At 42.6% G+C, this 122,787-nt stretch overlaps 1 protein-coding gene across 2 annotated transcripts; it reads left to right on the top strand.

Moving 5' to 3' along the window:
• The first annotated feature begins 12,025 nt into the window (after positions 1 to 12,025).
• Positions 12,026 to 106,415, top strand: LOC139389285 (hexokinase-2-like). Of its 2 annotated transcripts, none has more exons than XM_071135871.1 (18): positions 12,026 to 12,088; positions 35,844 to 36,006; positions 40,350 to 40,498; positions 41,340 to 41,459; positions 41,601 to 41,696; positions 51,414 to 51,513; positions 72,484 to 72,667; positions 72,908 to 73,069; positions 73,233 to 73,466; positions 94,580 to 94,884; positions 95,694 to 95,842; positions 96,735 to 96,854; positions 102,630 to 102,725; positions 102,957 to 103,056; positions 103,200 to 103,383; positions 103,815 to 103,970; positions 104,139 to 104,375; positions 106,271 to 106,415. In XM_071135871.1, exons 1-18 carry the CDS (start codon positions 12,026 to 12,028, stop codon positions 106,413 to 106,415), a joined length of 2,763 nt encoding a protein of 920 aa, XP_070991972.1. The 2 variants fall into 2 exon arrangements, with proteins under 2 accessions (XP_070991972.1, XP_070991973.1); XM_071135872.1 differs by having other exon boundaries at positions 72,908 to 73,073; positions 73,243 to 73,466.
• Positions 106,416 to 122,787: the final 16,372 nt, after the last annotated feature.

The following is a 122,787-nucleotide window of genomic DNA, read 5'->3' as shown; positions in this document are numbered from 1 at the left end:
CATATTCTATAAGCAGCAGCTGACACTGTCTGAGTCACACCATAGTCTGAAGGTGATATCTATCGTCATATACTGAAAGCCCCTGTTGAAATAACAAGATCACACAAAAAGCAATACTAAGACTGAAAAAGACAAAAAACAACTTATTGAAAAGAAAACAAACAGTTGGGCTTGGAGATAATCATATAGAAGAAGAGAGATGCTGTTGCCATGGCTGGAAACTGACTAAAGAAATTACTATGAACGAAAACTTGAGACTAATTTAAAAAGCTTCCAAATGTATCAGAAGAATGCAAAATTACAGAATACGTTATTACGTTATGTCATTATGGTCATTGTGAAATATGAGTGAGCCCGTTCCGCTGAAATTCTAGATGGATAAAAAGACAACTAAAGATCATTATCTGTGCGGTGATGGGCAGAGGCATATGGTGATGGGTATCTGCCCAGGTGAAGTGCATAAATCCTGCAAGCAGCCACTCACAGTACTTTATCCTCTCATGAATTTGACCAATCAGGCTTAGCGCTAGTGTTTGGCTCAAAAATGTTTCCACCTCAGAGGCCTGCCCCCCAAAAAGCCAGAAAAAAAGTCCAAAAGCCTTGGGACGCAAACCTACCCTGACATGGGGCCAGACTGAGGGGGAGTGAGAATTCTCAGTGCTCTAGCTGAATCTTCAGGTCACTGCATCTTAGCCCCCATATAGTAAAGTAATATATGGCCATATATGGCTATATATATTGAAAAACGTGACATATATTTAAAAAAAATATGATAATATATTTAAAACCAATATATGAATGTGCCATACATAAAAAATAAATATGATCATATATATGAATAGCATATTGGAAAGTATTCTTTTTCACATTTTGTAACGTTTCAGCCTTATTCTAAAATTGATAGAATTGTTGTTTTCCCTCATCAAGCTACGCAAAATACCCCATAACGACAAAGAAAAAACTGTTTTTTTTATGTTTAAAATGTATTACAAATAAACAAACAAAATATTGCATTTACATAAGTATTCAGACCCTTTACTCAGTACTTTGTTGAAGCACCTTTGACAGTGATTACAGCCTCGACTCTTCTTGAGTATGACGCTACAAGCTTGGCACACCTGTATTTGGGGAATTTCTTCCATTATTCTATGCAGATCCTCTCAAGCTCTGTCAGATTGGATGGGGAGCGTTGCTGCACAGCTATGTTCAGGTCTCTCTAGAGATATTCAATCAGGATCAAGTCTCGGCTCTGGCTGGCCACTCAAGGACATTCAGAGACTTTTCCTAAAGTCACTCCTGCATTGTCTTGGCTGTGTGCTTAGGGTCGTTGTCCTGTTGGAAGGTGAACCTTTGCCCCAGTCTGAGGTCCTGAGCAGTCTGGAGCAGGTTTTCATCAAGGATCTCTCTGTACTTTGCTTTGTTCATCTTTCATCTTTCCCTCAACCCTGACTTGTCATTCTTTACATCTAATTATATATGACGTTAAACATGATATGAATTATATCATAAACATTCTAAACATCATAAATATCTATCAATTAATATCAAGTCTATATCTCACAATGAACACAGCATATACCATACATACTGTATATGTTTTTAAACAACGTCATAGGGTTGTTAGTGTGGTTGTTATGTTATTTGGCATACTTAATTTTATTTTATTATTAGTGTGCTTGTGAAGTAACACGGCGGTCCAGAGCCTCCAGCAACGGTCTGCGGTCCAGAGCCTCCAGCGACGGTCGGCGGTCCAGAGCCTCCAGCGGCGGTCGGCAGTCCAGAGCCTCCAGCGACGGTCTGCGGTCCAGAGCCTCCAGCGACAGTCTGCGGTCCAGAGCCTCCAGCGACGGTCTGCGGCCCGGAGCCTCCAGCGACGGTTCCCGGTCCGGAACCTCCTGCGAAGATTCCCAGTCCAGAACCTCCAGCGAGGGTACCCAGTCCGGAGCCTTCAATGATGATCCACGGTCCAGAGTCCCCGGCGACGTTCCACGGTCCGGTTCCTCCGGCGACGATCCACGGTCCGGAGTCCCCGGCGACGATCCATGGTCTGGAGCTTCCGGCGACGATCCACGGTCCGGAGCTTCCGGCGACGATCTACTGTCCGGAGCCTCCGGCGACGATCCACGGTCCGGCCCCTCCGGCGACAATCCCCGCACCAGAGCCGCCACTGAAGCTGACACATCCGCGTGTGGAGTGGGTACTTCGACCCGCACCGGAGCCGCCCCCGACCTTAGATGCCCACCAGGACCCTCATCTATTGAGTCAGGTTTTGCTGCCGGAGTCCGCACCTTGGGGGTGGGTGGGGGTACTGTCACGCTCTGACCATAGAGAGCTTTTTATTCTCTATGTTGGTTAGGTCGGTGTGTTACTAGGGTGGGTTGGGAATCATATTTAGGCAGCCTTTTCCCACCTGTTTGTTGTGGGATATTGTCTATGTATAGTTGCCTGCGAGCACTACATTAGCGTCACGTTTCGTGCTTTATTGTTTTCTGTGAGTTTCATTCAATTAAACATGTGGAACTCTACACACGCTGTGCCTTGGTCCATTTACTCCAACGATCGTGACATCCCCACAGGGAGGAAAGACTGAAGATTCTGACATTTTGTGAAGAAGTTGTGTTTTTCACCCTCAAAGTACTGACCAATTGCATAGCAAGTGTTTCCACTTCCGAAATCTGCTACAATGTAAGTCTTGAAAGAGAAAGCGCTGTAATCGTTTTTATTTTATTTCACCTTTATTTAACCAGGTAGGCAAGTTGAGAACAAGTTCTCATTTACAACTACGACCTGGCCAAGATAAAGAAAAGCAGTTCGACACATATAACAATACATAAATAAAACAAACATACAGTCAATAATACAGTAGAAAAATAAGTCTATATACAATGTGATCAAATGAGGTGAGATAAGGGAGGTAAAGGCAATAAATAGGCAATGGTGGCGAAGTAAATACAATATAGAAATTAAAACACTGGATGGTAGATTTGACAGTAGATGAGTGTGCAAAGTAGAAATACTGGGGTGCAAAGGAGAAAAATAAATAAATAAATACAGTAGAGGAAGAGGTAGATGTTTGGGCTATTTACAGATGGGCTATGTACAGGTGCAGCGATCTGTGAGCTCCTCTGACAGCTGGTGCTTAAAGCTAGTGAGGGAGATAAGTGGTTCCAGTTTCAGAGATTTTTGTAGTTCGTTCCAGTCATTGGCAGCAGAGAACTGGAAAGAGAGTTGACCAAAGGAGGAATTGGCTTTGGGGGTGACAAGTAAGATATACCTGCTAGAACGCGTGCTACGGGTGGGTGCAGCTATGGTGACCAGTGAACAGAGATAAGGCCTTTACCTAGCAGGGTCTTGTAGATGACCTGGAGCCAGCCAGTGGGTTTGGCGACGAGTATGAAGCGAGGGCCAGCCAACGAGAGCGTACAGGTCGCAGTGATGGGTAGTATATGGGGCTTTGAAGCTCATCTGGAGGGTTGTTAACACAGTGTCCAAATAAGGGCTAGAAGTAGACAGAATGGTGTCGTCTGCGTAGAGGTGGATCAGAGAATCACCAGCAGCAAGAGCGACATCATTGATGTATAAAGAGAAAAGAGTCGGCCCGAGAATTGAACCCTGTGTCACTCCCATAGAAACTGCCAGAGGTCCGGACAACAGGCCCTCCGATCTGACACACTGAACTCTGTCTGAGAAGTACCAGGCGAGGCAGTCATTTGAGAAACCAAGGCTGTTGAGTCTGCCAATAAGAATGTGGTGATTGACAGAGTCGAAAGCCTTGGCCAGGTCGATGAATACAGCTACAAAGTATTGTCTCTTATCGATGGCGGTTATGATATCGTTTAGGACCTTGAGCGTGGCTGAGGTGCACCCATGACCAGCTCGGAAACCAGATTGCATAGCGGAGAAGGTACGGTGGGATTCGAAATGGTCGATGATCTGTTTGTTAACTTGGCTTTCGTATACCTTGGAAAGGCAGGGTAGGATAGATATAGGTCTGTAGCAGTTTGGGTCTAGAGTGTCTCCCCCTTTGAAGAGGGGGATGACTGCGACAGCTTTCCAATCTTTGGGAATCTCAGAAAGAGAGGTTGAACAGGTTAGTAATAGGTGTTGGAACAATTTCAGCAGATCATTTTTAGAAAGAGAGGGTCCAGATTGTCTAGCCTGGCTGAGTTGTAGGGGTCCAGATTTTGCAGCTCTTTCAGAACATCAGTTATCTGGATTTGGGTGGAGGAGAAATGGGGAGGCTTGGGCAAGTTGCGTTGGGGGGTGCAGGGCTGTTGACCGAGGTAGGGGTATTCAGGTGGAAAGCATGGCCAGCTGTAGAAAATACGGCTGTTTATTGAAATTCTCAATTATCGAGGATTTATCAGTGGTGACCATGTTTCCTAGCTTCAGTGCAGTGGGCAGCTGGGAAGAGGAGAACTTATTCTCCATGGACTTTACAGTGTCCCAGAGTTTTGTGCTACAGGATGCAGATTTTTGTTTGAAAAAGCTAGCCTTAGCTTTCCTAACTGCCTGTGTATATTGGTTCCTAACTTCCCTGAAAAGTTGCATATCGCGGGGGCTATTCGATGCTAATGCAATACGCCACAGGATGTTTTTGTGCTGGTCAAGGGCAGTCAGGTCTGGAGTGAACCAAGTGAACCAACCATCTGTTCCTGGTTCAAATTATTTTGAATGGAGCATGCTTATCTAAGATGGTGAGGAAAGCACTTTTAAAGAATAACCAGGCATTCTCTACTGACGGAAAATATCCTTTCAGAATACCCGAGCCAAGTCGATTAGAAAGGCCTGCTCACTGAAGTGTTTTAGGGAGTGTTTGACCGTGATCAGTGGTGGTAGTTTGACAAGTTGGTTAGGATGATATCTATGAGGGTGCCTGTGTTTACGGATTTGGGGTTGTACCTGGTAGGTTCATTGACAATTTGTGTGAGATTGAGGGCATCGATCTTAGACTGTAGGGGTGTTAAGCAGGTCCCAGTTTAGGTCACCTAACAGCACGAGCTCTGAAGATAGATGGGGGGCAATCAATTCACATATGGTGGCCAGGGCACAGCTGGAGGCTGAAGGTGATCTATAGCAAGCGGCAACGGTGAGAGACTTGTTTCTGGAAAGGTGGATTTTAAAAGTAGAAGCTCAAATTGTTTGGGCACATACCTGGATAGTAAGACAGAACTCTGCAGGCTATCTCTGCAGTAGATTGCAACTCCGTCCCCTTTGCCAGTTCTATCTTGTCTGAAAATGTTATAGTTAGGGATGAAAATTTCAGGGTTTTGGTGGCCTTCCTAAGCCAGGATTCGGACACGGCTAGGACATCCAGGTTGGCAGAGTGTGCTAAAGCAATGAATAAAACAAACTTAGGGTGGAGGCTTCTAATGCAGGCCCTGGATTAACCTCTACATCACCAGAGGAACAGAGGAGGAGTAGGATACGGGTACAGCTAAAGGCTATAAGAACTGGTGGTCTAGTAGTTCGGAACAGAGAGTAAAAGGAGCAAGTTTCTGGGCGTGGTAGAATAGATTCAAGGCATAATGTACAGACAAAGGTATGGTAGGATGTGAATACAGTGGAGGTAAACCTAGGCATTGAGTGACGATGAGAGAGGTATTTCTCTAGAGACAACATTTAAACCAGGTGAGGTGTGTGTGGCATATTGAGCAGGGCTGGAGGCTCTACAGTGAAATAAGACAGTAATCGCTAACCAAAGCAGCAATGGACAAGGCATATTGACAATAGTGGGAGGCATGTATAGCTGAGTGATCATATGGTCCAGTGAGTAGCTAGGCAGGCTGGAGACACAGCGATACAGACAGCTAGCGGGCCAGGGCTAGCAGGCTAGCAGAAGGGCATTAGACGTACGTTGCGACAGAAGAAGTCTGTTGTAGCCCTCTCATGCGGTTACGTTGGCAGACCAGTCGTGATGGATCAGCAGGGCTCCGTGTAGTAAAAGGGTCCAGGCCAATTGGCAAAATAGGTATAGTAGCCCAAAAAATTGGATGATGGACCTCTTCAGCTAACAGTCAGATATGCTCTAGACAGCTAGTGGGCCGCGGCTAGCAGGCTAGCAGATGGGCATTCATTGGATGCCACGACAGAGGAGCCTGTTGAAAAACCCTCTCGGGTGGGTTACGTCGGTAGTCCAGTCGTGATGAATCGGCGGGGCTCCGTATCGGCAGTAAAAGGGGTCCAGGCCAATTGGCAAAATAGGTATTGTAGCCCAAGGAGTGGTTGATGGACCTCTTTAGCTAGCCGGGAGATGGGCCTAGCATAAGCTAGCTCCAGGCTAATTGGTGTTTGCTTCGGGACAGAAACGTTAGCCAGGAGTAGCCACTCGGATAGCAGCTAGCTAGCTGCGATGATCCAAGTGAAAAGGTTCAGATCTTGCGGTAGTAATCCGGAGATATGGAGAAGAAGTCCGAGATGCTCTGGGTTGAATTGCGCTATGCAGACTGGCAGGAGTTGTCCAGGCTAAAAGTTAGCTGATGACAGCTAGCAGTGGCTGGCTGACTACTAGCTAGTAGTTACTAGCTAGTAGCTAGTTAGCTGGCTAGCTTCTGTTCAGGGTTCTGGTTCTAAAGTAAGGAAAATAGCAGATCCATACCACGTTGGGTGAGTATGTTGAAGTTGAGGTTAAGAAAAATACTAAAAAAATATATGAGAAGAAAAAAATATATTAAAAGATATATACACTGGACACGACAAGGCGAAGACAAAGACACCTGACTGCTAGCCATCTTGGATTTAGAGAGCTGTATGAACTTTAAATCAAGCAGCATCCAATTTGTGTTGGTTCATGGAGATCTTTACTTTGCCCCTGGCCTGCACAACTGCTTTGTTCCCCATTAAATCCATCTTGGAAATCCAGTCCTCCATTCCTCCCTTCATTTGTATCAATAATTTGTCTTTTACTGCCTGCATCTTGGTATTCTCCTCCAACATCACCTTGTTATTGTTCTTGGGAGCCAGAGTCTGTGTCTTTTTGGACCTGAAAATCAATGTAATTGATCTAATCGAACAATGAACAACGTAAATCGGACCTGCTCTGCAAGATAGTGAGAACAACTTCTTAACCATTTAAGATTTATTGGTGATTGAATATCGCATGTTTTATAGTAATCCACAAAATATTGCTGTTTTCAGTTGTCAAAGGAGAGATCACTGCACTGGATAGAATCTTTGGCCACAGTTATATTCTAGCATTGTAAGTAAAGAGAGGAACAGTTATGAATTGAATGTTCACACTTTTTCCCCAGTCTTTGAACAGCTGCTTCTGTTTGAGCTTCCTCTGCTTCTTCAGATACATCTGCTGCTCCTGCTCTGCCTCATCCTCCTCCAACACAATTGGCTCTGGGGGGTGAAGTCCTCCGAAGGAAGAGTAAAGTGTGATGTCATAATATTGAACAAAACCAGGCATGAGTGAATCATACATTTTATTTGTATGCCTCCCTCACCATTGTCAATGATGTGCATGTCCACCATCCTGTTGTCATCGGACTGTTGGGGTACATCTAGTCCCGGTATGTGGACACCCTCATTTACAACCTCTTGGCCCTCCTGATCCAACTGCCTGCGATCCCGGGATCCCAAGCCCTGCACTGCCTCGTCATCGAGTAGCCAATGTTAGCATGCACGCTAATAATTGTCATTAAATGGGTTACGGCAGTAGACAGATTATGCAATAGTCATGTGAACACGTTACTCTGTTTATCTTAATTCGACGTAAGGTCAAAATCGAATTAAGCATATGCCGATTAAAACACCTGGTTTTCTGAGAAATATTTAGAATTATTAGGACATGTAGGCCTAAACAGCTTAATCGGTGTTATCTAGGTGTATTTGATGTGCGCACGGGTCAGCATCGGGGTAGCGCAAGCTTCCTTCTTATGTGAGTGATGTGAGTTCGGAAAACTCTGAATCAAATAGTCTTCCCAAAAACAACATGCTCACTGTGATAGAACGTTTATTTAGATTGGCGATTTTCTGAATTGATCAAAATCCCATCAGTAGGTAGTCTAGTGTTAAGAGCGTTAGGCCAGTAACCAAAAGGTCACTAGTTCGACTCCCAGTGTTGTGCCAAAAATCTCCCCCCTGACAGAATTCCCCCCCCCCCTCAATTCTTCATTGCTGAGACTTGCTTGCTAGTTGAGATTTCTGCTCTTCACTCCGTTGTCAGTTTACCTACATTTCACTGATCTTAGTAGCAGAGAGCATTTATTTGTGTCCTTCAAGGCAGCTGTCAATGATCACGTTAGTCTGCGTTTCATTTTTTATTTTTTTATGTCAGTTTGATAGCGGGGGAGGCACTAGTAATGTCTGCAGTTTTCAGTTTGGCTACTTGTTTCAAGTGTATTAGTCTATAAATGAATCTCTTTGCCAAAATTCGTAATCTCTCCCATGTCTTATTCGACTAGTAGTTGTTCTGAAATATTTATTGCTTGCCTACATTCTACTCCCTCCTCGATGTTTAATATAACGCACACACAGTGGGGAGAACAAGTATTTGATACACTGCCGATTTTGCAGGTTTTCCTACTTACAAAGCATGTAGAGGTCTGTAATTTTCATCATATGTACACTTCAACTGTGAGAGACGGAAGGAATCTAAAACAAAAATGCAGAAAATCACATTGTATGATTTTTATGTAATTCATTAGCATTTTATTGAAAAATCTGTACGATGTGCCCACGAGCAGATGCATGTGAACCAAAGCACTGCAATTTTGTTAGTTAGTTTGATAAAAATTGTATTACTTGTTGCAGAGAATGACCTTGGCTTGGCGCATGTAATACAACCACACACGCACACACACACGCACGCACACACGCACGCACACACACACTGAGTGGCACCTGGCTAGACAACAGTGTTGTGGAAATACTTCTCCCTGTCTTGTTGATTTAGTGCCATACAATAGATTCTTCCCACACATTCTTGAGATTGACTTTTTTTCTATTCAGTACAAGAATGTGAAAATGTGCATTTTCACAGTGACAGAATCAGTCATTACAGAAACTTCATGCCAATAGATTGAACTACTCTCTGAGCGTAAGGACAAGTTCTTCAGGTCTGGACTTTATGGCCATATACTCTTACAATCTCCACTACTCAAGGCCTGATTCCTTTCTAGTTTCCTGCCTTTCTAGTGAGTTTTTTCTAACCACTGTGCACTGTGCTTCTACATATGCTTTGCTTTCTCTTTGGGGTTTTAGGCTAGGTATCTGTAAATCCAATAACATTTTATTGGTCATGTACACATATTTTGCAAGTGTAGTGAAATGCTTGTTCCTAGCTCCAACAGTGCAGCAATACCTAACAATACAAAGCAACACATGCAAATCCCAAAAACAAAAAGAAAGGAATAAAGAAATATAAGAAATATATGTCAGAGTCCGGAATATATACACTACAGGTCAAAAGTTTTAGAACACCTACTCATTCAATGTTTTTTCTTTATTTTGTCTATTTTCTACATTGTAGAATAATAGTGAAGACATCAACACTATGAAATAACACATATGGAATCATGTAACTATAAGAGTGTGCAAAGCTGTCATCAAGGCAAATAGTGGCAACTTTGAAGAATCTAAAATCTAAAATATTTTGATTTCTATAACACTTTTTTGGTTACTAAATGATTCCATATGTGTTATTTCATACTTTTGATGTCTTCACTATTATTCATACTATACAATGTAGAAAAATATGTCATGGCTTTAGAAGCTTCTGATAGGCTAATTGACATAATTTGAGTCAATTGGAGGTGTACCTGTGGATGTATTTCAAGGCCTACCTTCAAACTCAGTGCCTCTTTGCTTGACATCATGGGAAAATCAAAAGAAATCAGCCAAGATGTCAGAAAAAAATTGTAGATCTCCAAAAGTCTGGTTCATCCTTAGGAGGAATTTCCAAATGCCTGAAGGTTCCACGTTCATCTGTACAAACAATAGTACGCAAGTATAAACACCATGGGACCACGCAGCCGTCATACCGCTCAGGAAGGAGACGCTTTCTGTTTCCTAGAGATGAACGTACTTCGTGGCAAAAGTGAAAATCAATCCCAGAACAAAAGCAATGGACATTGTAATGATGCTGGAGGAAACAGGTACAAAAGTATCGATATCCACAGTAAAACGAGTCCTATATCGACATAACCTGAACCGCTGCTCAGCAAGGAACAAGCCACTGCTCCAAAATCGCCATAAAAAAGCCAGACTACGGTTTGCAACTGCACATGGGGACAAAGATCATACTTTTTGGAGAAATGTCCTCTGGTCTGATGAAACAAAAATAGAACTGTTTGGCCATAATGACCATCGTTACGTTTGGAGGAAAAAGGGGGAGGCTTGCAAGCCGAAGAACACCATCCAAAACGCGAAGCACGGGGGTGGCAGCATCATGTTGTGGGGGGGCTTTGCTGCAGGAGGGACTGGTGCACTTCACAAAATAGATGGCATCATGAGGCAGGAAAATGATGTGGATATATTGAAGCAGCATCTCAAGACATCAGTCAGGAAGTTAAAACTTGGACACAAATGGGTCTTCCAAATGGACAATGACCCCAAGCATACTTCCAAGGTTGTGGCAAAATGGCTTAAGGACAACAAAGTCAAGGTATTGGAGTGGCCATCACAAAGCTCTGACCTTAATCAGGAGGAATGGGCCAAAACTCACCCAACTTATTGTGGGAAGCTTGTGGAAGGCTACCCAAAATGATTGACCCAAAATTAAAAAATGTATAGGCAATGCTACCAAATACTAATCGAGTGTATGTAAACTTCTGACCCACTAGCAATGTGATGAAAGAAATAAAAGCTTAAATAAATTGTTCTCTGTGCTATTATTCTGACATTCTTAAAATGAAGTGGTGATCCTAACTGACCTAAGACAGGGAATTTTTATGAGGATTAAATGTCAGGAATTGTGAAAAACTGAGTTTAAATGTATTTGGCTAAGGTGTATGTAAACTTCCGACTTCATTGTATATAAATAATGGTGTGTATAGACGTTATGGACAGTATATGACTAGAAAAGTTGTGTACAGCAATAGTTATATAGGATGTACCTTGACTAGAATACCTTATATACATATGAAGTGAGTAAATCAGTATGTAAACATTATTCAAGTTACCAGTACAACACTTTGTGACTACTGATGTAAAAACTACTCGTGTAAAATCGGTTTTATGAAATACATTTGATTAATTGATTGTTTGTATCTAGGCTGTATAGCAAGGTTTCCCTAACTCTGTTCTTGGGACCCCAAGGGAGCTCTCCCAAGAGAGCTATATTTTGGTTTTTGACCTAAACACAGCTGATTCAAATAATCAACTAATCATCAAGCTATGATCATTTGAATCATTTGTGTAGTGTTAGGGCCAAACCCAAAAGATGCACCCCTTGGTGTCCAAAGGACAGAGTTTGGGAAACACTGTTATAGCTCTATGATTTACACTATTTTATTTTAAAAAGTAATTAAAAGTTGCTCTGAGAGATAATCAAATAATTATGTTGTGATCTCACGTTGACATAATACCTGTAACCAAGGTCAGTGTTGTTTTACAGAAATAAGATTATGGAGTTGTATCTCTATCAATAAGATACACTATATATCAAAGTAATTAAAAGTTGCTTTGAGAGTTAATTCAATCATAATATTTAATGCGATGTTGTATAATTGTGAGAAGATTATAGGTAGGCTATCAAATCCATTCATAAACTATTCGAGTATATCATCATTTTCTTTTCATTAGGCGGCGACACGAAATAAGCCACACCTTCCTCGTGCCTGCAATAACGGTAAGAATACTCGTTATTCGCGAATGACTTGTTTGAAGTATGTGACTTCTGTAGTTTACATCTCTATAAAGTCGTAGTAGCTAACAGTGTTATTACGAAGGCCAGTGCAGATTCTGTTCAATGTTATGACTAGTTGCCGAATGTTTAACGAACAAGCCCGCAATTAGGAAATAATTAAATTAACATAGTTAGCTAGTTAAGTGGTAGAGGAGAAGGACGTTCATAACGACGATGATAGCCTCTCATCTTCTGGCATACTACTTCACGGAGCTCCACCATGACAAGGTTCAACAAGTAAGTGGCTACTGGTTAGAAACATGTATTTTTGCTATTTTGAAGAAGCTAAGTTACTAGAAGGTACGCCACGTGACGTCTCTGATCATGTTGGCATTGCAGGGTCAGTGGAACATCAAGCCAGCCTCCTCGAGCCATTCACTATTCAGTTGAATTTACTCTTAGCAGTGGTAGCTAGCTACTTTTATTTTCCGTCAAAATTGCACCACATCCATGTCTATCAACTCTAGCTACGTAAATTAATTTTGAAGACTGGCGATTGGCGAGCTATGCCCAAATTTGGACTTTTACTGATTTGTTATCAGATATGCAATAAGCGCGCATCTTCTAGCGTCGGCACAATGCCTGTTAAAGATGTTGGTCTGGTCTATGGATTGCTAGTTAAAAACGTAACTCGTGTTTGACTATGTTATGCAGGGGTGAAAGTAGATTTAATTTCTTACAGATATGGGGACCTCTTATGTGGCCGCTTAATCATAAAATTACATACAAAATCCATATGAATTTAATAGGATCTCTATGGGCCAAATAGTAAAGATTTGTCCTTTTAACGTTTAAATGTCCTAGCCTACCTTTTAATGTGGCGTGAACACAACCAATCATGTTGTTTTCATCTGATTGTCAAACCATTACTTCAAAAGGTTTATGTAGGCTACCTATGCACGTTAATCAGGGATGGCTGAATGACATTGGATGCGGAAAAGAATTGAGAGGTTAACATGCTGACGAGACCGGGACGCGCGTTCGTCTGCGTGCGGCATTGCGCGCATGTTGATATTGTTCATACACACCAGAAGCTATCAGGACAAATATAAAATATATTTTGATTTGTTTATCACTTTTTTTGGTTAGTACATGATTCCATATGTGTTATTTCATAGTTTTGATGTGTTCACTATTATTCTACAATGTGTCCAAACTTTTGACTAGTACTGTAGTTTAGGTGTAATTTCGAGGGGCCGGGCTGAGTTACATCGTTTGTTTCCCGCTCATCAACTTGGATGCAGTCAAGGATATGTTTTGCGTAATTCTATAAAGTCCTACTTCAACATGTAGCATGTTTTTGTTTCCCTGACAGTACATTTGATTAGTAATAGAGTTATAGTAATTAAAACAGTCCCATAGCAGCTTCTTTTTACAAAGTAAAACGTACAAGAGAATAGTATGAACCTGCAAGGCCCGAGGTCAAATTATTTGCTGCTGGTAAATAGGCATAACACAAACTCATCATTACACTTTTGTCTTTCTAAATTAAATCAACTTCTTCACCTTACTTATCATTCAGTTAGGCGTAATACATTTTTTAATTGTGAAGTAAGGTGCACAATTATCACCCATTTGTCATTCATTCAGTGAGGAGAGAGAGACACATTAGCGCCTGGCTGGGTACCAACATCCTACAGCACATTGTCTTGGCAGGTTAAGTTAGGAATAGGTGTGAAAAAAATAGGTAAAAAGGCTCTAAATACTTTTCTGTTTGTGATTTCAAAATTCTGACATTGACAATAAAGTCAGGGAAGGAGCAGGGCATGCACTATATATACAAAAGCTATTTCAGCCACACCACCTTAATGTCGCTGGACCCCAGGAAGAGTAGCTGCTGCTTTGGCAACAGCTAATGGGGATCCTTAATAAATACAAATACCTGTTGCTGACAGGTGTATAAAATCGAGCAAACAGCCATGCAATCTTCATAGACAAACATTGGCAGTAGAATGGCCTTACTGAAGAGCTCAGTGACTTTCAACATGGCACTGTCATAGGATGTCACCTTTCCAACAAGTCAGTTTGTCAAATTTCTGCCCTGCTAGAGCTGCCAACTGTAAGTGCTGTTATTGTGAAGTGGAAACGTCTAGGAGCAACAACGGCTCAGCCACAGTGGTAGGCCGAACAAACTCACAGAACGGGACCGTCGAGTGCTGAAGCAAGTTGCGTGTAAAATCATCTGTCCTCGCTTGCAACACTCACTACCAAGTTCCAAACTGCCTCTGGAAGCAACATCAGCACAATAACTGTTAGTTGGGAGCTTCATGAAATGGGTTTCCATGGCCGAGCAGCCGGAACACAAGCCTAAGGTCATCATGCGCAATGCCAAGCGTCTGCTGGAATTGTCATGTTGTGTCTTGTCTCTGTCCTTTCCCTTCACCCTGTCTCCCTCTGCTGGTCGTTGTTAGGTTACCTTTTCTCCCCCGCTTTCTCCCAGCTGTTCCTTGTCTCCTCTAACTACCCATTCACCCCGTTTCCCACCTGTTCCCTTTTTCCCCTCTGATTAGGTCCCTATATCTCTCTCTGTTTCTGTTCCTGTCCTTGTCGGATTCTTGTTTGTGTTTCATGCCTGAGCCAGACTATCGTCATGTTTGCTGTAACCTTGTCCTGTCCTGTCGGAATCTGCCGGTCTATCTGAGCCTACCTATGTTTGGTCATTAAAGAAGCTCTGTTTAAGTTAGTTCGCTTTTGGGTCCTCATTCACTCCCCATAACAGAAGAATCCGACCAAGAATGGACCCAGCGACTTCGGATCCTCTCCACTCAGCCGTCGGGATCCAGGGAGCGATGCTAGGCAGACACGAGCAGGAAGTGTCTGCTGCTCGACATGCCGTTGAGACCCTGGCCACCCAAGTCTCCAACCTCACAGAACAGGTTCACCATCTCCGCCTCGATCCACCGGCCACTTCCAGGGCTTTCGAATCTCCGGAGCCCAGAATCAATAACCCGCCGTGTTACTCTGGGGAGCCCACTGAATGCCGCTCGTTCCTCACCCAGTGTGATATTGTGTTTTCTCTCCAGCCCAACACTTACTCCAGGAGCACTGCTCGTGTCGCCTACGTCATATCTCTCCTTATTGGACGGGCTCGTGAGTGGGGCACGGCAATCTGGGAGGCAAGGGCTGAGTGTACTAACCAGTATCAGGACTTTAAGGAGGAGATGATACGGGTTTTTGATCGATCTGTTTTTGGGGAGGAGGCTTCCAGGGCCCTGTCTTCCCTATGTCAAGGTAATCGATCCATAACAGACTACTCTATTGAGTTTCGCACTCTTGCTGCCTCCAGTGGCTGGAACGAGCCGGCTTTGCTCGCTCGTTTTCTGGAGGGTCTCCGCGCAGAGGTAAAGGATGAGATTCTCTCCCGGGAGGTCCCTTCCAGCGTGGATTCCCTGATTGAACTCGCTATTCGCATTGAGCGACGGGTTGATCTGCGTCACCGAGCTCGTGGAAAGGAGCTCGCGCTCTCCGTTGCCCCCCTCTCCGCATCACTGCCATCTTCCTCTGCCGGCTCGGGAGCTGAGCCTATGCAGCTGGGAGGTATCCGCATCTCGACTAAGGAGAGGGAACGGAGAATCACCAACCGCCTCTGTCTCTATTGCGGTTCTGCTGGTCATTTTGTCACTTCATGTCCAGTAAAAGCCAGAGCTCATCAGTAAGCGGAGGGCTACTGGTGAGCGCTACTACTCCTGTCTCTCCTTCAAGATCCTGCACTACCTTGTCGGTCCATCTACGCTGGACCGGTTCGTCAGCTTCCTGCAGTGCCTTAATAGACTCTGGGGCGGAGGGCTGTTTTATGGACGAGACCTGGGCTCGGGAACATGACATTCCTCTCAGACAGTTAAGGGAGTCCACGGCCTTGTTCGCCCTGGATGGTAGTCCTCTCCCCAGGATTCAGCGTGAGACGCTACCTTTAACCCTCACTGTTTCTGGTAATCATAGCGAAACCATTTCTTTTTTGATTTTTCGTTCACCTTTTACACCTGTTGTTTTGGGCCATCCCTGGCTAGTTTGTCATAATCCTTCCATTAATTGGTCTAGTAATTCTATCCTCTCCTGGAACGTCTCTTGTCATGTGAAATGTTTAATGTCTACTATCCCTCCTGTTTCCTCTGTCTCTTCTTCACAGGAGGAGCCTGGTGATTTGACAGGGGTGCCGGAGGAATATCACGATCTGCGCACGGTGTTCAGTCGGTCCAGGGCCACCTCTCTTCCTCCACACCGGTCGTATGATTGTAGTATTGATCTCCTTCCGGGAACCACTCCCCCCCGGGGTAGACTATACTCTCTGTCGGCTCCCGAACGTAAGGCTCTCGAGGATTATTTGTCTGTAGCTCTTGACGCCGGTACCATAGTCCCCTCCTCCTCTCCCGCCGGAGCGGGTTTTTTTTTTGTCAAGAAGAAGGACGGGTCTCTGCGCCCCTGCATAGATTATCGAGGGCTGAATGACATAACAGTTAAGAATCGTTATCCGCTTCCTCTTATGTCTTCAGCCTTCGAGATCCTGCAGGGAGCCAGGTTTTTCACTAAGTTGGACCTTCGTAACGCTTACCATCTCGTGCGCATCAGGGAGGGGGACGAGTGGAAGACGGCGTTTAACACTCCGTTAGGGCACTTTGAATACCGGGTTCTTCCTTTCGGCCTCGCTAACGCTCCAGCTGTCTTTCAGGCATTAGTCAATGATGTCCTGAGAGACATGCTGAACATCTTTGTTTTCGTTTACCTTGACGATATCCTGATTTTTTCACCGTCACTCCAGATTCATGTTCAGCACGTTCGACGTGTCCTCCAGCGCCTTTTAGAGAATTGTCTTTTTGTGAAGGCTGAGAAGTGCACTTTTCATGCCTCCTCCGTCACATTTCTCGGTTCTGTTATTTCCGCTGAAGGCATTAAGATGGATCCCGCTAAAGTCCAAGCTGTCATTGATTGGCCCGTCCCTAAGTCACGCGTCGAGCTGCAGCGCTTTCTCGGCTTCGCGAACTTCTATCGTCGTTTCATCCGTAATTTCGGTCAGGTGGCCGCTCCTCTCACAGCCCTTACTTCTGTCAAGACGTGCTTTAAGTGGTCCGTTTCCGCCCAGGGAGCTTTTGATCTCCTCAAGAATCGTTTTACATCCGCTCCTATCCTTGTTACACCTGACGTCTCTAGACAGTTCGTTGTCGAGGTTGACGCGTCAGAGGTGGGCGTGGGAGCCATTCTTTCTCAGCGCTCCCTCTCTGACGACAAGGTCCACCCATGCGCGTATTTTTCTCATCGCCTGTCGCCGTCGGAACGTAACTATGATGTGGGTAACCGCGAACTGCTCGCCATCCGGTTAGCCCTAGGCGAATGGCGACAGTGGTTGGAGGGGGCGACCGTTCCTTTTGTCGTTTGGACTGACCATAGGAACCTTGAGTACATCCGTTCTGCCAAACGACTTAATGCGCGTCAGGCGCGTTGGGCGCTGTTTTTCGCTCGTTTCGAGTTCGTGATTTCTTATCGTCCGGGCTCTAAGAACACCAAGCCTGATGCTTTGTCTCGTCTCTTCAGTTCTTCAGTAGCCTCCACTGACCCCGAGGGGATTCTCCCTGAGGGGCGTGTTGTCGGGTTGACTGTCTGGGGAATTGAGAGGCAGGTAAAACAAGCGCTCACTCACACTCCGTCGCCGCGCGCTTGTCCTAGGAACCTTCTTTTCGTTCCCGTTCCTACTCGTCTGGCCGTTCTTCAGTGGGCTCACTCTGCCAAGTTAGCCGGCCACCCTGGCGTTCGGGGTACGCTTGCTTCCATTCGCCAGCGTTTTTGGTGGCCCACCCGGGAGCATGACACGCGTCGTTTCGTGGCTGCTTGTTCGGTCTGCGCGCAGACTAAGTCCGGTAACTCTCCTCCTGCCGGCCGTCTCAGGCCGCTTCCTATTCCCTCTCGACCGTGGTCTCACATCGCCTTAGATTTTGTCACCGGACTGCCTTCGTCAGCGGGGAAGACTGTTATTCTTACGGTTGTCGATAGGTTCTCTAAGGCGGCTCATTTCATTCCCCTTGCTAAGCTTCCTTCTGCTAAAGAGACGGCACAAATCATCATCGAGAATGTTTTCAGAATTCATGGCCTTCCGTCAGACGTCGTTTCGGACAGAGGTCCGCAATTCACGTCTCAATTTTGGAGGGAGTTTTGCCGTTTGATTGGGGCTTCCGTCAGTCTCTCTTCCGGCTTTCACCCCCAGTCTAACGGTCAAGCAGAACGGGCCAATCAGACTATTGGTCGCATCTTACGCAGTCTTTCTTTTCGCAACCCTGCGTCTTGGTCAGAACAGCTCCCCTGGGCAGAATACGCCCACAACTCGCTTCCTTCGTCTGCGACCGGGCTATCTCCTTTTCAGAGTAGCCTCGGGTACCAGCCTCCGCTGTTCTCATCTCAGTTCGCCGAGTCCAGCGTCCCCTCCGCTCAGGCTTTTGTCCAACGTTGCGAGCGCACCTGGAAGAGGGTCAGGTCTGCACTTTGCCGTTATAGGGCGCAGACTGTGAGGGCTGCTAATAAGCGTAGAACTAAGAGTCCTAGATATTGTCGCGGTCAGAGAGTTTGGCTCTCCACTCAGAACCTTCCACTTAAGACGGCTTCTCGCAAGTTGACCCCGCGGTTCATTGGTCCGTTCCGTATTTCTCGGGTCATCAATCCTGTCGCAGTTCGACTTCTTCTTCCGCGATACCTTCGTCGCGTCCACCCGGTCTTCCATGTCTCCTGTATTAAGCCCGTTCTTCGCGCCCCCGCTCGTCTTCCCCCCCCCCCCCCCATCCTTGTCGAGGGCGCACCCATCTACAGGGTCCGCAGGATTTTGGACATGCGTCCTCGGGGCCGTGGTCACCAGTACCTTGTCGATTGGGAGGGGTACGGTCCTGAGGAGAGGAGTTGGGTTCCCTCTCGGGACGTGCTGGACCGTGCGCTGATCGAGGATTTCCTCCGTTGCCGCCAGGTTTCCTCCTCGAGTGCGCCAGGAGGCGCTCGGTGAGTGGGGGGGTACTGTCATGTTGTGTCTTGTCTCTGTCCTTTCCCTTCACCCTGTCTCCCTCTGCTGGTCGTTGTTAGGTTACCTTTTCTCCCCCGCTTTCTCCCAGCTGTTCCTTGTCTCCTCTAACTACCCATTCACCCCGTTTCCCACCTGTTCCCTTTTTCCCCTCTGATTAGGTCCCTATATCTCTCTCTGTTTCTGTTCCTGTCCTTGTCGGATTCTTGTTTGTGTTTCATGCCTGAGCCAGACTATCGTCATGTTTGCTGTAACCTTGTCCTGTCCTGTCGGAATCTGCCGGTCTATCTGAGCCTACCTATGTTTGGTCATTAAAGAAGCTCTGTTTAAGTTAGTTCGCTTTTGGGTCCTCATTCACTCTCCATAACAGGAATGGTGTATAGCTCGCTTCCATTGGACTCTGGAGCAGTGGAAACATATTATCTGGAGTGATGAATCACGTTTCACCCTCTGGTTGTCTAACGGACGAATCTGGGTTTGGCGGATGCTAGGAGAACGCTACCTGCCCCAAAGTAGTGGCAACTGTAAAGTTTAGTGGAGGAGGAATAATGGTCTGGGGCTGTTTTTTCATGGTTCGGGCTAGGCCCCTTAGTTCCAGTGAAGGACAATCTTAACGCTACAGCATACAATGACATTCTAGACAATTCTGTGCTTCCAACTTTGTGGCAACAGTTTGGGGAAGGCCCTTTCCTGTTTCAGTATGACAATGCCCCTGTGCACAAAGTGAGGTCCATACAGAAATGGTTTGTTGAGATTGGTGTGGAAGGACTTGACTGGCCTGCACAGAACCCTGACCTCAACCCCATCGAACACCTTTGGGATGAATTGGAACGTCAACTGCGAGCCAGGACGTATCTGCCAACATCAGTGCCCAACCTCACTAATGCTCTTAGTGAGGTTGGAAGCAAGGCCCTGCAGCAATGTTCCAACATTTAGTGGAAAGCCTTCCTAGAAGAGTGGAGGCTGTTATAGCAGCAAAGGGGGGAACAATTTCATTTTAATGCCCACGATTTTGGAATGAGATGTTCGACGAGCAGTGTCCACATACTTTTGCACATGTAATGTATTCTAGCCTACGAAGGTGTTGTCCTAAAGTTATGGCATTCAAAAAAAAGAAGAATGAAAGTTTATAGCCTGGGCATAGGCTATACCCAATCACAACTTTATGATGGATGGAGCAAACAGTGTTATTTATTTTTATATTATTTCGAGTCAAACCAATTATCCTATTCTGAAGACGGTAGACTGCTTCTATCCAGGCCTGATGTCACTACGATAAGACAGCCCCTTTGTCATCAGTCACTGCAAGTTAGTTCTGAATGATTTGTTGCCGTAAAATTTTGTTGAACTCAGTTGACCAAGTTACCTAGCTAACTCCTCAAATTACATTCATAGTATAGGCTCTGCTCGCCAGCTGTGTTTAACTTGCTAAGCCTGTTAGGTTCGGCCAGCCACAAACTGTGCACTACTAGCCTCTAACTTTATTGACATTTCACAGCTCCAACTTAGGTCAATAAAATGTACAATTTTGGACCGCCCACAGGCTACTTCTCCTGCCTGCCTCTCCGTCACTGGCTTTCCTACATTTGTGCTTCTCACCATTCCGAGATTTTCTCTTTAGGCTTTATCCTAGTTCTGATTTACGCCATGACAATATGATTCCTACTGCAGTCTAGTGTAAAAAGTCACATACCCCTTTTGGTGTCTCAACTCTCCGTCCCGCTCAACTCTCTCACTCGTGAGATTTTGCAATCTCCAATTTCAAATTTGAATGCTGTATTGTCAGTTTGTTCCAGATTGCTGCTGGAACATTGTGTCCTGTCAGTGTAATAGATACAGTACATTCGGAAAGTATTCAGACCCCTTGACATTTTCCACGTTTTGTTACATTACAGCCTTATTCTAATATGGATCTTATAGTTGTTTTCCCTAATCAATCTACACACAATACCTCATAATGACAAAGCGAAAACATATTTTTAGACATAAGTGTTCAGACCCTTTACTCAGTTCCTTGTTGAAGCACCTTTGGCAATGATTATAGCCTCGAGTCTTCTTGGGTATGACGCTACAAGCTTGGCACACCTGTTTTTGGGGAGTTTCTCCCATTCTTCTCTGCAGATCCTCTCGAGCTCTTAGGTTTGATGGGGAGCATCCTTATACAGCAATACAATCCCAAAGCCACTCCTGCATTGTCTTGGCTGTGTGCTTATGGTCGTTGTCATGTTGGAAGGTGAACCTTCACCCCAGTCTGAGGTCCTTAGCGCTCTGGGAAGGTTTTCATTAAGTATCTTTCTGTACTTTGCTCCATTCATCTTTCCCTAAATCCTGACTAGTTTCCCAGTCCTTGCTGCTGGAAAAAAATCCCCACAGCATGATGGTGCCACCACCATGCTTCACCTTAGGGATAGAGCCAGGTTTTCTACAGACGGGACGCTTGGCACTCAAATCAAACTGTATTTGTCACATGCGCCGAATACAACAAGTGTAGACCTTACCATGAAATGCTTACTTACAAGCCCTTAACAAGCAGTGCAGTTCAAGAAGAGTTAAGAAAATATTTACCAAATAAACTAAAGTTTTTAAAAAAGAAAGAAAAAAGTAACACAATAACGAGGCTATATACAGGAGGTATCGGTACAGAGTCAGTGTGCGAGTGTACAGGTTAGAGGTGATTTGTACTTGTAAGTAGGGTGACGTGACTATACACAGATAATAAACAGCGAGTAGCAGCAGTGTACAAAACAAATGGATGGGGGGGGGGGGGGTTCCGGTGGTACCACTTCCTGTGCGGTAGCAGAGAAATCAGTCTATGACTTGGGTGACTGGAGTCTCTGACAATTTTATGGACTTTTCTCTGACACCACCTATTATATAGGTCCAGGATTCCAGGAAGCTTGGTCCCAGTGATGTACTGGGCCGTACGCGCTACCATCTGTAGTGCCTTACGATCAGATGCTGTGCAGTTGCCATACCAGTTGGTGATGCAACCGGTCAGGATGCTCTCGATTGTGCAGCTGTAGAACTTTTTGAGGATCTGGGGACCCATGCCAAATGTTTTCAATATCATGAGGGGGAAAAGGTGTTGTGCCCTCTTCACGACTGTCTTGGTGTGTTTGGACCATGATAGCTTGAAACTTGAAACTCTCGACCCGCTCCATTACAGCGCCGTTGATGTTAATGCGGGCCTGTTCGACCCGCCTTTTCCTGTAGTCAACGATCAGCTCCTTTGTCTTGCTCACATTGAGGGAGTGGTTGTTGTCCTGGCACCACACTGCCAGTTCTCTAACCTCCTCCCTGTAGCCGTCTCATCGTTGTCGGTGATCAGGCCTACCCCTGTTGTGTCGTCAGCAAACTTGATGGTGTTGGAGTCGTGTTTTGCCACGCGGTCGTGGGTGAACAGGTAGTACAGGAGGGGACTAAGTACACACCCTTGAGGGGCCCCAGTGTTGAGGATCAGCGTGGCAGACGTGTTGTTGCCTACCCTTACCACCTGGGGGTGGCCCGTCAGGAAGTCCAGGATCCAGTTGCAGAGGGAGGTATTTAGTTCCAGGGTCCTTAGCTTAGTGATGAGCTTCATGGGCACTGTGGTGATTCGCAATAAACAGTATTCTCGCAAAGGTGTTCCTTTTGTCTAGGTGGGAAAGGGCAGTATGGAGTGTGATTGAGATTGCGTCATCTTAGGATCTGTTGGGACAGTATGCGATTTGGAGTGGGTCTAGGGTATCCGGGAGGATGCTGTTGATGTGAGCCATGACCAGCCTTTCAAAGCACTTTATGGCTACCAACGTGAGTGCTACGGGGCGGTAATTATTTAGGCAGGTTACCCTCACATCCTTGGGCACAGGGACTATGGTGGTCTGCTTGAAACATGTAGGTATTAAAGACTCAGTCATGGAGAGATTGAAAATGTCAGTGAAGACTCTTGCCAGTTGGTCCGCGCATGCTTTGAGTACACGTCCTGGTAATCGATCTGACCCTGCGGCTTTGTGAATGTTGACCTGTTTAACCTCTCTGGGATATGTGGGTTGGTAGCATCCCACCTCGCCAACAGCCAGTGAAATTGCATGGTGCCAAATTCAAAACAACAGAAATCCCATAATTAAAATTCCTCAAACATACAAGTATTTTACACCATTTTAAAGATGAACTTCCTGTAAATCCAGCCACAGTGTTCAATTTCAAATGTGCTTTCGCCGCAAAGCCTACCAAACGATTATGTTAGGTCAGTACCTAGTCACAGAAAACCATACAGCCATTTTCCAGCCAAGGAGAGGGCTCACAAAAATCAGAAATAGCGATTAAATTAATCACTAACCGTTGATCTTCATCAGATGGCACTCACAGGATTTCATGTTACACAATAAATGTGTGTTTTGTTCAATAAAATTAATCTTTATGTCCAAAAACCTAATTTGAAATTGGTATGTTATGATCAGAAATGCATTGTCTCAAACAAACATCCGGTGAAAGTGCAGAGAGCCACATCAAATTACAGAAATACTCATAATAAACATTGATAAAAGATACAAGTGTTATGGATGTAGACAAACTTCTCCTTAATGCAACCGCTGTGTCAGATTTCAAAAATACTTTACGGCGAAAGCACACCTTGCGATTATGTTAGGTCAGCGTTAGTCACAGAAAAACATCCAGCCATTTTCCAAAGGAGAAGTGTCAGAAAAGTCAGAAATAGCATTATTAATATTCACTTACCTTTGATGATCTTGATCGGAATGCACTCCCAGGAATCCCAGTTCCACAATAAATGTTTGTTTTGTTCGATAAAGTCCATTATTTATGTCCAAATACCTCCTTTTTGTTTGCGCGTTTAGCCCAGTAATCCAAATGCATATCGTGCGATCACTTGTTCAGACGAAATGTCAAAAAAGTTATATTACAGTTCGTAGAAACATGTCAAACGATGTATAGAATCAATCTTTAGGATGTTTTTATCATACATCTTCAATATTGTTCCAACCGGAGAATTCCTTTGTCTTTAGAAATGCAATGGAACGCAGCTACCTCTCACGGCCACGCGTGTGATCAGCTCATGGCACTCTGACAGACTTCTGGTTTAAACAGCTCTCATTCTCTCCTCCTTCACAGTAGAAGCCTCAAACAAGGTTATAAAGACTGTTGAAATCTAGTGGAAGCCCTAGGAAGTGAAAAATGACCCATGGCTTCTGGTTGGGATATATAGAGTTGAAGTCGGAAGTTTACATACACTTAGGTTGGAGTCATTAAAACTCGTTTTTCAACCACTCCACAAATTTCTTATTAACAAACTATAGTTTTGGCAAGTCGGTTAGGACATCTACTTTGTGCATGACACAAGTAATTTTTCCAACAATTGTTTACAGACAGATTATTTCACTTATAATTCACTGTATTCAAATTTCAGTGGGTCAGAAGTTCACATACACTAAGTTGACTGTACCTTTAAACAGCTTGGAAAATTCCAGAAAATGAAAATGATTTAGAAGCTTCTGAAGCTTTCTGATCAAAAGCAATGGAACGAGAGCTAACTCTCTCGTGACCGCGCGTCATGAGACCAAGGCACTCTGCCAGACCACTGACTCATACAGGTCTCATGAGCCCCTCCTTTATAGTAGAATCCTCAAACAAGTTTCTAAAGACGGTTGACATCTAGTGGAAGCCTTAGGAAGTGAAAAATGACCCCATAGACACTGTGTATTCGGTAGGCCATGCTTTGAAAACCTACAAACCTCAGATTTCCCACTTCCTGGTTGGATTCTTCTCGGGTTTCGCCTGCCATATGAGTTCTGTTATACTCACAGACATCATTTAAACGGTTTTAGAAACTTCAGAGTGTTTTCTATCCAATACTACTAATACTATGCATATATTAGCATATGGGACAGAGTAGCAGGCAGTGTACTTTGGGCACCTTATTCATCCAAGCTACTCAATACTGCCCCCCTGTCACCAAGAAGTTTTAACTTCCTGACTGATGTCTTGAGATGTTGCTTCAATATATCCACATAATTTTCCTAACTCATGATGCCATCTATTTTGTGAAGTGCACCAGTCCATCCTTCAGTAAAGCTGCCACCCCTGTGCTTCACGGTTGGGATGGTGTTCTTCGGCTTGCAAGCATCCCCCTTTTTCCTCCAAATATAACGATGGTCAATATGGCCAAACAGTTCTATTTTTGTTTCATCAGACCAGAGGACATTTCTCCAAAAAGTACGATCGTGGTTTTCGAGCAATGACTTCTTCCTTGCTCAGCAGCCTTTCAGGTTATGTCGATACTCCAAGCGGACTGCCATGTGCCTTTTACTGAGGAGTGGCTTCTGTCTGGCCACTCTACCAAAGGCCTGGTTGGTGGAGTGCTGCAGAGATTGTTGTCCTTCTGGAAGATTCTCACAGCTCCACAGTGGAACTCTGGAGCTCTGTCCATGTGACCATCAAGTTCTTGGTCACCTCCCTGACCAAGGCCCTTCTCCCCCGATTGCTCCATTTGGCCGGGCGGCCAGCTCTAGGAAGAGTCTTGGTGGTTCCAAACTACTTGTGTTCTTGAGTACCTTCGATGCTGCAGAAATGCCTAGATCTGTGCCTCGAGACAATCCTGTCTTGTAGCTAGCTCTACGGACAATTCCTTTGACCTTATGGCTTGGTTTTTGGCTCTGACATGCAAAGTCAACTATGGGACTTTATATAGACAGGTGTTTGCCTTTCCAAATCATGTCCAATCAATTTAATTGACTACCCGTGTACTCCAATCAATTTGTATAAATATCTCAAGGATGATCAATGGAAACAGGATGCACCTGAGTTCAATTTTGAGTCTCATAGCAAAGGGTCTGAATACTTATGGAAATAAGGTGTTTTAAAAATAAATGTATATTTGCTAAAAATTCTAAACCTGTTTTCACCTCTTTTGTCATTGTGGGGTATTTTGTGTAGATTGATGACATTGTTATTTATTTAATTATTTTAGAATCAAGCTGTAACTTAACAAAATGTGGAAAAGGTAAGTGGTCTGAATACTTTCTGTATTTATTTAAAGTACTGTGGTGGGCCCGTGGAGGACATCAGCTGCCAGTACATATGGCTGGTGCTAAGCAGAGGCATCTAGGCTAGTTCCTGGAGTTGGAGCAAACCAGTAGAGCAGGGGGTGGTTTTAGTTAGCCCTGGGGAAGTGTGACTCGTGTTCCAGTACAATAAAATGTTGTCAGAGGAAAGAGGCTTGATACAGAATGTTAATTTAAGGAGTTGAGAGAGAGAGCCTTCAGAAATAGTCCGATTTGGCATTGTTTGACCGTGGTATGATTGACGAGAAACAAATTGGCCTAGACCTATTGTAGACGATGTACCTAACTGGAAATCTAAATAAGATAGAGAACATATTTCATGATATTCCATTGTGTAGTCTCTGTGATGACTGCTTGTCTGTAATGTCACCTTGGCTGTGGAAACAATCTGAACCTATCAGAGGAATCAAGGTAAGACCCAAGTGCAGACTATGTGAAGTAACAATGTTTATTGTAACCACAGAGGCAGGCAAACGACAGGTCATGGCAGGCAGGGGTCGATAATCCAGAGCTGAGGCCAAGGTACAGGACAGCAGTCAGGCTCAGGGTCAGAGACAGGCAGAGGTCGGTAATCCAGAGGTGGAACAAAGGTACAGAATGGCAGGCAGGCTCAGGGTCAGAGACAGGCAGTGGTCGGGCGGGTACAGGGTCAGGACAAGTAAAAGTTAAAAACCAGAAGGACGAGAAAAAGAGAGACTAGGGGAAAAACAGGAGCTGAGACAAAACGCTGGTATGCTTGAACAAACAAGGTGAACTGGCAAAAGACAGACAGAAAACACAGGTACAAATATACAGGGGATAATGGGGAAGATGGGTGACACCTTGAGGGTGTGGAGACATGGACTGGTAAAACAAATCAGGGTGTGACAGTACCCCCCCCCCCCCCCCCCCCCCCGGGATGCACCATGCGTCCTGCCTGGGCACGTACCCGGTTGAGCGGGGCGCTGGAGATGAGATGAGGCCTGGGTCCAGGAAGTCCCTAGTGGAGACCCAGGACCTCTCCTCCTGGCCATTGGTGCAGCGGAAGCGAAGTGGCCCGGGCCTTACTGAACCCCTCCCAGAGGTCCTGGTACTTGGTGGGGCAGACGGAGAGGTCCCGGGCAATTTCCAAGCCCCCAGGAAGACGTCCCTGGGCCCAGCGTCGTCTGGGTTTGGCCGGGGTAGGCTGTCATTATAAATAAGAATTAGTTCTTAACTGACTTGCCTTGTTAAATAAAATAAAACATTTAAAAATATCAGATTACTGTTGGCATTTCAGCAGGGTAGATTGTAGTATAATGAGTGCCAGATGTATTCTGTTAGCGGTGACAAGATGGTACTTCCACTGGCCCTAATGGCTCCGGCCCATAGGGTTGCACATTTTGGGGAATATTCAGAGGTGGGAATTAACGGGAATATATGGGTATTAATATTAATACCATTTAAATGGAGATGTTTTTTGCGTTGGAAATATTTACCACATCATATGGAGACAGAAACATAAGGTAAAAGGTTTATCGTAAGTAGACATAATTGCAAATAATTAAATCCTTCCAATAGAAATAAAAACTTGAGTTACGAATTGAACTTTAATTAAATGAGTTGACTCTTCACATGGGATGATTTCACTGAACAACAAAATAAAGGGAATATTGAATGATCCCCAATGATCCATCACATCTACCAAAAACGTCTTCAACATACATCTGTAAAATGATAGTCTAGAAACTAAAGCTTTGGTTGTCTTCCTCTCAGGGTTCCATGTCTTCTCCCTGGACCTCCTCAATGTCCACCTCTTGAACATCAGACTCTGAGGCCTCATCTTCACTGTCACTTTCTAACCTTGTTGAGGATGGCTCGTTGTCAGGCTCAAAAAGCCTCAAATTGGCCCGGACAGCCACCAATTTTCAACCCTTGTATTTGTCATCCTGTTGCATGCTTCGGTGTGTGTGTTCCCAAACAAGGACCAGTTGCACGCCGAGGCGGCTGATGTTGGTGGGATTTGGAGGATGATGGAGGCAACAGGGGAAACAGCCTCATATCCACAAAGTTCCTTCCACCAGGTGACTGATGAGACGTGTTGGCACGACTGCCATATTGCATCGCCATCCCAAAGCCCTTGCTTAGAAGTGTACTTCACCAGACTGCCAAGAAGCTTGCCCTCATCCAGGCCAAGGTGGCGAGACATGGTAGTAATGACACCATAGGCCTTGTTGATCTCTGCACCAGACAGGATTCTCTTGCCAGCATACTTGGGGTCCAACATGTACGCTGTGGCGTGTTTGGGCTTCAGGCAGAAGTCTTCACGCTTTTTGATGTATTTCAGAACTGCAGTTTCCTCGGCTTGGAGCAACAGTGAAGTGGGCAGGGCAGTACAGATTTATTCTCTTACATCTGCAAGCTGAGTCTGAACATCAATCAAGATGGCATTGTCTCCTTCAATCCGTGCAATGGCTACTGCTATAGGTTTCAGGAGTTTCAGGCTGCTTACCACTCTCTCCCAAAATAAATCATCCAGGATGAACCTCTTGATGGGGCTGTCCATATCGGCAGACTGTGATATGGCTATTTCTTGGAGAGACTTCACCTCCAGGAGACTGTCAAACATGATGACAACACCACCCCAACGGGTGTTGCTGGGCAGCTTCAGTGTGGTGCTATTATTCTTCTCACTTTGCTTGGTGAGGTAGATTGCTGCTCTAACTTTATGACCCTTCACATTACAAACCATTTCCTTGGCTCTCTTGTAGAGTGTATCCATTGTTGTCAGTGCCATGATGTCCTTGAGGAGCAGATTCAATACATGAGCAGTACAGCCAATGGGTGTGATGTGAGGGTAGGACTCCTCCACTTTAGACCAAGTGGCCTTCATGTTCACAGCATTGTCTGTCACCAGTGAAAATACCTTCTGTGGTCCAAGGTCAATGATGACTGCCTTCAGCTCATCTGCAATGTAGAGACCGGTGTGTATGTTGTCCCTTGTGTCTGCTCTTGTAGAATACTGGTTGAGGGGTGGAGATGATGTAGTTAATTATTCCTTGCCCACGAACATTCTACCACCCATCAGAGATGATTGCAATACAGTCTGCTTTCTCTATGATTTGCTTGACCTTCACTTGAACTCTGTTGAACTCTGCATCCATGAAATGAGTAGATAAAGCATGTCTGGTTGGAGGCGTGTATGCTGGGCGAAGAACATTCAGAAATCTCTTCCAATACACATTGCCTGTGAGAATCAGAGTTGAACGAGTTGCATACACAGCTTGAGTAAGACATTCATCAGCATTTCTCTGACTACGTTCCTCCATTGAGCCAAAACAACTTCTGATTCCAGGAGGACCATGAGCTATTGCTGTCGATAAGGTGTCTGATTCATCATTTTCACCTCAAATAGAAGTAGAGGGACTTTTGTCAGAGGTTGCTTGCTGTGAGCGCTGAGGGAACTTTATGCACTTGGCCAGATGATTCTGCATCTTTGTTGCATTCTTCACATGATTTGGCACATTATTTGCAAATGTACATAGCTTTTCCTTTTACATTAGCTGCAGTGAAATGTCTCCACACATCAGATAGTGCCCGTGGCATTTTCCTGTAAAGATTAGAAAACAATTAGTAAAAATAAAAAAAATACAATTCCATGTACAGATAAATAGTTAAGCAGTTAGATTAAACAACTCCTTTGTAAGCTAAATGTTTTTAAATGAAACCTGCATGGAAACAGGTGAATTAACAGTCCTCAGTTAGCAGGCTCAAGCAAGCTAAAACCCACACGGCAGCAAAAAACTAACTAGCGGAAATTGTTAACAAGTTAGAAATTATTTAAACACACTTTGCTGTAGGCTACTATTTACTAGTTAACAAAAAATGGTGTATGTCATATAAAATATATTCACCCCACCCAGTATTGTAATCAAAACTTACCAGAAAGCATGTAGTCCTTAGCTCAATAACATCTCATTAGTGTGCAAGATCTTGAGAATCAGCTGTACATGTGATGGAAGAATGCACTGTGTATGCAGAGGGTTGCAATTCTATTGCATTGGGGATACTTTAACCAAAATATGCCACAAGACCTATAATTGCCTTATGTGTATCCTTCAAAGGTTCACTGTTATAAGCTAACTTTTTTTGATGAATTTAAGCAAAATTCCACAAATTCCCGGGCTTAATTTCCCATACAAAATTTTCGGAAAAAATAAATGTACCCAAAAGTTTCCTACCCTTTTGCAACCCTAATAGCAAAAATCCATATCGTGATTTGCCAGATTTGGGCACTAAACACCTAAATTGGAACATAGTAGCCATACAGTAACATGCTATACATGAAGTCAGGCTCTGCTCTTCACAGCACTGTATGGGTTTGGACTGACAGACGTTCTGAACTTGAACACCTCGCCCGACAAGAAGTGTATTTTGAAAGATGAGACGTTGAGGATTATAATAAATAGGGCTTTGATGTTACACAAGCTAGGCAAACACCTGTGAGTCCAAATGTGCACTTCACATTTCGAAATCATAAAACTTGTGTCATATACAGCTTCAACATTTATGATCACTATGTTTGATGTACAGTTACAAGATTAAATGGAATCATACCCTGAGTTGTTCTGAACAGAAGGAGCCTATGTTTATTTATTGTGAAGAAAATTTGGCCGGGCGCATACACCTGAATGCTCTCAAGACTCCTTTTTATGATCTGTTTATCTGAATTACCCTGTAAAAGCTGAACACTGTAAGATCATATTTTATAACTTAGCTAGTCATGTTGGCAATAGAACAAGCTTTCCCCCAAACATTTTTGGGGGGGATTTTTGAACAACAACAGTAATTTGTTATGCTGGTGATGCAGGGTTGTGCTCCAAATGAAATGACCTACAAGTGTGCTTGCTCTAGTTCCTCAACAGCACAGTTAGAATAGCTCAAAAAAAGTACCTTAAGGTTGATGACTCTTTGAGTCAGAATCACCCTTATACGCCAAGTACATTTACACATACTCAGAATTTGACTAGGTAATATGGTGTTGGTTGTGATCGACAACATTTAGAGACAGAATACAGACAGCAGAGTTTAAAAAACATACATTATATAGAAATAGGTAGAGTGTGCATAGAGCTATGAGAATGAGCAGCTATACACATATACAGTGGATGTACAAATGTACACTATCAGTATGAATATATCTAAATGTTGAGAGATTAGCAGTATAGTGCAGTTATTTTGTGTACAGTTCAAGTCAGAGATGACTTGATGCGGTGTGCAGCAAAGTTCATAGTCCTTTAGTCATAAAAGTGCATTGAAATTGCTTAGGAACTGTGCATTCTTTAGAGGTGTGTGGCCACTTGGGGAAACCAATTAGTCCTCTCACTTAAAACCTTGTAATTTGTTTGTCTTATTTTTCACCTACCCCACATTTTCCAGGAATAGTCGTATCATGTTACTGAATGTATCCAGGGTGTTTTCGGGTTTCGTTATCAACAAATGCGTCAAAGTACAGTCAAAATAAAATCAACACTGTAATGTTTGGATTCAGTCTTTTCAGGGGAACTGTTGTGGTCTAATAATTTTTTACATTTTCTCTAAACTGTTCCTTTTCAATTGCTACAAACGTTACGCATGTGCTTGTCAAATTTATTCTGTAAGAAACATTTGAATTAAGCCCTATGAATATAGGCCAATTCCCATGAGTGTAAAGGGTTAACAACCCATATGAGCAAACTTATTTAATTTCAAACTTCACATTTCTCTTGTATCATAATACACAATATCAGCAAAATGCCTGTGATAAGTAATCGGTATGGTCGTTGTCGATCATTTTCAATTTATCGTCCCAGCTCTAACTCGCACACACACGTTTGTTTTACTATACTTGTGAGGACTGTTTAGGAACCAACAATTGATTACCATTCAAAATCCTATTATCCCTTAACCTTAACCTTAACCTTAACACTAACTCCTAAGCCTAAAATAGCCCTTTGAGGACTGGCAAAATGTCCTCACTTCTCAGAATTATCACACACACACACACACACACACACACACACAAATTGTGCTAATTGAAAACAACGCTATGTAACTTCAGTGGGAAAGCAACAAAATAGAGACATACACTTATAACCACGTAAGCAAACAGATGGTTCCTTTGTATAGCTATTAGCTAACCATTGTCACTGCACGGTAAACCTCATGAACATTGACTACTCATGTCAGGCTATAAGTCAGACATTCAATAAGGAATCAATAGCGTCCTGTCCAGGGGGTAGACTGGTACGTCAAGCTGCCTCACGCTACAGAAACAGGAAACATGCTCCTGCCCTATTAGCCTTTCTGTCTCGAACAAGGCCTGTTGTAATAATGCATCTTCTTTTCTCTGTTGCCCTTTCCTAAGGTCAGGTGGATAAATACCTTTACCACCTTCCAGTTACAGTGCATTCGGAAAGTATTAAGACCCACATTTTGTTGTTACAGCCTTATTCTAAAATGGATTCATTATTTTTTCCCCCTCATCAATCTACACACAATACCCCATAATGACAAAACAAAAACAGGTTTTTCAAAATTGTTGCAAATGTATTAACACTGAAATATCATATTTATATAAGTATTCAGACCCTTTACTCAGTACTTTGTTGAAGCACCTTTGGCAGCGATTACAACCTCGAGTCTTCTTGGGTATGACGCTACAGGCATGGCACACCAGTATTTGTGGAGTTTCTCCCCTTCTTCTCTGCAGAGCCTCTCAAGCTCTCAGGTTAGATGGGGAGCATCACTGCACAGCTATTTTCAGGTCTCTCCAGAGATGTTCGATCGGGTTCAAGTCCAGGCTCTGGCTGGGGCAACTCAAGGACATTCACAGACTTGTCCTGAAGCCACCCCAGCTTGGTGTTGGCTGTGTGCTTAGGGTTGTTGTCCTGTTGGAAGGTGAACTTTCACCTCAGTATGAGGTCCTGACTTTCACCTCAGTATGAGGTCCTGAGTGCTCTGGAGCAGGTTTTCATCAAGGATCTCTCTGTACTTTGCTCCGTTCATATATCCCTGAATCCTGACTAGTCTCCCTGACTAGTCTTCTGAAAAACATCACCAGAGAACTGTGGAGCACTGTCAGTGACCATCGGGTTCTTGGCCACCTCCCCCGATTGCTCAGTTTGGCCAAGCGGCCAGCTCTAGGAAGAGTCTTGGTGGTTCCAAACTAAACTCAGCAAAAAAAGAAACGTCCATTTTTCACGACCCTGTCTTTCAAAGATAATTCGTAAAAATCCAAATAACTTCACAGATCTTCATTGTAAAGGGTTTTAACAATGTTTCCCATGCTTGTTCAACGAACCATAAACAATTAATGAACATGCACCTGTGGAATGGTCGTTAAGACACTAATAGCTTACAGATGGTAGGAAATTAAGGTTACAGTTATGATAACTTAGGACACTAAAGAGGCCTTTCTACTGACTCTGACCAAAAGAAAGATGCCCAGAGTCCCTGCACGTGAACGTGCCTTAGACATGCTGCAAGGAGGCATGAGGACTGCAGATGTGGCCAGGGCAATACATTGCAATGCCTGTACTGTAAGACGCCTAAGACAGCGCCACAGGGAGACAGGACGGACATCTGATTGTCCTCGCAGTGGCAGACCACGTGTAACAACACCTGCACAGGATCGATACATCCGAACATCACACCTGCCGAACAGGTACTCGATGGCAACAACAACTGTCCAAGTTACACCAGGAATGCACAATTCCTCCATCAGTGCTCAGACTGTCCACAAAAGCTGAGAGGGGCTGGACTGAAGGCTTGTAGGCCTGTTGTAAGGCAGGTCCTCACCAGATATCACCGGCAACAATGTCGCCTATGGACACAGACAGGACCACCGTCGCTGGACCAGACAGGACTGGCAAAAAGTGCTCTTCACTGACGAGCCGCGGTTTTGTCTCACCAGGGGTGATTGTCAGATTCGCGTTTATCATCGAAGGAATGAGCGTTACAACGAGGTCTGTACTCTGGAGAGGGATCGATTTGGAGGTGGAGGGTCTTTCATGGTCTGGGGTGGTATCACAGCATCATTAGACTGAGTTTGTTGTCATTGCAGGCATTATCAACGCTGTGCATTACAGGGAAGACATTCTCCTCCCTCAAGTGGTACCCTTCCTGCAGGCTCATCCTGACATGGCCCAACAGCATCACAATGCCACCAGCCATACTGCTTGTTCCGTGCGTGATTTCCTGCAAGACAGGGATGTCAGTGTTCTGCCATGGCCAGCAAGGAGCCCAGATCTCAATCCCATTGAGCACGTCTGGGACCTATTGGATTGGAGGGTGAGGGCTGGGCCATACCCCCCCAGAAATGTCTGGGAACTTGCAGGTGCCATGGTGGAAGAATGAGGTAACATCTCACAGTAAGAACTGGCAAATCTGCTGCTGTCCACGAGGAGGAGATGCACTGCAGTACTTAGTATCTGGTGTGGCCACCAGCTGTATTGACTGTTACTTTTGTTGTTCAGGGACACATTATTCAATTTCTGTTAGTCACATGTCTGTGGAACTTGTTCAGTTTATGTCTCAGTTGTTGAATCTTATGTTCAAACAAATTTTTACATGTTAAGTTTGCTGAAAATAAATGCAGTTGACAGTGAGAGGACGTTTCTTTTTTTGCTGAGTTTACTTCCATTTAAGAATAATGGAGGCCACTGTGTTCTTTGGGACCTTCAATGCTGCAGAAATGTTTTGGTACCCTTCCCCAGATCTGTGCCTCAACACAATCCTGTCTCGGAGCTCTACTGACAATTCCTTCGACCTCATGTCTTGATTTTTGCTCTGACATTCACTGTCAACTGTGGGACCTTATAGAGACAGCTGTGTGCCTTTCCAAATCATGTTCAATCGATTGAAGTTACCACAGGTGGACTCCAATAAAGTTGTAGAAACATCTCATGGATGATCAATGGAAACAGGATGCACCTGACCTAAATGTTGAGTCTCTTTCAAAAGGGTCTGAATACTAATGTAAATAAGGTATTTCTGTTTTTTTTAATATTCACTCAAGTTCAAAAGTTTGGGGTCACTTAGAAATGTCCTTGTTTTTGAAAGAAAAGCAAATTTTTTTGGTCCATTTTTAAAATAATATCAAATTGATCAGAAATACAGTGTACTGTAGACATTGAGCAAGAGGACAAGTACATTCGTGTCTAGTTTGAGAAACAGACGCCTCACAAGTCCTCAACTGGCAGCTTCATTAAATGGTACCCGCAAAACACCAGTCAACGTCAACAGTGAAGAGACGACTCCGGGATGCTGACCTTCTAGGCAGAGTTGCAAAGAAAAAGCAATTTCTCAGACTGGCCAATAAAAATAAAAGATTAAGATGGGAAAAATAACACAGACACTGGACAGAGGAACTCTGGAGTGGTTGAAAAACACTTTGGTTGGTGTCATTAAAACTCATATGTAAACTTCCTACTTCAACTGTAATTGCAAAAGGGTTTTCTATTGATCAATTTGCCTTTTTAAAATTATAAACTTGGAATAGCTAACACAACGTTTCACTGGAACACAGGAGTGATGGTTGCTGATAATGGTCCTCAGTACGCCTATGTAGATATTCCATTAAAAAGCTGCCATTTCCATCTACAATTGTCATTTACAACATGAACAATGTCTACACTGTATTTCTGATCAATTTGATGTTATTTTAATGGACAAAAAAATTTGCTTTTCTTTCAAAAACAAGGACATTTCTAAATGACCTCAAACTTTTGAACAGTACTGAGTATTTGCAAAAATGTCTAAACCTGTTTTTGCTTCGTCATTATGGGGTATTTTGTGTAGATTGATGGAAAAAAATAATTAATTCAATTTTAGAATAAGGATGTAACGTAACAAAATGTGGAAAAAGTCATTGGGTCTGAAAACTTTCCGAATGCTCTGTATATTTATCTTACTCTGTTTTCTTCCTCTCTCTCTCCCTCTTAAGGTGGATAAATTATTGTACCACCTGCGGTTATCGGACGAGAACCTGATTGACGTGGCTGAGAGGTTCCGGAGGGAGATGGATAAGGGGCTGGGCCGTGACTCCAACCCTACGGCTGCTGTGAAGATGCTGCCCACGTTTGTGCGCTCCACCCCTGACGGGACAGGTGAGGGGGTCTGACAGACATCTGAGTAATTTCTATTCTATTTACGTTGTGTCCCAAATGGCACCACATTCCCTTTACAGTGGGACTGGCCAAAAGTACTGGTCAAAAGTAGTTCACTATAAAGGTAATAGGGTGCCATTTGGGACGCAGACTTAAATGTTATTTAATCAGGAAGTCCCATCGAGGTCAGAAGACTTCTTTCTTCAGGGAGGCCTGGAGAAATCTCAGTACATCCATGCCGCAGGCCCTTCTTAGAGTCCATAGAGACCCATGCCTTGCCTACCAATGCACTTTACTGGAATAAGAAAAATTGCACAATCCTTCAATAATTTCATATTTGTAACTTGCTTAGATGAGGGCAGGCTGGTAGAATGAGAGACTGGTGGTGAAAAGCACATAAATCCTGAAGCTGTGTGTCTCAGCTGCAGAATATGACCTGTGTCAGTGAACTGTGTCAGAATGACACAGCTAAGCCCAGTTAAGAGCCATAGATGGATATATATATATTTATAGCTATATGACTCTGGCCCCATCTAAAGTGTTTTTTTTATCTTACTTAACCTGTATTGAATGAAAAAGTGCCATTGGTGTCAGAAGACCTCTCTCCCAAGAGAGACCTGGCCATCAAGCCTTCTCATGCACAGTAATAGAGACCCATAGAGACCCATGCCTTGCCTACCAATGCACTTTACTGGAATAAGAAAAATTGCACAATCCTTCAATAATTTCATATTTGTAACTTGCTTAGATGAGGGCAGGCTGGTAGAATGAGAGACTGGTGGTGAAAAGCACATAAATCCTGAAGCTGTGTGTCTCAGCTGCAGAATATGACCTGTGTCAGTGAACTGTGTCAGAATGACACAGCTAAGCCCAGTTAAGAGCCATAGATGGATATATATATATTTATAGCTATATGACTCTGGCCCCATCTAAAGTGTTTTTTTTAATCTTATTTAACCTGTATTGAATGAAAAAGTGCCATTGGTGTCAGAAGACCTCTCTCCCAAGAGAGACCTGGCCATCAAGCCTTCTCATGCACAGTAATTGGAATCTTCAAGAAACAGCACAACCCATGCTTAGAAATATGTCAACTATGGACTGGTTGTTGAGGTGAGAATAGGAGGGAATTTTTTTGTTTGACAGCTCTTTAGATCAGGGTTTCTCAATCTTCGCCCTAGTTTCTCAATCTTGGCACCTTTTGTTTTTGCCCTAGCATTCACCCACTTGATTCAACTAATCCACTCATCATCAAGCCTTAAATTGGGTGTGTGAGTGATAGGTCAAGAACAAAATGTGCACCCCTTTGGATCCCCAGAACCATGATGAACCTTTAGCTAATGAGAGTATGCTGGTGAAGAATGGCACATAGAAAATCTGGGCTCTGTTATAATATCCATCCACACTAGCATACCACTTTTAATTAAATTAATTGGACATGCACTCTAGGAGGGTTTTGTCTAGAAGGGACACAGCTTTTGTCAAAATTGACTTTTTTTGCAGGTTAGAAGAACTTACCAGCAGGTTAGGAAAATTAATGTAGCAGCTTAGGAGAATTAGGTTAAGGTTAGGAAAAGGGTTAAGGTTAGCTAAAATGCCCCCCCCCCCATTTTTTTGTTTGTTGTTGACTGTAGCTGTATCCCATCTAGACATTACATTCTAGCGGTAGGCCTATGCTGCATGAACATTGAAATGTCCCAGCTGCGTTTTCCTTTGAGTTTGACCTGTGTTAGTGACTGTGACCGGGCCATATCAAAAGTATATCAGGTGTCAAAAACCACTCTTGGAGACTGGGGAAGGTGATTTGTCATAAGTGACTGGAGAGGAATGGTAAATGTGAATTGCAGAGAAAGTGCAAAAGCAACCAGGCCAAACCCCGGTTTGCTCAGCCTGTTGATTCTGGTCATTATTGGCATATTAAACTCCAACCTATCAGATAAGTGTCTATCCAGCTGAACCACTGTTATGTCTCCCTCCCTCTTTCTCATCATTCTCACTTTCCCTGCCTCTCTATCTTGTCTCTCTCTCACTCTTTTGACTAGTGTTGCACGATATACCGAAGCTTCTGTACTTTTTTTTATACTAAAACATGAAAAGCGGTTTGGTACTAGAATTGTTGTTACTTTCTGTACTTATGTCAAATTTGTCTCACGTGACATCATATGTGGATTGAGAGGATCGAGTCTGAATCTTTGACAGACAAATTATTGTTACTTTCTGTACTTGTATCAAAGGTGTCTCACGTGACGTCAAAGATTCAGACAAATAACTGAAGGGGGCAGTAGCTAGCCAGGCTGCGTTTGCACATGCAGCTGACACCGAGCAAGCCACTTACTTAAGAAGCAAGCAAGAAGAGCATGGCTTCTTCAAACGTAAATTTCATACCTTCACACACACAACTTTTATTATAGCTCAGTGTCCGCAGCTTGTTGACCAAACTGTCTGCAGAAGCGAACTATGGGAATACTTTGATTACAGAGCAGATGGGAGGCCAGCCCACCAAAACAACTAAGTAAAAGGTCTTACAAAGCAGTACAGTGCACTTTATTAGGCTACAGATTAAATAAGTGATGAACTTCACAGGGTGGTGAATGTGCAAAGTGATGAGCTTGATGTTCCTTTCCAATATATAACGAGGGTTTTATTCTGGTGACATGATCAATGCTTGGTTGCCATTTCACAAATACAAATAGCTCTCTTATCCATAATAATCTCATAATTTAGATAGCCTATCTGCGAGTTATTGTCTATAGCTCACATGCCAAGACCAGAGTGGGCACATTTGCTATATAAACGCAAAAGTTCTTGACATAACCATCAGTAGAGTTGAAAATACGAACGAAACGCATTTAACTTGTATTTGCGTTCGGTACTGTCACGGTCGTCCTCCTCTTCATCTGAAGAGGAGAGGCGAGATGGATCGGAAGACCAAAATGCGGCGTGGTAAGTGTCCATGGTAAATCTTTAATAAAGAAAGTACTGACACTGCATACAAAACAATAAACAAATGACGACCGTGAAGCTACAAATGAGACCTGTGCTGACACAAGCCACTGACATAGACAATCACCCACAAACAAACAGTGCAACCCAGGCTACCTAAGTATGATTCTCAATCAGAGACAACTAATGACACCTGCCTCTGATTGAGAACCATACTAGGCCGAAACATAGAAATCCCCAAATCATAGAAAATCAAACAGACTGCCCACCCAACTCATGCCCTGACCATACTAACTAAATACAAAAACAAAGGAAATAAGTCAGAACGTGACAGGTACATGGCCATTTAACGTCAAAAGTTATTTTTATGTGCACTACATCATCAAATAATCAAAGCTTGATGATGAATTGGTTATTTGAATCAGTTGTTTAGTGCATGGGGGGGGGCACTGCTGTAGAGTAAGTGTCTATGGTAGACAATTGCAGTTTAGAAGGTTCAGCAGAAATGAGATATTTTATTTGTTCTACCCGTTATCAATATATTGTTCAATGTTAAAAAAAATCTGTATTGAAAAAATCTGGGATTGTGTGTGTGTGTGTGTGACAGCACTATTTCTGACTCACACTCTCTCTCTCTCTCTCTCTCTCTCCTCGTTCTCTCTCCTTCCTTTCGATGTGGTTTTCTTTTCAATCTAAATTATGTGGTTAGCCACTGATGTTGAATGTTCGGTAGGCTATTCACTCAAATGTGACAGGATTCCAAACTTATTTTATACTTGTTTATTGCATTGAATAAAACCTTATAGTTTGGTAATTAACATTTTATGTTGGTTGTTATGCATTATAAAATAAGGTCAGTCCATTGAAAGATTCCCCTTTATATCTCATAAACATGGGTATGTTATTGGCAATGGGTTAAAGACATCACTTTTCAAAGAGGACTCCGATGTTCAGAAGGAGCCTACTGCTTCATGGTCAATGTCCTCTGTGGTTGTAATGAAATTAATTTTAGTCTGACTTGTGATCACCCCTGCTCCAATCAACATTATTGCTGCTCATGGTTATCTCTATTGCAGCTTTGTAACTTTCATAAAGACTGTGGTAGAAACGTATACGCTCTTTATAAAATAGTACTATGACATGAAAAATACCATTAGTCCTATTTTTGGTACATTCTTGGATTTATTGTTGTCCTCCATTTAGGCTGTTTGGAAGACTTTTAGTATATGATTTATTTACCCAGACGAGCACCACATTCCCACTTAAATATTTGGTATACCTGTTTTCTTTACCCTCTCTATTGCAGTTTAGTAGACTTAGTAGTTAGTTTGTGTTTTTTGTATATTTTTTTTTTATTGCTTTGCAGCATTTTTGAGTATGTGTGTGTTTTTTGACTCTTCCAGAAAAGGGAGACTTCCTGGCTCTCGACCTGGGTGGGACCAACTTCCGGGTCCTGCTGGTGAAGGTGTCTGACAACGGGAAGCAGAAGGTGGAGATGGAGAACCAGATCTATGCCATTCCTGAGGAGCTGATGAGGGGCAGCGGCGAAGAGGTGAGAGGAGAAGGGGATGTTCGTTTCAATGGACATCAGGAATGACCTAAATTCACACAGCAAATCCATGCAATGGGCCAGATGCTTGACCTTTGACCTTATTACTGTGACCTCTTAAAGGGCCAATCGGGAGTTTAAACAAAAACAAAGCAACCACTCCACCACTGTTTCTGTAAAAAGTTGAGGGATGGGGCTGGAGAAATGTAATTAACACACAGACCTATGGATGCAAGGACTGACCATCCATGATATCAAAATTATAGTTTTAACTATGTTATGAGGCTGTAACTGGTTTGTTTACATTTACTTTGTTTACAAACATTGGTGTAAAACAGTTTTCTATTTTGGGTTCTGATGGGGTACGAAACTAATAAGCCCATGAGTCATAAGTTATATTCTTCAAGAATCAACAGATACATAACAAAAAAAAAACTTATACATGAATGATATGTATGTAGCAACTGCTGATTGTCCCTTTAAACACTGCCTCATCGTTCAGACCAAGCAGTATCAATGTCGGTAGGTCTGATTTATGACATTTGTATAACATCGCTAACTTTGATGCTGGGAAGAACATCTGGTTCTGGAATAGGGGTTTCATAGATATTTCTAATTCGAACTGTGTTGGGTAAAGACAACATTCGGGGTGTTCAATAAGGGTTGAGGTTGGTAATGGCTTTAATGTCATATATGTAATATTTGACCATAGCATCATAATTTCGCTAAAATATGAGAAAAATGGGGTGGGAAAAACCATAGATCATATCAATGAACTGAAGTGGTTACTAGCACATTGACCAGTTTGCTGCTGTATGTTAACACCCCTCAGTTTCGCCCTTAGCTCTTCGACCATATTGCTGAGTGTCTTGCTAACTTCCTGGAGAAGCTGGGGATCAAGAACCAGAAGCTTCCTCTGGGCTTCACCTTCTCCTTCCCCTGCCAGCAGACCAAACTGGATGAGGTGAGGAATAAGGAGGTTCACTATTGAGGACCGCATTTGAAATTTAAAGAGAAAAATGGAACTCTGATTTGGAGGTTTGAGCCTTCAGAATGATCCAGAAGTTGTCATTGTCTGTGTGCGTGCGTGTGTATGTTCATGCAGAGTATTCTGGTGTCATGGACCAAGGGCTTCAAGTCGCATGGGGTGGAAGGGAGAGATGTGGTCAGCCTTCTGAGGAAAGCCATCATAAAGAGAGGGGTGAGTCAGTGGAAAATGAATGGGCCAAGGTTATGCACCAGTGGCAGCACTCTTTGTGCCTACCACCTTGCCACATCATGCCTTTTTCCTTCCATACAGATAATGTATGGCCTCCTAGCAAACTCCCAGACACTGTGTGCTACAAAAGTAATCTGACCTATATAGGTTATGCTGAAAGTATAACATGAAGGCTTCAGGCCAGCAACATTAAGATGAACTGAAACCTAGTGTTTATTCAAGTTTAGAAAGAGACCATCACACTCAACCCACCAATATCAAGCAAAAAGATATGCCATACAAATATACAGTACCAGTGAAAAATTGTATAATAGTGAAGACATCAAAACTAGGAAATAACACACATGGAATAATGTAGTAACCAAAAAAGTGTTCAACAAATCAAAATATATTTTAGATTCTTCAAAGTAGCAATCCTTTGCCTTGATGACAGCTTTGCACACTCTTGGCATTCTCTTGACCAGCTTCACCTGGAATGCTTTTCCAACAGTCTTGAAGGAGTTCCCACATATGCTGAGCACTTGTTGGCTGCTTTTCCTTCACTCTGCCGTCCAACTCATCCCAAACCATCTCTATTGGGTTGAGGTCGGGTGATTGTGGAGGCCAGGTCATCTGACACAGCACTCCATCACTCTCCTTCTTAGTCAAATAGCCCTTACACAGCCTGGAGCTGTGTTGGGTCATTGTCCTGTTGAAAAACAAATGATAATCCCACGAAGCGCAAACCAGATGGGATGGCGTATCGCTGCAGAATGCTGTGGTAGCCATGCTAGTTAAGTGTGCCTTGAATTTTAAATAAATCACAGACAGTGTCACCAGCAAAGCACCCCAACAGCATCACACCTCCTCCTCCTTGCTTCACGGTGGGAACCACACATGCAGAGATCATCCGTTCACCTACTCTGCATCTCACAAAGACAGGGCGGTTGGAACCAAAAATCTCAAATTTGGACTCATCAGACCAAAGGAGAGATTTCCACCGGTCTAATGTCCATTGCTTGTGTTTCTTGGCCAAAGCAAGTCTCTTCTTATTATTGGTGTCCTTTAGTAGTGGTTTCTTTAACCATGAAGGCCTGATTCACGCAGTCTCCTCTGAACAGTTGATGCTGAGATGTCTGTTACTTGAACTCTGTGATGCATTTATTTGGGCTGGTAACTCTGCTGCAGAGGAGAAGTTCATTAGAGGTAATTCTGGGGCTTTCTTTCCTGTGGTGGTCCTCATGAGAGCCAGTTTCATCATAGTCGCAAGAACCATCAAGCCCTGCAATTTAAGAAACTTTCAAAGTTCTCTTTGCTTATTCGAGCTATTCTTGCCATAATATGGACTTGGTCTTTTACCAAATAGGGCTATCTTCTGTATACCACCCCTACCTTGTCACAAGATAACTGATTGGCTCAAACGCATTAAGAAGGAAATAAATACCACAAATTAACTTTTACAAGGCACACCTGTTAATTGAAATGCATTCCAGGTGACTACCTCATGAAGCTGGTTGAGAGAATGCCAAGAGTGTGCAAAGCTGTCAGAGGCAAAGGGTTTGACTTTGAAGAATCTCAAATATAAAATCTATTTTGATTTGTTTTAACACTTTTTTTTGGTTAGTACATGATGTGTTATTTTATAGTTTTGAAGTCTTCTTATTATACAATGTAGAAAATAGTAAAAATTAAGAAAAACCTTTGAGTAGGTGTGTTAACTCGACTGGTACTGTATAATAAATCAAGATTTTATAACACAAAAGAGAAATAACAACAAGGTTTTTGTTTTTGCAATTTTTCTATTTTATAACATCACACTCTGAATAATGCTTGTTAGTAGCTGACATGTCTGTGTGACTTTGTTCCCATGCTTAAATAAATGACAGCACTGATGAACCTTGGAGTATTTACCCATTTTGTATGGAACATTAAGTCAAACTCTTCATACTGAGCTTTACAGTAGTTATCCTTTCATGTCTTAAGGTGTATTCAAAACTCGAGGGGGGGGGGGGGTAAGTCATAGGGCGCAGGTTACCTAGCGGTTACAGCGTTGGGCCAGGTGTACGTAACCCTAAGGTGCCGTACTACTTTGGCTGACCCTATAAAACACATTTTACTGCACCCATTTGGTGTGACAATAAAACATATTTATTTTATAGCCCACTCTGTGATGGCTATTATGGGAATGTGCTGTGTGTGTGTATGTACACGCAGTGCGTTTGGAAAGTATTCAGGCCCCTTAACTTTTTACCGTTGTGGAAATTCTTAAACAGGGACACTCAAAGTACATTTTAAATGAATCAATGTTTGTCAGTGAGCTGGAGAGTTTCCAACAAACTTAATGCACCAAAGTGAATGTCTGTCAGAAGCTCTGCTAGGGCAGTCCCAGCAATTGTCTGTGTATAGCTGTGTATAAGACAAGTTATATTTGCATGATTTAGCATAATTAATTCATCATTACCGTTTTGTTTAATTCATAATGCCGACCAATACTGACTGGTTCATAACATGTGACATACCAATACCTCACGAGGCTTCTTCTCTTTAAACTGAGACCTTGACATATTAAGTTGTCAAAGCAAGGTCTAGGCGTACTGCCAAATTGCAGATACTGATAAGTGAGGATTTGTTCAGTCAGTCACTTGCTGTTATTAGAACAGCACATGTATAAAATGTCCATCGAATTACAGCCTTGTTCTAAAATTGATTAAATACATTTTTTTCCTCATCAATATACACCAAACGCCTATTAAGGACAAAGCGAAAACGGGTTACATTTTTTTTATTTTACAAATGTATTAATAATAAAGAGCAGACAACAAATTTCATAATTATTCAGACCCTTTGCTATGAGACTCAAGTGAGCTCAGATGCATCCTGTTTCCATTGATCATCCTTGATGTTTCTACAACTTGATTGTGGTCTACCTGTGGTAAATTCAAATGATATGACATGATTTGGACAGGCACACCTGTCTGTATAAGTTCACACAGTTGACAGTGTATATCAGAGCAAAAATCAAGCCGGACAATTGGAAGGAATGGTCAGTAAAACTCTGAGACAGGATTGTGTCGAGGCACAGATCTGGGGAAGGTTACCAACAAATTTCTGCATCTCAAGGATGATCACTGGAAACAGGATGCACCTGAGCTCAATTTCGAGTCCCATAGCAAATGGTTTGAATACTTCTGTTTTTTACTTTTAATAAATGTGCAAACATTTCTAACAATATTTTTTGTTTTGTCATTATGGGGTATTGTGTGTAGATTGAGGGGCGAAAAATAATTTAATCAATTTTAGAACAAGGCTGTATTGTAACAAAATGTGGGAAAAGTCAAGGGGTCTAAATACTTTCCGAAGGCACTGTATATGTACAGTACCAGTCAAACGTTTGGACACCTTCTCATTCCAGTGTTTGTCTTTATTTGTTTATTTTCTACATTGTAGAATACTAGTGAAGATATCAGAACTATGAACTAACATATGGAATCATGTAGTTACCAAAAAGGTGTTAAAGAAATCAGTAAATTGTGTATTTGAGTTTCTTCAAAGTAGCCACCCTTTGCCTTGATGAGCACACTCTTGACATTCTCTCAACCAGCTTCATGGAGGACAGTCCATCATTACATGAAGGTCAGTCAAAATGGTGCTGATAGAGGGCAGCTGTTCTTCTAGCCCCTAGGCAACTTTGCAGTATTTTTATTTTTGTGTTTTTTCTTACATTATTAGGTCAGAAACTTGTTATTACGTACAGTGCGGAATAACTTTTGGATATCAGAGCGGTGGTAACTTACCAGCATTACGATAAGGTATACGATTTCCCGAATCGGATCCTTTGTTCGTACCCACGAGGGCAATAGAACTGTTTCCAAAGGCTGATCCAAAACACCGCTGAGGGAGTAGAGGTACTCAGAGTGGACTTCCAAGTATATTACTCGCTAATGTTCAGTCTCTGGACAATAAAGTTGATGAGCTGAGGGCATGGATTTCCTTGCAGAGAGACATCTGGGATTGTAACATGCTCTGTTTCACAGAAACATGGCTCTCCGTACAGCCAGTTGGTTTCTCAGTTCAACCCGCAGACAGGATTAAATCTCTTCGGGAAGAAGGAGGGCGGGGATGTATGTTTCATGATTAACTACTCATGGTGTGATTATGATAATATACAGGAACTCAAGTTATTTTTTTCCCCGACCTAGAATACCTCAATCAAATGCCAATCCTATTACCTCCCAAGAGAATTCTCTTCGGTTAGTCACAGCCGTGTATATTCCCCCTCAAGCCGATACCACGGCAGCCCTCGAAGAACTTCACTGAACTTTATGCAAACTGGAAACCACATATCCTGAGGACCCATTTATTGAAGCTGGGGATTTGAACAAAGCAAATTTTAGGAAAATGCTACCGAAGTTCTATCAACACATTGACTGAAGTACAATGGCTTGTGAAAGTATTCACTCCCTTGGCATTTTTCATATTTTGTTGCCTTACACCTGGAATTAAAATGTATTTTTGGGGGGTTTGTGTAATTGGATTTACACAACATGCCTACCACTTTGAAGATGCAAAATAGTGTTTGTGAAACAAACAAGAAATAAGACAAAAAAACAGAACTTGAGTGTGCATAACTATTCACTCCCTCAGTCAATAGTTTGTAGAGACACCTTTTGCAGCAATTACAGCTGCAAGTCTCTTGGTATGTCTCTATAAGCTTGGCACATCTAGCCACTGGGATTTTTGACCATTCTTCAAGGTACAACTGCTCCAGCTCCTTCGAGTTGGATGGGTTCCTGCTGGTGTACATCAATCTTTAAGTCATACCACAGATTCTCAATTGGATTGAGGTCTGGGCTTTTGACTAGGTCATTCCAAGACTTTTAAATGTTTCTCCTTAAACCACTTGAGTGTTGCTTTAGCAGTATGCTTAGGGTCATTGCCCTGCTGGAAGGTGAACCTATGTCCCAGTCTCAAATATCTGGAAGACTGAAACAGGTTTCCCTCAAGAATGTCCCTGTATTTAGCACTATCCATCATTCCTTCAATTCTGACCAGTTTCCCAGTCCCTGCTGATGAAAAACAGCCCCACTGCTTGATGCTGCCACCATGCTTCACTGTGGGGATAGTGTTCTCGGGTGATGGGGTGTTGAGTTTGCACCAGACATAGCATTTTCCTTGATGGACAAAAAGCTCAAAGTCAGTCTCATCTGACCAGAGTACCTTCTTCCACATGCTTGGGGAGTCTCCCAAAGCAGATATCCTGAGATCATGTGATACTTAGATTGCACACGTGGACTTTAAATAATTATGTGACTTCTGAAAGTAATTGGTTGCACCAGATCTTATTTAGGGGCTTCATAGCAAAGGGGGTGAATACATATGCATGCACCACTTTTCCGTTTTGAATTTGAAATTTTTTTCAACAAATGTTTCTCTTCACCAATTTGGACTATTTTGTATGTCCATTACATAAAATCCAAATAAAAATCAATTGAAATTACAGGTTGTAATGCATCAAAATAGGAAAAAACACCAAGGGGGATGAACTTTTGCAAGGCACTGTACCCATTCAATGCTGGTCTGACCAATCGGAATCCATACTTCAATATTTTTTTTATCCCGAGGGCTAGGATATGTTCCGGGTAGCCTCTGAGAATAACATTGAATACGCTGATACGGTGACTGAGTTTATCAGGAAGTGTACAGGAGATGTGACTGACCATTAAAACCTACCCTAACCAGAAACCGTGGATAGATGGCAGCATTTGTGCCAAACAAAGCGAGAAACCACTGCATTTAACCATGGCAAGATGACTGGGAATATGGTTGAATACAAACAGGGTTGTTATTCCCTCTGTAAGGCAATCACATGCAAAATGTCAGTATAGAGACAAAGTGGAGTAGCAATTCAATGTCTCATACACGAGACGTATGTGTCAGGGTCTACAGACAATCACGAACTACAAAAGGAAAACCAGCCACATCGGACACCAACGTCTTGCTTCCAGATAAGCTAAACACCTTCTTCGCCTGCTTTGAGGATAACACAGTGCCACTGAGGCGGTCCGCTACCAAGGACTGTAGGTTCTGCTTCTCCGTGGCCAACATGATTAAAACATTTAAGCTTGTTAACTCTCGCAAGGCTTCCGTGCCAGATGGCATCCCTAGCCTGTCCACCAAGCATGCACAGACCAGCTGGCTGGAGTGTTTACAGACATATTCAATCTCCCTGTCCCAGTCTGCTGTCCCCACATGCTTCAAGATGGCCACCATTTTTCCTGTACCCAAGAAAGCAAAGGTACCTGAACTAAATGTCTATTGCCCCATTGCATCCACTTCTGTCATTAGGAAGTGCTTTGAGAGACTAGTCATGGATCATATCACCACTACCTTACCTGACACCCTAGACCCACTTCAATTTGCATACCCCCTCAATAGATCCACAGTTGATACAATCTCCATTGCACTGCACTATCCCATCTGGACAAGAGGAAAACCTAAGTAAGAATGCTGTTCATTGACTATAGATCAGAATTCAGCACCTTAGTACCCTCCAATCTCATCATTAAGCTTGGGGCCCTGGGTCTGCACCCCACCCTGTGCAACTGGGTCCTGGACTTCCTGACAGGCCACCCAGAGGTGGTGAAGGTAGGAAACATCGCCACTTTGCTGATCCTCAACACTGTGGCCCCATAGGGTTGCGTGCTCAGCCCCCTCCTGTACTCCCTGTTCACCCAGGACTGCGTGGCAACGTCATTGTGCAGACACAACAGTAGTATTCTTGATTACCATCAATGACGAGACAGCCTACAGGGAGGTGGTAAGGGCTCTGAGTGTGGTGCCATGAAAAAAATAACCTCTCACTTCGTCAAAACAAAGGAGCTGATCATGGACTTCAGGAAACAGCAAAGGGAGCACCCCCCTTTCCACATCAACAGGACCGCAGTGGAGAAGGTGGAAAGCTTCAAGTTCCTCGGCGTACACATCACTGACAAACTGAAATGGTCCACCCACACAGACAGTGTGGTGAACAAGGCGCAACAGAGAAATGTTAGATATTACTTGTTCGACATTACTGCACTGTTGGAGCTACAAACTCAAGCATTTCGCTATACCCGCAATAACATCTGCTAAACATGTATGTGACCAATAAAATGTTATTTGGCATCAGGATCGACAATGGTCAAAACCATGAGGGCCAGGAAAAAACAGACTGGGAAAAATAGGAGCTAGGAGAAACGCTGGTTGACTTGGCAAAACAAGATGAACTGGCACAGAGAGAAACACAGGGATCAATACACCGGGGACTAATGATTGGGGACTAATCACCAAGACAGGTGAAATTGATGAAGGCATGACAGTACCCCCCCCTCTAGGGACGCCACCTGGGTGACTGGGATTTCGGTGGTGAAAGTTGGCGATGAGGGCCGGGTCCAGGATGTCTCTAGCGGGAACCCAGCACCTCTCCTCCGGGCCGTAACCATCCCAGTCAACCAGGTACTGGAAACCCCTGCCCCGTGGTCGAACACCCAGGAGGCATTTCACCGTGTATGCCAGATGGCCATCGATGACGGGGGAATGGGCCTGGAGACAGACGACTAAGGGCTGTGAGACACAGGATTAATCCTAGACACATGGAAAGTTGTGTGAATACGGAGGGTACAGGGTAACACAAGATGGACAGCAGTGGAACTAAGGACCCTAGAGATGGGAAAAGGACCAATGAGATGGGGGGGAACAGTTTGCGGGACTCCACTCGAAGGTGCAGGTCCCGAGTGGAAAGCACCATACCCTCTGCCCAATGCGGTAGCGGGGAGCTGGAGTCCGGCGACGGTCCACTTGTCGACGATACCTAAAGTTGGTCTTGAGAAGTGCCGCTTGAGCTCTTCTCCAGGTACGTCGACAGTGGAGGACAAACATCTGGGCCGAGGGTACGTGGACCTCTTGCTCTTGTTCTGGGAAGAGTGGAGGTTGATACCCCATTGAGCACTCAAAACGGGAGAGTCCTGTGGCTGAACAGGGAAGGGTGTTCCGAGCATACTCCACCCAGACCAGTTGTCGACTCCAGGTAGTGGGGTTGGTTGAGACCAGGCATCTTATGGTGGTTTCTAGGTCCTGGTTAGCTCGCGCCGACTGTCCGTTGGATTGGGGATGGAATCCGGAGGACAGGCTGGCCAACAGCCCAATAAGGGTGCAGAAATGGGTGGCCTTGGAGAACCGGTCCACTACCGTCAGAATGACAATGTTGCCATCAGATGGAGGGAGCCCAGTGACCAAGTATACAAAGTATACAAGCGGTGGACACTTTTCCCGTGCTTTTAGGGCCCATAATGCAATTCTTCAATTCTTCTGAAAATGGGTATGGCTTCACAACGGTTTCAGATTTGAACTAAATGATGGAAAATATGCAGCCGAAGTCCAACAAATTAATTTCTTTAACTAATTATGCCAAACATTAAAATGTTGAGTAATGTAAATAAGTCATGATTTAAATCAATTACATTACATGTTATGTTGGCTGACAATTTGTTAGCTACACTATCCTTACGAACCGCATAGCATTACAGCAGTATGTACCGGTATGCTAGTTACCTAATGTGAGTTGGCTACTAATACATCGAGCTTGCCATGCAGTATATTAACTATATGCTAACTACGCAGCTTTTATTGACTTGATTATTCACTTCATTCTTAGCTAAGTGGTATAGTCGTTGTGCCTTCTCAATGGACATTGTTAATTCTGGCCATCTACTCTGATTTCAGAGCACTCTCGTCTGAGTGTTCCAGAGCGCAGAATAACTGAATTTATGAACGCGCAAAACCTATTGAATGCGGCTGGTGTCGGTAAACGTTGGCAAAAAAAGCATTATTTTGCCAGCAGTACATTTACAGTCACCAACGCTCTGAATAACATGAAAACAGCCTAACCAGCTCTGTTTGGGCAAGTAAAATGGTCAGAGTGAGGTGTTCTCTCATTTGTGTCTGGGTGCAGTTTGGAGGTCTAAATGCTCGGATCAACTCTACTCCTCGGCCAGAGCGTCCAGTGTGTGCTCTGAACGCTCTGAGCTAACGAACAGATAATCTGACACTGCACTGGATTTTCAAATGCTCAGAGGGCACTCTGGCACTCCAGATTGAATTTACGAATACACCCAAAATCGTAAACTAGCAAGAGGTTGCATAGCAACAGCATCAATTTCCGATACAGGGAAAATGCTAATACGTTCAACTGAAACGATACTGTTCGTAGCATGTTTTTCAAATGCTAAATTATCTGAAATTGATTGTGTAGTTTATCGAAGATGTTTTGGACATGAAGCACGACATGCATGGGATTTGTGCCACAAATGCTAAAATGTGTGGATTTGGAAACAGTCACAGGGTAACTAAACCAAAGCATGGATTGCTGTCATACCTTGTCCATAGACTACTTACAGGGTTAGAAAACCAATATGTAATTTGTGTGTGATTTAAATTGGCTGCAAATAACGGACCATTAGTGTTGATCTAGGATCAGTTTTGACATTTAGATGACAATTAATAAGATCACATGGACATGATGGACCTGATCCTAGAACTGCACTACTACCCTGATCACAACCTGTATCTTTACTTGTTGATCTTCATAGGTGTTGCGTCATGCGTAATGATGTCAATCACAGCACACTGGCTACTAGGTAAGTCACTTGATAAGTTAATTATGTCCTGTTTATTTCTTTCTAGGACTTTGACATTGACATTGTGTCGGTGATCAACGACACTGTGGGCACCATGATGACCTGTGGATACGATGACCATCACTGTGAAATAGGCCTAATTGTCGGTGAGTCTCACCAGGATCCTGTTGCACGTACAGTGGGGAGAACAAGTATTTGATAACCTGCAAAATCGGCAGTGTTTCCTACTTACAAAGTATGTAGAGGTCTGTAATTTTTATCATAGGTACACTTCAACTGTGAGAGACGGAATCTAAAACAAAAATCCAGAAAATAACATTGTATGATTTTTAAGTAATTAATTAGCATTTTATTGCATGCCAATAAAATACCAACCAGTAAGAATTCCAGCTCTCACAGACCTGTTAGTTTTTCTTTAAGAAGCCCTCCTGTTCTCCACTCATTACCTGTATTAACTGCACCTGTTTGAACTCGTTACCTGTATAAAAGACACCTGTCCACACACTCTATCAAACAGACTCCGACCTCTCCACAATGGCCAAGACCAAAGAGCTGTGTAAGGACATCAGGGATAAAATTGTAGACCTGCACAAGGCTGGGATGGGCTACAGGACAATAGGCAAGCAGCTTGGTGAGAAGGTAACAACTGTTGGCTCAATTATTAGAAAATGGAAGAAGTTCAAGATGACGGTCAATCACCCTTGGTCTGGGGCTCCATGCAAGATCTCACCTCGTGGGGCATCAATGATCATGAGGAAGGTGAAGGATCAGCCCAGAACTACACGGCAGGACCTGGTCAATGACCTGAAGAGAGCTGGGACCACAGTCTCAAAGAAAACCATTAGTAACACACTACGCCGTCATGGATTAAAATTCTGCAGCGCGCGCAAGGTCCCCCTGCTCAAGCCAGCGCATGTCCAGGCCCGTCTGAAGTTTGCCAATGACCATCTGGATGATCCAGAGGAGGAATGGGAGAAGGTCATGTGGTCTGATGAGACAAAAATAGAGCTTTTTGGTCTAAACTCCACTCGCCGTGTTTGGAGGAAGAAGAAGGATGAGTACAACCCCAAGAACACCATCCCAACCGTGAAGCATGGAGGTGGGAACATCATTCTTTGGGGATGCTTTTCTGCAAAGGGGACAGGACGACTGCACCGTATTGAGGGGAGGATGGAAGGGGCCATGTATCGCGAGATCTTGGCCAACAACCTCCTTCCCTCAGTAAGAGCATTGAAGATGGGTCGTGGCTGGGTCTTCCAGCATGACAACGACCCGAAACACACAGCCAGGGCAACTAAGGAGTGGCTCCGTAAGAAGAATCTCAAGGTCCTGGAGTGGCCTAGCCAGTCTCCAGACCTGAACCCAACAGAAAATCTTTGGAGGGAAGTAAGTCTGTATTGCCCAGCGACAGCTCCGAAACCTGAAGGATCTGGAGAAGGTCTGTATGGAGGATGGGCCAAAATCCCTGCTGCAGTGTGTGCAAACCTGGTCAAGAACTACAGGAAACGTATGATATCTGTAATTGCAAACAAAGGTTTCTGTACCAAATATTAAGTTCTGCTTGTCTGATGTATCAAATACTTATGTCATGCAATAAAATGCAAATGAATGACTTAAAAGTCATACAATGTGATTTTCTGGATTTTGTTTTAGATTCCGTCTCTCACAGTTGAAGTGTACTTATGATAAAAATTACAGACCTCTACATGCTTGTAAGTAGGAAAACCTGCAAAATCGGCAGTGTATCAAATGTTCTCCCCACTGTATATGGGGATTAGTGAAAATGTGTGATATAGCATAGTAGGGTTGGGTGTCTGATTTGACAGACAACGGTTTAGACTATTTGAACTTGACTGGCGCCTCGCAGTGGCAGCGCACAGCACGAGTGACATTCCAAATATTTTTCCTATTTGCCATAACCCATTTCAATAAATGTTATATACATTTACATTTTAGTCCTTTAGCAAACGATCTTATCCAGAGCGACTTAAAGTTAGTGCATTCATCTTAAGATGGCTAGGTTGGACAACAAAAACTGTATCTCAGTCATTCCTCAATAAAGTAGCTATCAGCAAATTCAGAACTAGTCGGGGGGGAAATCAAGTTCGTGCAGGGGTTTGATGGCACAAGCGGGGAGCCCATCCAAAAGCGTATTGTAGTAGATGACAAGTGCCTGGGTTAGGGAAAGGGGGATACTTAGTCAGCTGAATGCCTTCAACTGAAATGTGTCTTCTGCATTTAACCCAACCCCTCTGAATCAGTGAGGTGCGGGGGCTGCCTTGACATCCACGTCTTTGGCGCCTGGGGAACAGTGGGTTAACTGCCTTGCTCAGGGGCAGAATGACAGCTCGGGATTCGATCCAGAAACCTTTTGGTTACTGGCCCAAGGCTCTAACCACTAGGCTACCTGCTGCCACTAGGACCTGTGCCGCTTCCTGTGTGAGGTAGGGTTGTACCCTAAGAATGTTGTAGAGCAGAGTCACTGACTTTGATATTTGCAGAGAACGCCAGGGTGTTGTCCAGGGTCACACCAAGGTTCTATGCTCTACGGGAGGGGGACAGTTTTGAATCCTGACTGGTTTGGGTCAAGAAGATTGTTCTGAGAAGATAGCGAGAGAGTTGGTCAGAGACTGCGCGCTGAAGTGTAATGGAAAGACAATGAATGGATACCGGTCTGTAGTGTGACGTCAGAGAGGTCGAGTGTTGGTTTTGAGGTGGGGAGCGACTCTGGCCATTTTGAAGGCAGAGGACGCAGCTAGTGGTCAGGGATGAGTTGATGAGAGAAGTGAGGAGTGGGAGAAGGTCCCCAGACATCTGGAAGAGGGGATATGGTCGAACAAGCAGGTTGTTGGTCGGCCGGACCTCACTAGTCGCAGGATTTCATCTGGAGAGAGAGGGGAGAAAGAAGTCAAGGCGTAGGGTAGTTGTGTGAGTGGGACCAGTGGACTCAATAGGCTGAGTGAATGAGGAGCGGATGTCATCAACTTTCTTTTCAAAGTAGTTGACAAAGTCGTAGGGAGGGATTGGAGAATTAAGGAGGGAAAAGGTGGAAAATAGTTTCCTACGGATAGAGGCAGAAGCTTAACATTTTGATTGATAGAAAGTGGCTCTAGCAGCAGAAGGTAGAAAGAAGGGAATGAAAGGATGATTGGTTGAAAACTTTTTCGCTCAGCTGCCTGCAGCCCTGTAAGCTCGCAATGAGTCAGAGTAGGAGGGGAGGGCTGAGCAGAAGGGGAGGGCCGGGAGGAAAGGGGGCAGTGGGTGTCCTAGGATGCGGAAAGGGAGAAGAGTAAGGTTGAAGAGGCAAATTCAGGAGATTGGGAGAAGGATTTAGCAGAAGCAGAGATGATAGGATAGAAGAAGAGAGAATAGTGAGAGCGAAGATTGCGACGGCGCATGCCCATCTGTGTAGGGTTCGAGGAGAGGGAGACATAAAAGGAAACAAAGTAATGATCAAAGACCTGGAGGGGGGTTGCAGTGAGATTAGTAGGTAAACAGCCTCTAGTAAAGATGATGTAAAGCGTATTCCCTGCCTTGTGAGTGGGAGGGGACTGGGAAAGGGTGAGGTCAAAAGAGGCAAAGAGTGGGAAGAAATTAATTGAAGACAGACATCGGGAGGTTGAAGTCGCCCAGTACGAAGAGGGGTGACCATCAGGAAATTAGCTTATGAAGGTGTCAAGCTCATTGAGGAACTCTAAATGTACCTGGTGGGCAATAGATTACAACAATGTTAAGCTTAAGTGGACAAGTGACGGTATCAAGGAATTCAAATGAGGAGATTGACAGGTTAGTGAGGGAGAAAATATCATCTCCATTTAGGAGAAATTAGTAGGCCTGTGCCAGCACTTTGACAACCAGATGCTCTTGTACTACGAGAGAATACGTAGGCTGATGAAGAGAGCAGCTGGAGTAGCAGTGTTCTCTGGGGTGGTCCAGGTCTCCGTCAGGGCCAAAAAGTCTAGGGACTGAATGGCAGCATAGGCTGAGATGAATTCAGCGCTCTTGACCGCAGATCGGCAGTTCCAAACACTGCCGGGAACCAGGAATTCATGGGTTGTGTGTGCGCAGGGTACACTAAATTAGAAGGGTTGCAGCAAAGGGGTGGGGAGCATCTAATGCCTAGAAGGAGACACAGGTATAGAAACCACACATGGTTGCCAATGCTACAAAAGAGCAAAATGAGATAATTTAAAAATAACAAGGTTAGATCCTCAAGTGAGAGAGTGGTGCCTTCCTCAAACAACTCGGCAGAACTGTCTTTGTTTCGGCGACGAGACCGGCGCTGACACGACCGTCGCTTACAGCTGGGGCTGAGAAAACAGGAAAGACCTAAGTACTAACACGAATTGCTAATTATCTAGCAGAGGTGAAGTGCACACCTCCCGGTACTAATTGTTGATTTCCTAGGAGAGGAGAAACCACTCCCCCTACAATGCAGCCACTGATTACCAAAACAACAACAGTCAAATATTGACCTGCTCATTAATCCTGGTTGATAGTGCAACAATCAGCTGCAAGTTATGAGCAGTGAGCAGTTCACACACCAAATAGGCTACTGGGAAGACAGACGGCACTTAAAGTAGCTAGCAAAAAGACAGTACAGGACAAAAGATTAAGAAAATGCTTATACTGAACGCAAAAGAGAGCAAAAAATTCCACCAAAGCAGTGCAAAATGTCCAGTCAGAAAATATTGTTTTCTCTCTTGTCGGATGCAAGGGCCATATAGCCTAAACTTGTAAAAATGTTAAATAATGAACACTTCTTAAGTATCTCCATAAGTATTTAGAAGTTTTTTTAAAAGTAGGCTATATTTCTTTCTCTTTCCATTCGATAGGCTTTGAATATGACTTTGGGCTACGCTTTCATCGTTTTAAGCATGCATGGCTTCCTCCTGATCAAACCATTAATAATTCTAACGGGAGTTCCATCTCAAAAAGTTGTTTCAATGGTCTAAAAAATGTAAGGTAGCCAGAGTAGGGATGGGCATTTTAAATATTTTCACTATTGAATAATATCTAGATTTTTTTTCTCTCGAATATCTGGATTTTCAAAATACATGTGTTTAAAAAAAAATCATTGTTTAAACTTGGTAACTGGCTTGCTGTGCAGCCTATGCAACTCGGGAGATCTGTTTGCTTGCAGCAGTGTGGGGGATGGGCAGGGGCCAATAAGTTTGACATGAGGGAGAGAGTAGCCATGCAGACCCACGCTAGTTTGACAAACTTGTAGATACCGTAGGTTATCTATCATCCCATCTTCTAGTGCTTCTCTTGACTGCATCAAATCGATGTGACGAAGTTAGCTAAAATAGATTAGCCTAAGATACCTAGGCTAATTGAAGCTATTTTGCTGAGCTTCCCATCCCTCTCTACAACAACTACATTCAGATTAAACAACAGCCTATCTAATGGTTGCTTGTTGTAGCCTACTCATTCTCATTTAGCTAATTTAATTCCATAATTTGTATTCAATTTTGCATTGATTAGAAATCTCCCACATTGCTTGCTACACATGGAGCCACAGATTGTAGCCTAGTGCCACTTTGATTGTCCGACAATAACAACAAATGTGTGAAACCTGTGTAGATTAAAGTGTGTATTTTTATGGGGCGCATGTCATAAAAACTATACTGAACAACAATATATATGCAACAATTTCAACAATTTTACAGTTACAGTTACAGTTACAGTTACAGTTCATGTAAGGAAATCAGTTAATTTAAATTAATTAATTAGGCTCTAGTCTATGGATTTCCCATGACTGGGCAGGGGCCTGAGAGGGCATAGGCCCACCCACTTGGGAGCGAGGCCCACCTACTGGTGAGCCAAGCCCAGCCAATCCAAATAACTTTTTCCTCACAAAAGGGCTTCATTACAGACAGAAACGAGACCCCCAGCTCCGCTAAAACCATTGACAACTACATAATGTTTTCAAGGGATTGTGAAATAAATGTTATAACTATTTGTTTTAATATCATCACCTATTAAGCATAGTCAGAACTACAAATGTTTAATTATTCCATGCAAAACAATTGTGCACATTTAGCCCTATCATCAGAGTTGTACAGCAAATAACTATGCTTTTCATGATCCGTAAACATCAATGATCATGTAATGTCAGATACATGAAGGTACAGTTGAAGTCGGAAGTTTGCATACACCTTAGCCAAATGTATTTAAACTCAGTTTTTCACAATTCCTGACATTTAATCCAAGTAAAAATTCCCTGTCTTAGGTCAGTTAGGATCACCAATTAATTTTAAGAATGTGAAATGTCAGAATAATAGTAGAGAGAATGATTTATTTCAGCTTTTATATCTTACATCACATTCCCAGTGGGTCAGAAGTTTACATACACTCAGTTAGTATTTGGTAGCATTGCCTTTAAATTGTTTAACTTGGGTCAAACGTTTCAGGTAGCCTTTCGCAAGCTTCCCACAATAAGTTGGGTGAGTTTTGGCCCATTCCTCCTGACAGAGCTGGTGTAACTGAGTCAGGTTTGTAGGCCTCCTTGCTCGCACACGCTTTTTCAGTTCTGCCCACACATTTTATATAGGTTTGAGGTCAGGGCTTTGTGATGGCCATTCAAATACCTTGACTTTGTTGTCCTTAAGCCATTTTGCCACAACTTTGGAAGTATGCTTGGGGTCATTGTCCATTTGGAAGACCCATTTGCGACCAAGCTTTAACTTCCTGACTGATGTCTTGAGATGTTGCTTCAATATATCCACATAATTTTCCTACCTCATGATGCCATCTCTTTTGTGAAGTGCACCAGGCCCTCCTGCAGCAAAGCACCCCCACAACATGATGCTGCCACCTCGTGCTTCATGGTGTTCTTTGGCTTGCAAGCCTACCCCTTTTTCCTCCAAACATAACGATGGTCATTATTGCCAAACAGTTCTATTTTGTTTCATTAGACCAGAAGACATTTCTCCAAAAAGTACCATCTTTGTCTCCATGTGCAGTTTCAAACTGTAGTCTGGGTTTTTTATGGCGGTTTTGGAGCAGTGGCTTCTTCCTTGCTGAGCGGCCTTTCAGGTTGTCGTTATAGGACTCATTTTACAGTGGCTATAGATACTTTTGTACCAGTTTCCTCCAGCATCTTCACAAGGTCCTTTGCTGTTGTCCTTTGCACTTTTCTCACCAAAGTACGTTCATCTCTAGGAGACAGAATGCGTCTCCTTCCTGAGCGGTATGACAGCTGCGTGGGCCCATGATGTTTATACTTGTGTACTGTTGTTTGTACAGATGAACGTGGTACCTTCAGGCATTTGGAAATTGCTCCCAAGGATGAACCAGACTTGTGGAGGTCTTGGCTGATTTATTTTGATTTTCCCATGATGTCAAGCAAAGGGGCACTGAGTTTGAAGGTAGTCTTTGAAATACATCCACAGGTACACCTCCAATTGACTCAAATTATGTCAGTTAGCCTATCAGAATCTTCTAAAGCCATGACATAATTTTCTGGAATTTTCCAAGCTGTTTAAAGGCACAATCAACTTAGTGTAGTTAAATTTCTGACCCACTGGAATTGTGATCAAGTGAAATAATCTGTCAGTAAACAATTGTTGGAAAAATGACTTGTGTCATGCACAAAGTAGATGTTCTAACCGACTTGCCAAAACTACAGTTTGTTAACAAGACATTTGTGGAGTGGTTGAAAAACTAGTTTTAATGACTCCAACCTAAGTGTAAGTAAACTTCAGACTTCAACTGTATGCATGTATGTGTATGACTGTGTATACAGTATGTATATATAATATTTATTTATGTTTTAAGTAATCCCAAGTGGATGGGGTTTGTCGGGGGGAGGGGGGAACATATACCTTCTCTTTCATATATGGTTTTACTATCCTTCAAATATGCATATTGCATAGTATATCTTAGATAACTAAGGTTGTTCCCTTCAGAATCTCTTCCCTAGGTGTAAACTTGATTAAGTTGGCCCTGGATAGAGCTCTACTGAGGTTCAGGTTTTCATGGTAGCATTTTGCTCTAGTCTAGGAGAGGTAGATGCAACCTTCCAACAGGGGGAAGCCCAGCATAGGATCCAAGGTTTTCTTTTGGGTAGCTCTTTTTTTATTTTCTTTATGTTCTATTGCTCTGACCTTTCAGGACACTGGCCATGTAATCGTACTAACATTCATTTCTGATTACTATGCCTAATACACATACTCTAGGCTCCACATGCTTTATCAGCTGGAACGTGAAAGGAATTAACCAGGTGATCAAGCGTAGCCAAGTGTATGCTCATCTTAAGTCCTTAGGTCCGGACATTGTTTTTCTCCAAGAGGCCCGTCTCCGGTCCAGCAACCATGACAAACTAAAGAGAGGATAGGTACACCAACTATTTCACTCCAACTTTGGTGCTAAGGCCAGCTGGGCAGCCATCCTTATCAGAAAAGGCACCCCCCCCCCCCCCCGTTTGTCTCCTCCAAAGTAATTTGAGAAACTTATTGCAGATATATTACAGTGATGGGGAAATTGTTTAGCACACAGGTTATTCTGGCTAACCTCTATGGTCCTAATTGGGATGACATTACATTTTTCTTTGACCTCATCACAACACTTCCCGACCTTAACTCTCATCATTTGATATTGGGCGGAGATTTAAATTGTGTATTGCATCCAAGTCTTGACAGATCCAGACCGAAGCCCAACAATGTCATTTCAAAATCAGGCGCAGTAATCAACTCATTTCTAGAATCCTATCATTTTTATGATCGATGGAGGAGGAGCAGTCCCACTCCTTTTTTCCTCCAGTCCACCGCTCACACTCTAGGAATGACTTTTTCCTGCTGGACAATAGAATTCTTCCTTTTGTAACTAATAGCAAATATCACAGAATCGTTATCTCAGAAGATAGCCCTGTCCAGCTAGATATCTGCTTTCCGGACTGTACTGTGTCGCGCTTGACGACTTGACCCACTACTACTATCCTGTAGTGCTGTCACGCCCTGGTCTTAGTATTTTGTGTTTTCTTTATTATTTTGTTCAGGCCAGGGTGTGACATGGGTTATTTATGTGGTGTGTTTTGTCTAGGTTTTTTTTGTAGGTTATGGGATTGTAAAGTCTATGGCTGGCTGGAGTGGTTCTCAATCAGAGGCAGATGTTTATCGTTGTCTCTGATTGGGAACCATATTTAGGCAGCCATATTCTTTGAGTGTTTTGTGGGTGATTGTTCCTGTCTCTGTGTTTGTTTGCACCAGATAGGGCTGGTTTGGGGTTTCAAGTTACGTTTAGTATTTTTGTATTGTTTATTATTATCTTTATTAAGATATATCGAGATAACCACGCTGTATTTTGGTCCTCCTCTCCTTCGACGGAAGAAAACCTTAACCAAGTGCCTTTAAAAAATACATATCAACTCACATTGATGTATTTTTACAGATAAACTGTGCCTGATGTGTCTCACTCTGTGTGGGAGTTGTTTAAAGCATATCTCAGGGGCCAAATTATTTCAACAACAAACAGAGCACCAAACACTTATCTCAACTCATGCTAGATGTGGACAATAGATATGCCTCTTCTCCAACTCCTGAAATCTACAAAGGGAGACTGCTACACCAATCCGAATTTGACAATATTTCCACCAAACAAACGGTGCAGCTTCTGTTTAAGTCGAGGCAAAAATTCTATGAACACGGCGAGAAAGCTGGAAAGTTATCAACAATCTGCTGCTAGCAGCACCATACCTGAAATATGTGTTGCAGCTGATTTAACTTCTACCAATCCCAAAGAAATCAACAAACAATTTAAGGAATTCTATTCTGCTCTTTACTCGTTAGAGGCTCTTCCTGACACATCTCGTATGCATGCATTTCCAGACATTCTGGACATCCCCTGTCTCAATTCAGATGAACAAACCGACATGGATGTCTCAATAAGTGATGATGAAGCTACTTTGGCAATCCAGTCCATGCAGAGCTGTGAAGTCCCTGGGCCTGATGGCTTCCCTATTGCATTTTATAAAACATTCTCCTCTTAATTATTCCCTATTCTCAGCTCAATGTACAATGAAATCCTTTCTAGTCAGAAACTGCCACAGACACTTACCCAGGCGACTATTTTGGTTTTGCTGAAAAAAGACAAGAATCCCCTAGACTGTGGCTCATACCTCCCTATAATATTTTTGTGCTGCGGTTATAAAATTCTCACTACGGTCCTCTCGTGCATTTTAGAGACAGTGATGCCTAATATAATTACTCTGACCAAACCGGATTTCTCTCAGGTAGGCAATCATTTTATAGTATGCTCCGGCTATTTATTGTTCTTTATTCTGCCCTCTCAAGTCTACAGCCAGAGGTTGTCATCTCTCTTGATGCTGACAAGGCTTCCGACCGGGTTGAGTGGGAATATCTATTGACAGTACCAGAGAGGTTTGGTTTTGGCCTGTCATTCCTTTCCTGGATTAAGATTTTATACTCTTCCCCAGTGGCTTCTGTTCGCACCAACAATGTTACCTCCAGCTACTTCCCTCTTCACAGGGGGGCCAGGCAGGGTTTCTGTTTATCCCTTTTCCTATTTGATATGGCTATTGAGCCTCTTGCTATCGCTCTGCGGGCGGAGGAGAGGATTAAGGGAATATTGAGGGGCAACATGACTCACAAGGTGTCCTTATATGCAGACAATCTTCTTTTACACATCTCTAACCCTGTGGAGTCTAAACCCTATCTCTTGGAAATGCTACAAGGTTTTGGGGCATTCTCTAAGTTAAACCTAACAAAAAGTGTGCTCCTCCCCATTAATCAGTTAACAGAAGGAATTGGGTATGTCAATTTCCCATTTATGGTGGAGCATCAGGTCTTTACTTATTTGGGGATAAAGGTCACACGCTCATTTAAGGCTCTGTTTAAACATAACTTCAAAACAGTCCTGGAGTGCACTAAGCAGGATTTCTCTTCCCATTTCATTAACAGGTTGCATTAATTATGTTAAGGTGACTACTACCTAGGTTTTTGTACTTATTCTAAATTATCCCCATTTTTCTGCCAATGTCGATGTTCAAACAACTGGACAGGTACATTTTCAACTTAATTTGGAATAAGTCAAATCCACCAATGAGAAGGGTATATCTAGGGAGACATAAGCCCACAGGTGGCCTTCCCAATTTTTTTTACAGTACTACTGGTCAGCAAATATATCTAAATGTGTTTATTGGGTTTCTACATTTCAAAACAAGCATGACCCAACTTGGGCCATCATGGAGTTACAGTCAAGCCTTCCAACTTCTCCGGTCTCGCTCCTGTGCTCTCCAATGTCCGTGAATCTTGGCGCCCATGTTTTGATTCCCATTGTTAAGAACTCCCTTAAAATCTTGTCCCAATTCCGAAATCACTTTAGCCTTAAACAAGCAAGCGGTTTCTCTCCATTAACATCTTATCATCTCATTCCAGTGCTGGCATAGGAACAGTCTGGTGTTTTTTTTTGACCTATTTGTTGATAATACATTTGTCTTATTTGATACTCTTGTCGGTTTACCATAATATTCCCAATACCCACTTTTTTAGATACTTGCAAACTCGCAGCTTTGCCAAAAAACATTTCCCTTCATTTCCACTCGAGCCTACTAAGTGTCCAGTCGAGAGATGCTTAGATCTTAACCCTTATCTGAAGGGCACAATCTCCAAATTATGCGACATAATACAGAACATTAATCTGCCTTCCTTTGCAATACAAAATCTGCATGGGAGCAAGACGTAGGTGGCGAGCTACCCAATGATATATGGCAACAAAGTATTGAGCGTATCCACACTAGAGGTCGACCGATTAATCGGATTGGCCGATTAATTAGGGCCGATTTCAAGTTTTCATAACAATCGGAAATCGGTATTTTTGGGCGCCGATGTGCCGATTTTTAATTTTTTTTATTTATATATATATAGATAGATATCTATATTTTTTTTCACCTTTTATTTAACGAGGCAAGTCAGTTAAGAACACATTCTTATTTTCAATGACTGCCTAGGAACGGTGGGTTAACTGCCTCGGTCAGGGGCAGAACGACAGATTTTCACTTTGTCAGCTCGGGGGATCCAATCTTGCAACCCTTACAGTTAACTAGTCCAACGCAATAATAACCTGCCTCTCTCTCGTTGCACTCCACAAGGAGACTGCCTGTTACGCGAATGCAGTAAGCCAAGGTAAGTTGCTAGCTAGCATTAAACTTATCTTATAAAAAACAATCAATCATAATCACTAGTTAACTACACATGGTTGATGATATTACTAGATATTATCTAGCATGTCCTGCGTTGCATATAATCTGACTGAGCATACAAGTATCTAAGTATCTGACTAAGCGGTGGTAGGCAGAAGCAGGCGCGTAAACATTCACTCAAACAGCACTTTCGTGCGTTTTCCCAGCAGCTCTTTGTTGTGCGTCAAGCATTGCGCTGTTTGACTTCAGGCCTATCAACTCCCAAGGTGAGGCTGGTGTAACCGAAGTGAAATGGCTAGCTAGTTACCGCACGCTAATCAAATAAAATGTATTTATATAGCCCCTCGTACATCAGCTGATATCTCAAAGTGCTGTACAGAAACCAAGCCTAAAACCCCAAACAGCAAGCAATGCAGGTGTTGAGGCACGTTGTCTAGGAAAAACTCCCTAGAAAGTCCAAAACCTTGGAAGAAACCTAGAGAGGAACCAGGCTATGAGGGGTGGCCAGTCCTCTTCTGACTGTGCCGGGTGGAGATTATAACAGAACATGGCCAAGATGTTCAAATGTTCATTAATGACCAGAATGGTCAAATAATAGGTCTGGGACAGGTAGCACGTCCGGTGAACAGGTCAGGATTCCATAGCCGCAGGCAGAACAGTTGAAACTGGAGCAGCAGCACGGCCAGGTGGACTGGGGACAGCAAGGTGTCATCATGCCCGGTAGTCCTGAGGCATGGTCCTAGGGCATACTTAAATTCACACAGGACACCGGATAAGACAGGAGAAGTACTCCAGATATAACAAACTGACCCTATCCCCCGACACATAAACTACTGCAGCATAAATACTGGAGGCTAAGACAGGAGGGGTCAGGAGACCCCATCTGATGATACCCCCGGACAGGGCCAAACAGGAAGGATATAACCCCACGCACTTTGCCAAAGCACAGCCCCCACACCACTAGAGGGATATCTTCAACCACCAACTTACCATCCTGAGACAAGGCCAAGTATAGCCCACAAAGATCTCTGCCACGGCATCACCCAAGGGGGGTTGTCTCAGAGTTTATAGAGTTTCAAACATCACTCGCTCTGAGCCTTCTAGTGGTTGTTCCCCTTGTTCTGCATGGGTAACGCTGCTTCGATGGTGGCTGTTGTCGTTGTGTTGCTGGTTCGAGCCCAGGGAGGAGCGAGGAGAGGGACGGAAGCTATACTGTTACACTGGCAATACTAAAGTGCCTATGACAACATCCAATAGTCAAAGGTTAATGAAATACAAATGGTATAGAGGGAAATAGTCCTATAATAACTACAACCTAAAACTTCTTACCTGGGAATATTGAAGACTCATGTTAAAAGGAACCACCAGCTTTCATATGTTCTCATGTTCTGAGTAAGGAACTGAAACGTTAGCTTTCTTACATAACACATATTGCACTTTTACTTTCTTCTCCAACACTTTGTTTTTGCGTTATTTAAACCAAATTGAACATGTTTCATTATTTACTTGAGGCTAAATTGATTTTATTGATGTATTATATTAAGTTAAAATAAGTGGTAATTCAATATTGTTGTAATTGTCATTACTACAAATAAAAAATTAATTAATTAATTAATCGGCCGATTAATCGGTATCGTCTTTTTTGGTCTTCCAATCATAATCGGTCCTCTAATCCACGCATCATCATTTTGCATAAACTGCTTCTTCAGTTTAAGGTTTTGCAACGACTCATTACTCTCATTACTCAAATGACAGATTGACAAAAATATACCCAAATGTTGACCCCAAGTGTTTGAGATGCCACCAGAGTCCAGCGACTGTGGGACACATGTTTTGGTCATGCCAATCTTTGAGTGGCCTCTGGGACCCCATTTTTGAGGAATTCTCACATATGTGTAATACAACTGTTGTCCCCAACCCGGTCACTGACATTTTTAGGGTACATCCCCTAGACCAGAATGCTACCATGCATCCTCTTTCACTGGAAGTCTGCAAAGCCGCCCTCCTTGATGCAGTGTATTAAGGAGGTGGTGTCATCTCTGCCTCTGGAGAAGGTTAGGTACACTGTGCATGGTACACTGTGCATGACACAGGTTTGACCTGGTCCCCATTAATACAATACATGGAGAGCCTGTCTTTTACTTAGTGTAACTTTCATAGTTTGGTAAGCATTCATGTCTGTTCTAGTGGCCATTTGTGTTAAGAGTTTTTATATAACTTTTTTTCTCTATAGGTTTTGTTTATATTACTGTTTGTTTCTGTTTTTCTTTCCTATTTAATTTACTTTTATAGATGCCTTGGTGGGTGGGTGGGTGGGTGGTTTGGGACTGGAGGGTGGGAGGGAGGGAACGGATGGATGGGAGAATTAGGGGTTAGGGTTGTACTGTTTTTGTTGTTTTATCTTAAAAATCTATAAATATATATATATATATATATATATATATATATATATATATAAATATACAGTTGAAGTCGGGCTACCTGAAACGTTTGACCCAAGTTAAACAATTTAAAGGCAATGCTAACAAATACTATTTGAGTGGATGAAAACTTCTAACCCACTGGGAATGTGATGAAAGAAATAAAAGCTGAAATAAATAATTCTCTCTACTATTATTCTGACATTTCACATTTTTTAAATGAAGTGGTGATATTAACTGACCTAATAGGGGGAATTTTTGCAAGGGTTAAATGTCAGGAATTGTGGAAACTGAGTTTAAATGCATTTGGCCGAGGTGTATGTAAACCGACTTCAACTGTACATTGGTTAGGGGAAAAAAGTACATTTACGTGTATTTATCACTATATGTTTTGCCAACTGTACAATGTTTCTACCGGTAGCTTGCTAAGTAAACATTATCAGCTAACAGTACCACGGCAAATGTGCCCTTCTACTTGACAGGCAGAACCCACAAAAGGGTGGAAGTTACATAAACCACTCATACTTGTCAGGTATAATTAACTTTTTTTTATATCACTCAAATGTCTAATACATTTTGGCCAATGTTGAAACTATTGTGAGGCTACTATACGTATCTGAAATTAAATGCTAAATAGATGTTTACTGATCATGAAAAACATGCACTTATTTGCTGTATAACTCTGATAGAGCTAAATGTGTGCAATTGTTTTGCATGCAATAATATGACGTTTGTAGGTCTGACTATACTCTTCAAGAGGTGATGATATTACAGCCTAATAGTTTATTTAACTATCCCTTGAAACGGCACGCAGTTGTCAATGGTTTTAGCTGAGCTGTGGGTGTCCTTGCCCCCTAGAAGGCAAATCAAATCATTTTATTGAAAACCGTTGTTTTTGTAGATGTATTTTTTTATTGTTTTATTATTATAATTTTTTAAAAGAAATTCGCTGGCCAAAAGGGGGTGATACCATCACGCACTACATGACCAAATATATGTGGACACCTGTTTGTCAAACATCTCATTCCAAAATTGGAATGAGATGGTCCCCTCTTTGCTGCTATAACAGCCTCCACTCTTCTGGGAAGGCTTTTCACTTGATGTTGGAACATTGCTACAGGGACTTGCTTCCATTCAGCCACAAGAGCATTTGTGAGGTCAGGCACTGATGTTGGGTGATTAGGCCTGGCTTGCAGTCGACATTCCAATTGATTTTATTTACCTTTTATTTAACTAGAAAAGTCAGTTCCAATTCTTATTTTCAACGACGGCCTAGGAACAGTGGGTTAACTGCCTGTTCAGGGGCAGAACGACAGATTTGTACCTTGTCAGCTCGGGGATATGAACTTGCAACCTTTCGGTTACTAGTCCAACGCTCTAACCACTAGGCTACCCTGCCGCAATTCATCCCAAAGGTGTTCGATGGGGTTGAGGTCTGGGTTCTGTGCAGGCCAGTCAAGTTCTTCCACACGATCTCGACAAACCTTTTTTGTATGGAGCTCGCTTTGTGCACGGAGGCATTGTCATGCTGAAACAGGAAAGGGCCTTCCCCAAACTGTTGCCACAAAGATAGAAGCACAGAATTGTCGAGAGTGTCATTATATGCTGTAGAGTTAATATGCTGTAGAGTTAAGATTTCCCTTCACTGACCATGACAAACCGCCCTAGACCATTATTCCTCCTCCACCAAACTTTACAATTCTCAATTTGCATTGGGGCAGGTAGCGTTCTCCATTAGACTGCCAGATGGTGAAGCATGATTCATCATTCCCGAGAACGCGTTTCCACTGCCCCAGAGTCCAATGGCGGCGAGCTTTACACCTCTCCAGCCGACGCTTGTGTGCGGCTGCTCGGCCATGGAAACCCATTTCATGAAGCTTCCGACGAACAGTTCTTGTGCTGACGTTGCTTCCTGAGGCAGTTTGAATTCGGTAGTGAGTGTTGCAACTGAGGACAGATGATTTTTACCCGCTTCAGCACTCAGCGGTCACTTTCTTTGAGCTTGTATGGCCTACCACTTCACGGCTCAGCCATTGTTACTCCTAGATGTTTCCACTTCACAATAACAGCACTTACAGTTTACCTGGGCAGCTCTAGCAGGGCTGAAATTTGACATACTAACTTGTTGGAAAGGTGGCATCCTATGATGGGGCCACGTTGAAAGTCACTGATCCCTTCAGTAAGGCCATTCTTCTGCCAATGTTTGTCTATGGAGATTGCATGGCTGTGGCTCGATTTTTATACACTTGTCAACAACGGGTGTAGCTGAAATAGCCAAATCCACTAATTTGAAGGGGTGTCCACATACATTTGTACATATAGTAGATTTCACAATGTTTAATGAGTACATCATCACAATAGGACAAAGGTTGAGATCGCCCAACCCTATGGCACACTTCCAATGTTTTGAGTGAGGTACAAGGTACTGAGCCCTTAATCGATACAGTCCACACACAGGCCCTTAATCAATACAGTCCACACACAGGCCTAATCAATAGGACTCAATGTTCTTGCTCCCAATCTTCTCACTCCGTATGTTCTTACCATATACAAATCCCCTATGAATTTATTTGGACAGTCAACTTTCTCCGTCATTATTCAGGATTCATTCATGGTTTTCCATAATCATTGTAGTAGAGGTCGACCGATTATGATTTTTCAATACCGATACCGATTATTGGAGGACCAAAAAAGCCGATACCAATTAATCGGCCGATTCTTTTAATTTATTTATTTGTAACAATGACAATTACAACAATACTGAATGAACACTTATTTTAACTTAATTTAATACATCAATAAAATCAATTTAGCCTCAAGTAAATAATGAAACATGTTCAATTTGGTTTAAATAATGCAAAAACAGAGTGTTGGAGAAGAAAGTAAAAGTGCAATATGTGTTATGTAAGAAAGCTAACGTTTCAGTTCCTTGCTCAGAGCATGAGAACATATGAAAGCTGGTGGTTCCTTTTAACATGAGTCTTCAATATTCCCAGGTAAGAAGTTTTAGGTTGTAGTTAGTTATTATAGGACTATTTCCCTCTATACCATTTGCATTTCATTAACCTTTGACTATTGGATGTTGTCATAGGCACTTTAGTATTGCCAGTGTAACAGTATAGCTTCCGTCCCTCTCCTCGCTCCTCCCTGGGCTCGAACCAGCAACACAACGACAACAGCCACCATCGAAGCAGCGTTACCCATGCAGAGCAAGGGGAACAAGGCTCAGAGCGAGTGACGTTTGAAACTCTTTTGGCGCGTGCTAACTAGCTAGCCATTTCACTTCGGTTACACCAGCCTCATCTTGGGAGTTGATAGGCTTAAAGTCATAAACAGCGCAATGCTTGACGCACAACGAAGAGCTGCTGGCAAAACGCACGAAAGTGCTGTTTGAATGATTGTTTACATGCCTGCTTCTGCCTACCACCGCTCAGCCAGATACTTAGCATACAAGTATCTCAGTCAGATTATATAAAACGCAGGACACGCTAGATAATATCTAGTAATATCATCAACCATGTGTAGTTAACTAGTGATTATGATTGATTGTTTTTTATAAGATAAAGTTTAATGCTAGATAGCAACTTACCTTGGCTTACTGCATTCGCGTAACAGGCAGTCTCCTTGTGGAGTGCAACGAGAGAGAGGCAGGTTATTATTGCGTTGGACTAGTTAACTGTAATGTTGCAAGATTGGATCCCCCGAGCTGACAAAGTGAAAATCTGTCGTTCTGCCCCCGAACGAGGCAGTTAACTCACCGTTCCTAGGCCGTCATTGAAAATAAGAATGTGTTCTTAACTGACTTGCCTAGTTAAATAAAGGTATAAAAAAAAAAAAACGGCACATCGGCGCCCAGAAATCGGCCCTAATTAATCGGCCATTCCAATTAATCGGTCGATCTCTACATTGTAGCACCCGCATTAAAGAGATTTTCCAGTACTTTTGTATACTTTTAATCCAGTAGTTTTGAAAGTAGCACTCATGAGCCAAAGGTGGTCTCCGAAAATTGCGTATTACGTCACATACAGTACCAGTCAAAAGTTTGGACACATCTACTCATTCAAGGGTTTTTCGTTATTTTTACTATTTTCTACATTGTAGATTCTTCAAAGTAGCTACCCTTTGCCTTAATGACATATTTGCACACTCTTGGCATTTTCTCAACCAGCTTCATGAGGTAGTCATCTGGAATATATTTCAATTAACAGGTGTGACTTTTTAAATGTTAATCTGTGGAATTTCTTTGCTTCTTAATCTGTTTGAGGCAATCAGTTGTGTTGTGACAGGGTAGGGGAGATATACAGAAAATAGCCCTATTTGGTAAAAGACCAAGTCAATATTATGGCAAGAACAGCTCAAATAAGCAAAGACAAAAACGACAGTACATTATTACTTTTAAGACATGAAGGTTGGTCAATGCAGAACATTTCAGGAACTTTGAAAGTCTATTCAAGTGCAGTCGCAAAAACCATCAAGAGATATGATGAAACTGGCTCTCATGAGGACGGCCACAGGAAAGGAAGACCCAGAGTTACATCTGCTGCAGAGGATAAGTTCATTAGCGTTAACTGTACCTTAGATTGCAGCCCAAATAAATGCTTCACAGAGTTCAAGTAAGACACATCTCAACATCAACTGTTCAGAGGAGACTGCGTGAATCAGGCCTTCGTGGTCGAATTGCTGCAAAGAAACCACAATTAAAGGGCACCAATAATAAGAAGAGACTTGCTTGGGCCAAGAAACAAGAGCAATGGACATTAGACCGGTGGAAATCTTTCCTTTGGTCTGATGAGTCCAAATTTGAGATTTTTGGTTCCAACCGCCCTGTCTTTGTGAGACACAGAGTAGGTGGACGGATGATCACCACATGTGTGGTTCCCACTGTGAAGCATGGAAGAGGAGATGTGATGGTGTGGGGGTGTTTTGCTGGTGACACTGTCTGTGATTTATTTAGAATTCAATGCACACTTAACCAGCATGGCTACCACAGCATTCTGCAGCGATATGCCATCCTATCTGGTTTGTGCTTCGTGGGACTATCATTTGTTTTTCAACAGGAAAATGACCCAAAACACACCTCCAGGCTGTGTAAGGGCTATTTGACCAAGAAGGAGAGTGATGGAGTGCTGCATCAGATAACCTGGCCTCCACAATCACCTGACCTCAACCAATTGAGATGGTTTGGGATGAGTTGGACCGTAGAGTGACGGAAAGGCAGCCAACAATATGTGCGAACTCCTTCAAGACTGTTGGAAAAGCATTCCAGGTGATGCTGGGTGAGAGAATACCAAGTGTGTGCAAAGCTGTCATCAAGGCAAAGGGTGGCTACTTTCAAGAATAAAACATTTATTTTTATTTGTTTAACCCTTTTTTGTTCACTACATGATTCCACGTTTGTTGTTTCATAGTTTTGATGTGTTTACTATTATTCTAAAATGTAGAAAGTAGTAAAAATAAAGAAAATCCTTGAATGAGTAGGTGTGACCAAACTTTTGACTGGTACTGTATTTGCAGAAAACATCATCTGAAACACAACCAAAACATATTGCAAAGGCATGCAACAAGTTTGTAGAGTCACAAGCTTGATATCATTGCATGCTAGGAATTTGGGACCAAATACTAATCTTTTGACTAAATTGAATACACTATAAGTGAATTTGTCCAACTACTTATGACACCTTCAAATGGGCGGACTATATATGTAAAGTGCATTTATTTCTAAACGGTAAAACAGACATGTATAAAATTACCCTTAAAAAGAAGGCGACATTCTGTTTAAAACATTTGATCTCAAATTCAAAATGCTGGCGTATAGAGCCAAATTAAAAGTTTTAGCTTCACTGTCCAAATAAATATGTAGGGGAGTGTAATTGCATACTGAACACTGAAGGCCTCCATTGGGAACACATTCCATACATAATTAGTAGGACTCAATCAGTATGTAAATAATGGAACTACTCTTGTTGTATTGTGACATGTTCAAGTGTGCTTTGGCATTAGGGTGAGAAAAGCTTACCGTTGAAACGTGTCTAAGTTTAGTATAATTATAAACCTAGAAGTGTGGTTGTTGAGGGAAGGTGAACAGGCAGGAAATGAAAAGCTATTTATATCATCAGATTAGTCATACATTCTCAATATACAAATTATTTAATTTTAAACACTATTTGAAAAAAAAAACACCCAGCATCTCGTGTCTGTTGTTCAACAAAACAAACATTTATTTTGCTGATCATCCCAAAAATGTAGCTGGCACAAATAACAGCAGGGATACTCTGTTGTAACCAAGCCTGGAGGGCCAGATGGAGTACTGTTAGTTTCCAGATTTGAGAGAATCCTTGAATTACAGTATGGAGCCGAGCTCAAGACTAGTGTAATGTAGGGCTCACCTGGGCCTGGAAAGAGGTGTCTAAAATAGCCCAGACAGAAAGAGATAGAAGGGGGGCCCTTTTGAGGCCTTAAATGCCACATGGCGTGATGAGGCCTTCGTAAGTAAGAAGTACAGTATGACCATGTTGTCTGTTGCTGCCCCCCAGGCACTGGCACCAATGCCTGCTACATGGAGGAGATGCGTCACCTGGAGCTGGTGGAAGGGGACGAGGGGAGGATGTGTGTTAACATGGAGTGGGGGGCATTTGGGGACGATGGCGCTCTGGATGATCTTCGTACAGACTTCGACCAGGAGATCGATGCCGGCTCCCTCAACCCCGGCAAACAGCTGTGAGTGACAGACAGACAACTGGCCCGCCCTCTACTTCTACTATATTGTATATTACACTAGTCCTCTCTGTCTGTTGCCCAATCCCACCTGGAAAAGATATCAACCTCCAGCTGCTATATAGATCTGGCTTTGTGTTGAAAGTGTAATTTTCAGCTTGTTGTTAAGTATCACCCTCAGAATTTACTCACAGCTAGCCAGGTGTTGTAGTAAATGTGTGACAGCCTGCTGTGTGTGTGTAGGTTTGAGAAGATGATCAGTGGGATGTACATGGGCGAGCTGGTGCGTCTGATCCTAGTAAAGATGGCCAAGGAGGACATGGTGTTTCAGGGTCACATCACCCCTGACCTCGTCACCAATGGACAACTCCAGACCAGCTTTGTCTCTGCCATCGAGAATGACAAGTTAGTCGTTTTTGTGTGTGTACGATATGTGGGCCTATCTTGATATAACTTGGTTCATGATGATGATGATAATAGGTAGTAAATGTAATTCATACAAATACCAAACTGAATGTTATACTTTATAAGCTGGTATGTAACTGAGGTGGTACTATTTTCCTGACAGAGACAAGGAGGGTCTGGTGAGTACAGAGAAGATGCTGAGGGGGCTGGGCCTGGACCCCTCTGTGGAGGACTGCGTGGCCACTCGGAGGGTGTGTCAGGTGGTGTCGACCCGGGCCGCCCACCTGTGTGCTGCCACCCTGGCCGCTGTGTTAAGACAGATCAGAGACAACAAGGCTGCAGAGAGGCTGAGGACAACAATAGGAGTGGACGGCTCTGTCTACAAGTACCACCCACAGTGAGTGGGAGTGGGTGGGTGGGGGGGGGTGCGCAAGGTGTGTGTGTGCAAGTGCATGTATGAGTGAGGGTATGTGCGAGTGTGTGGTGTTGCGTGTGTGCGAGAGAGTGCTTGCCTATTTATTAGTGCGTGTGTGTATCTCCGTGTTTGAGCATGGAGATACTGTACTCTGGGGTTATCTCTAACATAGTTGGGGTCAATGATGCTGCCATTGCAACTCCCTTAAATTCAGAATAGAACAGATGAAGTGTTGCACTTGACATGGAGCTCTGATAATCTACTCTGAGGCACTACTCACTGAAGTATAGAAGACATACTCTCATTTCTATTAGAATTAACTATACTAGACTGCACAGTGTAATTACAGTGGAACTGACCCTCCGATCTTAAAGCTCCCATGCAGTCTTAAATTTTTTTTTTTAAGTCATCACTGTATGTCTAATACATCACTCTGTGTTTATTTTATAAAAATAACTCCAAATTATATGTTTTATAATGTTTTTCCTGGAGCCCAGGGCCTAAAAAATGTTTGGTCCACCAACCACTGTGGTAGGTAGATAAAAAAAAAAATCTAACAGCCACTCAGATTTTTTACCTTCCCAAGAATGTTTTTGTTGTTGCTATAATTTCACCAAGAAACAGAAAAAACAGATGAACATGCTTTGTAAAGTTCCTAAAACAATAATACATTTATTACTAGTAAGGTAGCCTGGCGGGTAGGAGTATTGGGCCACTAACCGAAAGGTTGCTGGATCGTATCGCAGACATGTCTGTAAATGTAATTCTGACCCTGAGCAAGGCACTTAACCCCCAACAACAACTGCTCCCAGGGCGCCAAAGATGTCGATTAAGGCAACCCCCATCACCACTCTTGATTCAGCCACCGGCACCACTCAAGGACATTCAGAGACTTGTCCCGAAGCCACTCCTGCATTGTCTTGGCTGTGTGCTTAGTGTCGTTGTCCTGTTGGAAGGTGAACCTTCGCCCCAGTCTGAGGTCTTGAGCACTCTGAAGCAGGTTTTGATCAAGGATCTATTTGTACTTTGCGCCGTTCATCTTTCCCTCTATCCTGACTAGTCTCCCTGCCACTGCAAAACATCCCCCTTTTTATACCTGTGCACAGCGCTTCTAAAAATGAAGCTTTCACTCAGCTGTACACAGCCCCCAGCCAGGCAGTGTTGCAGTGCGAGGTAGGATAGGTTAAGTAGGATTCGTAGTTCTTTGACTTAGTACAATTTAATTTACCAGCTATGAAACAAAACAGCAGAAATTCTTTGAAAACAGCTACTGTAGAATTTGTTTTGCTATAAATGTGATCATACTTGACTATTTTTATTGTTAAATGCTCGCACTGTGGAGCCCTTACCCTCCAATGCCAAAATTTACTCGCATTTGGCGGGTGGCAAGTGTTAATTTTAAAACCTGCCTTAGGCTTTTGGACATTGAAATGCTCAGTCTGATCGTGTGGACATTAGGACACAAATTTGAAGATATTTACATACAAAGCCCTGATTGGCTGATTGGATGGTCTAATCCTGAATGATGATTGGTTAAAACCACATTCCAGCCGGTGTCTATTCCGGGAAGTTGCCACAGATGCCTATTTACTCTGTTCCATCTGACTGCGCAATCCACTGTTTCATCAGCCCAGCCAGGCAACTTATAAACTTGATTTCCACTATAAAAAGCATCTAGACATTATCTCACATTTCTTTTAGACTAGCATTTTGTTTTCAACAGCGGAGATTTTCTGTCTGTCCCTCAGACATTTGCAACATTGTTTCAATATTGAAATTCGAACTCCTGCTGTCCCATAGTAATTAACGTGTCGGCAGTTTGGACGAGACAGACAGGTAGGCAGCGTTTCTCAGCCAGTCTAGATAATGAATCAGTTGGAATCTTTTTATGGATATACATTTGAAGTCAGAAGTTTACATACACCTTAGCCAGATACATTTAAAATCAGTTTTTCACAATTCCTGACATTTATTCCTAGTAAAAATTCCCGGTCTTAGGTCAGTTAGGATCACCACTTTATTTTAAGAATGTGAAATGTCAAAATAATTGTCTCGAGAATGATTTATTTCATATTTTTTCTTTCTTCACATTCCCAGTGGGTCAGAAGTTTTCATACACTCAATTAGTATTTGGTAGCATTGCCTTTAATTGTTTAACTTGGGTCAAACGTTTCGGGTAGCCTTCCACTAGCTTCCCACAATAAGTTGGGTGAGTTTTGGCCCATTCCTCCTGACAGAACTTGCACACACTTTTTCAGTTTTGCCCACACATTTCCTATAGGATTGAGGTCAAGGCTTTGTGATGGCCATTCAAATACCTTGACTTTGTTGTCCTTAAGCCATTTTGCCACAACTTTGGAAGTATGTTTGCGGTCATTGTCCATTTGGAAGACCCATTTGCGAACAAGCTTTAACTTCCTGACTGATGTCTTGAGATGTTGCTTCAACATCCATCTATTTTGTGAAGTGCACCAGTCCCTTCTGCAGCAAAGCACTCCCACAACATGATGCTGCCAACCCCATGCTTTCACGGTTGGGATGGTGTTCTTCGACTTGCAAAGCGTCCCCCTTTTTCCTCAAAACATAATGATGGTCATTATGGTCAAACGGTTCTATTTTTGTTTCATCAGACCAAAGGACATTTCTCCAAAAAGTACAATCTTTGTCCCCATGTGCAGTTTCAAACCGTAGTCTGACTTTTTTTTATGGCGGATTTGGAACAGTGGCTTCTTCCTTGCTGAGAGGCCTTTCAGGTTATGTCGATATAGGACTCGTTTTACTGCGGATATAGATACTTTTGTACCTGTTTCCTTCAGCATCTTCACAAGGTCCTTTGCTGTTGTTCTGTGATTCATTTGCACTTTTCACACCAAAGTACGTTGATCTCTAGGAGACAGAACGCATCTCCTTCCTGAGCGGTATGACGGCTGCGTGGGCCCATGGTGTATACTTGCATACTATTGTTTGTACAGATGAACGTGGTACCTCATCCTTGCTCCCAAGGATGAACCAGACTTGTGGAGGTAAACATTTATTTTTCTGTGGTCTTGGCTGATTTCTTTTGATTTTCCCATGTCAAGCAAAGAGGCACTGAGTTTGAAGGTAGGCCTTGAAATACATCCACAGGTACACCTTCAATTGACTGAAATTATGTCAGTTAGCCTATCAGAAGCTTCTAAAGCCATGACATATTTTCTAGAATTTCCCAAGCTGTTGAATCTAGCGCTAATTTTTTTTATTTTTGGAAAAATAACGTTCCCAAAGTAAACAGGCTATTTTTCAGGACCAGAAAATAGAATATGCATATAATTGACAGCTTGGGATGGAAAACACTCTAAAGTTTCCAAAACTGTAAAGATATTGTCTGTGAGTATAACAGAACTGATATTGCAGGCAAAAGAATGAGAAAAATCCAATCAGGAACGTAGCGGTTTCTAAATAAGAGTCCCTTCCTATGCTTCCCTATTGAGCAGTGAATGCGATATCAAAGAGATTCCTTTTTCTATGGCTTCCTTAATGTGTCTAGTATCACAAGACATCAGGCTTTTATTTTGAAAAATGAGCGTGTACAACAACATTGCGTCAGTGTCCACCTGATGGCTCTTTGTGTATTTCTCGCGCAAAAGACTGAGGTAGCCATTTTTCCACCCGGCCTTACTGAAAAAAGCTCTGTCCCAGTTTATATTATCGAATAGATATTTGAAAAACACCTTGAGGATTGATTATAAACAACGTTTGCCATGTTTCTGTCGATATTATGGAGCTAATTTGGAATATTTTTCGGCATTGTCGTGACCACAATTTCTGGTCGTTTTCTCAGCCAAACGTGAAGAACTAGTTATTTTTGGCTACAAAATTTTAAAAAAAGGAAAAAAAGGAACATTTGCTATCTAACTGGGAGTCTCGTGAGTGAAAACATCCGAAGCTCATCAAAGTTAAACGATTTAATTTGATTGCTTTTCTGATTTTCGTGACCAGATTGCCTGCTGCTAGCTAGGCATAATGCTATGCTAGGCTATCGATAAACTTATACAAATGTGTCTTGCTTTGGCTGTAAAGCATATTTTCAAAATCTGAGATGACAGGGTGATTTAACAAAAGGCTAAGCTGCGTTTGAATATATTTCACTTGTGATTTCATGAATATGAATATTTTCTAGTAAGAGTTTTTGTCCGTTGCGTTATGCTACTTAGTGTCAGTTGATGACAATTCTCCCGGATCCGGGATGGGTAGATCCAAGAGTTAAAGGCACAGTCAACTTAGTGTATGTAAACTTCTGACACACTGGAATTTTGATACAGTGAGTTATACGTGAAATAATCTGTAAACAATTGTTGGAAAAATGTATTGTCATGCGTAAAGTAGATGTCCTAACCGACTTGCCAAAACTAGTTTGTTCACAAGACATTTGTGGAGTGGTTGAAAAACTAGCTTTAATGACTCCAACCTAAGTGTATGTAAACTTCGACTTCAACTGTATACAAAAAAATGTCAATTGAAAAAAGGTAAAACGGAACACAGCTAATTTGCAGTCTTTCCAGCTTCAGTTTGAAGTGATTGTGTTAGCTGTGTTGTTGGCTAGCTCCTCTGAACAACAGTGTCCTGACGAGTGAGCACATTTTCTATGCCAGGCGAAATTGCACTTCATTAATTAATTGTTATGGATTTATCCAAATAAATGTCACTATAAAACAAATTATGCAAATGCGGCTACTTTGCTGTTATTCTGTCTGCACTTTTTGACGTGACTGTAAATTAGCCGTAGTTAGCTAGCTAGTGTTGGTATTTGTTTCATTGTTCCTTGTCAATCATTGGCTCATTGGTGAAATTAGAATTATGACAATATCTTTAATTAAATCATTCAAAAACCTTTATTAATGCAATTGCAGACAGAAGTTGACAACAGGAACATAACGCATGTTTCCGAGTAAGTTCTGCATCAAAGAAAAGGTCACATTATATTTTATTAAACCCGAAGTCCAGGCCTAGTGATGTCACTGCCTACTGTAGTGGAAATTTCCTGTATTTACCAAATCATGAGACCAAACCACCACACAAGTCAGAGTTATCATAAAGTCCATCTTTAATTATTATGAGCTCCATCACAACCCTGTGACTCTCAGATCAATTCAGTGTCTATAAAAGAATTCTCTGAGAGTGCTTACAAAACAGTTGTTAGAATCATTTATAGCCAAGACACACCCATCTCAACTCACATGACGAATAACAGATCTTAGGAAAATTACAAAGGAAGACTTTACTTGAGAGAGGAGTATCCCATAGCCAGACAGCATTAGCTATAAATTATCGTTCAGTTTGCTCTCCTAAAACGAGGTTCTACTTCTCGTTCTTGGTACAACATAGTACCAAGACATTACCTCATCCACTAGCATATATCAAATACACCCCTCCTGGACAAGAACACAGAGACACAGTGACTGGCACACAGACATTGTGGAGCCAAGAGATAATTGGTTCCCCCTCAATCACCCCTTCACATGGTTTAAAAGATATGTTTACATATGAAGACAAGCTTGACCTCTCCTCTCTCTGCAGCCCAAGTAACTGAACCCAGGACAGAGAAAGGATAACTGCAAATGGCCACCACTATAGTACAACAAGATACATTCTAAATGAGAAGTAACTCACAAGCATATAATGAAAATAAAACATCTGATCTATGTTACCCAACTATTCTGATTCATCCCCAACACTACATCATTATCTTTTACTCATGAGGTGAAATTAGTCCAAAACCATGCCTACTCAACACTAAAACTCTTATTTATATAGCTATCTAAAAGCTTAGCAGTAAATGTCCAAGTTTATTTATAGTGGAATGTCTAACTAATCTCTTATCTCTTACCCTCCCCTGCAGAGTTCTGTCTTCACAGTCAAACATTTCTCAGACAGTTTCTTCATAAGAGGCAGAGAGCCTACAAAAGTACTGTGGAACAATATTAAACCTCATAATGTATATATATTGTTAATCTGTAGTCTAAGACCCTATACCCTATAAATGTAAGGAGGGAGGGGTCTTATAACCCCTCCCCTTCTATTAATACAACATAAGCATAATCAATTATTATAATACATCAAACATTTGGTACAGCCCCTATCATGACCCTTAGGTGAACCTGAAGCAAGGATATGCATATTATTGATACCATTTGAAAGGAAAAACCTTGAAGTTTTTGGAAATGTAAAATTAATGTAGGAGAATATAACACATAAGATATGGAAAACGATAATACAAACCAAAAAACATGGATTTCTTAAATCATCTTTGAAATGCAAGTGAAAGGCCGTCATTTCAGATAGGAGACTGTGTAATTTAGATTTTGGCCACCAGATGACAGCAGTGTGTGCGCAAAGTTTCAGACTGATCCAATGAAGATTTACATTACTGCACAATAAAGTCTGCCAGGAGTTTTCAAAATGTGTCGAATTGGTCAATTGATACATTTTCAAGTACATAGCTATAGAGAACATACAAAAATAATAAAACATTTCAGTTTACACACTCCCAGGAATGTCATATATAATAGATTATTAGCTTATACAATAGTTTTCAAGCCCTGCCACATAAGACGAGTGTCGGAGCCGGTGTAGTATGATTCAATCTTAGCCCTGTATTGACGCTTTGCCTGTTTGATGGTTCGTAGCAGGGCATAGCAGGATTTCTGGTAAGCTTCCGGGTTAGAGTCCCACACCTTGAAAGCGGCAGCTCTAACCTTTATAGAGCCTTTAGCTCTATGCGAATGTGGCCTGTAATTCATGGCTTCTGGTTGGGGTATGTACGTACAGTCACTGTGGGGACGACGTCCTCGATGCACTTATTGATAAAGCCAGTGACTGATGTGGTGTACTCCTCAATGCCATCGGAAGAATCCCGGAACATGTTCCAGTCTGTGATAGCAAAACAGTCCTGTAGTTTAGCATCTGATTCATCTGACCACTTTTTTATAGAGTCACTGGTGCTTTTTGCTTTAATCATTGCTTGTAAGCAGGAATCAGGAGGATAGAGTTGTGGTCGGATTTACCAAATAGAGGGAAGGGGAGAGCTTTGTTTGCGTCTCTGTGTGTGGAGTACAAGTGATCCAGAATTTTTTTCCCCTCTGGTTGCACATTTAACATGTTGATAGATATTTGGTAGAACTGATTTAAGTTTCCCTGCATTAAAGTCTCCTGCCACTAGGAGCGCCGCCTCTGGGTGAGTGGTTTCCTGTTTGCTTATTTCCTTATACAGCTGGCTGAGAGCGGTCTTAGTGCCGGCATATGTCTGTGGCGGTAAATAAACAGCCACGAAAAGTATTTCTGAGAACTCTCTAGGCAAGTAGTGTGGCCTGCAATTTATCACAATATACTATACTTCAGGCGAGCAAAATCTAGAGACTTCCTTAGATTTTGTGCACCAGCTGTTGTTTACAAATATGCACAGACCGCCCTCCACCGTCTTACTGGAGTGTGCTGTTCTATCTTGCTGGTGCAGCGTATATCCCACCAGCTGAATATCCATGTTGTCATTCAGCCACGATTCTGTGAAACATAGGATATTACAGTTTTTGATGTCCCGTTGGTAGGATATTCGTGATCGTACCTCGTCTAGTTTATTGTCCAATGATGGCAAATAACGCAAAAAAAAACACATAATGGCACGATTGGTTGGGCGCCCATAACACTGCTGCCATTTCTTCCGGCACCATTTTGTCATTAATGAGTAGGATTGTGTGTTTTCACAGGCAAAAGTGAATAGCTTTTTTAGACTATTGTATTTTAACTAAGCAACATAAATAAATGTTCAATCAGTACTGAATTAATGAACAAAATCATTTTGAACGCAATTTAATGGGCTGTGAATGTTTGTAGAACAGGGTTTGTAGTTGTTAGGAATTTTATGAATAAATGACTAAACAATATCCCCATTTTAAATAGAACTGTAACTAAGTAAACTTATACTCTGTTTTATTATATCTGATTAACAATATGAGTTCATAAGTGAGGGATTGTGGAGCCTGAAACAGGGTGTAATTACATTTAAATAAATACCATTCCAGCCAGGTTGGAGGAGATTAGGAGTGGGGGGTTTTAAGTAAGCAGAAAATGTCTTTAACCTATGGTTGAACCGACGAAACTTAGCTCTGGGGTGTTTTAGATAAGGCAGTGAGTGCATTCCCAGGTTTTCCGTTAACTAGAACTGTCAGCTAAGTGGTGATCGATAATGGTGAGGGGTCAAGAGTTAATTCAGTTATACAGTGGGGCAAAAACGTATTTAGTCAGCCACCAATTGTGCAAGTTCTCCCACTTAAAAAGATGAGAGTGGCCTGTAATTTTCATCATAGGTACACTTCAACTATGACAGACAAAATTAGAAAAAAAATCCAGAAAATCACTTGCTGGAACGGAGGAGAGACCAGCTCTGACTCTTAAAGAGGAGGTTGTTACCCTCCAGGCGATGCACGCCATACCTATGTTACTGCCCAGGGAAACTGCTTTATTACAGAGGGGCGGATTGTGCGCATGCGCCTGTCACGGAGAAATGCTAACACAAGCTTGTTGACATAGCGCCGGGCCATCTCTATGCACTTGTTGAAGTCCTCCTCCCACTAGAACATCCAACTCCTCTGCTGCGCGATGTCAGAGTAAAACACCATTGTCCCGGGGAACATTTGGATGACTACCTCCAAATCAGCTCGCATCTGATGCACCAGGGCTGTCACCTTTTGTGTGTGCCAAGTCGGTTTCACTGAGGTGGATGACTATGATGTCAGGGGGAGCAGCAGCACCTCTGCAGGTTGCCCCACTTCATTCCTTCTTCTGCCTGTAAAGAAACACGCGGGATATCAGTTGAACAAGCTGCTCTCCCTCTGCTCTCATTTCTCCAGACAGACCCGCTCTGTTAAGTCTCCCGTTCTCCAAACATCATGAATGAATCCTAATCCGTAGCTAGTCATTGTTGTTCAATTTCGTTTTTTTCCTGTAGACTTTTCTGAGGCCATATGGTTGTTTTTGCCTGTCTACTTGGTGTTGGGTAGTATGCCTACTTTGTCCGTCCGTATAAGTATTCCATTGCTGACGACGTACTGTCGTTATGTCGCGATCCCCATGCTTTCTTGCTATTATTATTTATTCTTTCCCAGTCATGTTTACTGAGTGACAGATAATTAGAAAATATAATTACAAATGTAGATGGTTTATTTTGATTGTGCAAATGTGTTGGCATAAGTTTCGGGAGAGAAGTTTTGCTCCTCTCAAAAGTGAAACAATGTATGGGGCAAGTGAATTAGACTACCTTCATCTAAATCTGTCTGGAATAATTGCAGGCAGTAGTAGCCAGCCATGCATTAGACTATTTATTAGCCTCCTTTGTTGAGAAATTGAATAGGACTAAGTAAGTAAATGGTGCATTTTCATCGGTCAGGGTCGTTTAACAACGTGTGTGTGAAGGAACTAAACGATACACTCTGAGTGATTTTGCAGTAATGCACACTTGAGGCTTCACCTGCATTTAAAGCGCACTTCTGAATTTTCTGTTCACGAGTAAATCCAATTACCAGTATCAAGTGTGATAAAACGGATACAATTACCAATACGAGTATGATGAGATCGGTACACCCCTAATATTTATCATTAGTTTGTATGTATTTTTAGATATAGCCCCTATTGTAGGCCTAAATGTGTTTGATTGTAGTGTCATCATCTTTACTGCAAAAATAATAGATATATAGAAATAGAAACATAACTGTAATCTACATATTCCTTTGACAGGTAATGAACTGTCCATTGATTAGCACAGTAATTGATAAAAAAAGGACCCATGTTTGCAAAACAAGTGGTTTTGAGTTTATGTCAATATTACACATAGCTAATGGTCACAGAAATCAGGAATTCAGACAGGTTCTATAGAACTTTATATGAGGGACTTTGAATCCTAAGCAATCCTGCCTACACATTGTTTAAAGTACAATAGACAACATAGCTACTGTAGTAGGTCAAAGCTGTGTGATAGAGCATGGGTGAAGTAGGCATTGTGGTGCTCGTGAATTTCCTTAATTTTCCGGCTTCAGAGCAATGCCTACTTCTCACTTAAAACAGTTTTTGGTTTATCATTTGTGTGCGTGTGGTTCCGTGAGGTGTTTTTTTTTTTGTGTGTGTGTATATACACTACTCAAAAAAATAAAGGGAACACTTAAACAACACAATGTAACTCCAAGTCAATCACACTTCTGTGAAATCAAACTGTCCGCTTAGGAAGCAACACTGATTGACAATACATTTCACATGCTGTTGTGCAAATGGAATAGACAACAGGTGGAAATTATAGGCAATTAGCAAGACACCCCCAATAAAGGAGTGGTTCTGCAGGTGGTGACCACAGACCACTTCTCAGTTCCTATGCTTCCTGGCTGATGTTTTGGTCACTTTTGAATGGTGGCGGTGCTTTCACTCTAGTGGTAGCAGGAGACGGAGTCTACAACCCACACAAGTGGCTCAGGTAGTGCAGCTCATCCAGGATGGCACATCAATGCGAGCTGTGGCAAGAAGGTTTGCTGTGTCTGTCAGCGTAGTGTCCAGAGCATGGAGGCTCTACCAGGAGACAGGCCAGTACATCAGGAGACGTGGAGGAGGCCGTAGGAGGGCAACAACCCAGCAGCAGGACCGCTACCTCCGCCTTTGTGCAAGGAGGAGCAGGAGGATCACTGCCAGAGCCCTGCAAAATGACCTCCAGCAGGCCACAAATGTGCATGTGTCTGCTCAAACGGTCAGAAACAGACTCCATGAGGGTGGAATGAGGGCCCGACGTCCACAGGTGGGGGTTGTGCTTACAGCCCAACACCGTGCGGGACGTTTGGCATTTGCCAGAGAACACCAAGATTGGCAAATTCGCCACTGGCGCCCTGTGCTCTTCACAGATGAAAGCAGCTTCACACTGAGTACATGTGACAGACGTGACAGAGTCTGGAGACGCCGTGGAGAACGTTCTGCTGCCTGCAACATCCTCCAGCATGACCGGTTTGGCAGTGGGTCAGTCATGTTGTGGGGTGGCATTTCTTTGGGGGGCCACACAGCCATCCATGTGCTCGCCAGAGGTAGCCTGACTGCCATTAGGTACCGAGATGTGAGATCCTCAGACCCCTTGTGAGACCATATGCTGGTGTGGTTGGCCCTGGGTTCCTCCTAATGCAAGACAATGCTAGACCTCATGTGGCTGGAGTGTTTCAGCAGTTCCTGCAAGAGGAAGGCATTGATGCTATGGACTGGCCCGCCCGTTCCCCAGACCTGAATCCAATTGAGCACATCTGGGACATCATGTCTCGCTCCATCCACCAATGCCACGTTGCACCACAGACTGTCCAGGAGTTGTCTGATGCTTTAGTCCAGGTCTGGGATGAGATCCCTCAGGAGACCATCCGCCACCTCATCAGGAGCATGCCCAGGCGTTGTAGGGAGGTCATACAGGCACGTGGAGGCCACACACACTACTGAGCCTCATTTTGACTTGTTTTAAGGACATTACATCAAAGTTGGATCAGCCTGTAGTGTGGTTTTCCACTTTAATTTTGAGTGTCACTCCAAATCTAGACCTCCATGGGTTGATAAATTTAATTTCCATTGATCATTTTTGTGTGATTTTGTTGTCAGCACATTCAACTATGTAAAGAAAAAAGTATTTAATAAGAATATTTCATTCATTCAGATCTAGGATGTGTTATTTTAGTGTTCCCTTTATTTTTTTGAGCAGTGTATATACATACATACACATATCTATATATACACACACATACACATATGTACACATATACATGCATACATTCACACCCATACACACACACATATCCTACATACCTACAAGTACTCACAAATAATTATTTTTTAACATTTTTTTAAACATATATAAAACTTGCAGCAGCACTATCAAGGTTCTTATTAGCTATTTCTAGCCTTCGCTGAGACGACGAGCCAATAATTAGTTTTTAGATTTTACAGCACCTTACACAACATGTATCTGCACATTTCCCTAGTCACCCCGTTCACTCTGTCCAGTTTGAAATATAGTTGAATAGTGGAGACCAGAGTCTATCAAACTTGGGCTGTCTTTTGTGGAGGTCATTAGTGAGCTTTTCAAGAGGGAGAAAGTCAACAATCTGGTCAATCCACATTTTAAATGTAGGAGATGCACTAAAGGCCCACAATAGAATAATACATTTCTTATCAAAGTATGTAATAGTCATAGGGAAATTTTCTCTGTCATGATCAAGAACAAAGTCCTGTTGGGCATTAAGAAGATAGATACACGGGGTCATATCAAACTGTACATCTAGTATTTTCTGTGCAGCAGTATGTATAGATTGTCAGAATCTGGCAATCTCTCTACAGCTCCAAAATACATGCATATAGGTTCCGCTTTCAGAGGTACATCTTTTACAGTTAGGAGACATATCTGTTTTCATTCTATGGAGTCTCAAAGGAGTGTAATAAAATGTGTACAAAAATGTGTAATTGGATTCTTTCATTTTTACATTAGTAGAGGTGCAGTATACCCTGTTGTAAACCTCCGCCCATAACTCATCACTGATAGTCAGACCAAGGTCCTTTTCCCAAATTATTTTCAACGGAGTATTGGAGGAGCTTCCTTTCTCAGAATGGAGACTATAGATGTAAGATATTTTGCCTTTAATGGATTGTGTTGTGACAGGAAGGGTTTCAACTTCATTCAACTGAGTTCTAAACCTCTTCTTGGAGGTAAATGAGGAAATTACATGTCTAATTTGAAGATTTATATAAAAAAAAGGGATCTTGGCACATTGAATTCACTGCAGAGCTCTTGAAAAGATTTCAGTGTAGTGGTTTTCTGATGAAATACTCTGATTCCTAGAGTATGCCAAAGACTAAAGTTGGCATCCCTCAGGGCTTTTGGCAAGTCTGGGTTGCCTACTATAGGCGAGTGAGAACATATTTGGGAGGAAATGCCCAGGTATTTCTTACAGTCCCTCCACGCTAGTAGGGTGCTGTAAATCACAAAGGTTTTGGCTATATTGCCCACTTCACTAAAGTTATTAATGAATATAATTGAGTTTAAGGGCAATGAACCACAGGATTGGGCTTCTATCTGAATCCACATTGACTCTTGTCTGTTTGTGATCCATGTTAGCATGTTACGGATTTGGGCAGACCAGTAGTACAATTGAAGGGAGGGAAGTGCAAGACCACCCTTAGATTCAGGTTTCGATAGAATGGAAAACTATCGAAACCTGGAAAACGTTCATACGGATGACATTAATTCTTCCTACTAAGCTAATTGGGAGGGAGATCCAGGTTTGGAGATCGTTCTTGATTCGATCCAGGAGTGGAAGATCATTTTCCTTGAGAAGGCTATTCAGATCTGGCGTTATGAAGATCCCGAGGTATTGAAACCCCTGTGTTTTCCATTGGAAAGGACATAGTGTCTTCATAGAGCTGTTGAGTGTAATATTGAGAGGGCAGACAGTGGATTTGTTAAAATTGATCTTATAACCTGAAAACTTGCCATACTGAGCAATTGTGTCTAAAATGAGAGGGAGGGATTTCTCAGGGTTGGATATGTAGAGCAAGACATCAGCCGCGTAAAGCGAAATCTTGTGCTGCAGGCCGCCTGCAGAAACACCCATAATACTTGGATTGTTCCTTATCAGCTCTGCCAGAGGCTCCGCCCCCAACAAGTAGAGCAGGGGGACAGCGAGCACCCTTGTCTTGTGCCCTGTTCCAGAGGGAATCTGTGAGAGTTCAGTCCATTAGTAGTCACCATGGCATTTGGATGAGAGTATAGTGATTTGATCCATTTAATAAAATTTGGGCCCATATTGAACTTTTCTAAGACTGAAAACAGAAAGCTCCACTCCATCCTGTCAAGCGCCTTCTCAGCATCCAGTGAAGCCAGCAGGACAGGGGTCTTCTGTGCGTTTACTTGATCAATAATATCAAAAAGACGGTGAATGTTATCAGAAGAGTATCTGTCTCTAATAAATCCAGTTTGGTCCGCTTTTATTATTTTGGGAAGAAGAGTGTTTAGTCTTTTGGCGAGCAATTTGGTAATTATTTTATAGTCGAAATCCAACAAGCTTATGGGCCGGAAGGACGAGCAGGATAGGGGGTCCTTGTCCTTTTTGAGCAACACTGTAATGCGAGCTGTGTGCATTGAGTCTGGGAGAACTCAGTTTTTGCAAAAATCCTCCAGCATTGGCATGAAGATAGGGCTGAGCTGGGGCCAAAAAGCTTTGTAGAACTCTCTGGGGAATCCATCTGGGCCTGGGGACTTATTAGGTGGCATGGAGGTAATTGCCTCCAAGATCTCATCAGGAGTGAAGGGGGAGTTGAGATCTTCTTGGTCGGTCTCTGATAGTTTAGGTAGCGAGATTCCCTCTAGGAAAGAGTGGAGTTCTGCCTCTGTGTGTTTTCTCTCAGAGATACAGTATATAGTTTGCAGTAAAAATCATGAAAAGTTATATTGATCTTTTTTGGGTCATATGTGACCTCGTCCTCTGCTGTTCGGATAGCCATGATTGTACGCTCTGACTGCTCCTTTTTTAATTGGTAAGTAAGCAATCTACTGGGCCTATTGCTATACTCATGGTATTTCTGTTTAGTAAAGAAAACTTTTTTTTTATCTCCCGAGTGTAGTCCCAATTTAGTTTGGCTTTGGCTGCTTTAAGGTGACTCCAGGAGGTGCTGTCTAGATTGTGTATGTATTTTTTCACAGCATTCCAGCTCCCTCTCAAGATCTAGCCTGTGTGCTTCCATTGCTTTTTTCTTAGAGGAAGCATATGTAATTAGATGACCTCTTAGTGTGGCTTTAGCAGCGTCCCACATTGTGGCCGGAGAAACAGGAGAATCTTTGTTGTCTTGTGTGTAGTTGTCTATCCATGTAGTTACCAATGTATGGAACGCTTCGTTTGATAGCATGGAGGTGTTGAATTTCCAGCTCTTTGACCTCAGGATGTTTTTGCAGAGGTCAAAGCGGAGGTGGACAAAGGCGTGATCTGAAAGTGCTATGGGTCCGATTGTACATGTGGCTGAATTTATGAAACTCTTTGGGATAAAAATGTAATCTATACGGGAGTAGGTGTTATGGACATTAGAGTAGTATGTATAGTCCATAGATGAGCTATTAGTCTCTCTCCAGATATCTATCAGTCCCATCTCTTTAGTAAGAGAGTTCAAAATCTTTGCAGATCTAGGATTTGTGGTGGGGACTTGATATGATTTGTCTAGGGTTGGGTTAAGGGTACAATTAAAATCTCCACGCCAAAGGAAACACAATGCTCATTGAACAGGGTTATCATTTTTGACATGAAAGCAGGAGTATCTGTGTTAGGGGCGTATATGTTTAAGATAGTAATTGGTTGACCATATAGTGACCCAGTTATCAAAATAAATCTCCCCTACGGCTCAGATATGTTTTTGTCAATTATGAATGGAACATTTTTATGGATAAGTATGGCTGTGCCTCTACTGTTTGATTTGAAAGATGAGAAATACACCTGTCCCACCCAAGCTCTGCGGAGTTTGGCATGTTCAGCATCACAGAGGTGTGTCTCTTGTAATAGCACGATGTCTGCTTTTCCTTTTTTAGAGCACGTAGTATATTTTTCCATTTTATTGCATGACCTAGACCATGGCAGTCCCATGTCAATAGATTTAAGGTACTAGTCATCGTCATCGAACAGTAATTGAACTTTAGTGCAAGTCATCTCTGGGTAAAGGTGGATAATAGTTACAGCTGCATTCACATGAAAGGAAAATAAATGGTGTACATAAAATAACACTCTGAACACCCCAGCCGAGTTCCCAAACAACTCAACACATCCCGTTGGATCTATTACCCCCCGCTCAGTCTCAATTCTGTGTTCCGAAAAAAACAAAAACCGGGAAAAGTTAGCAACGCACAACGTCTCCCCCTCCCCACCAAAGAAATGCCTCATCCTCTCCGCCCCGCATTGAGTAAATGACAACGTCTCCCCCTCCCCCCCAAAGAAAGGCCTCATCCTCTCCGCCCCGCATTGAGTAGATGAGTAAATGACCACATTAAAAGAGGGAGAAAATAAAATCAATAGCCCAGCCTACATATACCTTCCCCAGGGGACATAGGGAACCACAGTAATAATATCAACAAAAGGATGGAAATAAAAGTAGGCTGAAACATTAGTAGGCCTAGGTTAGGCTATAGAGGCTACCCCTCTCGGCTAAAGGAAAATAAATATAGATTAGACGGCTATAATGACATTTAGCGGGGCGGGTGGGTCTTTGGATATCGGCTATATGTTGTCTTACCTCCTTTAGTAATAGCATTAATCGCATTTAGTCATTGGTCCGTTTCTCATTGACCAGGATTGTCTTTCAAAAAACGTTTTGCCTCTTCGGGAGTTTTGAAGTGTCGCAAGGCTCCTTGGTGAAGAATCCTGAGCTCGTTTGGGTATTTGAATCCCCTGAAGATGCCTCGGTCAATTGAGTATTTCTTCACTTCGTCAAACTCTCTGCGTATTCCAGCTGACAGGTCCTGGTGTAAAGTGAGTTTGGCGTTTCCCACTGCGATGGTGTTGTTTTTCGCCGCCTGTAGGACTCGTTCCTTGTCGGTGAATCTCAGGAAACATATGGTGATTGGGCGCGGTGGTTGTCTGGCTGCTGGTAGGGGCCTCAGTGCTCGGTGAGCTCTCTCGAGTTCTATGGGCCTGTGGGTGGACAGGTGGAGCCACCCGGGAAGTTTGTCTTGCAGGTAGCGGATCAGTGGCATGTTTCCCTCTTCTTTTTCGCCCAGATTGAATAGAACACAATTATTCCTTCGCCCCCTGTTTTCCAGGTCCTCTGTTTTCTCTTCCAGATGCTCTATTTTCTTTTTAGCATATGCTATTGTTTCCATGGCATCTGTCAATAAGTTTTCCATGGATAGGATTCGCCCCTCTGCCTCGTCCAGGCGCTTCGCGCCTTGTTGATGTCAGGCAAAGCGTTTTCCAGGATTGTCACCTTGCCCCCTATCGCACTGAGCTGAGAATTAATGGCATCTAATTTAGTGTTTAGTTCTGTAGGTTGGGATCTCAACTCAGAAAGGATGTCTTCGACAGAGTGCGAGGTTGGCATTCGTTGGGCCTCGGGGGGGAGCGGGTCCTCTTGCTCCTGGCTAATTTTTCTGAAGCTAGCTTCTTCTTGGAGGCCTTTTTCCGTCGCTAATGCTCGAGTCCGGGTAAAAATGTCACCTGTAGTGTCGCCTTTTGTAGCCGCCATGACTTTTCTTACTAAAGCTAAATGAGTTTGAACTTGGAGTGGAGGTAAGATTAGGAATTGGAAACTACTTGTGCGGAGCTCTTAGTTCATGCAGCCATCTCTTCAAGGGTCACGATCCCCCGTGAGGTGTTTTTTTAACTGCTTTTAAAAAATAAAAAAAATCTGATTTTACTGCTAGCTTGAGTTACCTGAGGTGGAGGAAAGTTCCATGTAGTCATGGCTCTATATAATACTGTGTGTTTCCTAGCCTCTGTTCTGGACTTGGGAACTGTGAAAAGACCCCTGGTGGCATGTTTTGTGGGGTATGCATGGGTGTCTGAGCTGTGTGTTAGCTGTTTGAACAGTGCTTTAAACATGTCAATCTCTCCTCTACTTTGAGCCAGGAGAGATTGACATGCATGTTCTTGATATAAGCCCTATGTTTACATTTAAGGGCTGGTCGTGCTGCTCTGTTCTGGGCCAACTGTTATTTGCCTATGTGGTCATGACTCAAAAAATCAAATGCTATTGCACATTGTCAAGTTTTATATGAATAAATTCCAACTCAACTTGATACTCAAACAATCTACACCTCCCTGAGTTTCACAGCACTCAGAGCATGAGTCATATAAGGTACTGTTTGGAATTTTTTACCCTATATATATTAAAGACGAGTGAGGAAGTAGACTTCCACTCTGATTCCAAAGAGGCAAGACTCGAATGCACTTCACCTCCAGTCGTTTCCGGACATTAAAAATGAAATACAATGGACATTGTCGAGTTCCATTTGAATGAATTCCAACTCAACTTGACAACAATCTACACCTCCCTGAGTTTCAATCTACACCTCCCTGAGAGCATGACTACTCAGAGCAATTCTCCTAGAATAGACTTAACTAAATTACACAGTGGATGAGGGAAATTACAATGGAGTTGACCCTTACATCTCAAGTGCCAGTTAAAATTACAAGACCAAGTAGGAAATGGCTTATACATACAGTACCAGTTAAAAGTTTGGACACACCTACTCATTCAAGGGTTTTTCTTTATTTGACTATTTTCTACATTGTAGAATAATAGGGAAGACATCAAAACAATGAAATAACACATGGAATCATGTAGTAACCAAAACAATGTTAAACAAATCACAATATATTTTAGATGTGTCACGACTTCCGCCGAAGTTGGTCCCTCTTCTTGTTCGGGCGGCGGGTGGCGTCACTGATCCACTTTTCATTTTCCATTTGTTTTGTCTTTGTTTTACACACCTGGTTTCAATTCCCCAATTACATGTTCATTATTTAACCCTCTGTTTTCCCCACGTTTTTTGTGCGTGAATACTTTATTGTAAGTTCGGTCCGATGATTGTGGGCCTGGTATTACTTCATGTATTTGGAAATTGAGTAAAGTAAAGTTCCTTGTGTTACTCATCTCTGCTGTCCTGCGCCTGACTCCTCTGCACCAGCTACACCCAGATCCTTACAAGATGTTAGATTCAAAGTAGCCACCCTTTGCCTTGATGACAGCTTTGCACACTCTTGGCATTCTCTCAACCAGCTTCACCTGGAATGCTTTTCCAACAGTCTTGAAGGAGTTCCCACATATGCTGCGCACTTGTTTGCTGCTTTTCCTTCAGTTTACGGTCCAACTCATCCCAAATCATCTCAATTGGGTTCAGGTTGGCTGATCTGATGCAGCCCTCCATCACTCCTTCTTGGTCAAATAGCCTTTACACAGCCTGGAGCAGTGTTGGGTCATTGTCCTGTGGAAAAACAAATGATCCTGTCACTAAGCGCAAACCAGATGGGATGGCATATCGCTGCAGAATTCTGTGATAGCCATGCTGGTTAAATGTGCCTTGAATTCTAAATAAATCACTGACAGTGTCACTAGCAAAGAACCCCCACACCATCACACCTCCTCCTCCATGCTTCATGGTGGGAACCACACATGCGGCGATCAACGTTCACCTACTCTGTGTCTCACAAACACAGGGCGGTTGGAACCCAAATTCTCAAATTTGGACTTGTCAGACCAAAAGACAGATTTCCACTGGTCTAATGTCGATTGCTCATCTTGGCCCAAGCAAGTCTCTTCTTATTATTGGTGTCCTTTAGTAGTGGTTTCTTTGCAGCAATTTTGAGCTGATTCACACAGTCTACTCTGAACAATTTGTTTGTTTTATCCATTTTAGAATAAGGCTGTAATGTAACAAAATGTGGGAAAAGTCAAGGGGTCTGAATACTTTCCGAAGGCACTGTATATACAGTACCAGTCAAAAGTTTGGACACACCTACTCATTCAAGGGTTTTTCTTTATTTTTACTATTTTCTACAATGTGTAATAACAGTGAGGACATAAACTATGAAATAACACATATGGAATCATGTAGTAACCAAAACATTGTTCAACAAATCAAAATATATTTTATATTTGAGATTCTTCAAAGTAGCCACCCTTTGCCTTGATGACAGCTTTGCACACTCTTGGCATTCTCTCAACCAGCTTCATGAGGTAGTCACCTGGAATGCGTTTCAATTAATATATACACTGCTCAAAAAAATAAAGGGAACACTAAAATAACACATCCTAGATCTGAATGAATGAAATATTCTTATTAAATACTTTTTTCTTTACATAGTTGAATGTGCTGACAACAAAATCACGCAAAAATTATCAATGGAAATCAAATGTATCAACCCATGGAGGTCTGGATTTGGAGTCACACTCAAAATTAAAGTGGAAAACCACACTACAGGCTGATCCAACTTTGATGTAATGTCCTTAAAACAAGTCAAAATGAGGCTCAGTAGTGTGTGTGGCCTCCACGTGCCTGTATGACCTCCCTACAATGCCTGGGCATGCTCCTGATGAGTTGGTGGATGGTCTCCTGAGGGATCTCCTCCCAGACCTGGACTAAAGCATCCGACAACTCCTTGACTGTCTGTGGTGCAACGTGGTGTTGGTGGATGGAGCGAGACATGATGTCCCAGATGTGCTCAATTGGATTCAGGTCTGGAGAACGGGCGGGCCAGTCCATAGCATCAAGCTAAAGGTGGCTTCTTCCACCGGTCTGTTACGTGAACTCTGAAGCATTTATTTGGTCTGCAATTTCTGAGGCTGGTAACTCTAATGAACTTATCCTCTGCAGCGTAGGTAACTCTGGGTCTTCCTTTCCTGTGGCTGTCCTCATGAGAGCCAGTTTCATCATAGTGCTTGATGGTTTTTGCTACTGCACTTGAAAACTTACAAAGTTCTTGAAATGTTCCGTATTGACTGACCTTCCATTCTTAAAGTAATGATGGACTGTCGTTTCTCTTTGCTTATTTGAGCTGTTCTTGCCATAATATGGACTTGGTCTTTTGCCAAATTGGGCTATCTTCTGTATACCACCCTTACCTTGTCACAACCCAACTGATTGCCTCAAACGCATTAAGAAGGGAAGAAATTCCACAAATTCACTTTTAACAAGGCATATGTTACTTGAAATGCATTGCAGGTGACTACCTCATGAAGCTGGTTGAGAGAATGCCAAGAGTGTGCAAGGCTGTCAAGGCAAAGGGTGGCTACTTTCAAGAATCTAAAATCTCAAATATATTTTGATTTGTTTAACACTTTTTTGGTTACTACATGATTCCATATGAATTCTTCACTATTATTCTACAATGTAGAAAATAGTAAAAATAAAGAAAAACCCTTGAATGAGTAGGTGTCCAAACTTTTGACTGGTACTGTAGATGTATTCACTAGTAACTGAAACATGATCAAATATATTTAATTTACAAACAGTTTACTAATAGCTAATGAGCCTTTTAATAATGTTTAATAAGCTTAAAATAAAGTTGTACCTCCTCTCCCAGGTTTGCGCGGCGGCTCCACAAGATGGTGCGGCGGCTGGTGCCGGATTGCGATGTACGTTTCCTGCGCTCGGAGGACGGAAGTGGGAAGGGAGCGGCCATGGTGACAGCAGTGGCGTTTCGGCTGGCTATCCAGCATGCCGAGCGGCAGCGTATCCTGGACGCTCTGCGTCTGAGCCAGGAGCAGCTGCTGGACGTGAAAAGGCGGATGGGAGAGGAGATGAACAGAGGCTTGGCCAAGGAGAGTCATGACCAGGCCACCGTCAAGATGCTGCCCACCTTTGTTCGCTCCATGCCCGACGGCACAGGTACAGGGTCAAGAGAAGAGAAGATGGAGAGAGGTGTTATCTGTGGGAGAATCTCAATGGCATTTTCTTGATTCCTCATGTAGTCTCTCCTCGCCCGCTTTTCAAAACCAATTGGATTAGAAAGTCAGAGGGGAGGGACCTCTGACCTCATCCAATGGGTTTTTAGGAGGTGAGGACAGGGGACGCGAAGAATCGGGTTAGGAATCGGGATTCTCCATGTGTGTATGGTAGGAGAGGGAGCCATAAGCTACTGATGGGCCTTGAAAATCCTTGGAAATAGATGGATGTCCTTGGCAGGGCTATAGCAGGAAACTGAGAAGAAAGCCTTAAGCTGTTACAAATAAAAACACAAACTCAAAATACTTTCAAATTATTAAAACCAATTATAATGGACTTATAATACAGTTTCTTGATTGTGTCTAGCTCGCTAATAGTCACCTAAATGAAAGCTAGACAGTCATAGAAGCATAGAAAATTCCAAAAACAATGGATAGAGGACGACTTTTATACAATTATTGACAGCGAGGAAATGTAATACATTTTCAGTACGGCACTCCGGACCTTGTTTAAGACCCAATGCGGCTCCTGGGGTAAATTAGTTAGACACCCCTGGGTTAGAGAGATGGGCCAGCAATCAAAAGCTCAGCGGTTGGAAATCCATGGCTGACAAAATGTACATTAGGATGTGAACACCTATTGCTGTTGTGGTCCTTAACAAGGCACATAACCCCCAAACTGCTAAATATAATTTTGGAGTGTTATCTTACTTGCTTAACTTCTCTCCCCATTGTGCTCATTGAACTCATCAGAGAGCGGTGAATTCTTGGCCCTGGACCTGGGAGGGACCAACTTCCGGGTTCTGCTGGTGCGTGTGCAGCGCGGGAAGAGACGCAGTGTGGAGATGCACAACAAGATCTACTCCATTCCCCAGGAGGCCATGCAGGGCACTGGAGAGGAGGTAAACCAGGTTTTCACTGACAGCCGTTCTGAACTTGAGCACCTCGTGCAATGAAGTTTCCCCCAATCCATCCTGCTAATTTGGGAACTTTAGGTTGTCTGTGTGTGAGAAATGCTGTAAATTAAGAGGACTCTATGTATTTTGAAAGATGAGACTTGAGGATTATATTCTTGTTCTCTTTGAAAGCGACAACTGTATGACAACAGTACCTTCTTAGGCTATTGCCCAAAGGTCATATTCATATTGAATGGAGAGAAGGGAATATAGCCTATGTTTTTTTAACAGCTAGACAATATAGTTAAGGAGTGTCAGTTACCCAAACATGTACAAGTTTAGGCTATAAGGCCCATGCATCCGACAGAGAGAGAGAAAGAGAAACAATATTTTCTGAATGGACATTTTGTGCTGCTTTGGTGGAATTCTCTGCTGTCTAGCCTACATTCCTCTCTTGCGTTATGTAGGCCTGTACAACATAGGCTATTTATTGAAATAAGCTAAAGCAAATAGGAATGGGAAGATTACTCTGAATGTCACTCGTGTGCTGCCCTACTCCATTCGTTACTGTGCTGCGCCAGTCAAGTTCAAATAGGCTAAACCACCGTCTGTCAATTCACTATGTCGTCACCATCGACAATGGCTTTCAATTATCATCCATAGATATAAAATATTGGCCAACCCTAATAGCTAGAGCTCATTCCCAGCTAGAGCTCATTCCCAGCTAGAGCTCATTCCCAGCTAGAGCTCATTCCCAGCTAGAGCTCATTCCCAGTCCACTGCATTGGTAATTTGACCTATCTTTTCTCTCTTTCTCACTCACTCTTTTCTATTTCTCTTTCTCTCTGTCATCTCTCTCATTCTCTCCTTCTCTTTCTGTTCTCTCTCTCCCTGTCAGCTGTTTGACCACATAGTGCACTGCATCGCTGACTTCCTGGAGTACATGGGTATGAAAGGAGCGTCCTTGCCCCTCGGCTTCACCTTCTCCTTCCCCTGCCATCAGAGCAAACTGGACCAGGTAACAAAGCACACACACACACACACACACACACACACACACACACACACACACACACACACACACACACAGACACCACATATACACACACAAACACACACAGACACCACATATACACACCACACATACACAAAAAGCAATGCATTTCAATCGTTTTTTTATCGATTGACCCACTACTGCTGAAACTCTCACAGACAAAACGTTGAGAAGACTAGAGAACACTCATCGTGCTCTATCTGCACCTCATCATTCCCAGGGCAACGCTTGGAAGGACAAGTGTTGACAGGAGTGGTCGGAGTGCAACACATGGTCTATTCACCCATGCTCTAGGTGCCTGTAGCCTGTGATCTTGACATAGCATAGACCTTTTTTGTGTGGGGTGCCAATTTACAATTTGCCCTACCATTTCTAACGATCTGCATGCCAGTTAGCATTTTCATATGTGCATTACAACTAATTGTGTCTATTGAATATCTAATTGCCCACAAATGGAAGAATTCCATAGCTCACTAAAGAGAGGTGCTGTCCATTAGCACCACAGGCTTGATCTTGGAACACAGTTTCTCTTGGTGAATGCTAGATTTTTTTTACACCCCTTTTTCTCCCCAATTTCGATCTTGTCTCATCACTACAACTCCCTTACAGGCTTGGGAGAGGCGAAACATGACCCGCCTAACCATGCTCCTTAACACCCGCCAGCTTAACCCGGAAGCCAGCCACACCAATGTGTCGGAGGAAACACAGTTCAACTGGCGACCTGGGTCAGCCTGCATAGCGAGATGCGAGCGAGATGTTTTTAATATCGACACCTCTCTCCTCAAAATGATCTGTGAATGCTTTTTGCTACATCTTCCCCTTTAGTAGTACCATGCATGGGTTACAGACCAAGCAGCTCCTCACATACCTGCTCTGGGTCACAGTATCTTGCAACAACCGTCAGACGTGGAATATCATTCACATCCACTCTCTCATCAAGAGCCACACTAAACATAGGTGCATCTTTTAACGCTACAGTTTGCTGTTCCTTTACATTTTCAACCATCTCCGTAACGCACCCTTCAACAGTTCTGGAGACAGGCATGTCTCTGAGATGATTTTGTCTTTGTTAGGCAATCCATCAAATTAAGCCTGGGAACTACTAAGTAAAGCCTCCTTGATATATTCTCCATTAGTAAATGGTTTTCCATGTTTAGCAAAGCACTGCTCAACTTTGTAGCTCTCCTCTGTAGCTTGATTTTTTACTGCATGTAGATTTGTAAACACACTGCTTTGCTTTTCATACCTGGACACTGCCCTTCTGATTCCTTCAGCCTTGTCCGCCTCATCAATGAAGTTTTTCCCATGTCTCGTTTCAAAATGACGCCATACACTTAATGTCCAACAAACAACAGTTTTACAACAGAGAGCGCAAACAGAACGGTCCTTCAGTAAAACAAATGTATATTCCTTTGTCCAGTGTCTGTGTTCTTTTGCCCATCTTAATCTTTTCTGGTGGGGTAAGTGTGTGTGTCAGAGCTGTGTGTAAGTTGACTATGCAAACAATTTGGGATTTTCAACATATGAATGTTTCTTATAATTTGAAGAAGTGACGCAGTCAGTCTCTCCCCAACTCTTAGGTCAAGAAACAAAGAAAAAGACATATCTCAGACTGGCCAATAAAAATAAAATATTAAGATGGGGAAAAAGAACACAGACACTGGACAGAGGAACTCTGCCTAGAAGGCCAGCATCCCGGAGTCGCCTCTTCTACTGTTGACTTTGAGACTGGTGTTTTGCGGGTACTATTTAATAAAGCTGCCAGTTGAGGACTTGTGAGGCACCTGTTTCTCAAACTAGACACTCTAATGTCCTTGTCATCTTGCTCACTTGTGCACCGGGCCTCCCACTCCTCTTTCTATTCTGGTTAGGGACAGTTTGCGCTGTTCTGTGAAGGGAGTAGTACACAGCGTTGTACGAGATCTTCAGTTTCTTGGCAATTTCTCGCATGGAATAGCCTTAATTTCTCAGAACAAGAATAGACTGACGAGTTTCAGAAGAAAGTTCTTTGTTTCTGGCCATTTTGAGTCTGTAATCAAACTCAAAAATGCTGATGCTCCAGATACTCAACTAGTCTAAAGAAGGCCAGTTTAATTGCTTCTTTAACAGTTTACAGCTGTGCTAACATAATTGCAAAAGGGTTTTCTAATGATCAATTTGCCTTTTAAAATTATAAACTTCGATTAGCTAACACGATGTGCCATTGGAACATAGGAGTGATGGTTGCTGATAATGAGCCTCTACTCCTATGTAGATATTCCATTCAAAATGGAGATATTCCATTCAAAACCGTTTCCAGCTACAATAGTCATTCACAACATTAACAATTTATACCTTGTATTTTTGATCAATTTGATGTAATTTTAATTGACAAAAAAATTGCTTTTCTTTCAAAAACAAGGACATTTCTAAGTGACCCCAAACCTTTGAACGGAAGTATGTGTATACAGTATATATATATATATAATAGCAGGCTCAAGGGTGTGGGGTTTCCACATCACCAGTTCAATACCCAAACACGCACAAGGAGCACAACTAGAATGCAAATGGGGAATTTATTAGGGATATTTGCACACAGTGGGAAAGGGGGGAATCCAGCAACCAGTTCACAACGGGTAATCGTAGAGTTAATTAAGTAGTCACCTGGAATGCGTTTCAATTAACCGGTGTGCCTTGTTAAATGTTCATTTGTGGAATTACTTTCCTTTATGTCCTTTGGTCTGGTGAGTCCACATTTTTGATTTTTGCTTCCAACCGGGGTGTCTTTGTGAGACGCAGAGAAGGTGAACGGATGATCTCCGCATGTGTGGTTCCCACCGTGAAGCATGGAAGAGTAGGTGTGATGGTGCGGGGGTGCTTTGCTGGTGACACTGTCAGTGATTTATTTAGAATTCAAGGCACTCTTAACCAGCGTGGCTACCACAGCATTCTGCAGCGATACGCCATCCCATTCCGTTTGTTTTTTTAACAGGACAATGATCCAACACACCTCTAGGCTGTGTAAGGTCTATTTGACCAGTAAGGAAAATGTTGGAGTGCTTCATCAGATGACCTGGCCTCCATAATCACCCGACCTCAACCAAATTTAGATGGTTTGGGATGAGTTAGACTGCAAACTGAAGGAAAAGCAGCCAACAAGCGCTCAGCATATGTGGGAACTCCTTCAAGACTGTTGGAAAAGCATTCCAGGTAAACCTGGTTGAGAGAATGCCAAGAGTGTACAAAGCTGTCATCAAGGCAAAGGGTGGTTACTTTGAAGAATCTCAAATATAAAATATATTTTGATTTGTTTAACTTTTTTTTGGTTACTACATGATTCCATGTCCTCACTGTTATTATACATTGTAGAAAATAGTTCAAATAAAGAAAAACCCTGGAATGAGTAGGTGTGTCCAAACTTTTGACTGGTACTGTATATACAGTGCCTTCGGAAAGTATTCAGACCCCTTGACTTTTTCCACATTTTGTTACGTTACAGCCTTATTCTAAAATTGATTTTTTTGTAAAATCCTCAGCAATCTACAGACAATACCCCATGATGACAAAGCATTTTTCAAATGTATTAACAATAAGAAACAGAAATACCAAGTATTCAGACCCTTTGCTATGAGACTTGAAATGAGCTCAGGTGCATTCTGTATCAATTGATCATCCTTGATGTTTCTACAACTTTATTGGAGTCCACCTGTGGTAAATTCAATAGATTGGACATGACTTGGGGCTCCCGAGTGGCGCAGAGGTCTAAGGCACTGCATCTCAGTGCTACAAACCCTGGTTCGATTCCAGGCTATATCACAACCGGCTATGATTGGGAGTCCCGTAGGGCGGTGCACAATTGGCCCCGCGTCGTCCGGGTTAGGGTTTGGCCGGGGTAGGGTGTCATTGTCGCTCTTGCTGCTGGGGATTCTCTGATCCACCTCTAAGCAGACGACACCATTCTGTAAACCTCTGGCCCTTCTTTGGACACTGTGTTAACTAACCTCCAGACGAGCTTCAATGCCATACAGCTCTCCTTCCGTGGCCTCCAACTGCTCTTAAATGCAAGTAAAACTAAATGCATGCTCTTCAACCAATCACTGCCCACCCGTCCAGCATCACTACTCTGGACGGTTCTGACTTAGAATATGTGGACAACTATAAATACCTAGGTGTCTGGTTAGACTGTAAACTCTCCTTCCAGACTCACATTAAGCATCTCCAATCCAAAATAAAATCTTTAATCGGCTTCCTATTTTGAAACAAGCATCCATCACTCATGCTGCCAAACATACCCTCGTAAAACTAACCATCCTACCGATCCTTGACTTCGGCGATGTCATTTACAAAATAGCCTCCAACACTCTACTCAACAAATTGGATGCAGTGCCATCCGTTTTGTCACCAAAGCCCCATATAGTACCCACCACTGCGACCTGTACGCTCTCGTTGGCTGACCCTCGCCTCATACTCATTGCCAAACCCACTAGCTCCAGGTCATCTACAAGTCTCTGCTAGGTAAAGCCCCGCCTTATCTCAGCTCACTGGTCACCATAGCAGCACCACCCGTAGCACGTGCTCCAGCAGGTATATCTCACTGGTCACCCCCAAAGCCAATTCTTCCTTTGGCCCCCTTTCCTTCCATTTCTCTGCTGCCAATGACTGGAACGAACTGCAAAAATCACTGAAGCTGGAGACTCATATCTCTCTCACTAACTTCAAGCACCAGCTGTCAGAGTAGCTCACACATCACCGCACCTGTACATAGCCCATCTGTAAATAGCCCATCCAACTACCCCATCCGCATACTGTATTTATTTATTTATCTTGCTCCTTGGCACCCTAGTATCTCTGCTTGCACATTAATATATATATATGTATATGTAGTTTGCCAAAAGGCACCTAAATACTCACGGACCATGAGAAACAAGAATCTCTGGTCTGATGAAATAAAGATTGAACTCTTTGGCCTGAATGCCAAGCATCACCTCTTTAGGAAACCTGACACCATCCCTACGGTGAAGCATGGTGGTGGCAGCATCATGCTGTGGGGTTTTTCAGCAACAGGGACTGGGAGACTAGTCATTATCGAGGCAAATATGAACGGAGGAAAGTACAGAGATCCTTGTTGAAAACCTGCTCAAGAGCGCTCAGGACATCAGACTGGGGTGAAGGTTAATCTGCCAACAGGACAACGACCCTAAGCACACAGCCAAGACAACACAGGAGTGGCTTCGGGACAAGTCTCAAGGTCCTTGAGTGGCCCAGCCAGAGCCTGGACTTGAATCTAATTGAACATCTCTGGAGAGACCTGAAAATAGAAGAATTGTAGAAATTCCCCAAATACAGGTGTGCCAAGCTTGTAATGTCATACTCAAGAAGACTCAATGGTGTAATTGCTGCTAAAGGTGCTTCAATAAAGTACTGAGTAAAGGGTCTGAATACATGTAAATGTGATATTTCCGTTTTTTATATTTAATAAATTAGGAAAAATGTATAACCTGTTCTTGCTTTGTCATGGTATATTGTGTGTAGATTAAGGGGTGGGAAACAATTTAATCAATTTTAGAATAAGTCTGGAACATAACAAATACATTTTTGGGGGGGTGGCTTGCCAAACCTTGGCGTTCCAAAACAAATACCCTCACGCGCCAAGGCTGGCCTTCTTGTCTTAGGTTTCCGACTAATCAACACTCTGCTAAGGGCCAGATAAAGGTGCCTGTCCTAATGTGATGTCCGTTCCTTTTCCTTCTCCTCCTCCAGGGCATCCTGTTAAAGTGGACCAAGGGTTTCAAAGCTACTGGTTGCGAGGGGGAGGATGTTGTCACTCTACTGAAGGATGCTATCTACCGCAGAGAGGTCAGAGGTCATACCTATTGACTGGGCTTTCTCAAAATCCTACACTGCCCAGAAACAAAACAGTAGGATCTCAAATCCTTTAAAAATGTAATATGATACCATGAAAGTACACCGTCTGTAACCATTTTGGAATTTGATGTTAGTATACCAGTCTGAAATCTGAAATTCTCTGATTATAGCACACTGTTCCATGTTAGTGAACTGAACTTCTTCGTGTTGATGTTTTTGTAGGAGTTTGACCTGGACGTGGTTGCCGTGGTGAATGATACGGTGGGCACCATGATGACATGTGGCTACGAGGACCCACTGTGTGAGGTGGGCCTCATCGTAGGTGAGTCTCAGAGCCTACTGGATGTGCCTTCTGGGCCACAAGCACAGGCTGTAACAGATCAACAACGGTCTCCCATTTATTTCAATGAGTTTCCTCTCACTTACTTACCCACTCACTCACTCACTCACTTCCCCTCTTTCCAGGTACTGGCACCAACGTGTGCTACATGGAGGAGATGCAGAACATGGATCTGTTGGATGGGAGCGAAGGGAAGATGTGTGTTAACATGGAGTGGGGGGCGTTCGGGGACCATGGAGAGCTGGACGACTTCAGTACAGACTTCGACAAAGCCGTGGATGAGCACTCCGCCAACCCTGGAAAACAGACGTAGACTATTACTGTTTGTTTGCAGTTGTGTTATAATAAAGCAATAAGGCCAGAGGGGGTATGGTATATGGCCAATATACCATGGCTAAGGCTTTCAGCCAATCAGCATTCAGGGCTTTATCCACCCAGTTTATAATAACGAAAGAACACCTTTAGTTGAGGTGTTGACTTACAAAGGATGAACTGAACAAAGAAAAAGTTACAAACTCATATCTCCTTCTTGTGAGTGTATTGGATTTATTATTTACTGTTTGTTCAAGTTGATTGATGTATCTTTGGAGGCTGTGTACTACTAGACACACACCAGGGCAATAACACTTTAATCCATAAAGCCTGATAGCTGGTTTTCCAGGAGTAAGCCACAGGAATCAAGTGTCTTTGTCTTTGTCTCGCTCTCTCTCTCTTGTTCTCTCTCGCTCTCTCTCTGTCAGGTATGAGAAGATGATCAGTGGGATGTACCTTGGGGAGATAGTGAGGAACGTACTGCTGGAGTTCACTACTAAGGGACTGCTGTTCCGTGGCAAACTCTCTGAGAGGCTCAAGACCAGAGGCATCTTTGAAACCAAGTTCCTCTCCCAGATCGAGAGGTGAGTCAGTGTCTAGTGTCTGGTCATGTTTGTGGTAACCACACCTTTAATCAATATCTAGTGTTGATGCATGACGAGCAAGAAGAAGATTGTAAAAGCATAACAAGTGTTGATTTGATATAGATCTCGTTGATATTTACTTGACTGTTGTCTGTGCCCCCCTGTTAGTGACCGTCTGGCCCTGAGGCAGGTGCGCTCCATCCTGCAGCACCTGGGTCTGACCAGCTCTACGTGTGACGACAGCATCCTGGTGAAGGAGGTGTGTAGCGTGGTGGCTTGCCGCGCTGCCCAGCTCTGTGGTGCCGGCCTGGCCGCCGTGGTCGATAAGATCCGGCAGAACCGCAATCTCCCTGAGCTCAAAATCACAGTGGGTGTCGACGGAACACTCTACAAACTACACCCACAGTGAGTGTTTTTTTGTTGTTGTAATAATACTGTCAGGTTAAAGCTCAAAACACCACAAAGCTCATTCAACCACAAAGACCAGGGAGGTTTTCCAATGTCTCGCAAAGAAGGGCACCTATTGGTAGGGGGGGGGCAGGCAGAGATTGAATATCCCAAAAAACAATAAAAAATCCTTTTGAGCAATGTTAAGTTATTAATTACACCTAGTCCACCTAGTCCTTCCTAACAAAGTTGCCGAAGAGGTAGGAAACCGCTCAGGGATTTCACAATGAGGCCAATGGTGAATTTAAAACAGTTACAGAGTTTAATGGCTGTGATAGGAGAAAACAAAGGATTTACTCCACAATACTAACCTAAATTACAGAGTGAAAAGAAGGAAGCCTGTACAGAATATAAATATTCCATAACATGCATCCTGTTTCTAATAAGGCACTCAAGTAAAACTGCAAAATGTGGCAAAGAAATACATTTTATGTCCTGAATACGAAGCATTATGTTTGGGGCAAATCCAACACAACACATCACTGAGTACCACTCTTCATATTTTCAAGCATGGTGGTGGCTGCATCATATTATTGGTATGCTTGTCATCGGCAAGGATTAGGGTTTTTTTTAGGTTGGGAAAAAAAATGGAATAGAGCTAAGCACTGGCAAAATCCTAGAGGAAAACCTGGTTCAGTCCGCTTTCCAACAGACACTGGGAGTCAAATTCAACTTTGAGCAGACAATTACCTAAAACACAATGCCAAATAGGTTATACAAGGGAGTTGCTTACCAATACGGCATTGAATGTTCCTTAAATCAGCTTGAAAATCTATGGCAAAACTTGAAAATGGCTGTCTAGTAATGATCAACAAACATCTTGACAGAGATGTTTTAAAAATATTGTCCAAATATTGAACAATCCAGGTGTGCAAAGCTCTTAGATTTACCCAGAAAGACTCAAAGCTGTAATCGCTGCCAAATGTTTTAACCTACATTTAGTCAGGGGTGTGAATACATGTAAATGAGATATTTCATTTACAATAAATTAGCAAAAATGTCTAAAAACATGTTTTTGCTTTGTCATTATGGGGTATTGTATGTAGATAGGTGAGGGGGGAAAAACGATTGAAACCATTTTGAATTCAGGCTGTTACATAACAAAATGTAGAAAAGGTCAAGGGGTATGAATACTTTCTGAAGGCACTATAACTAGAAATATTGAAATGTTTTACCTTATAGTCTTTAGTTTCTCCTTCTAAATCTGTCTGAATCTATGAATAAAATTAGTGGGCGACAAAAAGATAAACATTGAGATCTTCTAACCTAACTTTTTATGCAAAGTCTGTTTCCAAGGTTTTGATAACATTCTCAAATGTATTTTTTGTTTAATGTAGCCTACAAAATATAGTTATTTGGTTTCTTTATGCATTTTTTTACCAAATATATTTAATTTGAGTGATATAGTGTTGAAATTTATTTTTTATTTTATTTTATTTTACCTTTATTTAACCAGGCAAGTCAGTTAAGAACAAATTCTTATTTTCAATGACGGCCTGGGAACAGTGGGTTAACTGCCTGTTCAGGGGCAGAACGACAGATTTGTACCTTGTCAGCTCGGGGGTTTGAACTCGCAACCTTCCGGTTACTAGTCCAACGCTCTAACCACTAGGCTACCCTGCCGCCCCATTATTCAAATCAGCAGTAAGCATCTAGGAATCCTAAAGTCTACCCTCAAATGCCTTTTCACCGCATCTTTTTACAGTAGCTGTGAGTACATGTGCATCTGCCTATGCGCATCTACCTCATTCTCTTGCTTCTGGCCATGTGAGCTCACTCCCCTTCATTCCCTGCAGCTTCTGGTCTATTGTCAAACTGCCTCTCATCTCTCTTCTTACCTCTCGTCTTCACAGCTTCTCCAACTTCATGCATGAGACTGTCAAGGACCTGGCGCCGCAGTGCAAGGTCACTTTCATCCAATCAGAGGATGGCAGTGGGAAGGGGGCGGCTCTCATAACGGCGGTGGCTTGTCGCATCCGAGACGCCGGGCAACGCTGAGCGGGGGAGTTCTGGGTACGCTGAGGACAAGGGCTGTCTCCCACAATGGCACCCTATTTCCTATGTAGTGCACTACATTTGACCAGAGACTTTTGTCAAAAGAAGTGTACTATATAGGGAATAGGGGGCCATTTGGGACTCATGAAGGACTGGATCACAACAGGACCAGCACAGGATGACAAAGGGATACTGGAAAAGGAGCGCAACGGACTTTTTACTGACAGATTTGCTGGGCCACATCGCATCTGTTAAGCAAATGATGTCATGTTCACAAACCTGCATCACCAGTTTTTTTGTACTATTTTATTTGATTATTGTTGTATGTGTCTGTTTGTCTATTTTTCAGAGAGCTTGTGTGGGTGTGGATGGCAGCAAATTAAACAAAGAGATCTTCTGTTGGATCTGACAATTCATCTTGATAGTTGTACAGTTGTCTTAAATAAAACTATGAAGGACCTTGGCATTACTCTGGACCCTGATCTCTCTTTTCACGAACATATCAAGACTGTTTCAAGTACAGCTTTTTTCCATCTATGTAACATTGCAAAAATCTGAAACTTTCTGTCCAAAAATTATGCTTTTGTCACTTCTAGATTAGACTACTGCAATGCTCTACTTTCTGTCTACCCAGATAAAGTACTAAATAAACTTCAGTTAATGCTAAACATGGCTGCTAGAATCTAGACTAGAACCAACAAAGTTGATCATAATACTCCAGTGCTAGCCCTCTACACTGGCTTCCTGTTAAGTCTAGGGATGATTTCAAGATTTTATTACTAAGCTACAAAGCACTACATGGGCTTGCTCCTACCTATCTTTCCGATTTGGTCCTGCTGTACATAAACTCAGCAAAAAAAGAAACGTCCCTTTTCAGGACCGTCTTTCAAAGATAATTTGTAAAAATCCAAATAACTTCACAGATCTTCATTGTAAAGGGTTTAAACACTGTTTCCCATGCTTGTTCAATGAAACATAAACAATTCATGAACATGGAACTGTCGTTAAGACACTAACAGCTTACAGACGGTAGGCAATTAAGGTCACAGTTATGATAACTTAGGACAATAAAGAGGCCTTTCTACTGACTCTGAAAAACACCAAAAGAAAGATGCCCAGGGTCCCTGCCCATCTGCGTGAACGAGCCTTAGGCATGCTGCAAGGACCAGGACAATAAATCGCAATGTCCTTACTGTGAGACGCTTAAGACGGCACTACAGGGAGACGGGGCGGACAGCTTATCTTCCTCGCAGGGGCAGACCACCTGTAACAACACCTGCACTGGATCGGTATATCTGAACATTACACCTGCGGGACAGGTACAGGATGGCAACAACAACTGCCCGAGTTACACCAGGAACGCACAATCCCTCCATCAGTGCTCAGACTGTGCGCAATAGGCTGGGAGAGGTTGGACTGAGGGTTTGTAGGCCTGTTGTAAGGAAGGTCCTCACCAGACATCACCGACAACAACGTTGCCTATGGGCACAAACCCACCGTCGCTGGACCAGACAGGCCTGGCAAAAAGTGCTCTTCACTGACGAGTCGTGGTTTTCTCTTACCAGGGTTGAAGGTCGGATTTGCGTTTATCGTCGAAGGTGGAGGTGGAGGGTCCTTCATGGTCTGGGGCGGTGTGTCACATCATCATCGGACTGAGCTTGTTGTCATTGCAGGCAATCTCAATGCTGTGCGTTACAGGGAAGACATCCTCCTCCCTCATGTGGTACCCTTCCTGCAGGCTCATCCTGACATGACCCTCCAGCATGACAATGCCACCAGCCATACTGCTCGTTCCGCGCGTGATTTCCTGCAAGACAGGAATGTCAATGTTCTGCCATGGCCAACGAAGAGCCCGGATCTCAATCCCATTGAGCATGTCTGGGACCTGTTGGATCGGAGGGTGAGGGCCAGGGCCATTTCTCCCAGAAATGTTCGGGAACTTGCAGGTGCCTTGGTGGAAGAGTGGGGTAACATCTCACAGCAAGAACTGGCAAATTTGGTGCAGTCTATGAGGAGGAGATGCACTGCAGTACTTAATGCAGCTGGTGGACACACCAGATACTGACTTTTGATTTTGAACCCTCCTTTGTTCAGGGACTCATTATTCAATTTCTGTTAGTCACATATCTGTGGAACTTGTTCAGTTTATGTCTCAGTTGTTGAATCTTGTTATGTTCATACAAATATTTACACATGCTAAGTTTGCTGAAAATAAACGCAGTTGACAGTGAGAGGACTTGTCTTTTTTTGCTGAGTTTACCTACACGTATGCTACTGTCACAAGATGCAGGCCTCCTTATTATCCCTAGAATTTCTAAGCAAACACCTGGAGGCAGGGCTTTCTCCCGTAGAGCTCAATTTTTATGGAATGGTCTGCCTATCCATGTGAGAGACGCAGACTCGGTCTTGAGCTTTAAGTCTTTATTGAAGACTCATCTCTTCAGTAGGTCCTATGATTGAGAGTGGTCTGGCACAGGTGTGTGAAGGTGAACGCAAAGGCACTGGAGCGACCTGCCTGGCCGGTTCCCCTCTTTCCACTGGGATTCTCTGCCTCTAACCCTATTACGGGGGTCTGAGTCACTGGCTTACTGGTGCTCTTCCATGCTGTCCCTAGGTGGGGTGCGTCACTTGAGTGGGTTGAGTCACTGATGTGATTTTCCTGTCCAGGTTGGCACCCCCCTCGGGCTTGTGCCTTGGGGGAGATCTTTGTGGGCTATACTCGGCCTTGTCTCAGGGTAGTAAGTTGGTGGTTGAAGATACATCTCTAGTGATGTGGGGGCTGATTTTTGGCAAAGTGGGTGAGGAAATATCCCGCCTGTTTGGCCCTGTCCTGCGCGGTATCGTCGGACAGGGCCACAGTGTCTCCCGACAACTCCTGTCTCAGCCTCCAGTATTTATGCTGCAATAGTTTGATAATAGCCCTTGAATCTATTTTCCTCTTGCAGAGGGAATAACTACACTGTTTGTATTCTGCCATATTCCCAGTCACCTTGCCATGGTTAAATGCAGTGGTTCGCGCTTTTCAGTTTTGCGCAAATGCTGCCATCTATCCTTGGTTTCTGGTTAGGGTAGGTTTTAATAGTCACAGTGGGTACAACATCTCCTATACACTTCCCAATAAACTCAGTCACCGAATCAGTGTATTCGTCAATATTATTCTCAGAAGCTACCCGGAACATATCCCAGTCCGCCTATAGGAAGGGAGGAGCAAAATGGAGACGTGGTCAGATTTGCCGAAAGGAGGGTGGGGGAAGGCCTTGTAGGCTTCCGGGAAGTTGGAGTAGCAGTGGTCGAGTGTTTTGGCAGCGGGAGTACTACAGTCAATATGTTGATAAAACTTTGGCAGCCTTTTTCTCATCTCTGCTTTGTAAAAATCCCCAGCTACAATAAATGCATCCTCAGGATATGTGGTTTCCAGTTTGCATAAAGTCCAGTGGAGTTCTTTGAGGGCTGTCGTGGTATCAGCTTGAGGGGGGATATACACGGCCGTGACTATAACTGAAGAAAATTCTCTTGGGCGATAATACGGTGTGCATTTGATTGGGTGAACAAAAGAACTTCCTATATGTTATTACAATTACACCATGAGTCGTTAATCATGTAACATACACCCCCACCCTTCTTCTTCCCAGAGAGATATTCATTCCTGTCTGCGCGATGAACTGAGAATCCAAATGGCTAGACCGATTCAGACAGTAATCCCCGTGAGAGCCATGTTTCTGTGAAGCAGAATATGTTACAATCCATGATTTATCTCAGGAAAGAGACCCTCGCCCTGAGCAGGTCAACTTTATTATCCAGAGACTGAACATTAGCGAGTTATGTACTCGGAAGCGGTGAGTGGTGTGTGCGCCTCCTAAATTGGAGTAGAAGACCACTCCGAGTACCTCTCCTCCGCCGGTGTTTTGGGTCAGCTTCTGGAATCAGTTCAATTGCCCTGGGGGGAGCAAACCAAGGATCCGCTTCGGGAAAGTCGTACAGATGTTTTGTTTTTTATCTCAATATTTAATCATTTCTTGGTAACAATTAAGTACTATGATTGTTTTGAATTAAAATGGTCAAAAATAGATTCTTAACAAAGAGCATTTCTCAAACAATAATTTTGCTAGGACTTTCTGGGAGTGGTCTCAGTTGGGAGGGGAAAACTGCAAATTAGGGGATTGGAACTCTCTTTCTTATTGGTCTATTCACTAATTCACCACCTTGTGATGTCACCAGGCAGGTCAAAACTCCATCCCACGAAAACAGACAGGCATTTCAGGCAGTCTTTTCAAACAGCTCTCAAACTAAAAGGGCATTATCATAATTTTCACAATATTATTCCAACCTCATAGTTTGGAAATATATATAAAACACTGGAAAATCACGTTTTTGACTGCACTGAGAAAGAAACTGGATAGGATATTTCTATAGCATTTGATTAAATGGACAAAAGACGAGCAGTCTTTTGAAAGTCCTAATTATGGAGAGACAGGAATTTCAAGGATAAAAATAGGCAATAATAAAAGTAACAGATACAGATGACACAGTCAAATCAGGGAAAAGACCAGATGAGATGAAGCTAGACAACTCATATGTATATATGTCTGCACCCAAGGGTCTTCAGAGAACTCTCCAAGCATGCAGAGCCCGAAAAGGAAATTCCACTTCACATAGAATTCCATAAGGTCCCCACTGGAGTGGCCTTGAATTGTTCTTTGGTTCATAAATGACAGCAACCATGTCTGGTCGCCAAACTGAACCCGAGGTGCTGTTTCAACGTTTTCCATTTTGTAGTCCTGCGACAGGAAGAGATAAGGCCTCCTTTCAGGAGAGCTGTGATTGGTTCAGGTGAGGGAAGGGTTCCGCATGACTGTGAGAGTGCTTTGTACACTTTCATAAAATCGTTTTACGTTTGAGTCATGACGGTCCGATGGTACAGATATCAAACAGTATACTTTTCCGTGGACCAATAAGGGTAATACCTGTTAATGGCAGGAAAACATTACAACACATTCTAAATACAGTCTTATTAAACACACATCTCAACACTTTTGTAATAATCATTGCGCCGAACGGAATGGCTGACGTTTTACGGGCTCCTAACCAACTGTGCTATTTTGTTTGTTTTTTCACATTGTTTGTAACTTATTATCTACATAAAGTTGCTGCTACCATCTCTTATGACCGAAAAGAGCTCTGTACATCAGAACAGCTAGGTCCTCTCCTGTACTCAGTGTTCACCAATCATGACTCCAACACCATCATTAAGCTTGCCGAACAGGCCCCCATTTACATCAACGGGGCTGAAGTCGAGCGGGTCGAGAGTTTCAAGTTCCTTGGTGTCCACATCACCAACAAACTATCATGGTCCAAACACACCAAGACAGTCGTGAAGAGGGCACGGCAACACATTTTCCCCCTCAGGAGACTGAAAGAATTTGGCTTTGGTCCTGAGATCCTCAAAAAGTTCTACAGCTACACCTTCGAGAGAATCATGACTGATTGCATCACCGCCTGGTACGGCAACTGCTCGTATCTGACCGCAAGGCGCTGCAGAGGGTAGTGCATACATCCAAATACATCACTGGGGCCAAGCTTCCTGCCATCCAGGACCTATATACCAGGCGGTGTCAGAGGAAGGCCCAAAAAATTGTCAAAGGCTCCAGTCACCCAAGTCATAGACTTTTCTCAATTCTACCGCACAGCAAGTGGTACCGAACGCCAAGTCTAGGTCAAAAAGGCTTCTTAATAGCTTCTATCCCCAAGCTATAAGACTGCTGAACAGTTAATCAAATGGCCACCCAGACTATCTACGTTGACCGCCTCCTTTGTTTTTACACTGCTGCTACTTGCTGTTTATCATCTATGCATAGTCACTTTTCCTCTACCTACATGTACAAATGACCTCATCTACCCTGTACCCCTGCACATTTACTCGGTACTGGGCCCCCGGTATATAGCCTCGTTATTGTTATGGAATTCTACTGTGTTACTTTTGATTTTTACTTTATTTTATTTAGTAAATATTGCACTGTTGGTTAAAGGATTGTAAGTAAGAATTTCATGGGAAGGACTACACCTGTTGTGGCACGTGACAAATAACATTTTATTTTATTTTATTTTACACCTGTCATTTTCAGTCAATTTATGCTGTTTACTTAAGAAAATCTGTGAGGTCTATTGTTCTACAATGGAGAAGTTCCTTGGCTAAGTTGGCAGAGTCGTAGTCTTCGTCACTCTTCGTCAGAACCCTGTTGGGTCCATGTTTCCTACAGGCCGTCTGATTACCATTTGGTTCAATCAGGCTGATTGTTCTATGCTGGAAGTGTGAAATTAGCAAAAGGGGGGGGAGGACGATTCCTGCTGGGAACCTGCTGTGAGTCCCCACCCCCCCCTCTTCATGGGTTCTCTGGCCAATGAAGAGAGGCCTATGTGTATTGTATTTGCTCTTGTTGTCTGGCGTTGATGTGCAAAATCAACGCTGCTCTACAGTAAGTTAGTCTAGCCAGCTATGTAAACTTGTAGCAATCATGGTTCAATTACCGACCGGGCAAGCAGGGCACATGCCCAGGTTCCCTGACCTCCAGGGACCCCAATGGATTTTGTTAGTCAGTCTCACTTAGATATTATATAACAACATAATAATATTATAAGTCATGGCAAAATGTTTAGAATTGCAGGAAAACGTACATTTATTCTCTCTGCCATCAAGAGGGGGGTCACTAAAATGTGATGCCCGTGAGGTGGTGGGGGCTGCTACAACACCTTTTTTTTGTTGTTGCTAATTTATATATATAGAAAAGAAGGAAATATCACATTGACATAAGTATTCAGACTCTTTACTCAGTACTTTGTTGAAGCACCTTTGGCAATGATTAAAGCTTTGAGTCTTCTTGGGACTGACTCTACAAGCTTGGCACACCATCTCTTCATTCAAAGACTCAATCATGGACACTCTTGCTGACAGTTGTGGCTGCTTCACGTGATGTATTGTTGCCTCTACCTTCTTGCCCCTTTGTGCTGTTGTCTGTGCCCAATAATGTTTGTTCCATGTTTTGTGCTGCTACCATGTTGTTCTGCTACCATGTTGTTGTCATGTTGTGTTGCTACCATGCTATCATGTTGTCTTAGATCCCTCTTTATGTAGTGTTGTGGTGTCTCTCTTGTTGTGATGTCTGTTTAATCCTGTTTTTATTTTTAATCCAATCCCCCGTCCCCTCAGGAAGCCTTTTGGTAGGCCGTCATGGTAAATAATAATTTTTCTTAACTGACTTGCCTACTTAAATAAAGGTTAATAAAAAATTACAATTAAAATGGGGAAGTTTCTCCCATTCTTCTGTGCAGATCCACTCAAGCTCTGTCAGGTTTGATAGGGACCATCGCTGCACAGCTTTATTCAGGTTTTTCCAGAGATTTTCGATCGGTTTCAAGTTTGAACTCTGGCTGGACCACTTAAGATCATTTAGAGACTTGTCCCGAAGCCACTCCTGAGTTGTCTTGACTGTGTGCTTAGGGTTGTTGTCCTGTTGGAAGGTGAACCTTCACCCCCAGTCTGAGGTCCTGAGCACTCTGGAGCAGGGTTTTCATCAAGGATCTCTCTGTACTTTGCTACGTTCATCTTTGCCACGATCCAGACTAGTCTCCCAGTCCCTGCTGCTGAAAAACATCCCCATAACATGATGCTGCCACCATCATGCTTTCCCGTATGGATGGTGCCAGGTTTCCTCCAGAAGTGACGCTTAGTATTCAGGCCAAAGAGTTCAATCTTGGTTTCATCAGACCAGAGTATCTTGTTTCTCATGGTCTGAGAGTCTTTAGCAGCCTTTTGGCAAACTCCAAGTGGGCTGTCATGTGCCTTTTACTGAGGAGTGGCTTCCGTCTGGCCACTCTACCATAAAGGCCTGATTGGTGGAGTGCTGCAGAGATGGTTGTCCTTCTGGAAGGTTCTCCCATCTCCACAGAGTAACTCTAGATCTCTGTCAGAGTGATCGTCAGGTTCATGGTCACCTCCCTGACCAAGGCTCTTCTTCCCCTATTGGTCAGTTTGGCCATTCAGCCAGCTCTAGAAAGAGTCTTGGTGGTTCCAAACTTCTTACCATTTAAGGATGATGGAGGCCACTGTGATCTTGGGGACCTTCAATGCTGCAGACATTATTTGGTACCCTTCCCCAGATCTGTGCCTTGACACAATCCTGTCTTGGCGCTCTACGGACAATTTCTTCGACCTCATGGCTGTTTTTTTCACTGTCAACTGTAGGACCTTATATAGACAGATGTGTGCCTTTCCAAATCATGTCCAATCAATTGAATTGACCACAGGTGGACTCCAATCAAGTTGTAGAAACATCGCAAGGATGATCATGGAAACAGGATGCATCTGAGCTCAATTTTGAGTCTAATAGCAAAGGGTCTGAATACTTTAGTAAATATGGCATTTCTGTTTTTGCTTTGTCATTATGGGGTATTGTGTGTAGTTTGCTGAGGATTTTTTTTAAATATCAATTTCAGAATAAGGCTGTAATGTAACAAAATGTGTAAAAATTCAAAGGGTCTGAATACTTTCCGAATGCACTGTATAACATCAGCACAGGAGAAGTAAACAACAGTCAAACTTTTTTCCATTCTGTTGAAAAATGGATCTATGGTATTGATATACTGAATGGTAAATATTGTGTTGTCTTATGGTGTCTCTTGTTTAAGGCTAAAGGGAATACAAGCCCGAAGTTTACTGTCTTGCCTCGGGAAACAGTGTAGACAAACACTGTTCACATTAGTTTACAACTCAACCAAATGTAAATCAAAACAATACGTTGAAATTACATCTGTGCCCAGTGGGAACATTGGAAGGAATCAATACAAAGCGTTATCAAGGTCTAATGGCATTGGCAAGATTGTTATATTACCAACCCTTTATGTCATATTGAGAATGGACAACATAATGTATTCCTTTTACAAATTCGATACTTATACCACATTTGACCGTAACCAGCATTTTTCTCATGTGAATGAGAAAAGGAAAGTGACATACCTGGCATTAATTGTTTCATGCATAGAAGATTTGTGTGCCGCTGACACAGTTACGCTAGACTCTGGAATGTTTTAATGACCACTTATTATCGCTGTCTCATAGACAGACTCAATATGAACAGAAATTCCAGGTCACACTAAATCTAATGGGGGTCACGGTGCAGGGTTAGAAATGCAATGTTTGTGGGATGCAAGAGAGAGCATAGAGATGCTACCAAAAATAGATTACTGAAACTTGTTACAAATGATTCACCAAATTATATCTTGAAGGAGGAAGCAAAGAACTTTAAGCATTTGTTTTTGTTTATCTCCCCCATCTCCTCTAACCGAAGCAAACTGTAAGGATTTTTTTCTATAAATAATGTAAAATTAACAGCCATAGAGAGACTCATGTGAAGGTGAAATTACAGAGAATGAACTTCTTGATGCAATTAAAGCCTTTAAGTCTGGGACAACTCCAGGTCCAGATGGCATACCTGTTGAGGTACAGTGCCTTGCGAAAGTATTCGGCCCCCTTGAACTTTGCGACCTTTTGCCACATTTCAGGCTTCAAACATAAAGATATAAAACTTTATTTTTTGGGACACAATCATGAAGTGGAACGACATTTATTGGATATTTCAAACTTTTTTAACAAATCAAAAACTGAAAAATTGGGCGTGCAAAATTATTCAGCCCCTTTACTTTCAGTGCAGCAAACTCTCTCCAGAAGTTCAGTGAGGATCTCTGAATGATCCAATGTTGACCTAAATGACTAATGATGATAAATACAATCCACCTGTGTGTAATCAAGTCTCCGTATAAATGCACCTGCACTGTGATAGTCTCAGAGGTCCGTTAAAAGCGCAGAGAGCATCATGAAGAACAAGGAACACACCAGGCAGGTCCGAGATACTGTTGTGAAGAAGTTTAACGCCGGATTTGGATACAAAAAGATTTCCCAAGCTTTAAACATCCCAAGGAGCACTGTGCAAGCGATAATATTGAAATGGAAGGAGTATCAGACCACTGCAAATCTACCAAGACCTGGAAATGTGGCAAAAGGTCGCAAAGTTCAAGGGGGCCGAATACTTTCGCAAGGCACTGTATACCAAACCTTTTTTGATACTGTATACTCAGAGAACCGCTATTAGCATGTTTTAATCACTCCTATGTAAATGGTAGATTATCAGACACTCAACAAGAAGGTCTGATTTCATTATTACTGAAGCAGGATACATGTGGGAAATATAAAGATCCAGTCCATTTAAAGAATTAGAGGCCCCTTACACTTCAGTGATGTGATGAAAAATTCAAGCAACATGTATAGCACATAGAATTAAAAAGGTATTGTCAGACATTCATTCTAATCAGACAGGTTTTTTACATGGACGATACATTGGGCATAAGGCAAGTACTGGAAACAATTGAATGCTATGAAAAATCTGGGAAACCAGGCTTTTGATGAAGTACGACTGGAATTGTTATATAAACGCCTGGAACATTTAAATTTTGGAGAATCTCTTATAAAATGGGTTAAAATCATGTATAGTAACCCTAGGTGTAAAATTGTAAATAATGACTACATCTCAGATCGTTTTAAACTGTCAAGAGGAGTAAAACAAGGTGGTCCACTATCGGCAATACTATTTATTATGGCCATAGAAATGTTAGCTGTTAAAATTAGATCCAACAATAATGTCAAGGGATTAGAAATACAGGGCTTAAAAACAAAGGTGTCATTGTACGCTGATGATTCATGTTTTCTTTTATTAAATCCACAACTTGGATTCCTCCACAGCCTCATAGAGGATGTAGATAATTGTTCTAACCTCTCTGGATTACAACCAAATTATGATAAGTGTACTATATTACATATTGGATCACTGAAAATACTACTTTTACTTTACCATGTAGTTTACCAATAAAAAGGTCTGAAGGTGATGTGGATATACTTGGTATACATATCCCGAAATAAATGATCAATTAGCCTTTTAAAATGATAAACTTGGATTAGCTAACACAACGTGCCATTGGAACACAGCGGTGATGGTTGCTGATAATGGGCCTCTGTACGCCTATGTAGATGTTCCATAAAAAATCTGCCGTTTCCAGCTACAATAGTCATTGGAAGGAAGTGAAGCAGACAATTACATTGATGGAGTCTACAATCTATCTGCAATATTAAAGCTGATCTACCCCCTAATTAAACAAATTAAAATGTCATTAACTTTTTTTTTTAAAGAGAGAGCATGTTTGAAAATGATATGACATTCGGCAAATTTGAGGTGTTTCGTCGTGGCTAGATTTGTGATTTGTGTTTTGTGCATCTCTTACAACTGTGCTATTCTTGGACAATGTGGTTTCATCAAATTCTACTCACTATTTGAGAATGTGCCCACTCCACTAACTGCAATTTTGATAGCAAAATAGCTCAACTATGCCTTAGTCTGAAAAGTTTTGTGAAAGATTGCCATGTGGTTGTGTGACATGCCCCCATTTTTAAACACCATTGTTACAGGATGAATTGTGCAGTCTCCCGTTGGATCTTTGTCAGGAAATGTTTTATAAGAAAAAGCTGTCAAGGTCTGTATTCTTCTTTCATCCCTTAAATACTCAGTGATTCAGCTAGACCACGTGTTTAACTCATTCCATTGAGGGCCGAATGTCTGCGGGTTTTCTCTCCTCCCTTGCATTTGATTGATGAATTAAGGTCACTAATTAGTAGGGAACTCCCCTCACCTGGCTGTCTGGGTCTTAATTGAAAGGGAAAACCAAAAACCTGCAGACATTCGGAGCTCTGTGGAATGAGTTTGACTCCCCTGAGCTAGACAGTGACTAACTGCTTTTCCCCCCAATAGGTCCGCATAACACACTTTTTCTGCGGTGTATGGGAACAATGGTAAATGAACACTTGAGATGGATAACAAGATGAATACCCAACCTGGTCTCAGAGCATTTTGTACTATTCTGTGTGTAAATCCGAGACACCCTATTTAGTATGAAATGTTACGTTTCGTATGATATGTATTCATTTGTGGATGTTCATCACCCATTTCGTATGATATGCTATGAATTACAATTCGTATTATATATTACGATTTGCAAAATGTACAATATGTTACGAATATCTCAAATGTATGATACGTTACAAATTCTAGCTAGGTGGCTAACATTAGCTAGCTGGTTAACATTAGCTAGGCTAGGGGTTAGGGCTATTGGAAGGGTTAGCTAAGGGGAAAGGCTAGCTAAAAGGGTTAAGGTTAGGGTTAGGGAAGGGTTAGCTAACATGCTAAGTAGTTGCAAAGTAGCTAAAAAGTAGTAAATAGTTGAAAAGTTGCTAAATAGCTAAAATACTAAAGTTGTACGTGATGATATTTGAACTCGCAACCTTTGGGTTGCTAGACGTTTGCATTATAAGTTGTTAATTAGCTAAAATGCCAAAGTCATCTATGATGAGATTTGAATTTGTGTCCTTTGGGTTGCTAGACGTTTGCATTATACGCCCAACCAACCCTCCTACTTTCGTTTTTTCCGTAAGTAACCATCTGTCTTATGTAATCATACCAAACGTAACATATACTCATTTGAGTGCCAGGGATTAAAGTTGACTTTTTTCCATCTATTCTATGAGACCTGGCTGCAATACCTTGTTAGCTTATCAACAGGCCAATGGGTCAGTTGGAGATTTGTCCTTGCCTGATGATATCAATCTCCCTCTGGAGGACAGGAAAGACCTGGAGCTTCTGGAGACCAGGCTCCAGGAGAGACTTGTAAGTGTGTTCAGAATGTCATATAGCCATTGCTTTTTCTGGGAAAGAGCAAGAGACCCTGTTGTTGCAACCATTGTAACCCGATGTGACAGCAGCATGTTCTAAATCCCTCTGCTCAGAAATTTAACATAAGGAATTTATATTAACATTACCTGTAAATACTTATTGGAAATCTGACATCTGTCTTTACAGACTGTCACAATAAAAGTATAGAAAATATAGGGAGGAGGGGGGGGGGGGGTAAATATGTTCACATGGTGTGTCATTTCACAACTTTTACATTTGTAGGTTAGGTTTCTGGCTGTAACGGGTGCCAACGACCTGAAGTCGACAGTGTGGCGGATGATACCCTGCATTCTGTCAAACCGTCTTGCCATCGACACAACTTGGACTGGTTCAGGGGATAAGGCCTGTTTCAATGTCTAAAGACTATTCTTCACAGTAACTCTTGATATTATTAAATGTTACTTTTAGGTAAACATTTTTTTACTTGTGTAAGACCTTCTGAAATTCAAATGTAACAAACTCAATGTTCTTTCTTTGTGTGTAAGTGCACTTTCAGAAGAACCCTGCATCCCGAGATGCCACAGATGAGGGGGTCCAGATTCAGGTCACCCGTTACCTGAAAGGGTCCTCCGATCGTGAATGTGGGAGAAGGCGGTGCACAGGGGAGAGTGGTCCGCTACAGTGAGGGTCAACATCAAGTCTCTGACCACCTGTCTCGAAGCCAGCTACTACCCCCAAGCCACAAGACTGATCCAACACCTGAACCCTGGGCTGACTCCTGCACCCTACCATACTTACCATTTAATCATATTCTGTATACACTTAAATTACTTTAGCTTACCGGACCAAAGCAATAGTTATGTCACCTAACCACACTACTAAGGTAGATATATTTTCATTATAATTCTATGCTGCTACTGAACTGTGGTTATTCCACTCTATGCACAAGGGCAAACAATGTCCATACCATATGCCTATAGTCTATTTTTGTTTTATCTGATTCATATTTATATATTATTTTCTTTGATCTGCATGCTTATTTGGTACCAGATTTAGATTCATCTTGAAAAAATATTTTTGGCCTATATTTACAGTGTCACTTATTTGATCCCTTTCTACAGTTGAAGTCGGAAGTGTACATACACCTTAGCCAAATACATTTAAACTCAGTTTTTCACAATTCCTGACATTTAATCCTAGTACAAATTCCCTGTCTTAGGTCAGTTAGGATCACCACTTTATTTTAAGAATGTGAAATGTCAGAATAATAGTAGAGAGGATTATTTATTTCAGCGTTAATTTATTTTATCACTTTCCCAGTGGGTCAGAAGTTTACATACACTCAATTAGTATTTGGTAGCATTGCCTTTAAATTGTGTAACTTGGGTCAAATGTATTGGGTAGCCTTCAACAAGCTTCCCACATCAGTTGGGTGATTTTTGGCCCATTCCTCCTGACAGAGCAGGTGTAACTGAGTCAGGTTTGTAGGCCTCTTTGCTCCCACACACTTTTTCAGTTCTGGCCACAAATTTTCTATAGGATTGATGTCAGGGCTTTGTGATGGCCACTCCAAAACCTTGACTTTGTTGTCCTTAAGCCATTTTGCCACAACTTTGGAAGTATGCTTGGGGTCATTGTCCATTTGGGACCAAGCTTTAACTTCCTGACTGATGTCTTGAGATGTTGCTTCAAGATATCCACATCCTTTTCCTCCTCATGATGCCTTCTATTTTGTGAAGTGCACCAGTCCCTCCTGCAGCAAAGCACCCCCACAACATGATGCTGCCACTTCGTCTTACAAGCCTCCCCTTTTTCCTCCAAACATAACGAGTTCTATTTTTGTTTCGTCGGACCATAGGACATTTCTCCAATAAGTGTTTTAATCAATTGAATTCAGGCTGTAACACAACAAGATGTGGAATAAGTAAAGAGGTATGCATACTTTCTGTAGGCACTGTATTAAAGAAAAAATAAACGGAAGTTGCTTTTATGATCATTATCATGGAAATAGATTTTGACTTGTTAGTGTCAGCATGATATGCGGTCATACTAAGTCATTCAGGGAACTACTACAACTAAGTTAAAAACCATTCATTCTAATTATTAGTATGTTCTTGATTCCTATCCAAATGAACATGTTCATCAGCTGGATCATGGTGTATTTTTTATATAGTATCGTCATCATTAAAACATCTGCATGAGTCAGCATGACACCTTTCATCTGTCTCTAGAGAACATTATTAACACAAATATACACTCAACGGCCGGTTTATTAGGTACACACAAATGGATCGCTCCTACAGACAGGTCGTGGCTTGCTGTATAAAGCAGGCAGACAGGCATTGAGGCATTCACTTAATGTTCGATTGAATGTTAGAATGGGTAAAACGAGTGACCTACGCGACTTTGAGCGTGGTATGGTCGTATGTGCTAGGCACTCAAATCAAATCAAATTTCATTAAGCAGGTGTTATTACGGGTATAGCGAAATGCTTGTGTTTCTAGCTCCAACAGTGCAGTAATGTCTAACAAGTAATATCTAACAATTTCACAACAATACACACAATACACACAAATCTAAGTAAAGGAATGGAATTAAGTATATAAATATATGGATGAGCAATGTCAGAGCAGCATATACTAAGATACAGTAGAATAGAATACAATATATACATATAACATGAGTAATGCAAAATATGTAAACATTATTAAAGTGACTGATGTTCCATTATTAATGTGGTCAGCGATTTCAAGTCTATGTTTATAGGCAGCAGGGATGGGCACTTCCAGTCCTCGAGGGCTTGATTGGTGTCACAGTTTTGCCCTAGCCTCAGCTAACACACCTGACCCCAATAGTCACCTAATCATGATCTTCAGTTTAGAATGCAATTTGATTACTTAGCTGTTTGCTAGGGATGGAGAAAAAGTGTGACACCAATCAGGCCCCCGAAGACAGGAGTTGCCCACCCCTGCTCTAAGGTGCTAGTGATGGCTATTTAACAGTCTGATGGCCTTGAGATAGAAGCTGTTTTTCAGTCTCTCAGTCCCAGCTTTGATGCATGCACCTGTACTGACCTTGCCTTCTGGATGATAGCGGGGTTGTCACGCCCTGACCTGAGATATCTCTGTTTTCTTTATATTTTGGTTAGGTCAGGGTGTGACTAGGGTAGGTACGCTAGTTATAGTATTGTCTAGGGTTTTTTGTATGTCTAGGTTATTTGTATGTCTATTGTGGCCTGATATGGTTCCCAATCAGAGGCAGCTGTTTATCGTTGTCTCTGATTGGGAATCATATATAGGTAGCCATTTCCCTTTGGTGTTTGTGGGATCTTGTCTATGTGTAGTTGCCTGTCAGCACTCGTTGGTATAGCGGCACGTTTAGTTTTGTTATTTTGTTCAGTGTTCATTCTTTAAATAAATAAGTATGTACGCATACCAAGGCTGTGCCTTGGTCCGATCCATATAACGAATGTGACAGGGGTGAACAGGCAGTAGCTTGGGTGGTTGTTGTCCTCGATTTTTTTGGCCTTCCTGTGACATCTGGTGGTGTAGGTGTCCTGGAGGGCAGGGAGTTTGCACCCGGTGAAACGTTGTGCAGACCACACTACC

Source organism: Oncorhynchus clarkii, chromosome 30 (genome assembly GCF_045791955.1).
Source record: "Oncorhynchus clarkii lewisi isolate Uvic-CL-2024 chromosome 30, UVic_Ocla_1.0, whole genome shotgun sequence".
Lineage (NCBI taxonomy): Eukaryota > Metazoa > Chordata > Actinopteri > Salmoniformes > Salmonidae > Oncorhynchus > Oncorhynchus clarkii.
Note: the sequence above shows the minus strand (reverse complement) of the source record. Positions and strands in the feature narration are given on the sequence as shown.

Coding starts and splice junctions, on each gene's coding strand:
- LOC139389285 (XM_071135871.1), top strand. CDS start 12,026: ATGATAGCCTCTCATCTTCTGGCATACTACTTCACGGAGCTCCACCAT. Junction 73,070..73,232: donor TCTGCCATCGAGAATGACAA/GTTAGTCGTTTT, acceptor TTTTCCTGACAG/AGACAAGGAGGGTCTGGTGA. Junction 95,843..96,734: donor TGCAGGGCACTGGAGAGGAG/GTAAACCAGGTT, acceptor TCTCCCTGTCAG/CTGTTTGACCACATAGTGCA.